The 144179-nt window shown below is 47.3% G+C and overlaps 1 protein-coding gene across 3 annotated transcripts; it reads left to right on the forward strand.

The window, feature by feature from the left end:
* Positions 1-21255: 21255 nt before the first annotated feature.
* LOC136631778 (NXPE family member 2-like) lies at positions 21256-104963 on the forward strand. Of its 3 annotated transcripts, XR_010793086.1 has the most exons (6): positions 21505-21597; positions 49804-50492; positions 51767-51828; positions 95637-95858; positions 101832-103398; positions 103436-104963. XR_010793086.1 is itself a non-coding variant. In XM_066606114.1 (5 exons), the coding sequence occupies exons 2-5, from the start codon at positions 49870-49872 to the stop codon at positions 102368-102370; spliced, it is 1446 nt and encodes a 481-aa protein (XP_066462211.1). In that variant the 5' UTR covers positions 21256-21274; positions 49804-49869; the 3' UTR covers positions 102371-104963. The 3 variants fall into 3 exon arrangements, 2 of the variants coding, with proteins under 2 accessions (XP_066462211.1, XP_066462210.1); XM_066606114.1 differs by lacking the exon at positions 21505-21597 and adding an exon at positions 21256-21274 and having other exon boundaries at positions 101832-104963; XM_066606113.1 differs by having other exon boundaries at positions 101832-104963.
* The last annotated feature ends 39216 nt before the right edge of the window (positions 104964-144179 follow it).

Genomic DNA, 144179 nt, shown 5'->3' on the forward strand with positions numbered 1-144179 from the left:
ATCGGCCCCTCCCGCGGCTCGCCTCAGATGCCTTGTGAGTTAGCTGAGGGAAAGTGCTGTTCTATTGGAGTTGCTGTAGGGAGAGTGTTTGTAGTGAGTGTAGGCTTCAAGAACCCCAAAGGTCCTTCTTAGGGCCACATCTACCTGTGTGCAGGCTGCTGTTAGCAGTGGATATTTTTTTTTATTTTCTCAAAATCGGCTGTGCAGAGCATTGCACCCGGCATTAGGGACAGAAGTGGTGCTTAGGCAGGGAGAGTGTTAGGAGTGAGTGTAGCCTTCAAGAACCTCAACGGTCCTTTCTACGGCCACATTTAACCGTGTGCAGTACTGTGCTGGCTGCTGTTAGCAGTGTTGCATTTTTTTTTCTCAAAATCGACTGTGCAGAGCATTGCACCCTCCATTGATACTACAGGGACAGAATTGGGTAGGCAGGGCCACAACACAGTTATTATTCATTGAATATACGCAGTGGGGCCTTTCCTTTTAAAAAAAGTGAAAAAATTATATTTGGCCTGCCTCTGTCAGTCCTAAGGGCTCTGGGTACGTGTGTGCTGCGTGGAGAACGTAAAAAAATCAGACGCAACCAGCTACTGTTGACTGCAGGCTTGCGCCAATTTCTTTCCTGCCTGGGAAATACCTGCTCTGCCAGAGTTAATAACTCTGCAACACTAAAGTTCTGTGACACATTTGCAGGGGCACAGCACAGTTATTAAACTTATTATTCATTCACTAGAGGCAGTGGGCCTTTCCTTTTAAACAAAAGGGAAAAAAAATTATATTTGGCCTGCCTCTGTCAGTCCTAAGGGCTCTGGGTACGTGTGTGCTGCGTGTAGAACGTAAAAAAATCAGACGCAACCAGCTACGGTTGACTGCAGGCTTGCGCCAATTTCTTTCCTGCCTGGAAAATACCTGCTCTGCCAGAGTTAATAACTCTGCAACACTAAAGTTCTGTGACACATTTGCAGGGGCACAACACAGTTATTAAACTTATTATTCATTCACTAGACGCAGTGGGCCTTTCCTTTTAAACAAAAGTGAAAAAAATTATATTTGGCCTGCCTCTGTCAGTCCTAAGGGCTCTGGGTACGTGTGTGCTGCGTGGAGAACGTAAAAAAATCAGACGCAACCAGCTACGGTTGACTGTAGGCTTGCGCCAATTTCTTTCCTGCCTGGGAAATACCTGCTCTGCCAGAGTTAATAACTCTGCAACACTAAAGTTCTGTGACACATTTGCAGGGGCACAACACAGTTATTATTCATTCACTAGAGGCAGTGGGCCTTTCCTTTTAAAAAAAAAGTGAAAAAAATTATATTTGGCCTGCCTCTGTCAGTCCTAAGGGCTCTGGGTACGTGTGTGCTGCGTGGAGAACGTAAAAAAATCAGACGCAACCAGCTACGGTTGACTGCAGGCTTGCGCCAATTTCTTTCCTGCCTGGGAAATACCTGCTCTGCCAGAGTTAATAACTCTGCAACACTAAAGTTCTGTGACACATTTGCAGGGGCACAACACAGTTATTATTCATTCACTAGAGGCAGTGGGCCTTTCCTTTTAAAAAAAAGTGAAAAAAATTATATTTGGCCTGCCTCTGTCAGTCCTAAGGGCTCTGGGTACGTGTGTGCTGCGTGGAGAACGTAAAAAAATCAGACGCAACCAGCTACGGTTGACTGCAGGCTTGCGCCAATTTCTTTCCTGCCTGGGAAATCAAATCACTGGTAATACAGCATGCTGAGGGGTAGGGGTAGGCCTAGAGGACGTGGACGTGGCCTAGGAAGCGGAGGCCCAAGTCAGGGTGTGGGCACTGGCCGAGCTCCTGATACAGGTGTATAGCAGCCGACTGCTGCGCGATTAGGAGATAGGCACGTTTCTGGCGTTCCGACATTCATCGCACAATTCATGGGTCCACGCGGGAGACCTTTATTAGAAAATGAGCAGTGTGAGCAGGTCCTGTCGTGGATGGCAGAAAGTGCTTCGAGCAACCTATCGTCCACCCACAGTTCTGCGCCGTCCACTGCTGCAAATCCGAATCCTCTGTCTGCTGCTCCTCCTTCCTCCCAGCCTCCTCACTCCACTCCAATCACACATGCTCAGCTGCGTGAAGACTCCCAGGAACTGTTCTCGGGCCCCTGCTCAGATTGGGCAGCAGTGGTTCCTCTCCCACCAGAGGAGTTTATCGTCACTGATGCCCAACCATTGCAAAGTTCCCGTGGTCCGGGGGATGAGGCTGGAGACTTCCGCCAACAGTCTCAAGAACTTTCTGTGGGTGAGGAGGACGATGACGATGAGACACAGTTGTCTTGCAGTCAGGTAGTAGTGAGGGCAGTAAGTCCGAGGGAGGAGCGCACAGAGGATTCTAAGGAAGAGCAGCAGGACAATGAGGTGACTGACCCCACCTGGTTTGCAACGCCTACTCAGGACAGGTCTTCAGAAGAGGAGGCAAGGTCAGCAGCAGGGCAGGTTGCAAGAGGCAGTGCGGTGGCCAGGGGTAGAGGCAGGGCCAGACCGAATAATCCACCAACTGTTTCCCAAAGAGCACCCTCGCGCCATGCCACCCTGCAGAGGCCAAGGTGCTCTAAGGTCTGGCAGTTTTTCACAGAGACGCCTGACGACCGACGAACAGTGGTGTGCAACCTTTGTCGGAGCAACCACCAACAGCCTCACCACCACCAGCATGCGCAGACATATGATGGCCAAGCACCCCACAAGGTGGGACGAAGGCCGTTCACCGCCTTCGGTTTGCACCGCTGCCTCTCCCCCTGTGCCCCAACCTGCCACTGAGATACAACCCCCCTCTCAGGACACAGGCACTACCGTCTCCTGGCCTGCACCCACACCCTCACCTCCGCTGTCCTTGGCCCCATCCACCAGTGTAGTTCAGCGCACCGTCCAGCCGTCGCTAGCGCAACTGTTGGAGCGCAAGCGCAAGTACGCCGCCACGCACCCGCACACTCAAGCGTTAACCGTCCACATAGCAAAATTTATCTGCCTTGAGATGCTGCCGTATAGGGTTGTGGAAACGCAGTCCTTCAAAAGTATGATGGAGGCGGCGGCCCCGCGCTACTCAGTTCCCAGTCGCCACTACTTTTCCCGATGTGCCGTCGCAGCCCTGCACGACCACGTCTCCCGCAACATTGTACGCGCCGTCACCAACGCGGTTACTGCCAAGGTCCACTTAACAACGGACACGTGGACAAGCACAGGCGGGCAGGGCCACTACATCTCCCTGACGGCACATTGGGTGAATTTAGTGGAGGCTGGGACAGAGTCAGAGCCTGGGACCGCTCACGTCCTACCCACCCCCAGAATTGCGGGCCCCAGCTCGGTGGTGGTATCTGCGGCGGTGTATGCTTCCTCCACTAAAGCACCCTTCTCCTCCTCCGCAACCTCTGTCTCGCAATCAAGATGTGTCAGCAGCAGCACGTCGCCAGCAGTCGGTGTCGTGCGGCGTGGCAGCACAGCGGTGGGCAAGCGGCAGCAGGCCGTGCTGAAACTACTCAGCTTAGGAGATAAGAGGCACACGGCCCACGAACTGCTGCAGGGTCTGACAGAGCAGACCGACCGCTGGCTTGCGCCGCTGAGCCTCCAACCGGGCATGGTCGTGTGTGACAACGGCCGTAACCTGGTGGCGGCTCTGCAGCTCGGCAGCCTCACGCACGTGCCATGCCTGGCCCACGTCTTTAATTTGGTGGTTCAGCGCTTTCTGAAAAGCTGCCCACGCTTGTCAGACCTGCTCGGAAAGGTGCGCCGGCTCTGCGCACATTTCCACAAGTCCCACACGGACGCTGCCACCCTGCGCACCCTGCAACATCGCTTTAATCTGCCAGTGCACCGACTGCTGTGCGACGATGAGCAGCGTAGAGCTATAGTGGAATACCAACTCCAACATGGGCGGCGCAGTGGGAGTCAGCCTCCTCAATTATTTTCAGAAAAGTGGGCCTGGTTGGCAGACATCTGCCAGGTCCTTGGAAACTTTGAGCAGTCTACCCAGGTGGTGAGCGGCGATGCTGCAATCATTAGCGTCATCATTCCTCTGCTATGCATCTTGAGAAGTTCCCTGCAAAGCATAAAGGCAGATGCTTTGCGCTCGGAAACGGAGGCGGGGGAAGACAGTATGTCGCTGGATAGTCAGAGCACCCTCCTGTCTATATCTCAGCGCGTACAGGAGGAGGAGGAGGAGCATGAGGAGGATGAGGAGGAGGGGGAAGAGACAGCTTGGCCCACTGCTGCTTGCCTGTCATCCTTTCAGCGTGTATGGCCTGAGGAGGAGGAGGAGGAGGAGGATCCTGAAAGTGATCTTCCTAGTGAAGACAGTGAAGACAGCCATGTGTTGCGTACAGGTACCCTGGCACACATGGCTGACTTCATGTTAGGATGCCTTTCTCGTGACCCTCGCGTTGCACGCATTCTGGCCACTACGGATTACTGGGTGTACACACTGCTCGACCCACGCTATAAGGAGAACCTTCCCACTCTCATTCCCGAAGAGGAAAGGGGTTCGAGAGTGTTGCTATACCACAGGACCCTTGCGGACAAGCTGATGGTAAAATTCCCATCCGACAGCGCTACTGGCAGAAGGCGCAGTTCCGAAGGCCAGGTAGCAGGGGAGGTGCGGAGATCGAGCAGCATGTACAGCCCAGACAGTGCAACAGTCTTTAAGGGCCTGGACAGCTTTATGGCTCCCCAGCAAGACTGTGTCACCACTCCCCAGTCAAGGCTGAGTCGGCAGGAGCACTGTAAAAGGATGGTGAGGGAGTACTTAGCCGATCGCACGACCGCCCTCCGTGACACCTCTGCCACCTACAACTACTGGGTGTCGAAGCTGGACACGTGGCCTGAACTAGCGCTGTATGCCCTGGATTTGCTTGCTTGTCCTGCGGCTAGCGTCTTGTCGGAGAGGGTGTTTAGTGTGGCTGGCGGAATCATCACAGATAAGCGTACCCGCCTGTCAACCGACAGTGCCGACAGGCTAACACTCATCAAGATGAACAAAGCCTGGATTTCCCCAGACTTCTCTTCTCCACCAGCGGACAGCAGCGATACGTAAGCAATACGTAGGCTGCACCCGCGGATGGAAGCATCGTTCTCTCTCACCATCCAAAACGGGGACATTTCTGCTTCATCAATCTGTGTCTAATATTCCTCCTCCTCCTCCTGCTCCTCCTCCTGAAACCTCACGTAATCACGCTGAACGGGCAATTTTTCTTAGGGCCACAAGGCTCACTCATATAATTTTTCTTAAAAATTTTTATACGTTTCAATGCTCTTAAAAGCGTTGGAACTTTAACTTGAAACAATTTTTCGTTACACTGGGCTGCCTCCAGGCCTAGTTACCACTTAAGCCACATTAACCAAAGCGATTAATGGGTTTCACCTGCCATCTTGGTTGGGCATGGCCAATTTTTACTGAGGTACATTTGTACTGTTGGTACACCAATTTTTTGGGGCCCTCACCTACAGTGTAATCATAGCAATTTCTATGTTCTTCGCCTGCACTCATGGTACAGAGGTGTGTGTGGGGTTGGCCTGCACTTTAGCTACATAAATGTAACTTGGGCCTTGCCTATACTGCAGCTACTGAAATGGAACTAAGACTGCGCTCCCACTATACTACTGCTTCGGAATTGTTACTGGGGCCTGTGTAGGCTGCTACTATTACTGAAATGGAACGAAGACTGCGCTCCCACTATACTGCTGCTTCGGAATTGTTACTGGGGCCTGTGTAGGCTGCTACTATTACTGAAATGGAACTAAGAGTGCGCTCCCACTATACTGCTGCTTCTGAATTGTTACTGGGGCCTGTCTAGGCTGCTACTATTACTGAAATGGAACGAAGACTGCGCTCCCACTATACTGCTGCTTCGGAATTGTTACTGGGGCCTGTGTAGGCTGCTACTATAACTGAAATGGAACTAAGAGTGCGCTCCCACTATACTGCTGCTTCTGAATTGTTACTGGGGCCTGTCTAGGCTGCTACTATTACTGAAATGGAACTAAGACTGTGCTCCCCCTATAATGCTGCTAGTGATATGTTAGTGGGGCCTGTCACTAATGCTACGGCTGAAATGTTACTAATTCTGGGCTCTGCCTATACCGCTGCTAATGGTATGTCTCTGGGGTGTGGAAACAGAGGCTTCCCAAAGACATGATGGCGGCGAGGCCATTTCCCACCAACGCTGTTACTGTTAAGGTGCATATAACCACGGACATGTGGAGAGGACACGTAGTGCCTCCAAAACATCCCCCGCCACGGCCCACTTAATCCTGGCCACATTCCGAAAACCAAAAAAATAAAACCGCGCTACTAGGTCCGCAGTCACCACCACATTACCACCAACGCAGTTACTGTTAAGGTGCATATAACCACGGACACGTGGAGAGGACACATAGTGCCTCAAAAACAGCCCCCTCTTCCTCCAACAATGAAAACATTCTTGGCAAATGCCTTTGCATTGGTTCGTCTGGTGGCAGTCCAAGAATTTCACCTTTACCGACACAACAAGAGAGCCCCCCCACCATCCCCCCGCCACGGCCCACTTAATCCTGGCCACATTCCGAAAACCAACAAAATAAAACCGCGCTACTAGGTCCGCAGTCGCCACCACATTACCAACAACGCGGTTACTGTTAAGGTACATATTACCAGTCTGACTGGGGCATGCAGTGTGAGCCAAAGCCCACCTGTATTAAGCACGACATTACTACCTCAGCTGTGTTGGGCAATGCAATGGGATATTTTTATGTACCGCCGGTGGCTTCCTGGCACCCACCCATGCTGTGGGTCCACAGGGAATTATAAATGCATCTGTTTCCACTTGTAAAGAACCCCAGTCTGACTGGGGCATGCAGTGTGGGCCGAAGCCCACCTGCATTAAGCACGACATTACTACCTCAGCTGTGTTGGGCAATGCAATGGGATATTTTTGTGTACCGCCGGTGGGTTCCAGGGAGCCACTCATGCTGTAGGTGCACACGGAGTTTAACCTACATGTGTCCACTTGTAAAGAACCCCAGTCTGACTGGGGCATGCAGTGTGGGCCGAAGCCCACCTGCATTTAGCACGACATTACTACCTCAGCTGTGTTGGGCAATGCAATGGGATATATTTATGTACCGCCGGTGGCTTCCTGGCACCCACCCATGCTGTGGGTCCACAGGGAATTATAAATGCATCTGTTTCCACTTGTAAAGAACCCCAGTCTGACTGGGGCATGCAGAGTGGGCCGAAGCCCACCTGCATTAAGCACGACATTACTACCTCAGCTGTGTTGGGCAATGCAATGGGATATTTTTGTGTATCGCCGGTGGGTTCCAGGGAGCCACCCATGCTGTCGGTCGACAGGGACTTCACAATAGGGAGTTGTACCTGCCTGTGTCTATGAATTAAAAAGCCCGGTCTGACTGGAGCATGCAGACACCTTGACAGAATGAATAGTGTGTGGCACATAGGTTCCCCATTGCTATGCCCACGTGTGCAGCTCCTGATGGCGGTGGCACAGGATTCTATGTCTCATTGCTTCTGTACAGCATTGTGTGCTATCGCCCCGCCCCTTTTAAAGAGGGTCGCTGCCTAGCCGTGCCAACCCTGTGCAGTGTGTGCCTGCGGTTCCTCCTCATGGCAGACGCACTTATAAATAGACATGAGGGTGGTGTGGCATGAGGGCAGCTGAAGGCTGCGCAGGGACACTTTGGTGTGCGCTGTGGGGGGGAGGGGGGGCGGTTGGGCAGCATGTAACCCAGGAGAAGTGGCAGTGGAGTGTCATGCAGGCAGTGATTGTGCTTTGTTGGAGGTAGTGTGGTGCTTAGCAAAGGTGTGCCATGCTAATGAGGGCTTTTCAGAAGTAAAAGTTGTTGGGAGGGGGGGGGGGGCCCACTCTTGCCGGTATTGTGGCTTAATAGTGGGACCTGTGAACTTGAGATGCAGCCCAACATGTAGCCCCTTGCCTGCCCTATCCGTTGCTGTGTCGTTCCCATCACTTTCTTGAATTGCCCAGATTTTCACACATGGAAACCTTAGCGAGCATCGGCGAAATACAAAAATGCTCGGGTCGCCCATTGACTTCAATGGGGTTCGTTATTCGAAACGAACCCTCGAGTATCGCGAAAATTTCGTCCCGAGTAACGAGCACCCGAGCATTTTGGTGCTCGCTCATCTCTAGAGGACACGGTTCGTTTTTGGGGCAAGCTTCATTAAATAGGTACAAACACTACTATCTCCCGGAGGCTCGGATACACACAAACCCCTATATATCTCAGCAGTTCTCCCTGGCTATAGGAACAATTCAGGGATGCCCTCTGTTCTTGGCGCTTTTTGCGATTGTAATTGAACCACTAGCGATCCAAATCAGGTGTCAGTTGAGGTTGTGGGGTTCCGACTGAGAGCATATGATGAACGTGTGGCGCTTTATTCGGATACCCTGTTATTCTTGCAAGACCCAGAATCCTCCTTGGCTGCAGTGCTCTCTACTTTTGATGCATTTGGAATATACTCTGGGGTTAAGGTCAACTGGGAAAAAACTGGACTGCTGGCGGTTGACGCTCATGCGACCTCTTTGGCCCTCCATGCTCCTCTGAGGTGAACTGACAAAGTTGCCTAGCTTGGGATAGTGGTGCGAAAGTCCACTGACCATTTCTGTGCAGACAACCTTGCCCTGCTGTTGGAGGGGTTAGGAGTTTTGGCAACCCAATGGGCTTCACTCCCACTGACACTAGTAGGTCGCATAAACTTAATCAAAATAAAGCTACTACCCAAATTTCTATATGTATTCCAGAATACACCTATTTTGATCCCTAAAACATTCTTTACGGCTCTCCGATAGATACTCCTCCATATACTGTGGCAAGGATCCACACCGAGAATTAAAGTAGAAACTCTGTCTGTCCATGGAGGGAGGGGGCCAGCTCTCCCCCACCTTCACTACAACTACCTGACTAGTCAGCCAGTATGTGCAGGGGGGTGGCAGCTCACTATCTGGACCATCCGCAGTACAGAAAAGACAGGCACGCGTGGATGCCAGGGTGGGATTCCGCAGGTTGTGTGCAGCTGGCTTTATATAGGGTTTTGTAGAGTGGACAATTGTAAAAAGATAAAAACATGAACAATTTTTATTTAGATCTTTATTGAAAATACACAAAATGCAAGTAAATATTAGGAACAAATCAGAACCAAGTAAAATTCCTACATAAAATCAATACACAAATAAAGCTGTTAATGGGAGAGATGTGTAGCGGACAGGGTCGGTCCTTTGGCCAGGAAAGATGGCTGGGTAAAATCTAATAGTGTCACTGGTGGCTCTACCATCTTCTTAAAGACCCAACTCCACATCCAGTGATTTGCAATCGATTTCTTTTTTTCATAAGAAGATTGGCTACCGTGCTAAAACCCTTCTCCACGAGGTATGAAGATAGAAAAACTATCAAAAACATTCTTGCCATAGTCCATAATGCAGGATAAGCAGCAGGACCGCGCAATGCATTGCTGCCGGTATGAAAACTTGTAAAAACCTGCACATGAACATGGCACACCACAAAGCAGATGGGTATAGTTCGCACAAAGTCTCTTGGGCTCTGGTGGATGGCATGAAAAGAATGCACAGTAGAAACTTTATAGGTAAATTGGCTACTGCGGGGGTCTGTTTTGTCTATCGCCAGAGCCCAGGTAGTTTTGCGCGAACTCTACATAAACATTTTTATGAAATATCAAAGAAATAAGTCATTTCTATGCCTATTATAAGTATTATGTACGTACAATCTGTGTAAGGTGTATTATGTCATTTACAAAAAGTCTAAATGTTGATGATGATATACCTAAAGGGAGTCCGATCACATGGCCCCCCATTTACATGCACTTTAAATATAAGCCCTACCCTGAAAATCACCCGGGGCTTGTGTAAAAAAAAATATATATATATATATAATTTATTTATTTATTTTCCTTCTATGAATGGCCAAGAGCTGCCTGAGATTGGCTGAGTGCTGTGACCAATCACAGGCAGCACTTAGTTGTCATTCAATGAATGCCTGAGGGCTGCCTGTGATTGGCCCTTGTGCTCAGCCAATCAGATACAGCCCTTTCAGCAGGCAGGGACTTTAAATTCCCGCCTGCTGAAACAGAGTCACAGCAGTGCAGGGAGAAGAGAGTCTGGACGTGTCTGAGCCCCGGGAGCTGCGGAGAGGTGAGTATATACATTTTTAACACATTCTAGGGATGGCCTTATATTTAAAACCCTTTACTGAAAATCCCTGCAGGACTTGCCAGCAGCCTATTGCTTTCAATGGCCCATCCCATTGAAACTAATGTGGGAACATTGTGATCCTCTGCCACAGCTGTGGCAGGGGATTCTTGACTCACTGCTGGGAGTCCCCTTGTCACTGAACACTGTGATAGTGCTGTCACAGTGTTCAGTGACAAGGGGACTCCCTGCTGGGAAATATTAATGAGCACCAGGGACTTATGCATGCACGCATGTCCTATGTTTTGCAGGTACGTGCGTTTGCACACCTGTAAAACACGGACATCTGAACACACCATAGGGAACCAATTGTACGCACATAAACACAGTCGTGTGAATCCAACCCAAGGAGAACCAATACCCTTCCCGACCCCCTTTAACTGTGAATGATTCTGTAAAGGTATTACATATCTATGTAATCCTGACATTTTTTAATCACATGTTGTATCATGTTTATGATTTGCGTATATTTATTAAAAACTCCAAAATTGAGGTACAATTAGCACTGTGTACTGAAAGTGAAAGTACAGTGTAACTTTCACATCAGGAGCCCGGGTGGTCATGTCTCTGACCAGCTCTGCCAGTGACTAATGTCACTACAGGGGCTCCTATGGATGCCCTAGCTACAGTGGGAAAGTGTCAAATAAATAAAAAAAAGGGTGTCCCCCAGAGGTCTTATATGACATCATGGGGGACATAGATAGTAAAAAACATAATTCCATTCATCAGTAAAACAATATTTCACAATAAAACAACAATATATACATAAGAAAGTAAATAACACAAACCGACGCCAACAAAAAATGTCACAGTATGCGTCCTATAAACCAAAACCATGCATACTATATATCAAAACATCCGAAATAAATATAGGAACCCGCTCCCATACTTTATTTTAGCATAAATATACTAAATTTAAAAAAATTAACTATAAATGTTAAAATAATTTTTTTAGCATTTTACTCCCAATAAAACTAAAAAACGGGAAAAAAACTCAGTGAAAAAGATATTTTAAAAATCGCCCTATATGTCACAGAAAAAAATACAGTAAAAATAATTTTAGTATCTAAAGGAAACAAAATAGGGCAGTAAAATTGCCACGTGGGTAAAACCCCTAAAAAGTGTCTGGTCCTTAAGGGGTTAAAGATATGTTCACATATAGCGGAGTTTGTGCATATTTTTCCCTGTTGCAAATCTGTGCCAGATTCCGCATTACAGCACTGGTGCAGATTTTGACGTGGATCCGCAGCAGACTTCAGCCCTGCCTTTTGAAGAGATGAAATCAGCTGACGTCATCGGTTGTCTTACCCACTGTGGGTGAGCCATGACTGCCGGGGACATACACTTATGTTGCTGCTGCACAGAGCCCAGGCAGCTGGTATACATTTACCAACGGCAGTCATGAAGTAGTTAACTTCCCATTGATTTTATGGCTCGCAGTTCGTGTCTGCACCTTCAGGTTTTCATTTTTTCACAGAAACAATCCTATAATCTGCTTCACTGTGTTTTGCATAAAAAAAAAATCAGAAATCCAGAATAAAGTAGCTATCCATTTTATATTGATGTGAATGGAGTACGGATGCGAAGGGAAAGCCTCCCGCTTGTATCCATTATCTGTTCCATTTAACACAACCGTTTTTCTATATATTCTAAGAAAAAGTAGAAAAAAATATTTCCATTAAAAATAGATCTGGTTTCAGGGCAAAATTCTGTACCCAGACCAGAGGGGGCGTTGTTGCACTCTGCCATCCCAATGAGCTTTCAATTATGTACCCTGTTTTCAGCTGTTCAAGATAACTGACACAATTTTCAGACTACCTAATTCTCCATAGTGCATTCATAGTGTTAGACTAGCATTGTACTATATCACAGCTGATAACCCGGAGGAGGAGGGAGAAGTGGGTTTTAACTAGAGATGAGCGAATGTACTCAGTAAGGGCGATTTCGCAATCGAGCACCGCGATTTTCGAGTACTTCACTACTCGGGTGAAAAGTACTCGGGTGCGCCGGGGGTGAGCAGGGGGTTGCAGCGGGGAGTGGGGGGGAGAGGGAGAGAGGGCTCCCCCCTGTTCCCCGCTGCTACCCCCCCCCCCTTCGCTCATCTCTAGTTTTAACCCTTTCTGCCTCCTCCTTCGTTTAGTACACAGTGCTCAATGAGCGCAATCTACTAAAAAGGGAAAGTAGAAATCTTTCTTCCACTATGTGAATCGGCAGTCAGTGACCGCCAGGATCTCCCGCCACAGCAGAGCTACAGGGTCATAGCAGACCCTGATAGAATCATAGATCAGCTCTGCCAGTGATTAATGTCACTACAGGGGATGTTTCTCCCTGTAACTGAGGCCCCAGCTACAGTGGAAAAATGTCAAATATGACGTCATGGGGGACATGGATAGTAAAGAGAATAATTACATACATAAGTTTAAAAAAATTACAGAATAAAACAATATATATCTGACAAAGCTGATGCCAACCAAAGCTATTGCTATATGCACCCTGTAATCCAAAACCATACATATTATATATCAAAACATCCAAAACAAAATGAAGAACCCTCTCCCATGCTTCATTTTAGTGTAAAGACACTTTTTTTTTTTTTTTTTAAACTACTATAAACGTTAAAACATTTTTGTTAGCTTTTTACCCTCAATAAAACTAAAAAAACTGGAAAAAAAACTCAGTGAAATAGATATTTAAAAACAAAAATAGCCTTTTATGTCTCGGAAAAAAGCACAACAAAAAAAATTTTGTAGCTGAAGGAAAAGAAATAGGGCAGTAAAGCTACCACATGGGTAAAATCCCAAAAAGTGTCTGGTCCTTAAGGTGCAAAACGGTCTGGTCCTTAATGGGTTAATGATGTAAAAGGGGTTTACCAAAATTTCAAAGTATCCCCTATCCATTTGGTGGGGGTCTCACCTCTGAGACCACTGTCCATCTCGAGAATAGGACTCCTGTGTCACTTAGTGGTCTAAGGGTCACAATTGCAACTCTTTTAATATGATCATTCACCCCATACTACTTATCATTGGTCGGCTGCTTATCTCCCTGTTCACGCAGTGTTATGTCCTGCCACCCAATGAGCCTTTTTATATGCGCTATTGTGAGGCCCTGTATGAGGAATAATTAGCGTATAGGTGGGGCTAAATGAATTCCCATTATGAACTCTGGTTTAGTGAGCTGTTTCTGTAACAAGTGATGACACGCATTCTTTTATGATCTGCACTGGCATTATAAAGCTTGGGAGATATAATAATGGCTTAAGGCGTTTTTCACACATCTCTGTGTTTTTAGTTTCTAGCTTGTAAAAAAAATGCCATGCATTTTATGTGCTTTTTTACAACCTTTTTTGGGTGGCTTTTTTCGACCATTCCAACTCTATGGAAAACCTCCTGAACAAAAAAAGGAAGCTCACACCTATAGCATGCTTACTTTGAAAAAACACTCATCCCGATATCATGCTCGTCAGCGCGCATTCTCAAGCTGATGCAAGGCATTGCTCTGTCAAAAACGCCTCCCATCACTAAAGTAACTGTGCACATTGTATGCAGTGTGATGTGTTTTACTGTCCCATTGAAAGCAATGGGCAATGCGTTCCAAGGAACATGAAGAGATAGGACATGCTTCCATTTTTTCCCGCGCCTCATCGCTTATGTATATGACTCCAAGAATGGGGTTGATATTTGTGTATCTAGCAACACACAGATCACGCGCGAGTTTGAAAGTGGCCTAACCCCACCAATCTGGTCTTGGCTGCCGAGAACCCTAGCTCGCTACCCCAGAAATAGTCTCGGGTTAAGAGGTAGCTGACACAACTTGCTCTGGTTTTGGTCAGTTTAGAGAAGACGCACCGGAGCAGGACATTGCTTCTTAGGTGATGTATTCTCTCTTTTTTTAATGCAGCTAGGGCTTATTTCCCCAGTCATCTCCACGACAGCACCACCTGAGATAGCCTCCTCCTGATAGGACAGGAACTCACTGAGAGGTTAAAAGCTCCCCCCCCCCCCTTTCCCACCTTCCTCAGTGTCTTCCTGTCCTGCCAGAAGGCAGGATCTCCAAGAGGGGCTGGTGGAGACGCCAGCCTGAAGATCATACTCACGGGCGGATTGGAGGGCAGTGGGTCTGCCTGTCCTTCCTTCCTGCCAGACGACTCCCGGGACGACACATGGGGTGGTATCCCCCGGGCCAGGTTCCTCCCGCAGCAGCCCATGAAGGGTTCAAAGTGGGAGCCCCAGTCCTCCTTCTCCTCCCCCGGTATAGGACGGGGAGCGGTGATCCGAGAGCCCCTTTGACGCGTCAGAGGGGGTGGGGCGCCATGTCACGTGTCCGACGCAGTGACGTCATCGCACTGGCATTGACGATCGCAAGGAGGGGGCAGGGCTTGGTGCGGAGGTGCCAAAATTTGAAAAAACAAATGCCAAAAGAAACCTGAGAGAACAGGAAAAGCGGTGAATTAAGCCATTGCTATCAGGCCGGCTTAAGATTGCTCCTAGGTGTCTGCTGCACTGGTATCAGAGATGAGTGCTCCAGCAGCGGACATTGCTGAATCTTCAGCCACAGCGGGGGCCGTAAGTAGCCAGTGCAGCAAAATGCTTATGCAAAGATCCAATGTATTTATGTTTGGAATGTTCAAAATCAAATCAAATCTTGGTATTTGTATAGCGCCAACTTATTCCGCAGCGCTTTCAGGTAATTATTACTTATTACCCCCCACCAAGCTGGGTTCTCATTTTACCAACCTCGGAAGGATGGAAGGCTGAGTCAACCTTGAGTCGGCTACCTGATTCATGCGGGGATCGAACTTGCAACCTTCAGGTTGTAGGCGAGAGCTTACACTCTGCACCACTTCATAATGTTGCATTCTTATCCGCAAAAAAGCACTGTTTGTCTGCCAGGGGAATAAAAAAAGACGCCCCTCCCACCCAAAAAGTGTGCAGAGTGCGGGTCAAGGCTGCCAGCTACGTACGAGAGGCCTCTATGTAAGGCATGCGTAGCCAGGCTAGTTAAGGAGCAATCGGGGGAATTCCTGGAAGACGTCAGGAAGCTGGTTAAGGAGGAGGTGCGATCAGCTCTGACGTCGCAAATAGCGCCACCAGCAGTGGCATCCAGGGCTAAGCGCCAGAAAAAGGCGTATATCCCAGAAGAGCTTTCAGACTCTGAGAGCTCAATTGGGTCAGAGCAGGAAGAACCAGCGCCCGAAGAGTCCTCTGACGATAAAGACTATAAAAAATATTTATTCCACCAAGATGACCTAACAGAGCTCATTAAGTCAGTCAGGGCTATGCTTAAAATGGAGGAATCCAGAGAACCGCGTACTCTACAAGACGAGATATTCGGGGGACTGGGGGAAAGGCGTAGACACACCTTCTCAGTCCATAATAACATTTCCAAAATGATCCAAAAAGAATAGAAGAAGCCCGATGCGGGATCTTTCTCCACTAGGGGAGTTAAAAGAAAATACCCGTTTGAGGACGAGGTGTGCGCGAGCTGGGAAGAAGTACCCAAGGTGGATGTCCCATTGGCCAAGGTGGATAATTGAACGACCCTGCCCTTCGAGGACGCCGCGCAATTAAAGAATCCAATGGATCGGAAGGCTAAAAGCCTCCTGAAAAAGTTGTGGGAGGCAGCAGCAAGCATAGTCAGACCAGGGGTCACAGCCACTTGCGTGGCCAGGACCCTAGGAGTGTGGTTAGAGCAGCTGGAGCTCCATATAACAAATAAAACTCCGAGGGAGCAGATTCTAAACTCTCTCCCTATCCTAAGGATAGCCACAAACTTCCTGGCGGATGTGTCGGCAGAGACAGTAAAGCTCTCAGCAAAAGCGACAGCCCTGTCTAATTCTGCCAGAAGGGTCTTATGGCTGAATTCGTGGTCGGGCGATTTAGCCTCTAAGAACAAGCTGTGTTCTCTTCTGTTCCACGGCCAGTTTCTATTCGTCCCGGACCTCGACAAAATCCTCGAGAAGGCGTCCGACAGGAAGAAGGGATTCCCAGAGGAAAGGCAACAGAGGGGGAGGACCTTTTTTCAGGCCCCAGCGCAACAGCCTGAATCTTATCGAGGCAAAGGCAAGACAGGCCGCTGGAGTTACCCCAAAGGGGGTAGAAGGAGAAATTTCCTCTTCAACCCCCACCAGGGAGATCCAACGAAGCAGTGACCCTGACGCCATCCCAGTGGGGGCAAGGCTAGGGAGCTTTGCGGATCGATGGGCCGCGATCTGCGAGGGCGCATGGATCCCCAAAATCCTACAGCAGGAATACCAAATAGAACTGGTCCCCGCCCCCCCAGAAGAAAATATGTCACCACAGGGGGCTCAGCGCAACAATTGCGCCTACTACAACAGAGCGTTCGAGAACTACAGGAGTCAAACGCAATATCCTCTGTACCTCAGAACGAAGATACCTGGGGCCACTACTCCAGGCTCTTCCTGATAAGAAAACCTTGCAGGAAATCCCGCATGATAATAAACCTGAAGCCTCTGAATGCCTTCATCAGGTACCGGACATTCAAGATGGAGTCAATCTCTTCAACAATAAAGCTGATATCCAGGGGAGCCTATATGGCGTCTATAGATTTAAAAGATGCATACTTCCATGTGCCGATCCACAAGGATTCTCAAAAATACCTGAGGTTTGCAGTGGATATGGGCGGAAGAACATGTCACCGGCAGTTCAGATGCCTGCCCTTCAGGATTTCCTCAGCGCCCCGAATTGTTACCAAAATCATGGCAGAGGTAGCCGCCTACCTGAGAAAGAAATCCATCCTGAAGGATACTCTATCTGGACAGAACACCTGGCGACAGTGCTCGACCTGCTCCAATTCCTAGGATGGATAATAAACTGGGAAAAATACAGCCTAGATCCCAGCAGAGAAAAAGTATTCCTGGGCATAATGCTAGACTCGGAATCTCAGTGCTCCTTTCTTCCCGAGATAAAGGTACAGAAGGTCAGTCAGCTGGTCAAAACCTTCCTGCGGAGAAGTCCGGGAGGCCATGTCTCTCCTAGGAAGCCTGACGTCATGCATCCCGGGGGTAGTGTAGGCCCAGGCTCACACCAGAGCGCTGCAGACCGCAGTCCTTTCAGTTTGGGACAAAAGACAGTCCTCATTAGGGACAAAAATGCGCATCCAAAACTCAGTGAAGTTATCCCTGCGCTGGTGGACATCCCCAGCGAACCTGCGAAAGGGGGTCCACTGGATACAAAACCCAGCCACGCACATCACGACAGACGCAAGTGCCTGGGGATGGGAGCGCACGTGAGAGGCCAGCTTCTTCAATCTTCTTCAATCTGAATTGAAGATTTATTTATCCTTTTTATGTTCAGGTTAATATTTGTGGTTACTATTCTTTTTATTTTGTGCCACAGACAAATACAGCCATTAATTCAACTGTTAGGGTGACTACCCACTACAGTTTTTTTTTCACTGCGAAATTAGCGTTTTTTTTTTCTGCAGGGGTCTATGGGACTTGTAATGTTAAAATCGCGATTTTAACATTACAAGTCCCATAGACCCCTGCAGAGAAAAAAACGCTGCGAATTTCGCAGTGAAAAAAAGAACTGTAGTGGGTAGTCACCCTAACAGTTGAATTAATGGCTGTATTTGTCTGTGGCACAAAATAAAAAGAAGAGTAACCACAAATATTAACCTGAACATAAAAAGGATAAATAAATCTTCAATTCAGATTTGATGTAATTGAAACGTCTGTTCTCTTTTTAATATAATTAGCACTTCCAGCTTCCATCCCTACATGACAGCTATGATTAGGAGGTTTACGACGTTAATTAATTATGCTATTTTTATACTTTATATACGGCTTTATGATATTTGATGGTCTTCTTTAGAACCTTAATTACCATGTAACATTCCAGGTGTCTGTACAGAATGAGCCTGGTAATTACAGTCCTGAGATTCTCGTGGAACTTGCGTCATCTGGAAGCTATGAACATAAGCAAAGAACACAACTGTTATGTTCTTGTTGGTCATAGGAAAACGACCCACATGGATGCAACCCAAATATGGCAATCGGTCACGTTCACCCTGAGCACAAGACGCACCATGCCCAGGATGAACGTAAGGCCGTGTTCACACAGGGAGAGAGAAAGTGCATACACAACACAAACATTAGATAACAACTTCAGGAGTCCTGCCCACAAGTGGCGCGATCGTCCCAATAGGGACGGCCCCATGCTGGAACCTAGGGGCCTGGCTCGCCATAGATGGAATACAACGCTGAACAGGACACTGTTCACACACACACAAACAGACAAGGGAATCCTACCAGGAACCTCATGCATAAAACTAAAGCGGAACATGCTTAAAACCAAGCAGGGCTTTGAGAGGAAATTAGGAAAATAGCAAAAGGGTAAATGACCAGCACCCACTAGAAAGCGGGACTGGTATTTACATGCAGCAAACCAGTCTTGATCGGCTGGAGAACTCCACACCATCAGCCAACCAAATCAACCACAGCTGCAGCATCGTGCTCATGGAATCCCAGAGAACCACAGGTCCCAGCAGCACAAACGTGACCAGAGCTGTGTCAACATTTTTTGTAAGGGAGTAACATTAAACAGCGCTCCCCCTTACACAGTAATGGCATTAAAGCAGATGATAGCCACTCTGTGTAACCCCACCCCTTCCCAGTTCGCGATACAAACAGGAGAGGGGGACAGGGATTCCTGCTGGAGAGAGCACTGGGAAGCTCTAGGTGTGTTCCCCCTCTGTTGGCCAAGTGTAGGAAGGGAGCCCAGGTTTGAGTTGTGCTGTAATGAGCTCTGTTATGTTTCCTATAGTTATGTATTCTGGATGGTATAAGGGTGACCGGCCTCTACTGGCCGTTGTACCTTACTGCACTTTATATATTTCTCTATGGAGTGTTGTATGTGACTTCCAATGGCTGCAGAGATCAGGTGGGAGATCTGAAGGACTTGATATCATAGAGAGCTACAAGCTGGGCAGCAATTCCAGTAGTACTAGCCCTAAGAGAGACTGGATTGCTAGGAGAGAGAGCTGCAAAAGACTGAGGGGTTGGCTTGGGGAGCCATGTTAGACTTGTCCTGGAGAATCTGTTCCTGTTGGAAAGGGACAGTTGCGCAAGAAAGGAGGCAGCTGGTATTTAAGAAGCTCAGCTCAATAATGCACCAGAAACAGCATCAATGAGAGAACAAAGCTGCAGGGACTACAACTAAAGAGACAACTACAAAGGATTCACATTGTCCTGCGAATCGGGGTACTCCCAACAGATGTCCAAAGATGCATCACCTACCTTACAGTACCAACCACGCTGGAGATATGCAAGTGAGGTTGGCCCTCACGGGCAGAGACATAAATGCAGGTCTGCCATCAAAATACTTGAATTCAAGCCAACAACAGAGGAACATATATTCATCCACCAGTTGTGGACAAGTTATTGGACAACACCTGTGGGCGACCACCATTGTTGGGTGATATGTTGGGTGGTACTATAGTGAAATGTGTTGCTGATCTCTGATTTATAACAGATTGTTACAATCCCTCCGCTCACGGTTGAGTTCAGCAGATTCTAATTGGACATTTGTCCGGGACGATTACCGCTTAACCCCTTGAGTGGCACGCCCGGAAATTTTCCGGGACGAGCTTCACTGCCCATAGCGATATAGCCCGGAAGATTTCCGGGCTATGTATCACTATGGGAGCTGCAGAGCACAATGCCACAAGCTATAGCAGTGTGCTCTGCCTGCACAGACCCACAGAGAACAAAGCAAGGGCTTTGAAAAACCAGCAGAAGATATTGCCGACATGTCGGCAATGTCCTGCTTTGTTTACAAGTTGCCATAGAGACCATCGGCTTGTCAGAAGCAAGCCGATGGTCTCTGTGGCAGGGAGAGCTGGTTGTTAGCTGTCAGAGGACAGCTAGGTGCCAGCTCTTACAGCAGAGATCAGAGAAAACCTCCGATCTCTGCTGTGTTAACCCTTTACATGCTGCAGTCTATGTGACTGCAGCATGTAAAGGGCTGTCACTGCAGCATGTAAAGGGCTGTCACCATCGGACCCCCGGAATGTGATCAGGGGTCCTGATGGGTCCCTGTGGAAGTCCCCTAAAGGGACAAAAAAAAAAGTAAAAAAAAAAACAAAAGTAAAAAAATTATAAAAATAAATAATAAAAACACTTGTCTCCCTTTACTTGGTAAAAAAATCAAAAATAAAATCACACATGTGGTATCCGTGTGCATCGTAATGACCCATAGAAGGAAGTTAATGCATTATTTAACCCCTTAATGACACAGACCCTTTTTTTCTTTTTTCCCCATTTCTTTTTTTCCTCCCCCCTGTTTAAAAAAATCACAACTTGTCCCGCAAAAAACAAGCCCTTATATAGCCATGTCAATGGAAAAATGAAAAAGTTATGGCTCTTGAGACGCAACTGCAAAATTAGTTGATATTCAATGATTAGACCATTTTAAAAAACCTGCCCTGATGGGTCTGACAGGGTGGTAGGAAACCCGCCACTCAAGGGGGTAATATTCGTTCAAACTAACTAAATTGAGCGATAATCGTTCAGTGTAAATACAAAAACCTAGTTTACAATTCGTTCTCTATTCATTATCGCTGACTTTCAGGTGAAGCGCTGAGTGAGAAGCCCGCGATCTAGTGGTGAAGTCTGTCAGTCTAAACGCTCTACACGTGCGTCAACAACCTTCGCGGTCACGTCAGCGCTCGTGCAGATGTTTAGACGACTCTCACCGTGTAAAAGGGACATCAGTTAAGAGTCAGTTAATTGTCTAACATGTCTGAATAACCGCATATTGCTATCTATTACCAGAAGCTTCTACGGTAACTTCATCTCCAGGGCTGTTTTTTACTTCCTCTGGATCAAATTGGGGAGTGATAGGCTGAACTAGATGGACAGAAGTCTTTCGTCAGCCTAGCATACCGTGTTACAAGCAGACAATAAAAATAAAACCTCCTTCTAGTGATATATTCAGCACACACCCATTGTCCTACTTCATTGGCTTTGGTTTAACAAGGTATCGCTTCTGCTGTTCCAGTTTTCATAGATGACGGAGAGAGCGGCGTGGTAAGTTCAACTTTGTGTAGTGTAGAGATAGAAATGGCAGAGATACATATAGATATGAGATAGATATAGATATGAGATAGAGAGATATGAGATAGATATGAGGTAGATAGATAGATAGATAGATAGATAGATAGATAGATAGATAGATAGATAGATAGATAGATAGATATACTGTAGCTGTTCTGTGATATCTAGTTTTTTGTGACGCTTTGTATCCCTTCTCAGCAGGCACAATGAGCGCCCTCAGATATAAGGGTTATCTGATGTCATTGGTGGCCTTCTGTCTCCTGGTCAGCATGATTTATCACCAAAGCTTAAAAAAGGTAACAGAGCATTGTGATCACTGAATGTTTGTACTGTCAGTATAGTAGGAATTCATGATGGCAGATCATTTACTAAAGAAGCACACACGGCATCTGAGCTGCGCCACTTTTTCTGCGTTTCTACAGATTGGCGGAGTTAACGGGTTTTGCAGAACTTGCAGCGTTTTTTGTTGTAGAATTTGTATCTGTAATTGCATTTTTATGTGTAAATTTTCCACTGCGGAATGTGTTGCGGTTTCGTGATGGCGCTTACCTGCACGGACGTCATGCTGGCAAACTTTTCCAAGCATCAGCAAACACAGACTTCCAGGCAGATTCAGAGCATTTCCGCAGTGGAAAAGCAGCAAAAACCACAACAATGCTGTATTTGCGTTTTTTGATACAGAGTTTTTGTTACCCATTGATCTCCATGGAGAATATCTGCAGCAGTCGCGCACGGTTACCGCAACATAAATGGACAGATTTTAAAACCGCAGCGTCTGTCAAATGTTCTGCTTTGGAGAAGTAAACATTTGTGACGTGTAAAGCTGATTTGTTGGATCGCATTAACTTGTACTGTAAACGCTGCGGAGTCTCCACAGTGGCTACACAAGCGACATTCGCAGCGATTACGCTCATGGAGTTTTTGCCCTTACGCACATATATTTACGTACATAATATGGAGTACTGAATCCCCATTGATGTGCACTGGGGCATCTAAACTGGCGTTTTTCACGCCCGGCGGCCTGCACACTACATGCATTAGCATATCCTAACTGTGGTCTGTGATGTGGACAAGATTAGGTCATGCAATGGAGTCTGTGCCTGCGATAGTGAATAAAATCCGCATATTGTCTGCGTGTCGGGGCTCCTTCATGCAGGCGTACTTCTCATCAGTATTTTGTGAGTCAAAACAGAAGTGAGTCCAAAATATGGAAGAAATGCAAATGCTGGTTTTGACCCACAAAATAATGATGAAAAATACACCCGCGTGAAGGAGCCCTCAGGCGTTTCAGTGTAAATCCACATTAGATGGGAAAAACCAGCGATCGGAGCGACTTCCAATGAGCCCGGTCATCGATGCTAGGCTAGCCATGGCCTTGATATCACTGCCAACTGCGTGTCATCTCTAGTTCTGGCCCACACTGCCCCCAGTCCAGTGGAATGTGATGGCGGGAGTAATCAGGACGTACGGAAACAGCCGAACTTCATTCTATTGACTGCATACTAGAGATGAGCGAACATACTCGGTAAGGCCGATTTCGCAATCGAACACCGCGATTTTCGAGTACTTCACTACTCGGGTGAAAAGATTCGGGGGTCGCCGGGGGGCGGGGCGTGGCGTGGTGGAGCGGGGGGTAGCAGCGCGGAACAGGTGGGAGCTCTCTCTCTCTCCCTCTCCCCCCCACTCCCCTCTGAAACCCCCCGCTCACCCACGGCGCCCCCCGAATCTTTTCACCCGAGTAGTGAAGTACTCGAAAATCGCGGTGTTCGATTGCGAAATCGGCCTTACCGAGTACGTTCGCTCATCTCTACTGCATACCCTATTTTTTTGCGTTCCTCAGAACGCATCACCCAATATTTTCATTGGGACAGCCGAACATACCACATGCCATGCGATGTGCATGTGAGCTCGATGTCATATTTCCTATTGAAATCAATGGGAAATACTTGCAGATCCTCCAATGCGTGTGAAAGAAGCGTTGGAGGATCGGAGGTGATGCAAGGTGTTTTTACATTAAAAAGCCTCATATGTGTGAGTAAAATGCACATTGGCAGGCGCGATATTGGGATGGAATTCTCGGTCCGATATCATGGTCGCCGCTGTGAAGGTAACCTTATGGAAACAATGTAGCAAAGTATGCTGTTTCCACATCTCCTGAGTTGTAGAAACATTGTTGCTTGCGGTGCTACACGGTTTCCTTAACCGCCATTGATTTATATGCTGTATATCCCTTTAAGGTGTTTCAGGGAAAGCAACAAAGGCAATAGTTACTAAAGTCATACAAACCAAAGACATAATAGGAAAAGAAAGCTTGGAAAACCATTAGACCGACTACACCAATGCCATTGTAGACTCATTGATGACTGTAGCACTTCTATTATTTTTTCTCTTTGACAGCCTTTTAATAAAGAGAATCGCATTGAATTAACTAATGGCGCCACTAAACCACCTTCTGTGATGCATTTATATTAGTGTAGGGACCCACTACAATGCAAGGAACCGTGAAGTGGTCAGTGGGCTCATGTATCTTGGCCAACATCCAACCAATGCCTTGCATTTATTGTCTATCATTCACATGCAGTGTGTCTTTAAGACTCCTTGGGGAGCCCAGGGTGGCAGTACCAATGTGGTTCACTGATGGATATGCAGGGCAACCTGCCGAATTATCATGGCGTCATTAATAGGTTGGTGGTCTGCGTGGTGAACTACATATATCAGAATGGTCTGGCACCCTGTATCCACTATGTGTGGGGGTGTACACCAAGCATCCACCCCCCTCATTATCAGGAGGCAGTGTGAGTGGTTGTCTCATCGGTGTCCTGCACAGGTGTTATTGGCTCCTCCATTTGGTAGTCAGCTACCTGCATGGTGAGAGGAGGATGCATCTATATGCACTCCTCAGTCAGTAAGTAATGGCCTTTTTCTGTGATTGTTTTTAATCCTTGATTTCCCCTTCTGTGATGCCCTTATGGAAACAATGTAGCAAAGTATGCTGTTTCCACAGATCCTGAATTGTAGAAACATTGTCGCTTGCGGTGCTACACGGTCCTTAAAGGGGTTGTCCCGAGGCAAACATCAAAATTTTAAATAAGCCCATTCCCCCTGTCACCCCCCCCCCCCCCCCCCCCGGCATAAAATAGCAATTTAAAGCGGTTTTTAAACCGCTTGCTACTCACCAATGTGCTGAAATATGAAGTTTTAAAAATCTTCTCCCTAAGATGGCCGCCGGTTAGAGATGAGCGAACGCGTTCGTCCGAGCTTGATATTCGTGCGAATATTAGGGTGTTCGGGATGTTTGTTATTCGTAACGAACACCATGCGGTGTTCTGGTTACTTTCACTTCCTTCCCTGAGACGTTAGCGCGCTTTTCTGGCCAATTGAAAGACAGGGAAGGCATTACAACTTCCCCCTGCAACGTTTAAGCCCTATACCACCCCCCTGCTGTGAGTGGCTGGGAAGATCAGATGTCACCCGAACATAAAAGTCGGCCCCTCCCGCGGCTCGCCTCAGATGCGGTGTGAGTTAGATGAGGGACAGTGCTGTTTATACCGGAGCTGCTGTAGGGAAAGAATTGGTAGTTAGTGTAGGCTTCAAGACCCCCCAAAGGTCCTTATTAGGGCCACTGATAGCTGTGTGTTGGCTGCTGTTAGCAGTGGCAAATTTTTTTTTCTCAAAATCGGCTCTGCAGAGCGTTGCACCTGGCATTAGGGACAGAAGTGCTGCATAGGCAGGGAGAGTGTTAGGAGTGAGTGTAGCCTTCAAGAACCTCAACGGTCCTTTCTAGGGCCATATTTATCCGTGTGCAGTACTGTCCAGGCTGCTGTTAGCTGTGCTGCATTTTTTTTTGCTTCTCAAAATCGCCTCTGCAGAGCATTGCACCCTCCATTGATACTGCAGGGAAAGAATTGTATAGGCAGGGCCACAACACAGTTATTATTCATAGAATATACGCAGTGCTGCCTTTTGGTGGAAAAAAACTGAAAACAAATCTATTTGTCCAGCCTCTGTCCGTCCTAAGGGCGGTGGACACGTGTGAGCTGCTTGAACAACATTGCTAAATCAGACGCACCCAGCTACGCTTTACTGCTGGCTTCGCCATTTGCTTTCCTTAATTGGGAAAAAAATACCTGCTCTCCAAGAGTTATAATAACTCTGCTACCCTCACGTTCTGTGACACATAAGCAGGGACACAGCACAGTTATTAAACTTAGATAATTCATTCACTAGAGGCAGTGGGGCCTTTCATTTTCCAAAAAGGGCAAAAATTATATTTGGCCTGCAGTCTTGCGCCAATTTATTTCCTGCCTGTGAAATCAAATCACTGGTAATACAGCATGCTGAGGGGTAGGGGTAGGCCTAGAGGACGTGGACGCGGCCGAGGACGCGGAGGGCCAAGTCAGGGTGTGGGCACAGCCCGAGCTCCTGATCCCGGTGTGTCGCAGCCGACTGCTGCGCGATTAGGAGAGAGGCACGTTTCTGGCGTCCCCACATTCATCGCCCAATTAATGGGTCCACGCGGGAGACGGTTATTAGAAAATGAGCAGTGTGAGCAGGTCCTGTCCTGGATGGCAGAAAGTGCTTCGAGCAACCTATCGTCTACCCGCAGTTCTGCGCCGTCCACTGCTGCCAATCCGAATCCTCTGTCTGCTGCTCCTCCTTCCTCCCAGCCTCCTCACTCCACTACAATGACACCTGCTCAGGAGCGGGAACACTCCCAGGAACTGTTCTCGGGCCCCTGCTTAGATTGGGCAGCAGCGGTTCCTCTCCCACCAGAGGAGTTTATCGTCACTGATGCCCAACCATTCGAAAGTTCCCGGGGTCCGGGGGAAGAGGCTGGGGACTTCCGCCAACTGTCTCAACAACTTTCTGTGGGTGAGGAGGACGATGACGATCAGACACAGTTGTCTTGCAGTGAGGTAGTAGTAAGGGCAGTAAGTCCCAGGGAGCAGCGCACAGAGGATTCGGAGGAAGAGCAGCAGGACGATGAGGTGACTGACCCCACCTGGTGTGCAACGCTTACTCAGGAGGACAGGTCTTCAGAGGGAGAGTCAAGGGCATCAGCAGGGCAGGTTGCAAGAGGCAGTGCAGTGGCCAGGGGTAGAGGCAGGGCCAGACCGAATAATCCACCAAGTGTTTCCCAAAGCGCCCCCTCGCGCCATGCCACCCTGCGGAGGCCGAGGTGCTCTAAGGTCTGGCAGTTTTTCACAGAGACGCCTGACGACCGACGAACAGTGGTGTGCAACCTTTGTCGCGCAAAGCTCAGCCGGGGAGCCAACACCAACAGCCTCACCACCACCACCATGCGCAGACATATGATGGCCAAGCACCCCGCAAGGTGGGACGAAGGCCGTTCACCGCCTCCGGTTTGCACCCCTGCCTCTCCCCCTGTGCCCCAACCTGCCACTGAGATGCAACCCCCCTCTCAGGACACAGGCACTACCGCCTCATGGCCTGCACCCACACCCTCATCTCCGCTGTCCTCGGCCCCATCCAGCAGTGTAGTTCAGCGCACCGTTCAGCCGTCGCTTGCGCAAGTGTTCGAGCGCAAGCGCAAGTACGCCGCCACGCACCCGCACGCTCAAACGTTAACCGTCCGCATAGCAAAATTCATCAGCCTTGAGATGCTGCCGTATAGGGTTGTGGAAACTGAGTCCTTCAAAAGTATCATGGAGGCGGCGGCCCCGCGCTACTCAGTTCCCAGTCGCCACTACTTTTCCCGATGTGCCGTCCCAGCCCTGCACGACCACGTCTCCCGCAACATTGTGCGCGCCCTCACCAATGCGGTTACTGCCACGGTCCACTTAACTACGGACACGTGGACAAGCACAGGCGGGCAGGGCCACTACATCTCCCTGACGGCACATTGGGTGAATTTAGTGGAGGCTGGGACAGAGTCAGAGCCTGGGACCGCTCACGTCCTACCCACCCCCAGAATTGCGGGCCCCAGCTCGGTGCTGGTATCTGCGGAGGTGTATGCTTCCTCCACTAAAGCACCCTCCTCCTCCTCAACCTCTGTCTCGCAATCTAGATGTGTTAGCAGCAGCATGTCGCCAGCAGTCGGTGTCGCGCGGTGTGGCAGCACAGCGGTGGGCAAGCGTCAGCAGGCCGTGCTGAAACTACTCAGCTTAGGAGATAAGAGGCACACGGCCCACGAACTGCTGCAGGGTCTGACACAGCAGACCGACCGCTGGCTTGCGCCGCTGAGCCTCCAACCGGGCATGGTCGTGTGTGACAACGGCCGTAACCTGGTGGCGGCTCTGCAGCTCGGCAGCCTCACGCACGTGCCATGCCTGGCCCATGTCTTTAATTTGGTGGTTCAGCGCTTTCTGAAAAGCTACCCACGCTTGTCAGACCTGCTCGTAAAGGCGCGCCGGCTCTGCGCACATTTCCGCAAGTCCCACACGGACGCTGCCACCCTGCGCACCCTGCAACATCACTTTAAGCTGCCAGTGCACCGACTGCTGTGCGACGTGCCCACACGGTGGAACTCTACGCTCCACATGTTGGCCAGGCTCTATGAACAACGTAGAGCTATAGTCGAATACCAACTCCAACATGGGCGGCGCAGTGGGAGTCAGCCTCCTCAATTCCTTTCAGAAGAGTGGGCCTGGTTGGCAGACATCTGCCATGTCCTTGGTAATTTTGAGGAGTCTACCCAGGTGGTGAGCGGCGATGCTACAATCATTAGCGTCACCATTCCTCTGCTATGCATCTTGAGAAATTCCCTGCAAACCATAAAGGCAGCTGCTTTGCGCTCGGAAACGGGGGCGGGGGAAGACAGTATGCCGCTGGATAGTCAGGGCACCCTCCTGTCTATTTCTCAGCGCATACAGGAGGAGGAGGAGGAGCATGAGGAGGATGAGGAGGAGGGGGAAGAGACAGCTTGGGCCGCTGCTGACGGTACACCGGCTGATTGCCTGTCATCCTTTCAGCGTGTATGGCCTGAGGAGGAGGAGGAGGAGGAGAATCCTGATAGTGATCTTCCTAGTGAAGACAGCCATGTGTTGCGTACTGGTACCCTGGCACACATGGCTGACTTCATGTTAGGATGCCTTTCTCGTGACCCTCGCGTTGCACGCATTCTGGCCACGACGGATTACTGGGTGTACACACTGCTCGATCCACGGTATAAGGAGAACCTGCCCACTCTGATTCCCGAAGAGGAAAGGGGTTCGAGAGTGTTGCTATACCACAGGACCCTTGCGGACAAGCTGATGGTAAAATTCCCAGCCGACAGCGCTAGTGGCAGAAGGCGCAGTACCGAGGGCAAGGTAGCAGGGGATGTGCGTAGATCGAGCAGCATGTACATCCCAGGCAGTGCAACAGTCTTTAAGGGCCTGGCCAGCTTTATGTCTCCCCACCAAGACTGTGTCACCGCTCCCCAGTCACGGCTGAGTCGGCGGGAGCACTGTAAAAGGATGGTGAGGGAGTACGTAGCGGATCGCACGACCATCCTTGGTGACGCCTCTGCCCCCTACAACTACTGGGTGTCGAAGCTGGACATGTGGCCTGAACTAGCGCTGTATGCCCTGGAGGTGCTTGCTTGTCCTGCGGCTAGCGTCTTGTCGGAGAGGGTGTTTAGTGCGGCTGGGGGAATCATCACAGATAAGCGTAGCCGCTTGTCAACCGACAGTGCCGACAGGCTAACACTCATCAAGATGAACAAAGGCTGGATTTCCCCAGACTTCTGTTCTCCACCAGCGGACAGCAGCGATACGTAAGCAATACGTAGGCTGCACCCGCGGATGGAAGCTACGTTCTCTCTCACCATCCAAAACGGGGACATTTCTGCTTCATCAATCTGTGTCTAATATTCCTCCTCCTCCTCCTCCTGCTCCTCCTCCTGAAACCTCACGTAATCACGCTGAACGGGCAATTTTTCTTAGGGCCACAAGGCTCACTCAAATAATTTTTCTGAACAATTTTTATAAGTTTCAATGCGCTTAAAAGCATTGGAACTTTAACTTGAACCAATTTTTCGTTACACTGGGCTGCCTCCAGGCCTAGTTACCACTTAAGCCACATTAACCAAAGCGATTAATGGGTTTCACCTGCCCTCTTGGCTGGCCATGGCCAATTTTTGGGATGTACATTAGTACTGTTGATACAGCAATTTTTGTGGGCCCTCGCCTACAGTGTAATCCAATTAATTTTTAGCCCACCTGCATTACAGCTGACGTTACCTCAGCTGTGTTGGGCAATGCAATGGGATATTTTTATGTACCGCCGGTGGGTTCCAGGGAGCCACCCATGCTGTAGGTGCACACGGAGTTTAACCTACATCTGTACACTTCTAAAGAACCCGTCTGACTGGGGCATGCAGTGTGGGCCGAAGCCCACCTGTATTACGCACGACATTACTACCTCAGCTGTGTTGGGCAATGCAATGGGATATTTCTATGTACCGCCGGTGGCTTCCTGGCACCCACCCAGGCAGTGGGTCCACAGGGAGTTTAACCTACATGTGTCCACTTGTAAAGAACCCCAGTCTGACTGGGGCATGCAGTGTGGGCCGAAACCCACCTGCATTAACCCTTTCCAGTCCACTGTGTGACCTGTGAAGACATTAGGGTTTAAGGCTGTACAGCTCCGTTGTTGGTAGACGTCCGTCGGGGTTCTCTTACTGTATATTGCCAGCCTCTCTGCTGTCGGAGCCTATCCTACGTGTCAGCTCATGCAGTACTGGCTTTAGCCAGCATATAGCGCCGTTGTATAACAGCAGAAAAAGAGTAAGCCCCCTAGGAAAACCATATACAAATTGGATTGGAAAGGGTTAAGCACAACATTACTACCTCAGCTGTGTTGGGCAATGCAATGGGATATTTCTATGTACCGCCGGTGGCTTCCTGGCACCCACCCATGCTGTAGGTGCACACGGACTTTTTACTACATCTGTACACTTATAAAGAACCCCAGTCAGACTGGGGCATGCAGTGTGGGCCGAAGCCCACCTGCATTAAGCACGACATTACTACCTCAGCTGTGTTGGGCAATGCAATGGGATATTTCTGTGTACCGCCGGTGGGTTCCAGGGAGCCACCCATGCTGTGGGTCGACAGGGACTTCACAATAGGGAGTTGTACCTGCCTGTGTCTATGAATTAAAAAGCCCGGTCTGACTGGGGCATGCAGACACCTTGACAGAATGAATAGTGTGTGGCACATAGGTTCCCCATTGCTATGCCCACGTGTGCAGCTCCTGATGGCGGTGGCACAGGATTCTATTTCTCATTGCTTCTGTACAGCATTGTGGGCTATCGCTCCGCCACTTTTAAAGAGGGTCGCTGCCTAGCCGTGCCAACCTCTGCAGTGTGTGCCTGCGGTTCCTCCTCATGGCAGACGCAATTCTAAATAGACATGAGCGTGGTGTGGCATGAGGGCAGCTGAAGGCTGCCCAGGGACACTTTGGTGTGCGCTGTGGGGGGGGAGGGGGGGAGGTTGGGCAGCATGTAACCCAGGAGAAGTGGCAGCGGAGTATCATGCAGGCAGTGATTGTGCTTTGTTGGAGGTAGTGTGGTGCTTAGCAAAGGTATGCATTGCTAATGAGGGCTTTTCAGAAGTAAAAGTTGTTGGGAGGGGGGGGGCCCACTCTTGCCGGTATTGTGGCTTAATAGTGGGACCTGTGAACTTGAGATGCAGCCCAACACGTAGCCCCTCGCCTGCCCTATCCGTTTCTGTGTCATTCCCATCACTTTCTTGAATTGCCCAGATTTTCACACATGAAAACCTTAGCGAGCATCGGCGAAATACAAAAATGTTCTGGTCGCCCATTGACTTCAATGGGGTTCGTTACTCGAAACGAACCCTCGAGCATCACGGGAAGTTCGTTCCGAATAACGAACACCCGAACATTTTGGTGTTCGCTCATCTCTACCGCCGGTCCTTTCACAGGGATGCACCTTGGTTTTCTCCCATGGTGCACCGCGGGTCTTCTCCCATGGTGCACCATGGGCTCTGTGCGTTCCGTTGCCGATTCCAGCCTCCTGATTGGCTGGAATCGGCACATGTGACGGGGCGGAGCTACGATGACGACGCGGTGACCAGCTCTCCGGCACGAGCGGCCCCATTCACCAGGCAGAAGCACGAACTGCGCAATCGCGTCTAAAAACGCCAGAAGACATCGAAATTAGACGCAGCCATGGAGACGGGGACGCTAGCAACGGAGCAGGTAAGTGAATAACTTCTGTATGGCTCATATTTAATGCACGATGTACATTACAAAGTGCATTAATATGGCCATACAGAAGTGTAAAACCCCACATGCTGCCGCGAGACAACCCCTTTAACTGCCATTGATTTATATACTACAAAAGTCTCAAATGGCAATATCCCTTTAAGGTGTTTGAGGGAAAGCAACAAAGGCAATAGTTACTAAATAGAGATGAGCGAGCACCAAAATGCTCGGGTGCTCATTACTCGAGTCGAACTTTTCGCAATGCTCGAGGGTTCCTTTCAAGTAACGAACCCCATTGAAGTCAATGGGTGACTCGAGCATTTTTGTATATCGCCGATGCTCGCTAAGGTTTTCATTTGTGAAAATCTGGGAAATTCAAGAAAGTGATGGGAACGACACAGAAACGGATAGGGCAGGCGAGGGGCTACATGCAGGGCTGCATCTCAAGTTCCCAGGTCCCACTATTAAGCCACAATAGCGGCAAGAGTGCCCCCCCCTTCAACAATTTTTACTTCTGAAAAACCCTCATTAGCAATGCATGCTGCCTCCAACAAAGCACAATCACTGCCTGCGGGACACACTGCTGCCACTTCTCCTGGGTTACATGCTGCCCAACACCCCCTCCCCCTTCCCGCACGACCCAGTGTCCACAGCACACACCAAAGTGTCCCTGCGCAGCCTTCAGCTGCCCTCTTGCCACACGCTGGCCTCATAGCCACACCACCCTCATGTCTACTTATAAGTGTGTCTGCCATGAGGAGGAACCGCAGACACACACTGCAGAGGGTTGGCAGGGCCAGGCAGTGACCCTCTTTAAAAGGGGCGGGGCGATAGCCCACAATGCTGTACAAAAGCAATGAGAACTCCAATCCTGTGCCACCTCCATCAGTAGCTGCACACGTGGGCATAGCAATGGGGAATCCATGTGCCACACAGTATTCATTCTGTCAAGGTGTCTGCATGCCCCAGTCAGACCGGGGTTTTTTATAAATAGTCACAGGCAGGTACAACTCCACAATGGGAATTCCGTGTGCACCCACAGCATGGATGGCTCCCTGGAACCCACCGGCTGTACATAAATGTATCCCATTGCAGTGCCCTGGACAGCAGAGCTAACGTCAGATTACATGCAGGTGGGCTTCGGCCCACACTGTATGCCCCAACCTGACCGGGGTTTTTAAATCATAGACACAGGCAGGTACAAATCCCCAATGTGAAGTCCCTGTGGACCCACAGCATGGGTGGCTCCCTGGAACCCACCGGCGGTACATAAATATATCCCATTGCAGTGCCCAGCACAGCTGAGGTAACGTCAGGTTTAATGCAGGTGGGCTTCGGCCCACACTGCATGCCCCAGTCAGACTGGGGTTCTTTATAAGTAGACACATGCAGTTACAACTCCGTGTGGACCGACAGCATAGGTGGGTCCCAGGAAGCCACCGGCGGTACATAAATATATCCCATTGCAGTGCCCTGGACAGCAAAGCTAACGTCAGATTCCATGCAGGTGGCCTTTGGCCCACACTGTATGCCCCAACCTGACCGGGGTTTTTAATTCATAGACACAGGCAGGTACAAATCCCCAATGTGAAGTCCCTGTGGACCCACAGCATGGGTGGCTCCCTGGAAACCACCGGCGGTACATAAATAAATCCCATTGCAGTGCCCTACTCAGCAGAGCTAACGTCACATACAATACAGGTGCGCTTCGGCCCACAGTGCATGCCCCAGTCAGAGTGGTAATATGTACCTTAACAGTAACCGCGTTGGTGGGAATGTGGTGGCGACTGCTGACCTAGTGGCGCGGTTTTATTTAGTTGGTTTTCGGAATGTGGCCAGGATTAAGTTGGCCGTGGTGGGGGGATGGTGGGGGGGGCTCTCTTGTTGTGTCGGTAAAGGTGAAATTCTTGGACTGCCACCAGACGGACCAATGCAAAGGTATTTGCCAAGAATGTTTTCATTGTTGGAGGAGGAGGGGGATGTTTTTGAGGCACTACGTGTCCTCTCCACGTTTCCGTGGTTATATGCACCTTAACAGTAACCGCGTTGGTGGGAAATGGCCTCGCCACCATCATGTCTTTGGGAAGCCTCCGTTTCCACACCCCAGTGACATAGCATTAGCAGTGGTATAGGAAGAGCCCAGAATTAGTAACATTTCAGCAGTAGCATTAGGGACAGGCCCCAGTAACATATCACTAGCAGCATTATAGGGGGAGCACAGTATTAGTTCCATTTCAGTAGTAGTAGCAGTCCAGACAGGCCCCAGTAACATATCACTAGCAGCAGTATAGGGGGAGCACAGTCTTAGTTCCATTTCAGTAATAGTAGCACTGAAGACAGGCCCCAGTAACAATACTGAAGCAGCAGTATAGGGGGAGCACAGTATTAGTTCCATTTCAGTAGTAGTAGCAGTCAAGACAGGCCACAGTAACATTCCCGTTGCAGCAGTTTAGGGAGATAACAGTCTCTTGCACATTTCAGTAGTTGCAGTATAGACAAGGCCCCAGTTACATTTATGTAGCAAAAGTGTAGGCCAACCCCACACACCTTGCTGTACCATGAGTGCAGGTGAAGCCCATAAAAATTACTAGGATTACACTGTAGGCGAGGGCCCAAAAAAATGGTGTACCAACAGTACTAATGTACCTCAGAAAAATTGCCCATGCCCAACCAAGAGGGCAGGTGAAACCCACTAATCGCTTTGGTTAATGTGCCTTAATTTGTAACTAGGCCTGGAGGCAGCCCAGTTAAAATAAAAATTGGTTCAGGTGCAAGTTTCAACGCTTTAATGAGAATTGAAACGTATAAACATTGTTTACAAAAGTAATATGACTGAGCCTTGTGGGCCTAAGAAAAATAGCCCGTTCGGCGTGATTACGTGAGGTTTCAGGAGGAGGAGGATGAATATAATTTATGAGCAGAAAATAGAGATGGAGGGGAGCTGCTACCGTTAAAAATTTCCTTCTTTATTGAATAAAATAAAGCATACAGCTCACAAGTGCGCGCTGAACGCGTTTCGGCAAAAGCCTTTGTCACCATTTCTGATGTCCACTCAGAATTATTAGAATTCCTGAGTTATATTAATAAGAACAATTGCAACTTACAGTTTACCATTAATAGTGATCAGAACAAAATTAATTTCCTGGATCTCCTATTAGAGGTCAGTTGTTCTAGGGATAGTATCATTGCCTCAGTATACCGCAAACCCAGCAGTGGAAACACGATACTTAAAGCGACTAGTTGTCACCCCCGACATACAATCAATGCCATACCACTTACGGAATTCATTAGGGCAAAACGTATATGTACCAATACATCAAGCTATAATACATCAGCAAACCAAATCTGTACCCGTTTGGCGAATAGAAGTTATAACTCACAAACTTTGAATAATGCTAGGGACAAGGTTAATAAAATGGACAGAAAGACATTGCTGTATAAGGATAAAGATTTATCTGATGGTATATCCAACAAAATTGTCTTCACTACACCATACAGTAGGGAATTCCCACAGATAAAAAAATTATTCTTCTCCTACCTTCCAATTTTAAAACAGGATGATGATTTTAAATCTATCTTAGACAAAGGCGTGTTATGCACCTCTCGCAGAAATCGTACTATTGGAGACAGAGTATCTAAGAATTTCATATGTCAGAAACCCCCAAAAAATTGGATTAATATTAATGGATTTTTCAAATGTGCTGACTAGAGATGAGCGAACGTGTTCTTCCGAGCTTGATATTCGTGCGAATATTAGGGTGTTCGGGATGTTCGTTATTCGTAACGAACACCATGCGGTGTTCTGGTTACTTTCACTTCCTTCCCTGAGACGTTAGCGCGCTTTTCTGGCCAATTGAAAGACAGGGAAGGCATTACAACTTCCCCCTGTGACATTCCAGCCCTATACCACCCCCCTGCTGTGAGTGGCTGGGAAGATCAGGTGTCACCCGAACATAAAAGTCGGCCCCTCCCGCGGTTCGCCTCAGATGCCGTGTGAGTTAGATGAGGGACAGTGCTGTTTGTACCGGAGCTGCTGTAGGGAAAGAATTGGTAGTTAGTGTAGGCTTCAAGACCCCCCAAAGGTCCTTATTAGGGCCACTGATAGCTGTGTGTTGGCTGCTGTTAGCAGTGGCAATTTTTTTTTCTCTCAAAATCAGCTCTGCAGAGCGTTGCACCCGGCATTAGGAACAGAAGTGCTGCATAGGCAGGGAGAGTGTTAGGAGTGAGTGTAGCCTTCAAGAACCTCAACGGTCCTTTCTAGGGCCATATTTATCCGTGTGCAGTACTGTCCAGGCTGCTGTTAGCTGTGCTGCATTTTTTTTTGCTTCTCAAAATCGCCTCTGCAGAGCATTGCACCCTCCATTGATACTGCAGGGAAAGAATTGTATAGGCAGGGCCACAACACAGTTATTATTCATTGAATATACGCAGTGCTGCCTTTTGCTTGTAAAACAAGTGAAAATAATTCTATTTGTCCTGCCTCTGTCCGTCCTAAGGGCGGTGGACACGTGTCGGCTGCGTGTGCAACCTGTAAAAATCAGACACACCCAGCTACGTTTTACTCCTGGCTTCGCCATTTGCTTTCCTTAATTGGGAAAAAAAATACCTGCTCTGCCACAGTTAATAACTCTGCTACCCTCACGTTCTGTGACACATTAGCAGGAAAACAGCACAGTTATTAAACTTAGATTATACATTCACTAGAGGCAGTGGGGCCTTTCGTTTTCAAAAAAGGGAAAAAATTATATTTGGCCTGCAGTCTTGCGCCAATTTATTAGCTGCCTGTGAAATCAAATCACTGGTAATACAGCATGCTGAGGGGTAGGGGTAGGCCTAGAGGACGTGGACGCGGCCGAGGACGCGGAGGGCCAAGTCAGGGTGTGGGCACAGGCCGAGCTCCTGATCCAGGTGTGTCGCAGCCGACTGCTGCGCGATTAGGAGAGAGGCACGTTTCTGGTGTCTCCACATTCATCGCCCAATTAATGGGTCCACGCGGGAGACGGTTATTAGAAAATGAGCAGTGTGAGCAGGTCCTGTCCTGGATGGCAGAAAGTGCTTCGAGCAACCTATCGTCTACCCGCAGTTCTGCGCCGTCCACTGCTGCAAATCCAAATCCTCTGTCTGCTGCTCTTCCTTCCTCCCAGCCTCCTCACTCCACTACAATGACACCTGCTCAGGAGCGGGAACACTCCCAGGAACTGTTCTCGGGCCCCTGCTTAGATTGGGCAGCAGCGGTTCCTCTCCCACCAGAGGAGTTTATCGTCACTGATGCCCAACCATTCGAAAGTTCCCGGGGTCCGGGGGAAGAGGCTGGGAACTTCCGCCAACTGTCTCAACAACTTTCTGTGGGTGAGGAGGACGATGACGATCAGACACAGTTGTCTTGCAGTGAGGTAGTAGTAAGGGCAGTAAGTCCGAGGGAGCAGCGCACAGAGGATTCGGAGGAAGAGCAGCAGGACGATGAGGTGACTGACCCCACCTGGTGTGCAACGCTTACTCAGGAGGACAGGTCTTCAGAGGGGGAGTCAAGGGCATCAGCAGGGCAGGTTGCAAGAGGCAGTGCGGTGGCCAGGGGTAGAGGCAGGGCCAGACCGAATAATCCACCAAGTGTTTCCCAAAGCGCCCCCTCGCGCCATGCCACCCTGCAGAGGCCGAGGTGCTCTAAGGTCTGGCAGTTTTTCACAGAGACGCCTGACGACCGACGAACAGTGGTGTGCAACCTTTGTCGCGCAAAGCTCAGCCGGGGAGCCAACACCAACAGCCTCACCACCACCACCATGCGCAGACATATGATGGCCAAGCACCCCGCAAGGTGGGACGAAGGCCGTTCAGCGCCTCCGGTTTGCACCCCTGCCTCTCCCCCTGTGCCCCAACCTGCCACTGAGATGCAACCCCCCTCTCAGGACACAGGCACTACCGTCTCCTGGCCTGCACCCACACCCTCACCTCCGCTGTCCTCGGCCCCATCCAGCAGTGTAGTTCAGCGCACCGTCCAGCCGTCGCTTGCGCAACTGTTGGAGCGCAAGCGCAAGTACGCCGCCACGCACCCGCACGCTCAAACGTTAACCGTCCGCATAGCAAAATTCATCAGCCTTGAGATGCTGCCGTATAGGGTTGTGGAAACGGAGTCCTTCAAAAGTATCATGGAGGCGGCGGCCCCGCGCTACTCAGTTCCCAGTCGCCACTACTTTTCCCGATGTGCCGTCCCAGCCCTGCACGACCACGTCTCCCGCAACATTGTACGCGCCCTCACCAACGCGGTTACTGCCACGGTCCACTTAACTACGGACACGTGGACAAGCACAGGCGGGCAGGGCCACTACATCTCCCTGATGGCACATTGGGTGAATTTAGTGGAGGCTGGGACAGAGTCAGAGCCTGGGACCGCTCATGTCCTACCCACCCCCAGAATTGCGGGCCCCAGCTCGGTGGTGGTATCTGCGGTGGTGTATGCTTCCTCCACTAAACCATCCTCCTCCTCCTCCTCCTCCTCTGTCTCGCAATCAAGATGTGTTAGCAGCAGCATGTCGCCAGCAGTCGGTGTCGCGCGGTGTGGCAGCACAGCGGTGGGCAAGCGTCAGCAGGCCGTGCTGAAACTACTCAGCTTAGGCGATAAGAGGCACACGGCCCACGAACTGCTGCAGGGTCTGACACAGCAGACCGACCGCTGGCTTGCGCCGCTGAGCCTCCAACCGGGCATGGTCGTGTGTGACAACGGCCGTAACCTGGTGGCGGCTCTGCAGCTCGGCAGCCTCACGCACGTGCCATGCCTGGCCCACGTCTTTAATTTGGTGGTTCAGCGCTTTCTGAAAAGCTACCCACGCTTGTCAGACCTGCTCGTAAAGGCGCGCCGGCTCTGCGCACATTTCCGCAAGTCCCACACGGACGCTGCCACCCTGCGCACCCTGCAACATCACTTTAAGCTGCCAGTGCACCGACTGCTGTGCGACGTGCCCACACGGTGGAACTCTACGCTCACATGTTGGCCAGGCTCTATGAACAGCGTAGAGCTATAGTGGAATACCAACTCCAACATGGGCGGCGCAGTGGGAGTCAGCCTCCTCAATTCCTTTCAGAAGAGTGGGCCTGGTTGGCAGACATCTGCCATGTCCTTGGTAATTTTGAGGAGTCTACCCAGGTGGTGAGCGGCGATGCTACAATCATTAGCGTCACCATTCCTCTGCTATGCATCTTGAGAAATTCCCTGCAAACCATAAAGGCAGCTGCTTTGCGCTCGGAAAAGGGGGCGGGGGAAGACAGTATGTCGCTGGATAGTCAGGGCACCCTCCTGTCTATTTCTCAGCGCGTACAAGAGGAGGAGCATGAGGAGGATGAGGAGGAGGGGGAAGAGACAGCTTGGGCCGCTGCTGACGGTACACCGGCTGATTGCCTGTCATCCTTTCAGCGTGTATGGCCTGAGGAGGAGGAGGAGGAGGAGGAGGATCCTGAAAGTGATCTTCCTAGTGAAGACAGCCATGTGTTGCGTACAGGTACCCTGGCACACATGGCTGACTTCATGTTAGGATGCCTTTCTCGTGACCCTCGCGTTGCACGCATTCTGGCCACGACGGATTACTGGGTGTACACACTGCTCGATCCACGGTATAAGGATAACCTGCCCACTCTGATTCCCGAAGAGGAAAGGGGTTCGAGAGTGTTGCTATACCACAGGACCCTTGCGGACAAGCTGATGGTAAAATTCCCATCCGACAGCGCTAGTGGCAGAAGGCGCAGTTCCGGGGGCAAGGTAGCAGGGGATGTGCGTAGATCGAGCAGCATGTACATCCCAGGCAGTGCAACAGTCTTTAAGGGCCTGGACAGCTTTATGGCTCCCCACCAAGACTGTGTCACCGCTCCCCAGTCACGGCTGAGTCGGCGGGAGCACTGTAAAAGGATGGTGAGGGAGTACGTAGCGGATCGCACGACCATCCTTGGTGACGCCTCTGCCCCCTACAACTACTGGGTGTCGAAGCTGGACACGTGGCCTGAACTAGCGCTGTATGCCCTGGAGGTGCTTGCTTGTCCTGCGGCTAGCGTCTTGTCGGAGAGGGTGTTTAGTGCGGCTGGGGGAATCATCACAGATAAGCGTACCCGCCTGTCAACCGACAGTGCCGACAGGCTAACACTCATCAAGATGAACAAAGCCTGGATTTCCCCAGACTTCTGTTCTCCACCAGCGGACAGCAGCGATACGTAAGCAATACGTAGGCTGCACCCGCGGATGGAAGCTACGTTCTCTCTCACCATCCAAAACGGGGACATTTCTGCTTCATCAATCTGTGTCTAATATTCCTCCTCCTCCTCCTGCTCCTCCTCCTGAAACCTCACGTAATCACGCTGAACGGGCAATTTTTCTTAGGGCCACAAGGCTCACTCAAATAATTTTTCTGAACAATTTTTATAAGTTTCAATGCGCTTAAAAGCGTTGGAACTTTAACTTGAACCAATTTTTCGTTACACTGGGCTGCCTCCAGGCCTAGTTACCACTTAAGCCACATTAACCAAAGCGATTAATGGGTTTCACCTGCCCTCTTGGCTGGCCATGGCCAATTTTTGGGATGTACATTAGTACTGTTGATACAGCAATTTTTGTGGGCCCTCGCCTACAGTGTAATCAAATTAATTTTTAGCCCACCTGCATTACAGCTGACATTACCTCAGCTGTGTTGGGCAATGCAATGGGATATTTTTATGTACCGCCGGTGGGTTCCAGGGAGCCACCCATGCTGTAGGTGCACACGGAGTTTTTAATACATCTGTACACTTCTAAAGAACCCCAGTCTGACTGGGGCATGCAGTGTGGGCCGAAGCCCACCTGTATTACACACGACATTACTACCTCAGCTGTGTTGGGCAATGCAATGGGATATTTCTATGTACCGCCGGTGGCTTCCTGGCACCCACCCAGGCAGTGGGTCCACAGGGAGTTTAACCTACATATGTCCACTTGTAAAGAACCCCAGTCTGACTGGGGCATGCAGTGTGGGCCGAAGCCCACCTGCATTAAGCACGACATTACTACCTCAGCTGTGTTGGGCAATGCAATGGGATATTTTTATGTACCGCCGGTGGGTTCCAGGGAGCCACCCATGCTGTAGGTGCACACGGAGTGTAACCTACATGTGTCCACTTGTAAAGAACCCCAGTCTGACTGAGGCATGCAGTGTGGGCCGAAGCCCACCTGTATTACGCACGACATTACTACCTCAGCTGTGTTGGGCAATGCAATGGGATATTTCTATGTACCACCGGTGGCTTCCTGGCACCCACCCATGCTGTGGGTCGACAGGGACTTCACAATAGGGAGTTGTACCTGCCTGTGTCTATGAATTAAAAAGCCCGGTCTAACTGGGGCATGCAGACACCTTGACAGAATGAATAGTGTGTGGCACATAGGTTCCCCATTGCTATGCCTACGTGTGCAGCTCCTGATGGCGGTGGCACAGGATTCTATTTCTCATTGCTTCTGTACAGCATTGTGGGCTATCGCCCCGCCCCTTTTAAAGAGGGCCGCTGCCTAGCCATGCCAACCCTCTGCAGTGTGTGCCTGCGGTTCCTCCTCATGGCAGACGCACTTCTAAATAGACATGAGTGTGGCGTGGCATGAGGGCAGCTGAAGGCTGCGCAGGGACACTTTGGTGTGCGCTGTGGGGGGAGGGGGGGCGGTTGGTCAGCATGTAACCCAGGAGAAGTGGCAGCGGAGTGTCATTCAGGCAGTGATTGTGCTTTGTTGTAGCTAGTGTGGTGCTTAGCAAAGGTATGCCATGCTAATGAGGGCTTTTCAGAAGTAAAAGTTGTTGGGAGGGGGGGGGGGCCCACTCTTGCCGGTATTGTGGCTTAATAGTGGGACCTGTGAACTTGAGATGCAGCCCAACATGTAGCCCCTCGCCTGCCCTATCCGTTTCTGTGTCATTCCCATCACTTTCTTGAATTGCCCAGATTTTCACACATGAAAACCTTAGCGAGCATCGGCGAAATACAAAAATGCTCTGGTCGCCCATTGACTTCAATGGGGTTCGTTGTTCGAAACGAACCCTCGAACATCGCGGGAAGTTCGTTCCGAATAACGAACACCCGAACATTTTGGTGTTCGCTCATCTCTAGTGCTGACCCACGCTGTGGGTGTTGTCAGTACACCCTTAATAAATCTAGGGAATTTAATAACCCACAGAACAGCAAAAAATACAAAATCAATAGTTTTATTAACTGTAAAACTAGTGGAATAATCTATATAATAGTATGCACCCTATGTAATTTACTTTATGTGGGATGCACCTCTAGGAGATTACATACTAGAATAGCAGAACACCTGAGGGACATTCAAAAAAATCTATTAGGAAAATCAGGGGTTGCAAATCACTTTATTCTAAAACATGGTGGTGAAACAAAAAATTTTTCATGTTTGGGTATAGACAGAGTTTGGAAAAATAGGAAACAAAAAGTAGAAATGAAGGATATCCTTCGCAGGGAAGCGTATTGGATTTTGGAACTAAATACTAGATTCCCATTTGGTATGAATTATAGAACGGATTTATTCTGTGTTTATTAATAAACAGTAAGGGGGGATTAAAGGTAAAAAAGAAAAGAGAAAATGTGTATATATATGTGTGTGTGTGTGTTTTTTTTTGTGTGTGTTTTTCCCTCTCCTGACTTCTACTCTGGTAAATTTATATACTCTGTAATTGCTTTACTATTATGCGGAAATAGCTTGTGCAACTATATATCTGGAAAAAGAGAGAAGAATGGGAGAGGAAGGGAAAAGAAAAGAAAAATTTTTATTTATTTTTTATTTTTTTCTTCTCTGGTGAATTTATATACTCTGCAATCGCTTTATGATTATGCGGAAATAGCGTGTACAACTATATATCTAAAAAAAGAGATAAGAATGGGAGAGAAGGAGAAAGGACAAGAAAAAAAAGGAAAAATTTTTTTATTTTTCTATTTTATTTTTTTCTCTTAGATTCTTTACCTATTTATCGCTATGTAAATGTATTTAAGAATTGCTTTTCAGATATCCATATGCATACTTGTTTCTTTATCTGTCTGTTTTGAATCCTCCTGCCACAAATCTCTGTATGCTGGTTGTAACATGTGATGTAATTAGCTCTTGAACACACCCTCTATACCATCCCTCAACCATTTCTCCCCCTGACAAGCTAACATACACAGGTATTTCTCCTTTGATTTTAATTTGTATTTGGTCTATAAATGTCTTATGTACTCCATACCTCATAGCTGTTGACAAAGGCTTTTGCCGAAACGCGTTCAGCGTGCACTTGTGAGCTGTATGCTTTATTTTATTCAATAAAGAAGGAAATTTTTAACGGTAGCAGCTCCCCTACATCTCTATTTTCTGCTCATATGGAATCTGGCCGTTTCCCGTCGGCTACTTGAGGATGGAGCTCCTGTTGGATCCCAGATCTTCCTGCAACACTGAAAGTTACTGCTGGTGAGGTGAGCCCACATCTCTCTTTTTTGGATGAATATAATACACAGATTGAGGAAGCTAAAAGGTCCCCGTTTTTGATGGTGATAGAGAACGATGCTTCCATCCGCGGGTGCAGCCTACGTATTGCTTAGGTACCGCTGCTGTCCGCTGGTGGAGAAGAGAAGTCTGGGGAAATCCAGGCTTTGTTCATCTTTATGAGTGTAAGCCTGTCGGCACTGTCAGTTGACAGGCGGGTACGCTTATCCATGATGATTCCCCCAGCCGCACTAAACACCCTCTCTGACAAGACGCTAGCCGCAGGACAAGCAAGCACCTCCAGGGCATACAGCGCGAGTTCAGGCAACGTGTCCACCTTCGACACCCAGTAGTTGTAGGGAGCAGAGGCATCACGGAGGACAGTCGTGCGATCAGCTACGTACTCCCTCACCATCCTTTTACAGTGCTCCCGCCGACTCAGCCTTGACTGGGGAGCGGTGACACAGTCTTGCTGGGGAGCCATAAAGCTGGCAAAGGCCTTGGAGAGTGTTCCCCTGCCTGTGCTGTACATGCTGCCTGATCTCCGCGCCTCCCCTGCTACCTGACCCTCGGAACTGCGCCTTCTGCCACTAGCGCTGTCGGATGGGAATTTTACCATCAGTTTGTCCTCCAGGGTCCTGTGGTATAGCATCACTCTCGAACCCCTTTCCTCTTCGGGTATGAGAGTGGAAAGGTTCTCCTTATACCGTGGGTCGAGCAGTGTGTACACCCAGTAATCCGTAGTGGTCAGAATGCGTGTAACGCGAGGGTCACGAGAAAGGCATCCTAACATGAAGTCAGCCATGTGTGCCAGGGTACCTGTACGCAACACATGGCTGTCCTCACTAGGAAGATCACTTTCAGGATCCTCCTCTTCCTCCTCCTCCTCCACAGGCCATACACGCTGAAAGGATGACAGGCAAGCAGCATGGGTACCCTCAGCAGTGGGCCAAGCTGTCTCTTCCCCCTCCTCCTCCTCCTCAACGCTATCCAGATATAGACATGAGGGTGCTCTGACTATCCAGCGACATACTGTCTTCCCCCACCTCCGTTTCCGAGCGCAAAGCGTCTGCCTTTATGCTTTGCAGAGAACTTCTCAAGAGGCATAGCAGAGGAATGGTGATGCTAATGATTGCAGCATCCCCGCTCACCATCTGGGTAGACTCCTCAAAGTTTCCAAGGACCTGGCAGATGTCTGCCAACCATACCCACTCTTCTGTAAAGAATTGAGGAGGCTGACCCACTACGCCGCCCATGTTGGAGTTGGTATTCCACTATCGCTCTACGCTGCTCATAGAGCCTGGCCAACATGTGGAGCGTAGAGTTCCACCGTGTGGGCACGTCGCACAGCAGTCGGTGCACTGGCAGATTAAACCGATGTTGCAGGGTCCGCAGGGTGGCAGCATCCGTCTTGGACTTGTGGAAATGTGAGCTGAGCCAGCGCACCTTTCCGAGCAGGTCTGACAAGCGTGGGTAGCTTTTCAGAAACCGCTGAACCACCAAATTAAAGACGTGGGCTAGGCCTGGCATGTGCGTGAGGCTGCCGAGCTGCAGAGCCACCACCAGGTTACGGCCGTTGTCACACACGACGATGCCCGGTTGGAGGCTGGCGAAACCCAGCGGTCGGTCTGCTCTGTCAGACCCTGCAGCAGTTCGTGGGCCGTGTGCCTCTTCTCTCCTAAGCTGAGTAGTTTCAGCATGGCCTGCTGATGCTTGCCCACCGCTGTGCTCCGACTGCTGGCGACGTGCTGCTGCTGACACATCTTGATTGCGAGACAGAGGTTGCGTAGGAGGAGGAGGAGGATGGTTTAGTGGAGGAAGCATACACCACCGCAGATACCAGCACCGAGCTGGGGCCCGCAATTCTGGGGGTGGGTAGGATGTGAGCGGTCCCAGGTTCTGACTCGGTCCCAGCCTCCACTAAATTCACCCAATGTGCCGTCAGGGAGATATAGTGGCCCTGCCCGCCTGTGCTTGTCCATGTGTCCGTTGTTAAGTGGACCTTGCCAGTAACCGCGTTGGTGAGGGCGCGTACAATGTTGCGGGAGATGTGGTCGTGCAGGGCTGGGATGGCACATCGGGAAAAGTAGTGGTGACTGGGAACCGAGTAGCGCGGGGCCGCCGCAGCCATCATGTTTTTGAAAGCCTTTGTTTCCACAAGCCTATACGGCAGCATCTCTAGGCTGATCAATTTGGCTATGTGCACGTTTAATGCTTGAGCGTGCGGGTGCGTGGAGGCGTACTTGCGCTTGCGCTCAAACAGTTGGGCTAGCGACGGCTGGTCGCTGCGCTGAGATACATTGCTGGATGGGGCCGAGGACAGCAGAGGTGAGGGTGTGGGTGCAGGCTGGGAGACGGTCGTGCCTGTGTCCTGAGAGGGGGGTTGGATCTCAGTGGCAGGTTGGGGCACAGGGGAAGAGACAGTGGTGCAAACCGGAGGCGGTGAACGGCCTTCGTCCCACCTTGTGGGGTGCTTGGTCATCATATGCCTGCGCATGCTGGTGGCGGTGAGGCTGGTGGTGGTGGCTCCCCGGCTGATCTTGGCGCGGCAAGCCTTGCACACCACAGTTCGTAGGTCGTCTGAACTCTCAGTGAAAAACTGCCACACCTTTGAGCACCTCGGCCTCTGCAGGGTGGCATGGCGCAAGGGGGCGCTTTGGGAAACAGTTGGTTGATTATTCGGTCTGGCCCTGCCTCTACCCCTGGCCACCACACTGCCTCTTCCCATCTGCCCTGCTGCTGCACTTGCCTCCCCCTCTGAAGACCTGTCCTCAGTAGGCTTAGCAAACCAGGTGGGGTCAGTCACCTCATCGTCCAGCTGCTCTTCCTCCGAATCCTCTGTGCACTCCTCCCTCGGACTTACTGCCCTTACTACTACCTCACTGATAGACAACTGTGTCTCATCGTCATCGTCCTCCTCACTCACTGAAAGCTCTTGAGACAGTTGCCGGAAGTCCCCAGCCTCATCCCCCCGGACCCCGGGAACTTTCCAAAGGTTGGGCATCAGTCACGACAAACTCCTCCGGTGGGAGAGGAACCATTGCTACCCAATCTGGGCATGGGCCCGAGAACAGTTCCTGGGAGTCTGCCCGCTCCTCAGAATGTGTCATTTTAATGGAGTGAGGAGGCTGGGAGGAAGGAGGAGCAGCAGCCAGAGGATTCAGAGTTGCAGCAGTGGACGGCGTAGAAGTCTGGGTGGTCGATAGATTGCTGGATGCACTTTCTGCCATCCGCGACAGGTCCTGCTCACACTGCTCAGTTTCTAATAAAGGTCTACCGCGTGGACCTATTAATTGTGAGATGAATCTGGGTACACCAGAAACTTGCCTCTCTCCTAATCTCGCAGCAGTTGGCTGCGATACACCTGGATCAGGAGCTCGGTGTGTCCCCACACCCTGACTTGGGCCTCCACATCCTCGCCCCCGTCCACGTCCTCTAGGCCTACACCTACCCCTCAAGCATGGTGTATTACGAGATTAGCAGAAACAGAACGCTGTAATTAAATGTGCCGCTTATTGGCTTTTGGTTAGAGGCTGACTTCGCATACGTAACGCACAGCAGAGTCAGGAAACAATTATGCGCAAGGCTGGGTATTAATTCACCAACTACTACCCCCAGCAGAGACGCTGTAAACTGAAGGCACTGACAGGCAGGCCAAATATTGTATATTTTTTAACTTTGTGGGAACAACCACACTGCCTGTGATGTACACACTGTATTTCGATTGCCCTGTTGGAGGCTGACTTCGCGTATGTAATGCACTGCAGAGACAGGAAACAATTATGCGCAAGGCTGGGTATTAATTCACCAACTACTACCCCCAGCAGAGACGCTGTAAACTGAAGGCACTGACAGGCAGGCCAAATATTGTATATTTTTTAACTTTGTGGGAACAACCACACTGCCTGTGATATACACACTGTAGTTCGATTGCCCTGTTGGAGGCTGACTTCGCATATGTAACGCACTGCAGAGGCAGGAAACAATTATGCGCAAGGCTGGGTATTAATTCACCAACTACTACCCCCAGCAGAGACGCTGTAAACTGAAGGCACTGACAGGCAGGCCAAATATGGTATATTTTTTAACTTTGTGGGAACAACCACACTGCCTGTGATATACACACTGTATTTCGATTGCCTGTTGGAGGCTGACTTCGTGTACGTAACGCACTGCAGAGGCAGGAAACAATTATGCGCAAGGCTGGGTAATAATTCACCAACTACTACCCTCAGCAGAGACGCTGTAAACTGAAGGCACTGACAGGCAGGCCAAATATTGTATATTTTTTAACTTTGTGGGAACAATCACACTGCCTGTGATATACACACTGTAGTTCGATTGCCCTGTTGGAGGCTGACTTCGCATATGTAACGCACTGCAGAGGCAGGAAACAATTATGCGCAAGGCTGGGTATTAATTCACCAACTACTACCCCCAGCAGAGACGCTGTAAACTGAAGGCACTGACAGGCAGGCCAAATATGGTATATTTTTTAACTTTGTGGGAACAACCACACTGCCTGTGATATACACACTGTATTTCGATTGCCCTGTTGGAGGCTGACTTCGTGTACGTAACGCACTGCAGAGGCAGGAAACAATTATGCGCAAGGCTGGGTATTAATTCACCAACTACTACCCCCAGCAGAGACGCTGTAAACTGAAGGCACTGACAGGCAGGCCAAATATGGTATATTTTTTAACTTTGTGGGAACAACCACACTGCCTGTGATATACACACTGTATTTCGATTGCCTGTTGGAGGCTGACTTCGCGTACGTAACGCACTGCAGAGGCAGGAAACAATTATGTGCAAGGCTGGGTATTAATTCACCAACTACTACCCCCAGCAGAGACGCTGTAAACTGAAGGCACTGACAGGCAGGCCAAATATGGTATATTTTTTAACTTTGTGGGAACAACCACACTGCCTGTGATATACACACTGTATTTCGATTGCCTGTTGGAGGCTGACTTCGTGTACGTAACGCACTGCAGAGGCAGGAAACAATTATGCGCAAGGCTGGGTAATAATTCACCAACTACTACCCTCAGCAGAGACGCTGTAAACTGAAGGCACTGACAGGCAGGCCAAATATGGTATATTTTTTAACTTTGTGGGAACAACCACACTGCCTGTGATATACACACTGTATTTTGATTGCCCTGTTGGAGGCTGACTTCGCATACGTAACGCACTGCAGAGGCAGGAAACAATTATGCGCAAGGCTGGGTATTAATTCACCAACTACTACCCCCAGCAGAGACGCTGTAAACTGAAGGCACTGACAGGCAGGCCAAATATGGTATATTTTTTAACTTTGTGGGAACAACCACACTGCCTGTGATATACACACTGTATTTCGATTGCCCTGTTGGAGGCTGACTTCGTGTACGTAACGCACTGCAGAGGCAGGAAACAATTATGCGCAAGGCTGGGTATTAATTCACCAACTACTACCCCCAGCAGAGACGCTGTAAACTGAAGGCACTGACAGGCAGGCCAAATATGGTATATTTTTTAACTTTGTGGGAACAACCACACTGCCTGTGATATACACACTGTATTTCGATTGCCCTGTTGGAGGCTGACTTCGCATATGTAACGCACTGCAGAGGCAGGAAGCAATTATGCGCAAGGCTGGGTATTAATTCACCAACTACTACCCCCAGCAGAGACGCTGTAAACTGAAGGCACTGACAGGCAGGCCAAATATGGTATATTTTTTAACTTTGTGGGAACAACCACACTGCCTGTGATATACACACTGTATTTCGATTGCCTGTTGGAGGCTGACTTCGCGTACGTAACGCACTGCAGAGGCAGGAAACAATTATGTGCAAGGCTGGGTATTAATTCACCAACTACTACCCCCAGCAGAGACGCTGGAAACTGAAGGCACTGACAGGCAGGCCAAATATAGTATATTTTTTAACTTTGTGGGAACAACCATACTGCCTGTGATATACACACTGTATTTCGATTGCCCTGTTGGAGGCTGACTTCGCATACGTAACGCACTGCAGAGGCAGGAAACAATTATGCGCAAGGCTGGGTATTAATTCACCAACTACTACCCCCAGCAGAGACGCTGTAAACTGAAGGCACTGACAGGCAGGCCAAATATTGTATATTTTTTTAACTTTGTGGGAACAACCACACTGCCTATATAGACAGTATATCTCTTTCACCTTTTCCACTGTCCCTGCCTCACCAGTACTGCCCCTATACTCTGTAAAATGACTGCAGACTGAGGACGCTATGGTCTGCACGCCCGATATAGAAAAAAAAATTGTGCAACACTGCTCCCAGCAGCCTCAACAGTACTGCACACGGTCAGATGTGGCCCTAAGAAGGACCGTTGGGGTTCTTGAAGACTAAAATAACACCTAACACTCTCCCTATAGCAGCTATAGCAAGACAGCACTTTCCCTGATCTCTGTCAGCATGCATCTGTGGCGAGGCGGGGCAGATTTTAATACTCGGGTGTCACCTGATCTCCCCAGCCACTCACTGCAGGGGGGGTGGTATAGGGCTGGAACGTCACAGGAGGAAGTTGTAATGCTTTCCCTGTCTTTCTATTGGCCGGAAAAGCACGCAAATTTCTCAGGAAAGAAAGTGAAAGTAACTCGAACATCGCGTGGTGCTCGTCTCGAGAAACGAGCATCTCGAACACCCTAATACTCGAACGAGTATCAAGCTCGGACGAGTACGCTCGCTCATCTCTATTACTAAAGTCATACAACCCAAACAAAGACATAATAGGAAAAGAAAGCTTGGAAAACCATTAGACCGACTACACCAATGCCATTGTAGACTCATTGATGACTGTAGCACTTCTATTATATTTTCTCTTTGACAGCCTTTTAATAAAGAGGATCGCATTGAATTAACTAATGGCGCCACTAAACCACCTTCAGCAATTCAAATGCGGGTCAATGAAATCTACAATCAGATAGACCAGAGGATGCCTAAAGTAACTTTCGCCCATAAAGACAATACAACCAGCGCCACTCACAGCAAAGTGTTCATCAAGAACCCCCAAACCCGTTATTGTGTTGGGGACCAGTTAACCGTACAGGTCGATGTATATGACTATCTAGGAAAGAGAAAAACCTACGGAGGAGATTATCTTAGATCAAGAATTTCCAACCCAAAGACGCGAGCAGGCTCTTCCGGAAGTATCAAAGACTTTAACAATGGAACGTATCACATTGATTATACTTTATTTTGGGAAGGTGCAGTGGTGGTGACCGTATTTCTCATGCACCCAATTGAAGCAGTCTCCGCACTCTGGAAGGCAAGAAACAGCTGGTACGGCTATGTAGAGCACGAAGGGAAATTCATAAGAGAAGGGGAAGAGAAGGTGACAAAGTGTGGATTTGCACTCGATACAAAAGAGGAGCTGTGTGAATACGCTGACCACGACAACGAGGAATACTTTTATTGTGTCAAACCTCAAAATTACAGCTGTGATTCGTATGCGGAGTTTAAAAATTGGAAAACTTCCCGTTCACGGCTGTCCCGACTGGAGGCAAGTCTGCTGGACAGGTAGGTGATCATACCGTTATTTTAGAGAACACATTAAAGAGGTTGTCCACCGCTAAACTTTTTACCTATCCTCAGGCAGACCGCCATTTGGAACATCCACCAATCAGCTGCTTGCTGGGCCGCTGACAGTGTGTACAGAACAGGAAGCAGACAGCTTCGTATACATCTCGTGAATGAAGTGTAAAAACCTGGTACATGGTGCAACCTTCGAATTAGGATACTCTTGGCAAGTGGCTGAAGATAGCGTCAGGCAGACAGATGTGGATCCGCCTTGCCACACAGTCGTTGACTTTGGGTTATCTGAGGTGGCAGCACCTGGAGAACCCTGGTTTTCACATTTAACCCAAAGCCATTACACACACAGATAGTCTTGCTGCTGACATTGTAGTGGGCCAAGGCGTGGTACATGGAGGTCTGAACAAGGATGTAGTGAGGAAACCAGCTGAAGTTTGAGCTGGCAGCACAGGTGCGTAAACGAGGTCCAAGCTGAAGGTGAGGGTAGGCAACAAACAATAGCCGAGTCCAAAAAACAGGGCTGAGGTCAGCGGCGTCGACAGCAAGCAGGTAAGCAGTGACAGATAAATTTGTTATTGAGTAATACACCAGCAAAGAAACACGTTTCAAAGCAAGGGGCCCTTTAATCAGTTAAGCTGTGATACAGGCAGTAATCACCAGTATTAATGCAGCTTTTGTATGGTTCAGTAACAGGAAGTTAAGAATTAGGCACAAATTGAGGCAAAAGGACCTCAATTGCCAAGACTATTTTCATTGGTTAAGTTGCACAACGTACCATGTTTTTACAGTTCATTCACATGATTCTTAATGCCCACCCATCAGGGTAAGGCATCCACCTCATTGGCAGCACGTTCATCCGAACTTCATCTCTATGTTTTGCTCGTGGCCATACCCAACATTCTCATCTTTAAGGACCATTTCAAGTTTGCTCCACCCACTAGTTCCCTAGACTGGTAATGCAGGCAGAGCTCCCATTGAATTAAATGTCATACTAACCTAGGTCACTGCAATGTGTACACACTGGCAGCCGGGGGCAGCAGACCCTTGCCAATCAACAATTGACTACCTATCCTGAGGACACGTCATCAGTAGTGACAAGGTGGACAGCCCCTCTAATAGGTTTTCAACTTTGTTGAGAAAATTAATGCGCCAGGTAGGAGATTGTAGGAATATATAATTCTTGTGCAGATGTGTAGGAAGCAAATGTTAAATTCTTTGTTATTTCCTAAATTAAAAGAGCTCCAATTTTTTTTATTTAGGTCGAATGTCAGAGTAGAAATTCCTGTAAATTTTGAGGCAGTGAATGTCGTTCTCTGTAACAGTAAGTATGAACCATTATATAAAGTGGAAATGAGCTTCTGGTATGTCCCAAGAGATTTTGGTGTGCCATTCAGGTGTCATGGCTGCCTAGGGCCTTCTGAAGACCCCTGAATGCCTCAAGTGGTTGTATATGATGATGTGCCTGTGGCCTGTGTCATGCCTTAATAGGATGTCAGAATACAGTATAATGCAATACCGTGTACAACCCTAATTCCAAAAAAGTTGGGGCGCTGTGCAAAATGTAAATAAATGTGAAGAAAAAAATGTAATTATTTGGAAATCTCATATAAATATATTCTATTCACACTAGAAAACAGAACACATAGAAGAAGGGGGAAGGGCGACCTTTTTCTTTTTCACTTTAAAAAATTACCTCAATTAGAAATTGATGGCAGCAACATATCTCACAAAAGTTCAAATGCTTGCGAGTTCAAGTCCCCTAAGTAAATGTGTAAAAAAAGATTTAATAAAGTATTTTGCAATGGCTGTGTACGTAAAAGTATGAACTATTAAAACCTTGCAAGGTTTATGCCAGTGAAAAAAAAAAAAAGATGGAACGCCAGAATTGCAAATTTTGTTTTGATATCCCAACTTCCAAAAAATTTGAATTAAAAGTAATCAAAAATATGTATGTTTCCCAATGGCATTCATAAAAACTACAGCTCAACCTGCAAAAAAATGAGCCTAACACAACCCAATTAACAAAAAGATTAAAATGCTATGGTTCTCAGAATAAGGAACGCAATTGTGCTCACCTATTTATCCACTTGTGTTCCTATGATGATGTTCCATAGTTTTCTTTCCATCTATCTTTACCAACCTCCAGTTCCGACCTGTTAAGGCGGGTCCCTCTCACCAGCCTCTGGTGCTCTATCAGGCTTTCGTGCAGTCCTCAGTCCCGACAGAGCATTGCTTGCTGGTAACGGGTATTGAAAACCCTACCTCCAGCAAGAAATTGTCCTGATTAGCTGAACCACGGCGCTCAAGGACCATTCAGAGCTGGCACTCAATGAACAAATCACCGCAATTCAATGTGATGCTGTGATTGGTTCATTACCAGCAAGTGATGCTCTGTCGGCGTGAACTCGATCATATTTTCCTCCAGCAGGTTTCGGCGTATTCTGTAGCTTCCAAATTGTATAGTGTGCACACATCATCGACCAGATCAGACGTAAGGTATCAGTCTCATGTCCAAAATGGCTCTCCGGGCAGAAACGTCCAGACCACCTCTTTATTGAAACACATAACACCTGCCCTTTATGGGCGTTTAACAGATTACATCAGTAATATATAGGATTCTCATTTGTCGGATCATATAGAATCCTCTGCCTCCCTGCCCACCCTTCCTCAAGTCCAGTGTAGTTTGGACTTTGTCCTTTTTAGCATGCAGTCTAGCTGAAGGAATTTCTGTGTAAGTGACAAGTCATTATTTAAGTAGTTTCTGTGTTATTTAAGAAGTTTCTGTGTGGGGGCAGGGCTGGGGAAACATCCAAGATGAACACAAGCAATACATATAGCACTGTGATTTAACTCTTTCCTTATGCAGCAGAGCTCCACATTAGGCTGAAGTAACAAAACACACATCTTTCACCATGCCATTGTCCAGCAACTACCATAATGAGATTGTGTGGCCATTAACCTCCGCAGAGTTAAAAGTCATTACAGTAGCATAATACATTTGGTTTATACAAATCAATAGACATTTTATACTAACTAATCATCATGTCTATCACAATCCCCCCTTAAAATGTCTATCCTCTAACTCTTCCCGTCAACTTTTCACAGTTCTCTGCGCGTGAGCCTATAACTGGAGCGCGTTGAAGGTTCAATTTAGGGTCTTCAAGGGGGTGTAGGACTTGTCCACTCCTTCTGGGGATGCATCCAGCAAACTCATTGTGGGAGCGGCTTTTCCAGCATCAGTTTCACAGGTCTCTCTCTGACACAGGGGATAACACAGCAGACTAGAACGAAAAAGATAATCAGTTCACATACAACAGCGACGCCCGTCTGTGCCAGGATCCTTTACCACCCGCTCATCCATGGCGAGTGCTGGTCCCAAAGGTTAGCTCTTTTTAGTTAGTGCGGTCAGCTTCTTTAATGGCAACTGCGTCTTTATCCGCGGGTCACGTGTCGTCTGGGATGTAGGTACAACAAGTCTCCCCTTTTTAGCTAAAATCATATCTAAGGCCATTCTATTTTGAAAAGTCATACTCGAGGTAGGTCCTATTGGTCGACTAGTCCCTATAAGGCATCTTTAGTATAATTTATAAACCGCTGCTAATTATAGTAAACATAATTAATCCAGTCAACGTTTTATTTACCATAATGATCAGGAAAATGGACTCGAATCTAGTTTTAACTTGGTCTCTAATTTTTAAAACTCGTCAGGTACCCCCCTTGGCTATCCTATGACGTCAATGTACATGTGTAGATCAAAACTACCACCAGGGGTCTCTCTTCTCGCTCTAGTATAATGTTACAATACTAGTAGTGTGCACAGGTACGCACGGCGTGGGACTCCCTAATCTTCACCCACACCAATGTTCCTCCTGGAGATAGCCCCAAAGGTGGACACGTCCAGGCCGCCGACCCTGATCCTACACTACCTAGTGACAAGACTGGAAGGAACCGCCGTACCTATGCAGAAAACAAGGATAGACCAACATGACAGGATAACCACAAAACACAGACTGAGTTGGATCGAGATAAATTAACTATTGGGGGTAACCTCATTATCCTCAATGCTGTCTGACAGGATGTGGAGGAGCATAAGGGCTTTACTAAGGCACACTCCCCTGTCCAATTACCCTCCAGGCGGGTCCTCTACCTCATGTCTCCACAAAGCCAGTAAACGTCTCCTGAGGACTGGACCTGATTCTGCATCCATTCCCCTCCTATGGTACCGTAGGAGGAGCAATACCCGTTAGTGAGTTCCCCAAAAATCTCCCTCCACCCTGCCCATTTGCCTGGCAGGTGTAGTGTCCAGGGTAGTCAGTAATACTCTCTGTAGTACAAAACACTTAAGTAGTTATAGAGTATTCCTTCTTCCACTTCTCACAAGCAGTGTAATTAGCGGAAATGTTCGTGAAGAGACTAATAAACCACTCTTCAGCATCTACCGGGAGATTTAGGGGGACCATCCCCGAGTGTAGTCGGGCACTACCGCACACGCAACAGTTAGACTGGTTGCTCCTGTTAGCATTGTACCTCATCAACTCCAAGCAGAGATTCTGGTCAGAGTAGCCAGTCGCTACTGTCAAGGTGTCCTCAAAAGGTAGGGTCAGCTATGATCATCATGTTCGTCAAGGTCTTTATCTTACGGCGGAGGGGGTTAATTATGGGCACGGGACTAAGTGAAGGCTTCCATTCGGGTGCATCTACCATATCCCTTATTTTAAACTTCCCTAAGGGATCTGTCCTCCCATACCGGTATGTCCCCAGACTGTAAGTCCCCCTGTCCCCGGGCTTGGATCTCCCATGGTTAGTGTAAAAACCGCATTAAAACCAAGCAACATACTAAGTTCAGCCTTCCAATACCTGCTGTCCTTATTATTCTCAAGGAGGGTTATACGACTAATTAGGGATTTCCCGCTCTTATCTTTCTTATTTTAAGGCACTTCACGGTTTATAGGACCAGTCTGTTCCTGTGTTCCATCCCACTAATCCCCAATAACGGCAGTCTTCTCCCCAGACATTATCAGTGGCGCAAACATATTGTATTCCCCGGGTATATAAGTCATATAACCAGCTGGACTGGGCTAAATCTGGTCCGCGGTGGGATCTTGCACCTAGACACGGGACCACAGTACAATAGTCGAAGGAATATGCGGCTACTTGAGTGTTGGATGAGTTATACCAGAAGGTAACCATACCCTCATATTCTTCCGACTAAGGATTCTAGTTACCACCTTCCTCTCTCACTAGCCCTAACCAGAGTAATGTCCTTGGCACAACTAAGACTGGTCTCCCGGATCTGAAGCTTTCTTACAGTATGAAGCATGGATCCATGTAAGTCTTTCGGCTAGTTTCACAGCTGTGGCAGTAGTCAGAAGCACCTGGTAGGGGCCATCAAATCGGGGCTCAAGAGGGTGCTTCCTCTTGAGCCCCGATTTGATGGCCCCTACCAGGTGCTTCTTACCAGGAAATTCTTGACGCACACCCTATCCCCAGGCTGCAAGATATGTGCCCCAGTGTCTGCCTCGGAGTCTGGAAGAGAACACCTGTGCATAGGCTTTGATTAGTGCTTTAACAACGGAAATCACATACTTAGTCAACACATCAGATTGTAATTGTAACTACTGAGGATAGTAGCAACCTAGCCTTGGGGCTAGCCCAAACAATCTCGTAGGGAGATAATGCATGATCCCCCCTGGGTTCATATCTAACACTGAATAGGGCTATTGGATGACAGTCTTTTCAGAGTGGCGTCATTTTTAAGTATCTTGCATTTTAGCGTGCCACTAAGTCTCTCCACCTTTCCACTACTCTAAAGGTGGTAGAGTATGTAAAAGGCCTGGGATACACCCAGAGCAGACATGACATGTTACATTCACCTGCGAAGTTTATACCTCTGTCTGACTCTGAATCACTTCTGGTACCCCATATTCACAGTTTACCTCGTTCATGAGCTTCTTTGCGGTTACCTACTTGTTTGCCTTGGTAACAGGGTCGGCCTCCAACCTGCAAAGGCATCAATAACAACAAGCACATATTCATACTTCCCAACAAGTGGGAGCTGAACGTAGTCAATTTGCAATCCCTGAAATGGGTAGAGTGGTCCTGGCAAGTGTGATGTGGCAAATTTACTTCTGCCCTGACTCACCTATGGCATAGATCATGCTAAACTGGACAAATGATGCAGCAGCTACAGAGAACCCAGGAGTCGCCCATCCTCTTTCAAGCGTCGTCATCATTGCTGCTTTACTAGGAGGGTCTTTCCGTCCATCAGCTGGGCCATCATGGGATACAGGAACTGTGGTGGGCAAGTGCTGTTGACTGTTCACCATGCGCTGTCCTGTTTCTGCTGCTCCCATATTAGTCCATTTATTCTTTCCTTTCTTGCTGGCTTGTAACTGTAAAAGTCTTTAGCATATCAAAGTCCAAATTTTTGTCATTGTCCAAAGTTTTTACCACTGACTCATGCTGTCAGTATCTTTTCTTCTTTCTTCCACGGCTTGAGGGCCACTGCCTTTGCTGTGCTGTCGGCGAGGGTGTCGTCTCTCGCTTCTCCAGTGTAGGAATCGGTGCGAACTCTCAACTTTGTCAGGTAGAAGTAGGGCCTCCATGAGACCCTACACTGCTGCACCATTCTCAATTGGTTGTCCTGCTAAGGTAAAAACTGTCTGGCCTTCCATATTGGGCCGTAATCATGAGCTATGCCAAATGCATACCAGGAGTCAGTGTAAAGGGTTGCCGTCTTACCTCTTGCCACTCTACTCGCCTCAGTGAGGGTCTTCAGTTCCGCTTCTTGTGCTGAGACATGCGGAGGCAGAGCTTCTGCTTCTAGGACATCTTGTTGTGTGACCACTGCATATCCGATGTGGAGTCATCAATCCTCACCCTGGTACCATCTGCAAAAAGCTCAACATATGCATCGTCAACAGAGGTTCCGGTAACTGTTTGCATACCTGCAGTTTCTTACTGTATTAGTACTAAATAATCATGTTGATGTTCTATTTCACATGGCTCGGAATCTTGTAGCACAAAATCATTTATTTCCTTTTTATCTTATTTCATTCATTTATTTATTTATTTATTTTAAACCCAATAGCTGATCTACAACACCTAGATCACCTATGACCCAGATCACCTATGCCTCCCCCCTTTTGAACCAGAATACTCAATGGAAAAAGAGTAATTGTGTTCAAACCAGTACAACGTTGAAAAAGGAAACCAAGAGGCACAAAAACAAGCACTTTGTATGTCAAGGTGACATTGTACGCAGCGAAGTCTGAGCGAAAATATCCTTTAGATTTTTTTTTTTTTCCCTCTTCATGTCGCAGTTAGCATTTTTTAACACAAGGGGGCGCAACACAAGCAAAATTTACGGTCACCCAGTGTAATAGTATTTCAGGGAATGCCAGCGTTTAACTTTCACTCTCCTGTCAGAATATAATTATAGCTTCAGTGTAGACTGACACTAGAATATACAAAAGACTTAAGGAAAAAACTAAAGAATATGAATGAATTAACATCCTACTCTGAGCAATTCAGTCCCTCTTTCTCACATAAAAAGTAAAATTACTTCATCAAATTGCGTGAAAAAGTTTGCTGGGTGACTATAGGGAAATTATTCCATCTGTAGAGCCTTCTGTAACATCATCTGTCTGAACATCCATTGGAGAAGCGGGCAGTGGAAAACAGAGCCCCTGGGAACACACCATGAGAGAGCGTCCCCTTTCATGGATCCCTGGCCTCTGTCCCCCATGCATCAACTCCAATCTTCCATGCACTATAAACCAGCTTAGTCATCTACTATGTCCCAAGCTGCATCTTCACAAAGGTTTGTTTCCCTGAACTTATCACACATCCAAGGTGGCCACATTTTGGAGTGTAACAAAGTGTGGTCAAACAAGACCTTACTTCAGACAATCATGATGTTAGCACTGGATACAGTGGCATAGTAGGCCTCACGAGTGCAGCAAAATGGCCGCCAGAGGCAGAAAGGGGCGGGGCTACAATTATCCCAGGTGAGGCAACATGGCTGCTGGAGGAGGAAGGGGCGGGACTTAGTGCTATCCCGGATTGGAATGGCCGGAAATAACATCACACACCCTGAAAGTGAGCACATGGAGGGGAAGTAATTTCAGGGTGGGGGCAGAGCTCACCACACTTGCTGCAGAAACATTGCAAGTGCGGCCGCCATTATAGGGAGGGGCTGTAGTCAACACAAAGGCATTACATTGTTCATAATACAGGCAATATACATCCTCTACTACACTTTCTCATCTTAAATTTCTTTCCTACATTATACCTCCTCCTAGCAATCTAAAAACACCTTTCTTTCTGCTTATCTGTCCATAACCCGACATTTCTTTCTGCAACTTTTTCTGATCCTTTTCTTTGTAAAACGTTTCTACATGTTTTGCATATTCCAAAACATCCTGCACTGATCCCGTATTCTATTCTGCCTGCTTATTCTATCCTATTTGAAATTTCTGAACACAGTAAAACTCCTTTACCAAATTCCACCTCTTCTTATATCCCTCGTAAATCACAATGCACATTAACACTACAAAACACACTACAAAACACAAGACAAAGGGAACAGACGGGTTAACTGGGAAATGCTTTCAGTGGCTTAACTTCAGCCCACTCTCTCATCAGTAACCCTTCCCCCATTAACCATCACTGCACTAAACTAAACGTCTGAAACACACAAAGACTGACGATTATTTTCAATGACCAAGACCTCAACACTATCCGGAGACTTCAGCCGTCACACCACGGCTATAATTCCCGCGTATATACCTTTCCACATATGAGAACATAACACGCTCAATTATACAAGTGCATACGCGTATCATAAATTTTCCTGACCTCACACTAGTTACCTAGGAGTAAGTGTCTCTCTCTGGCGTGTTCCCTCAGACTTAAACAGCCAAATCCGCCCTTCTGACACATTAAACCTCACAGAATTTATCTCTTGGTCTTGTATACACAATCTTTAACCGTCTCAGACATATCATACCCAGCATACAGAATACCCCTTAGGCAGGATAAAACTGTGTTTTTTTTCCGAGCAGAAAGGACTATATTACCTGCTTTTCATTGATTTATCACTCTGGATTAGACATAGGCAGATTGACAGTTAGAAATCATCTCACATCGGTAGATTTACATAAAGCAATCTTACCGTGTTCTGTAGATTTTCGGGCCCCTGAGTTCTACGTGTTATCTGCCGATCTCTGTATTTTTCCAGAATGAAAGAAATCAAAAATCTTTACTCGGCCCACCGCAGGGACACCAAATTGAACTGGACCATATTTTCCTCCAGCAGGTTTCGGGGTATTCTGTAGCTTCCAAATTGTATAGTGTGTACACATCATCGACCAGATCAGACGTAAGGTATCAGTCTCATGTCCAAAATGGCTCTCCGGGCAGAAACGTCCAGACCACCTCTTTATTGAAACACATAACACCTGCCCTTTATGGGCGTTTAACAGATTACATCAGTAACATATAGGATTCTCATTTGTCGGATCATATAGAATCCTCCGCCTCCCTGCCCACCCTTCCTCAAGTGCAGTGTAGTTTGGACTTTGTGCTTTTTAGCATGCAGTCTAGCTGAAGGACTTTCTGTGTACGTGACAAGTCATTGTTTAAGTAGTTTCTGTGTTATTTAAGAAGTTTCTGTGTGGGGGCAGGGCTGGGGAAACATCCAAGATGAACACAAGCAATACATGTAGCACTGTGATTTAACTCTTTCCTTATGCAGCAGAGCTCCACATTAGGCTGAAGTAACAAAACACACATCTTTCACCATGCCATTGTCCAGCAACTACCAAAATGAGATTGTGTGGCCATTAACCTCCGCAGAGTTAAAAGTCATTACAGTAGCGGAATACATTTGGTTTATACAAATTAATAGACATTTTATACTAACTAATTATCATGTCTATCACAGGCGTGCTTCACTGTTGCCTGCAGACACTCATGACTGTGCTGCTCTCTAAACCTTCGGTAAACAAGCTGCCTTTTGTTGCAGACAAATATTCACATTGTGATTCCTCAGTCGGGAGCATCGGGTGCCATTTTTCTGCCCCTGGTTCTTATGTTTTTGTGCGTAGTTGAGTCACTTGACTTTGTTTCTACATGGAAGGTATAGCTTTTTGTCACAGTTCTTCCATAAAGGCAACTTCTGGCTAGACTTCTTCAAACAATAGATGGGTGTACCCGGGTCAGACTGGTTTCTGCCAGTTCTGAGCTGATGGCACTGTTGGACATCTTCCGATTTTAAAGGAAAGAAAGCATGATGTGTCTTTTATGTACTACACTAAGTTTCCTTGGCTGACTATTGTGTCTACAGTCCTCAACGTTGCCCGTTTCTTAATACTTCTTTAAAAGAGCTTGAACAGTACATCTTGAAACCCGAGTCTGCTCTGAAACCTTTGCCTGGGAGAGCCCTTGCTGATGTGGTATAACTAATTTCCTTGGGTCTGGTTGCTGTACTCAGTCTTGCCATAACGTGTGACCTGCCATAGGCACAGTACAGTTTTTCTTTTTTCAATATTTGTATTTCCTGTGCTGTTGCTTATTGGTGACACAGGTGTAGTGGTCCAGAGTTGGGGTGTCTTTTGGTATATGTCTTCCTTTTGTTTGTTGTCTTTTGTGTATTGGTGTTTCTATGTTGGTGCTAACCAGCTTGTCTGTCTCAAGTTATATGTATTGGCCCAGACAATTCATAAAAAGGTCAAATGTCTGGTGTCTCTCTAACTAACTTCATCTAACTTTGTGTCTATGATGTGATTGGTGGTTTGGGAGAAGTTAAGAGGTAGAGTCTAGCATACTGAGAGGACGTTGCGGAAATGTAGCCGGTGGAGGAGGATGTGCCAGCGGGAGGCTGAAGCTCGCTTTTGCTTCTGCCTACACAGAGCCAATGGGCTGTCTCACTCTCATTGAGATATGACCACTTAAAAGGACTGAAGCTCAGAGTAACAGATCCTGGTGGGACCAGCTGGAAAGAATAGCTAACAAGCAAAGAGAGGCAGGATTTATAATGAAACTACAGTGTCAGGAGTGAACCGCCAGGGTTCCTATAGTCCGATAACTTGAACTGTGGACGCCTAGAATCAGGAAGGAAAGTGCCTCCTAGAAGAAAGTGTGAGAGTGTGTGTAACAGAGATGAATCTAAAAAAGCCTGCCAGAAGTGTTGTGTCTGAACTATCAACTTGTTGTGTTCTTGGAAAATCAAAGCTGGATTCAGTGAGTAAAGAAAACAGAGTACCTCCGGTTTTGAAAACTATTTTTGTTTGTGGACTCTTTTATTTAATGACGAGCAACCATCTACTGGAAAAGAGGTACTGGTGTCACGTGACAATACCATTAGGACTAATCATCATCATTTAGATCTGTCTGTTTTATTTTGCTGGGCCCAGGATAGCCATTGTTGGAGAGAGATCACAGTGCCACCCCTGATAAGCATCTTGAGAATCCCCATGGTCTCCTCCACAATGGCTCGCCTCTGCTCGGATGCCCCACAGGTACCTTCAGCCCATACACAGTGTTAATTGCGCGTGGGCTGTGAGTTGGACGGCCTCCACTGACTTTAATGAAGGCCGTCTGTGTGGCGTTTGCGGCAAAATAGAGCATGCTGAAATTTTTCTTCAGCTCGCAGAATACGTGATTTGAGTGTGAATTAAAAAGCGAAAGTTCATGTTTTTCAATGCCTGCATTTTGCTGCACGGACTCTAATCGCAGATTCCGCAATTGGATCCTAGAGGATCATAGAGTGACAGGAGTACTGTGTATACAGTAGTTATCTGCACACCGGGGGCATGCTACAGGTGCAGTGCATGAGCTGACACACTGCTCAGTATTTGTCTTCATGATGTAACATTACAACTGAAGCACTCAATGTTCCAGATCTCCTGGGTCAAAGTTAGCAGGTCACCGGCATAAAGCACCAGTGCACTCTTTTCTCTATCCCTCCCTTCATCACTTACTGATCTTTACATTCTGTTGACTTGTTGAGATGTTTGAGAACTCAACCTTCTGAAACTTGCAGTTTTCACAGGCGCAGTGTGTGTTAAGTGATCCTCTCTGTCAGTTCTGGTCTTAGGTTAGATGGAACTCTGTGCAGGATTTTTTAGAGACCCATGTCATAACAAAAAAAAAATAAATTAAAAAAATAAAATATATACACTACCGTTCAAAAGTTTGGGGTCACATTGAAATGTCCTTATTTTTGAAGGAAAAGCACTGTACTTTTCAATGAAGATAACTTTAAACTAGTCCTAACTTTAAACAAATGCACTCTATACATTGCTAATGTGGTAAATGACTATTCTAGCTGCAAATGTCTGGTTTTTTGTGCAATATCTACAAAGGTGAATAGAGGCCCATTTCCAGCAACTATCACTCCAGTGTTCTAATGGTACAATGTGTTTGCTCATTGGCTCAGAAGGCTAATTGATGATTAGAAAACCCTTGTGCAATCATGTTCACACATCTGAAAACAGTCTAGCTCGTTACAGAAGCTACAAAACTGACCTTCCTGTGAGCAGATTGAGTTTCTGGAGCATCACATTTGTGGGGTCAATTAAACGCTCAAAATGGCCAGAAAAAGAGAACTTTCATCTGAAACTCGACAGTCTATTCTTGTTCTTAGAAATGAAGGCTATTCCATGCGAGAAATTGCTAAGAAATTGAAGATTTCCTACAACGGTGTGTACTACTCCCTTCAGAGGACAGCACAAACAGGCTCTAACCAGAGTAGAAAAAGAAGTGGGAGGCCGCGTTGCACAACTAAGCAAGAAGATAAGCACATTAGAGTCTCTAGTTTGAGAAACAGATGCCTCACAGGTACCCAACTGGCATCTTCATTAAATAGTACCCGCAAAACACCAGTGTCAACATCTACAGTGAAGAGGCGGCTGCGGGATTTTGGGCTTTAGGGCAGAGTGGCAAAGAAAAAGCCATATCTGAGACTGGCCAATAAAAGAAAAAGATTAAGATGGGCAAAAGAACACAGACATTGGACAGAGGAAGACTGGAAAAAAGTGTTGTGGACGGATGAATCCAAGTTTGAGGTGTTTGGATCACAAAGAAGAACGTTTGTCAGACGCAGAACAAATGAAAAGATGCTGGAAGAATGCCTGACGCCATCTGTTAAGCATGGTGGAGGTAATGTGATGGTCTGGGGTTGCTTTGGTGCTGGTAAGGTGGGAGATTTGTACAGGGTAAAAGGGATTCTGAATAAGGAAGGCTATCACTCCATTTTGCAACGCCATGCCATACCCAGTGGACAGCGCTTGATTGGAACCAATTTCATCCTACAACACGACAATGACCCTAAACACACCTCCAAATTGTGCAAGAACTATTTACAGCAGAAGCAGGCAGCTGGTATTCTATCGGTAATGGAGTGGCCAGCGCAGTCACCAGATCTGAACCCCATTGAGCTGTTGTGGGAGCAGCTTGACCGTATGGTACGCCAGAAGTGCCCATCCAACCAATCCAACTTGTGGGAGATGCTTCTAGAAGCGTGGGGTGCAATTTCACAAGCTTACCTCAACAAATTAACAGCTAGAATGTCAAAGGTGTGCAATGCTGTAATTGCTGCAAAAGGAGGATTCTTTGACGAAAGCAAAGTTTAATGTAAAAACAATGTTATTTCAAATACAAATCATTATTTCTAACCTTGTCAATGTCTTGACTCTATTTTCTATTCATTTCACAACGCATGGTGGTGAATAAGTGTGACTTTTCATGGAAAACACAACATTGTTTGGGTGACCCCAAACTTTTGAACGGTAGTGTATATATATATATATATATATATATATATATATATATATATATAAAGCTGAAAGCCCTCACTGACTGACTGACTCACTGACTGACTGACTCACTGACTCGCCAAAAGTTCTCCAACTTCCCGATATCGTAGAAACATGAATTTTGGCACAAGCATAGATTATCTCCAAAATAGGAAAGGTAATTGGGTCCCAACTCGATTATTCAATTCTAGCGCAAAAGAATTGGCGTCGAAATTTTACATACATAATCTAAATCTGTCACTTCCCAATGCCTTAGAAACTTAAAATTTGGCAAGGGCATTGATTATGACATAAATAGGAAAAGCTAATGGGTCCCAACTAGAGATGAGCGAGCACCAAAATGGTTGGGGTGCTCGTTACTCGGGACGAACTTTTCGCGATGCTCGAGGGTTCGTTGCGAATAATGAACCCCATTGAAGTCAATGGGCGACCCGAGCATTTTTGTATATCGCCGATGCTCCCTAAGGTTTTCATTTGTGAAAATCTGGGAAATTCAAGAAAGTGATGGGAACGACACAGAAACGGATAGGGCAGGCGAGGGGCTACATGTTGGGCTGCATCTCAAGTTCCCAGGTCCCACTATTAAGCCACAATAGTGGCAAGAGTGCCCCCCCCCCCTCCCAACAACTTTGACTTCTGAAAAGCCCTCATTAGCAATGCATACCTTAGCTAAGCACCACACTACCTCCAACAAAGCACAATCACTGCCTGCATGACACTCCGCTGCCACTTCTCCTGGGTTACATGCTGCCCAACCCCCCTCCCTCCCCCCCCGCACGACGCAGTGTCCACAGCGCACACCAAAGTGTCCCTGCGCAGCCTTCAGCTACACTCATGCCACACCACCCTCATGTCTATTTATAAGTGCGTCTGCCAGAGGAAAAGCAGGCACACACTGCAGAGGGTTGGCCTGGCTAGGCAGGGACCCTCTTTAAAAGGGGCGGGGCGATAGTCCACAATGCTGTACAGAAGCAATGAGAAATCCAATCCTGTGCCACCTCCATCTGGAGCTGCACACATGGGCATAGCAATGGGGAACCTATGTGCCACACACTATTCATTCTGTCAAGGTGTCTGCATGGCCCAGTCCGACCGCGGTTTTTTTTAAATAGTCACAGCCAGGTACAACTCCGCAATGGGAATTCCGTGTGCACCCACAGCATTGGTGGCTCCCTGGAACCCACCGGTGGTACATAAATATATCCCATTGCATTGCCCATCACAACTGAGGTAATGTCATGCTTAATGCAGGTGGGCTTCGGCCCACACTGCATGCCCCAGTCTGACTGGGGTTCTTTAGAAGTGGACAGATGTAGTTACAACTCTGTGTGGACCCACAGTATGGGTGGCTCCCTGGAACCCACCGGCGGTACATAAATATATCCCATTGCATTGCCCATCACAGCTGAGGTACTGTTGTGCTTAATGCAGGTGGGCTCCGGCTCACACTGCATGCCCCAGTCTGACTGGGGTTCTTTAGAAGTGGACAGATGTAGTTACAACTCCGTGTGGACCCACAGCATGGGTGGGTGCCAGGAACCCACCGGCGGTACATAAATATATCCCATTGCAGTGCCCAACACAGCTGATGTAACGTCAGCTGTAATGCAGGTGGGCTAAAAATTCATTTGATTACACTGTAGGCGAGGGCCCCCAAAAATTGGTGTATCAACAGTACTAATGTACCTCAGAAAAATTGCCCATGCCCAACCAAGAGGGCAGGTGAAATCCATTAATCGCTTTGGTTAATGTGGCTTAATTGGTAACTAGGCCTGGAGGCAGCCCAGTTAAAATAAAAATTGGTTGAGGTGAAAGTTTCAACGCTTTAATGAGCATTGAAACATATAAAAATTGTTTACAAAAATTATATGACTTGGCCTTGTGGGCCTAAGACAGACTGCCCGTTCGGCGTGATTATGAGAGGTTTCAGGAGGAGGAGCAGGAGGAGGAATATTATACACAGATTGATGAAGCAAAAAGGTCCCCGTTTTTGATGGGGATAGAGAACGATGCTTCCATCCGCGGGTGCAGCCTACGTATTGCTTAGGTATCGCTGCTGTCCGCTGGTGGAGAAGAGAAGTCTGGGGAAATCCAGGCTTTGTTCATCTTGATGAGTGTAAGCCTGTCGGCACTGTCGGTTGACAGGCGGGTACGCTTATCTGTGATGATTCCCCCAGCCGCACTAAACACCCTCTCTGACAAAACACTAGCCGCAGGACAAGCAAGCACCTCCAGGGCATACAGCGCGAGTTCAGGCCACGTGTCCAGCTTCGACACCCAGTAGTTGTGTGGGGGCAGAGGTGTCACGGAGGGCGGTCGTGTGATCGGCTACGTATTCCCTCACCATCCTTTTACAGTGCTGCCGCCGTCTCAGCCTTGACTGGGGAGCGGTGACACAGGCTTGCTGGGGAGCCATAAAGCTGTCCAGGGCCTTAGAGAGTGTCCCCCTGCCTGTGCTGTACATGCTGCCTGATCGCCGCGCCTCCCCTGCTACCTGGCCCTCGGAACTGCGCCTTCTGCCACTAGCGCTGTCGGATGGTAATTTTACCATCAGTTTGTCCGCCAGGGTCCTGTGGTATAGCATCACTCTCGAACCCCTTTCCTCTTCGGGTATGAGAGTGGAAAGGTTCTCCTTATACCGTGGGTCGAGCAGTGTGTACACCCAGTAATCCGTAGTGGCCAGAATGCGTGCAATGCGAGGGTCACGAGAAAGGCATCCTAACATGAAGTCAGTCATGTGTGCCAGGGTACCTGTACGCAACACATGGCTGTCCTCACTAGGAAGATCACTTTCAGGATCTTCCTCCTCCTCCTCAGGCCATACACGCTGAAAGGATGACAGGCAAGCAGCATGTGTACCCTCAGCAGTGGGCCAAGCTGTCTCTTCCCCCTCCTCCTCATGCTCCTCCTCGTCAACGCGCTGAGATATAGACAGGAGGGTGCTCTGACTATCCAGCGACATACTGTCTTCCCCCGGCTCTGGTTCCGAGCGCAAAGCGTCTGCCTTTATGCTTTGCAGGGAACTTCTCAAGAGGCATAGCAGAGGAATGGTGACGCTAATGATTGCAGCATCGCCGCTCACCACCTGGGTAGACTCCTCAAACTTTCCAAGGACCTGGCAGATGTCTGCCAACCAGGCCCACTCTTCTGAAAAGAATTGAGGAGGCTGACTCCCACTGCGCCGCCCATGTTGGAGGTGGTATTCCACTATAGCTCTACGCTGCTCATAGAGCCTGGCCAACATGTGGAGCGTAGAGTTCCACCGTCTGGGCACATCGCACAGCAGTCGGTGCACTGGCAGATGAAACAGATGTTGCAGGGTGCGCAGGGTGGCAGCGTCCGTGTGGGACTTGCGGAAATGTGCGCAGAGCCGGCGCACCTTTCTGAGCAGGTCTGACAACTGTGGGTAGCTTTTCAGAAAGCGCTGAACCACCAAATTAAAGACGTGGGCCAGGCATGGCACGTGCGTGAGGCTGCCGAGCTGCAGAGCCGCCACCAGGTTACGGCCGTTGTCACACACGACCATGCCCGGTTGGAGGCTCTGCGGCGCAAGCCAGCAGTCGGTCTGCTCTGTCAGACCCTGTAGCAGTTCGTGGGCCGTGTGCCTCTTATCTCCTAAGCTGAGTAGTTTCAGCACGGCCTGCAGACGCTTGCCCACCGCTGTACTGCCACGCCGCGCGACACCGACTGCTGCCGACGTGCTGCTGCTGACACATCTTGATTGCGAGACAGAGGTTGCGTAGGAGGAGGAGGAGGAGGGTGGTTTAGTGGAGGAAGCATGCACCGCCGCAGATACCACCACCGAGCTGGGGCCCGCAATTCTGGGGGTGGGTAGGACATGAGCGGTCCCAGGCTCTGACTCTGTCCCAGCCTCCACTAAATTCACCCAATGTGCCGTCAGGGAGATATAGTGGCCCTGCCCGCCTGTGCTTGTCCACGTGTCCGTTGTTAAAGGGGTTGTCCCGCGCCGAAACGGGTTTTGTTTTTTTTTTTAAAACCCCCCCCCCCCCCGTTCGGCGCGAGACAACCCCGATGCAGCGGTTAAAAAAACAAACCGCTAAGCGCTTACCTGAATCCCGGCGGTCCGGCGTCTTCATACTTACCTGCTGAAGATGGCCGCCGGGGTCTGCTCCCTCCGTGGACCGCAGCTCTTCTGTGCGGTCCATTGCCGATTCCAGCCTCCTGATTGGCTGGAATCGGCACGTGACGGGGCGGAGCTACACGGAGCCGGCATTCTGCACGAGCGGCTCCATTGAAGAGGGCAGAAGACCCGGACTGCGCAAGCGCGGCTAATTTGGCCATCGGAGGGCGAAAATTAGTCGGCTCCATGGGAACAAGGACGCTAGCAACGGAGCAGGTAAGTATAAAACTTTTTATAACTTCTGTATGGCTCATAATTAATGCACAATGTACATTACAAAGTGCATTAATATGGCCATACAGAAGTGTATAGACCCACTTGCTGCCGCGGGACAACCCCTTTAAGTGGATCTTGGCAGTAACCGCATTGGTGAGGGCGCGTACAATGTTGCGGGAGACGTGGTCGTGCAGGGCTGGGACGGCACATCGGGAAAAGTAGTGGCGACTGGGAACCGAGTAGCGCGGGGCCGCCGCCGCCATCATATTTTTGAAAGACTCCGTTTCCACAACCCTATACGGCAGCATCTCCAGGCTGATAAATTTGGCAATGTGCACGTTTAACGCTTGAGCATGCGGGTGCGTGGCGGCGTACTTGCGCTTGCGCTCAAACACTTGCGCTAGCGACGGCTGGACGGTGCGCTGAGACACATTGGTGGATGGGGCCGAGGACAGCGGAGGTGAGGGTGTGGGTGCAGGCCAGGAGACGCTGGTGCCTGTGTCCTGAGAGGGGGGTTGGATCTCAGTGGCAGGTTGGGGCACAGGGGGAGAGGCAGCGGTGCAAACCGGAGGCGGTGAACGGCCTTCGTCCCACCTTGTGGGGTGCTTGGCCATCATATGTCTGCGCATGCTGGTGGTGGTGAGGCTGGTGGTGGTGGCTCCCCGGCTGATCTTGGCGCGACAAAGGTTGCACACCACTGTTCGTCGGTCTTCTGCACTCTCAGTGAAAAACTGCCAGACCTTTGAGCACCTTGGCCTCTGCAGGGTGGCATGGCGCGAAGGGGCGCTTTGGGAAACAGTTGGTGGACTATTCGGTCTGGCCCTGCCTCTACCCCTGGACACCGCACTGCCTCTTGCAACCTGCCCTGCTGCTGCCCTTGCCTCCCCCTCTGAAGACCTGTCCTCAGTAGGCGTAGCAAACCAGGTGGGGTCAGTCACCTCATCGTCCTGCTGCTCTTCCTCCGAATCCTCTGTGCGCTCCTCCCTCGGACTTACTGCCCTTACTACTACCTCACTGATAGACAACTGTGTCTCATCGTCATCGTCCTCCTCACCACTGAAAGGTCTTGAGACAGTTGCTGGAAGTCCCCAGCCTCATCCCCCGGACCCCGGGAACTTTCCAATGGTTGGGCATCAGTCACGATAAACTCCTCTGGTGGGAGAGGAACCACTGCTGCCCAATCTGAGCAGGGGCCCGAGAACAGTTCCTGGGAGTCTGCCCGCTCCTCAGAATGTGTCATTGTAATGGAGTGACGAGGCTGGGAGGAAGGAGGAGCAGCAGCCAGAGGATTCAGAGTTGCAGCAGTGGACGGCGCAGAAGTCTGGGTGGTCGATAGATTGCTGGATGCACTTTCTGCCATCCACGACAGGACCTGCTCACACTGCTCATTTTCTAATAAAGGTCTCCCACGTGGACCCATTAATTGTGCGATGAATGTGGGGACGCCAGAAACGTGCCTCTCTCCTAATCCCGCAGCAGTCGGCTGCGATACACCTGGATCAGGAGCTCGGCCTGTGCCCACACCCTGACTTGGGCCTCCGCGTCCTCGGCCGCGTCCACGTCCTCTAGGCCTACCCCTACCCCTCAGCATGCTTTATTACCAGTAATGCAGAAACAGAACGCTGTAATTAAATGTGCCGCTTATTGGCCTGTGATTGGAGGCTGACTTCGCTTACGGAACGCCAGGAAATAATTTTGTGCAAGCCTGCTGTAACACTTAGCTGGCTGCGTATGAATTTGGAGGACTACTACACCCAGCACAGACCCAGAATATATCTATATCTATATATATACTAGCTGATATACCCGGCTTCGCCCGAGTTAATTTGGTACTGGTGTTTATCTGGTGTTCACACGGAAAATCTTATGAAGTCGTGGTTACTTTAGAGATACTGAGGAAAAACATATGTTCACCATTTTGCATAGTTCTCTGCGTTACCCAGGAAACACTACGTGGAGGCAACCATGCGACGTTTCCTTTATATCAAATGACATCAGGAAGTGAGAGAATTAGATTACGTACATAAAATTTGGACACTAATTCTTTTGCGCATAGAATTTAATAATCGAGTTGGGACCCATTAGCTTTTCCTATTTATGACATAATCAATGCTTGTGCCCAATTTCCCGTTTCTATGACACCGGAAAGTGAAAAAATTACATTCCGCACGTAAAATTTTGACGCTAATTCTTTTGCGCTGGAATTGAATAATCTAGTTGGGACCCATTAGCGTTTCCTATTTATGACATAATCAATTCTTGTGCCAAATTTCACGTTTCTATGACACCGGAAAGTGAAAAAAATTACATTCCGCACGTAAAATTTTGACGCTAATTCTTTTGCGCTAGAATTGAATAATCGAGTTGGGACCCATTAGCGTTTCCTATTTATGACATAATCAATTCTTGTGCCAAATTTCACGTTTCTATGACACCGGAAAGTGAAAAAAATTACATTCCGCACGTAAAATTTTGACGCTAATTCTTTTGCGCTAGAATTGAATAATCGAGTTGGGACCCATTAGCGTTTCCTATTTATGACATAATCAATGCCTGTGCCAAATTTCCCGTTTCTATGACACCGGAAAGTGAAAAAATTACCTTCCGCACATAAAATTTCGACGCCAATTCATTTGCGCTAGAATTGAATAATCGAGTTGGGACCTATTAGCTTTTCCTATTTATGACATAATCAATGCCTGTGCCAAATTTCCCGTTTCTATGACACCGGAAAAGGAAGAAATTACATTCAGTACGTAAAATTTGGACACTAACTTTTTTGCACATAGAATTGAATAATCAAGTTGGGACCTATTAACTTTTCCTATTTATGACATATTCAATGCTTGTGCAAAATTTTAAATTTCTATGACATTGGGAAGCGAGAGATTTAGATTATGTACGTTAAATTTCGACGCTAATTCTTTTGCGCTAGAATTGAATAATTGAGTTGGGACCTAATTATTTTTCCTATTTTGAAGATAATCTATGCTTGCTCCAAAATTCATGTTTTTACGACATCGGGAAGTTGGAGAATTTTTGGCGAGTCAGTCAGTGTGTGAGTGAGTCAGTGAGGGCTTTCGTCTTTATATGTATACTAGCTGATATACCCGGCTTCATCCGAGTTAATTTGGTACTGGTGTTTATCTGGTGTTTACACAGAAAATCTTATGAAGTCGTGGTTATTTTAGAGATACTGAGGAAAAACATATGTTCACCATTTTGCATAGTTCTCTGCGTTACCCAGGAAACACCACGTGGAGGCAACCATGCGACGTTTCCTTTATATCAAATGACATCAGGAAGTGAGAGAATTAGATTACGTACATAAAATTTGGACACTAATTCTTTTGCGCATAGAATTTAATAATCGAGTTGGGACCCATTAGCTTTTCCTATTTATGACATAATCAATGCTTGTGCCCAATTTCCCGTTTCTATGACACCGGAAAGTAAAAAAATTACATTTCGCACGTAAAATTTTGACGCTAATTCTTTTGCGCTGGAATTGAATAATCTAGTTGGGACCCATTAGCGTTTCCTATTTATGACATAATCAATGCTTGTGCCAAATTTCACGTTTCTATGACACCGGAAAGTGAAACAATTACATTCCGTACGTAAAATTTGGACGCTAATTCTTTTGCGCATTGAATTGAATAATGGAGTTGGGACCCATTAGCTTTTCTTATTTATGACATAATCAATGCTCGTGCCAAATTTCACGTTTCTATGACACCGGAAAGTGAAAAAATTACATTCCGCACGTAAAATTTCGACGCCAATTCTTTTGCGCTAGAATTTAATGATCGAGTTGGGACCCATTAGCTTTTCTTATTTATGACATAATCAATGCTCGTGCCAAATTTCACGTTTCTATGACACCGGAAAGTGAAAAAATTACATTCCGCACGTAAAATTTCGACGCCAATTCTTTTGCGCTAGAATTTAATGATCGAGTTGGGACCTATTAGCTTTTCCTATTTATGACATAATCAATGCCTGTGCCAAATTTCCCGTTTCTATGACACCGGAAAGGGAAGAAATTACATTCCGCACGTAAAATTTGGACGCTAATTCTTTTGCGCTTAGAATTGAATAATGGAGTTGGGACCCATTAGCTTTTCCTATTTATGACATAATCAATGCTCGTGCCAAATTTCACATTTCTATGACACCGGAAAGTGAAAAAATTACATTCCGCACGTAAAATTTTAAAGCCAATTCTTTTGCGCTAGAATTTAATAATCGAGTTGGGACCCATTAGCTTTTCCTATGTATGACATAATCAATGCCCGTGCCAAATTTTTCGTTTCTATGACACCGGAAAGTGAAAAAATTACATTCCGTACGTAAAATTTGGACGCTAATTCTTTTGCGCATAGAATTGAATAATGGAGTTGTGACCCATTAGGTTTTCCTAATTATGACATAATTAATGCTCGTGCCAAATTTCCTGTTTCTATGACACCGGAAAGGGAGAAAATTAGATTCCGTACGTAAAATTTGGACGCTAATTCTTTTGCGCATAGAATTAAATAATCGAGATGGGACCCATTAACTTTTCCTATTTATGACATAATCAATGCGCGTGCCAAATTTTACGTTTCTAAGCCTTTGGGAAGTGACAGATTTAGATTACCTACGTAAAATTTCGACGCCAATTCTTTTGCGCTAGAATTGAATAATCGAGTTGGGACCCTATTACTTTTCCTATTTTGGAGATAATCTATGCTCGTGCCAAAATTCATGTTTCTACGATATCGGGAAGTTGGAGAACTTTTGGCAAGTCAGTGAGTCAGTCAGTGAGTCAGTCAGTCAGTGAGTCAGTGAGGGCTTTCAGCTTTATATATATAGATTTAGCACTGATAGGCAGTCTACTTGTGCAGAAACCAGAAAGATAGCAGCATATCTACACCAGAAAAACGCAGTGACTAACTACTGCACCAGATCCAAGCACCTACCATAAATACAGCACTAAAACAAAGTTCATTACATAATTACAGCACCAGAACCAATCAATATAAATACAGCACCAGAACCCAATTCATAACATAAATACAAACCAACCTTAATACATAGATGCAATACCAGAATTAGGTTCATAACATAAATAGAACAATACAAACAAACTCATTACATAGATACAGAGCCAAGCTCATTACATAAATAGAGCACCAAAATCCAACTCATTACATGAGTACAATACCAGAACCTAGCTCATAACCTAAACAGAGCACCAGAACCAAGATCACTACATAAAAAAGCAGAACTAAGGTTGGTACATAAATATAGTATAAAAATAGAATTAAACTCATAAGCCCTATTACAGGCCAGTATTTTCAGAGTCTGCACTGACCCCTAGCGCCGGTTAACTCTCCTCCAGCAGGGGAAACCCAGACCTGCAGAGTCGGCAGCTTCCAGGGCCTCCGATGATGTCATGTGATACCCTGTGTGGGAGGAGTCAGGGATCACATGACCACAGGGGCTAAGCAAATGTAGGACTCTGCGGTGGTGGCAGGACTCTGCAGCTGTGTGTGTGTCAGTGTGGGAGTCAGTCAGGATGGATGGATGTAGTGGAGCTTTGTGTGTTGGAGCTGTGGGGTTATGTATGGATGGAGTAAATGAGTGGAGCTGTGTGTGCGATGTGTGTGGGGGTCAGAATGGATGTAGTGGAGCTGTGTGTGTGATGTGTGGGGGTCAGAATGGATGTAGCAGAGCTGTGTGTGTGATTGTGGGGGTCAGAATGGATGTAGTGGAGCTGTGTGTGATGTCTGGGGATCAGGATGGATGTAGCGGAGCTGTGTGTGGGGGTCAGGATGGATGGAGCAGAGCTGTGTATGTAATGTGTGTGGGGCTCACGATGGATGTAGCACAACTGTGTGTGCGATGTGTGTGGAGGTCAGAATGGATGTAGTGCCTTTTTGGCTGCTGCATCACATTGTTGACTCGTCTTCAGTGTATGATCTATTAGTATACCCAAAACTGTTTCACATGTGCTTCTGCTTAGCCCAATTCCTCCCATTCTGCATGTGCTTTTTAAATTTTTTTTGCCCATATGTAGGACTTTGCATTTCTCCTTTCTAAATATTATTCTGTTAGTCACCGCCCACTGTTCAAGCTTCATTTATAAAAATGTTGACCAACACTGGGCCTAGGACAGAGCCTTGTGGTTCCTCCCTTGATACATTCTTCCACTTGGATGTACAGTAGAGATGAGCAAGCACCAAAATGCTCCGGTGCTCATTGCTCGAGTCGAACTTTTCATAATGCTTCGAGTAATGAACCCCATTGGAGTCAATGGGGGACTCATGAATTTTTGTATGGGACCGATGTTCCATTTAGATGATGACAAGTGAAACACCAGAAAACATCAGAAAGTCATGAAAAAACACCACAGAAACGGATAGGGAAGGGCAGGGGCAGCATGCATGGCTGCATCTAAGGCTCCCAGGTCCCACTATTAAGCCCAAATAGGGGCAAGAGCCTAGCGGTCACCCCCCTAACAATTTACTTGGGACAAACCCTCATTAGCAAGGCACACATGCTTGCACATCTTAGCTAAGCACCACACTACCTGCAACCAAGGACAATCACAGCCTGCGGGTGACACTGCTGCCTCTTCTCCTAGGTTACATGCTGCCCAACCCGCCGCACAACCCTGCAGCCACAGCTCATACAAAATTTTCCCTGCACAGTTTTCAGCTGGCCTCACGCCACACGCTCGCTTGATAGCCATACCACCCTCATGTCTATTTATAAGTGCGTACTGGATGAGGAGGAACCGGAGGCACACACTACAAAGGGTTGGCAGAGCTAAGCAGCGACCCTCTTTGAAAGTGTGGGCGATAGCCCACAATGCTGCTGAGAATTAATGATAAATTGACGTACGATCATCAATCCAGTCCCGTGCCACCTCATCACAAAATTGTCAGGAGCCGCAAACCTGGGCATAAAGGGGACTCAGGTGCCAGCACTTCTACATATCTCCACAATGCAGCAATACTCTGTGTGGGAAGCACGTGAGCGGGCCCAGCCTCCACCTTGTGTGACCCAAGGTGCCGCGAGTTACATAGCAATGGGAAATCCATGTGTCCCCACACAATTCATTCTGTGTAAGTGTCAGATAGCTCAACACCACAATGGGAAGTCTTTGAGTTCCTTGGGCTCGCCTATGCTGTTGGTGCAAAAAGATGGTATTATACAGAAAGAAATCAGAGTGCCCAAAAATGGCAGAGTTTCACCCCTCCAAGGGCCTCGGCCCACATTTCTACCCTAGTCAGTCAGTGTATTTGTGCCAGACCGGTAAAACACTGCGATGGAAAGTCTTTGTGCACACACAGCATAGGCGAGCCCCTGGAACCCAAGGAAAGTATTACACATGAAAAAAATCAGAGTGCCCAAACATGCCTACATTTCTGCCCAATTGATTCTTTGTATGTGTCAGATAGCTGAATAATGCAATGAAGAAGCCTTTGTGCACCCACAGTATAGGCGAGCCCCTGGAACCCAGTGACCAGTATTAAACAGGAAGAAAAAGTACCCAAACTCGGCAGAGCTTCATCCCACCCAGGACCTCGGCCTCGACCACATTTCTGCCCAATTCATTCTTTGTATGTGTCAGATAGCTGAACAATGCAATGGGAAAGCCTTTGTGCACCCACAGCATAGACAAGCCCATGAAACTCAAAGCCAGTATTACACATAAAGAAACATGGCAGTTTCACCCCCCCCCCCCCCCTTACAGGGACCTCAGCCCACACTTCTGCCCTAGTGATTCAGTGTATTTGTGCCAGATAGGTAAAACACTGCAATGGGAAAGCAGTCTGCACCCTAGCCAAGTCATTCAGTGTATTTCTGCCAGACAGGTAAAACAACGCAATGGGAAGTCTTTGTGCACCCACATCATAAGCAAGCCCATGAAACTCAGACGATATTACACATAAAGAAATCAGAGCACCCAAACAAGGCAGTTTCACCCACCAAGAACCTCGGCCTCGGCTCACACCCTCAGTAATCATGGACATAAAGCGGACTCTGATGCTAGTACAGCTGTGAAAGTCTCTTTAAGCCAATCACGGTTGCTTTCATCGCTCCAAAGACTGGATGAACCACAAAGAAGTTCCACAGGCCAAACCTGGCGCAGTTGATTCTTCACCCCCCCCCCCCCCCCCCCTCCCAGGACTTTGGCCTCTGCACACACCCTCAGTAATCGTGGGCCTCAAGCAGACTCAGATGCAGTAATGCTCCTTTTGTTTGGCCCAAACCTCTGTTTCAGATAACTGTGGTAACACAAGAGAAAATGCATATTGCCCAGCGCTGCTCCACAGACCCCAAGCAGAAGGAGGAAGTGGCATAATAAGGCTGAGAAACCATGACCGAGGTAGGACCCGCAATACTTTGTGCGGGAAGTACATGAGCGGGCCCTGGGTCAGGCTTGGTCTTAGCCTCCACCTTGTGTGACCCAAGGTGCCGTAAGTTAAATAGCTATGGGAAATCCATGTGTTCCCACACACTTCATTCTCTGTATGTGTCAGGCAGCTGAACACTGCAATGGGAAACCTTTGTGCACCCACAGTATAGGCGAACCCCAGTAACATTTCTGTAGCTAGAGTATAGGCGAACCCCTCAAATCTTTCAGTAGCAAGTGTATAGCCGGACCCAAGTAACATTTCTGTAGCAAGAGTATAGTCAAACGCCTCAAACCTTTCAGTACCAAGTGTATAGGCGGACCTCTGTAACATTTCTGCAGCAAGCGTATAGGCGGACCCCAGTAACATTTCTGTAGCTAGAGTATAGGCGGACCCCTGTAACATTTCTGTAGCAAGAGATAGGCGAACCCCTGTAACATTTCTGTAGCAAGAGATAGGCGAACCCCTGTAACATTTCTGTAGCAAGAGATAGGCGAACCCCAGTAACATTTCTGTAGCAAGAGTATAGGCGGACTCCTGTAACATTTCTGTAGCAAGAGTATAGGCGGACTCCTTTAACATTTCTGTAGCAAGAGTATAGGTGAACCCATCAAACCTTTCAGTACCAAGTGTATAGGCGGACCCCAGTAACATTTCTGTAGCAAGAGTGTAGGCGAACCCCTGAAACATTGGTTACCAAGAGTATAGGCGAAGGCTGGAAAAATTAGTTAGATTACAGTATAGGCAAGGGCCTGAAAAATTTGTGTACCAAGAGTACCAATGTACCCCTGAATAATTGCTCAACCGCGAGGGCAGGTGAAGCCCATAAACATTTTTTAGATAAAGCTCACTGTTGCTTAATTTGTAACAGAGCCTGCAGGCAGCCCTGTGAAAAAATTGGTTTCTGTTAAAGTATAAATACTTTTGAAACTTTGAAAAATTGTAAAAACTTTTAAACAGAGCCTTTTGGGCCGCAAAAAAATTGGCAGTTCAGCATGGTGACATGTTGTTTTAGGAGGAGGAGTAGTAGGAGGAGGAGTAAGAATATCCAAGAGTGATTGACAAAGCTAATTCCTCCTTTTTTTGTGGTGATAGAGGATGCATTTTTCTCCTGTTGCAGAGAAAAGTCATTAGGTTCCACTGCTTCCATCTTTATGAGTGCAAGCATGTCGGCATTGGCAGTTGACAGGCTGGTACACTTATCCGTGATGATTCCCCCAGCTGCACTAAACACCCGCTCTGACAAGACGCTAGCGGCATGGCAGGCCAGCACTTCCAGGGCCTACAGCGTAGGTTCGTCCCACGTGTCCAGCTTTGAAACCAAATAGCTGTATGGAGCAGAGGCATCACGGAGGACGGTGGTACGATCGGCTATGTACTCCCTCACCATCTTTTTACAGTGCTCCCTCCGATTCAGCCTTGTCTGGGGAGTGGTGACACAGTCTTGCTGGGGAGCCTTAAAGCTGGCAAAGGCCTTGGAGAGTGTTCCCCTGCCTGCGCTGGACATGCTGCCTGATCCCCGCTCCTCCCCTGCTACTTGGCCCTCGGAACTGTATCTTCTACCACTACCGCTGTCAGATGGGAAATTTAGCATCACTTTTTCCACCAGGGCCCTGTGGTATTGCATCACTTTCGTACCCATTTCCTCTTCGGGAAAGAGAGTGGAAAGGTTCTCCTTATACCGTGGGTCAAGAAGGGTGTACACCCAGTAATCTGTTTTGGCCAGAATGTGTCTAACGCGAGGGTCATGTGAAAGGCAGCCTAACATGAAGTCAGCCATGTGTGCCAGGGTCCCAGTACACAACACATCGCTGTCCTCACTAGGAAGATGACTTTCAGGATCCTTCTCCTTTACAGCCCATACACACTGAACAGATGAGAGGCAAGCAGCAAGGGTACCCTCTGCAGTGTGGCCAGCTGTCTCTTCCCCCTCCTCCCCCTCCTCCTCCTTTCAAAACGCACTGAGATATAGACGTGAGGGTGGTCTGGCTATCAAGCGACATACTGTCATCCCCCGTCTCCTGTTCGAAGCGCAAAGTGTCGGCCTTTATGCTTAGCAGCGAACTTATCAGCAGGCAAAGCAGCGGGATAGTAATTCTAATGATGGCCGCATCGCCGCTTACCATCTGGGTAGACTCCTCACAGTTTCCGAGGACCTGGCAGATATCTGCCATCCATGCCCACTCCTCAGTAAAGAATTACGGAGGCTGACTACCACTTCATCGCCCATGTTGCAGCTGGTATTCCACTATTGCTCGTACAGCCTGGCCAACATGTGCAGCGTAGAATTCCAGCATGTGGGCGCGTCACACAGCAGTCGGTGCTCTGGCAGCTGAAACTGACGTTGCAGGGTCCTTAGGGTGGCAGCGTCTGTGATGGACATGCGGAAATATGCGCAGATGCGGCGCACCTTGCTGAGCAGGTCAGACAAGTGGGGCTAGTTTTTCCGAAACTGCTGAACCACCAGATTGAAGACGTGGGCCAGGCATCGCATGTGTGGGAGGCTGCCATACTGCAGAGCTGCCACCAGGTTACGGCCGTTGTCACACACGACCATGCCCAGTTGGAGGCTCAGCGGAAAATGCCAGAGGTCGGTCTACTCTGTCAGACCCTTCAACAGCTCGAGGCCCTTGCCTCTTGTCACCTAAGCTGATTAGTTTCAGCACGGCTTGCTGACGCATGCCCACCGTTGTGCTGCCGCGCCGCGCGCTACCGACTGCTTTCGATGTGCTTGCACTTCTTAATTGAGAGGTAGAGGTGGCGGAGAAGGAGGGGGAAGGTTTGGAGGAGGTGGCATAAAACGCAGCAGATACCACCACCAAGGTAGGACCCGCTATTCTGGGTGTGGGTAGGACATGAGCGGTCCCAGGCTCTAACTTGGTCCCAGCCTCCACCAAATTCACCCAATGTGTCGTCAGGGAGATCTAGTATACAGAATATGTATGTGTGGCAGCATATATGAGTGCAATCAGTTATTCAAAAAAAGAAAGAACTTTATTGATCCATGTAGCCAATTCAGGCAACGTTTCAGCCACACATCGGCCTTTTTCAAGCCATCTGACCAGGCAAAGAGTCCATGCTGAAAAAAAAAAGCATGGACTCTTTGCCTGGTCAGATGGCTTGATAAAGGCCGATGTGTGGCCGAAACGTTGCCTGAATTGGCTACATGGATCAATAAAGTTCTTTCTTATTTTGAATAACTGATTGCACTCATATATGCTGCCACACATACATATTTTGGATGACATCTAGGTTGCTAGTTCACAACCTTTTGTGGCTATTGCATTCCTTGTACTGAGGAGGTTCCTCCCTGATGGGAGTTTTTTTGTAATCAGTGAGTGCTGCGGGCTTCTAGTATTTCGCTCAGGGAGATATAGTGGCCCTGCCTGCCAGTACTTGTCCACGTGTCCGTGGTTAAGTGGACCTTCCCTGTAACCATGTTGGTGAGGGCATGATTTATGTTGCAGGAGACGTGCTGGTGTAGGGCTGGGATGGCACACCAGGGAAAATAGTGGCGACTGGGGACCAAGTAGCGCGGGACCGCTGCCGCCATCATGTTTTTGAAAGCCTCCGTTTCCACAAGCCTGTACGGCAGCATCTTCAGGCTGATTGATTTGGCAATGTGCACATTTAAAGCTTGTGCATGAGGGTGGGCGGCGGTGTATTTCCACTTTCGCTCCAATGCTTGTGTTAGCGACAGCTGAACGCTGCGCTGAGAGACATTGCTGGATGGAGTGGAGGACGGTGGAGGTAAGGGTGTGGGTGCAGGCCAGGAGGCACTCGTGCCTGCATCCTGGGAGGGGGTTGGATCTGTGTGCCAGGTTGTGGCACAGGGGAAGAGACAGTGGTGTGACCAAGATGCGGTGAGTGGCCTTCGTCCCAGCTTTTGGGGTGCTTGGCCATCATATGCCTACGCATGCTGGTGGTGGTCAGGCTGGTAGTGGTGGCTATAGTGTACGCAAAATACCCATTTGTCCACTGTTATCCACACTATATAACCAGACTGTACATATTTTTCATATTTTTTTTTTTTCTTTTGCTATAGTGTACTCAACATACCTCGCAGTTTGCATAGCATTTTGACTCAGTGCATTATACAACATGATCAACACTAGGGGTAAGGGTTGTGGACGAGGACGTGGATGTGGCCATCCGAATGAGGGTGTGGGCAGAGGCCGAGGTCCTGGGCGGGGTGAAACAGTGCCTGCTGCTGAGGGAGAAGTAGAGGTTGCTGTTAGGGCCGTAAGTCTGAGGGAGGAGCAGACTGAGGATTCTGAGAAAGAGCTGGTGGATGATGAGGTGGATGATGAGGTGACTGACCCGACCTGGGTTGGTAAGCCTACTGAAGACAGTGCTTCAGAGGGAGAGGAAAGTACAGCACCAGAATAGGTTGGAAGAGGCAGTGGGGTGACCATAGGGAGAAGCAGGGCCAGAGCAAGTAATTCCCCAACTGTTTCCCACAGCACCTCTTCGCGGCAAGCTCCCGTGCAGAAGGCTAGGTGTTCGAAGGTCTGGAGGTTTTTTAATGAGCGTGCGGATGACCGACGAACAGTGGTTTGCAACTTGTACTGCACCTGATCAGCAGGGGAGCTACCACTCTCAGCCAGACCACCACCAGCCTGCGCAGGCATATGATAGCTAAGCACCCGACGAGGTGAAACGAAGGCCATTCACTGCCTCCGGGTCACACCACTGCCTCTTCCCCTGTGTCACATGCTGGCGCTGAGATGCAGGACGCAGGCACAAGCGTCTCCCACCCTGCACCCATCTTTTCACCTGTACGGTCCTGCCCTACCTCCACCAATGTGTCCCAGTGCAGCGTTCAGCTGTCCATAACGTAAACATTAGAGCGCAAGCGCAAATATACAGCCACCCACCCGCATGCACAATCACTAAATGTGCATATCTCCTTACTGTTGAGCCTGGAGATGCTGCCATATAGGCTAGTAGAAAAGGAGGCTTTCCACAACCTCATGGTGGCGGCCATCCCTTGCTACTCGCTCCCCAGTCGCCACCATTTTTCCCGCTGCGCTTTCCCTGCCCTACACTAGCACGTGTCACGAAATATCAACCGTGCCCTCACCAACACGGTTACTGGTAAGGTCCACTTAACCACCGACACATGGAGAAGTGCTGGCGGGCAGGAACACTACATCTCCCTGACAGCATATTGGGTTAACCTGGTGGAGGCTGGGACCGAGTCTGACCCTGAGTCCGCTCACATGCTACCCACAGTGAGGATTGCGGGTCCTACCTCGGTCATGGTTTCTCCGGCTTACTATGCCATGTCCTCCAACCCACTCCTTCTCCTCCTTCACCTCTCAATTACCATCTGTGAGCACTTCGCCTTCAGTCGGCAGCTCGAGGCGCTGCAGCACTGCAGTGGGGAAGCGTCAACAGGCCATGCTGAAACTCCTGAGCTTAGGTAACAAGAGGCACACCGCCCAAGAGCTGTTATAGGGCTTGACGAAGCAGACAGATCTGTGGCTTTCTTCACTGAACCTCCAACCAGGCATGGTCGTGTATGACAATGGGCATAAACTGGTGGCAGCTCTGTAGCTTGACAGACTAACATACGTGCCATGCTTGGCCCACGTGTTCAATCTGGTGTTTAAGCACTTTCTTAAAAACTACCCCAATTTGTCTGAGCTGCTCAGAAAGGTGTGTCGCGTGTGCACGCATTTCAGAAAGTCCACCACAGATGCTGACATCCTCAGGAGCCTGCAACAGCGCTTTCAGCTGCCAGTTCACTGACTGCTGTGTGGCATGCACATGCACTGGAATTCAACTTTGCACATGTTGGCCAAGGTTTACGAGCAGCGTAGAGCCATTGTTGAATACCAGCTGCAACATGCCCATCGGAGTGGTAGTCCGCCTCCGCACTTCTTCACAGAGGTGTGGGCATTGATGTCTGACATCTGTCAGGTGTTAGGAAGCTTTGAGGAGTCAACACAAATGGCAAACGGCAATGCGAACATTATCAGCATAACCATCCCGCTGCTTTGCCTGCTGAGAAGGTTGCTGCTAAGCATTAAGACTAGAGATGATCGAACATGTTCGGCCCCGCCCCTTTTTGCCCGAACACCGAACTTTGCGAGTACTTCCGTGTTCGGGCGAAAAATGTTCGGCGGTCGCCGTGGCAGCGCGGGGGGGTGCGGCGGGGAGTGGGGGGGGAGAGGGAGAGAGAGAGGGCTCCCCCCTGTTCCCCGCTGCTGCCGCCCGCGCTGCCACGGCGACCCCCGCCCCCCGGCGGCCCCCGAACATTTACGCCCGAACACTGAAGTGTTCGGGAAAGCCGGTGTCCGGGTGCGTAAGTGTCCGTAACGGACACGTTCGATCATCTCTAATTAAGACCAATCCTTAACGGATAGAACAGGAGATGGGGGATGACAATAAGTCGCTTAATAGCCAGACCACCCTCACATCTGTTTCTCAGCACGTATTGGAGGAGGGGGAAGAGACTGCTGCCCACACTGCAGAGGGTACCCATTCTACTTTCTTCACATCTGTTCAGTATGTATGGGCTGAAGAGGAGGAGAAGGAGGAGGAGGATCATGTAAGGCAGACCTAGGAGCCTCCTAGGCGCTGGACTGTCATGCTAGCCCATCAGCAGCACCTGTGATCATAGTGCGGGGGTGCCAATGGAGCGCTGGAGGGAGTCTCCTGCTTCGTCTGACTGTTTAGACCTGTGGGATGCTGGCGTACCTGGATGGAAAAGGTAGAATACCGACAGAAAAGGCAGATGTAAATAACCAACAAGAGCAATACTAAGTAGAACTGAGGCAGATGGAAAAACCTGGCGGATAATAGCAAAGTATAGCAGACAAGATGAAAAAAGCGGGAGACCAACAGAGGCAGACTAGCTAGCACACTGAGGGAAACCAATACCTGGCAGTGAGTGCAAAGTCTCTGCCCGACCTTTAAACAAAAGCCTCCACCCAGGGGCAGAGAGAGGGAGACAGCCAACTCCGAACAGAATGCAGCAAAAGGGAGTTCATACACGGCAGCTGCACTCACAGGCGAGCACGGCACCATGCGCCACCAGCATCACGAAGCCCACGCCGGCCAGGCAACCGCGTCCCCAGCAGCCGGACAAGCAGGGGGAAGCGCCCTGACCGCGGGACCCCACACACCACTGCCCCAGGAGGACCAGCAACGGCCGCATGGTAACATGTGCCCTGGTGGTGACCCACGTGTACCTGTCCAATGTGTTTGTATGCAGGTGGCTTCTGTGCTGCAGATGTACCGGACATCATGCTGGCGCTTGTGCGCAGTACAGATTATGCCGGTCCGTCACTAGGTGATGACCTGGATCCCGTAACCCTTTCGCATTGCTCACTGAAGAAGGACCGTGGTACGGACAACTTCCATTGACTTCAATGGAAGCCGTCCATGCGAGGCCCACACTAAAATAGAAGAAGGTTTGATAACGTTTTAGCCAGTAGATCAAGTTTCGCTTTAACATTGAATGTTCCATGTCCACTGTTGTTTACCTGATCCTGTGTAGTAAATGTCCCATTGGGGCCTTTATGTTAGAGAAACAGGACAAAAACTTAAAGCGAGGATGAGATCTTCTAGCCACATGATTCAACAGAGAAAGACAGAATTATCTGTGGCTGAGCACTTTTCTCTAGTCATGGACACAACACAGATATGAAAGTTATGATACTGAAAGGCAATTTCAAGTCACAAAGCCATAGAAGAATTTGGGAATATAAATTTATAACAACCTTTAACATCTTAAATAGAGGGTTTAATTATTATTCACGAGGATTTATGCATAAATGGGAAATATGAGAAATCTATAGCACAGATAACACTGCTGGCCTGGTGACCCCCCCACCCCCACCCCACCCCTTCCCCAACAATAATCCATGGACCATAAAACCTGCACTCCCTTATCAGTGACCTTTTTAAAGATGTTTGGATTTTTGTGGTAGTATTCTTGTAAGTGCAAATTAATCACATCCACGTCTGTGCCTTGTCATAAGTATGTGTGTATACATATATATACATCTTCAGATCTATTTCATTTAAGCCTGAAGAAGAACCCTGCGTCGGTTCGGAAGCTGGCATTAATATCACATATTTTTGTTAGCCATTAAAAGGAATCATATGTACAAGATTATGTGGTTCTTTTTCTGGGAACAATCACATTTTGCACTAAAATAGAACATGCTGTGATTTTACTCCCACGATCGGAAAATCGCAGTTGATTTCCGTTCTTGGGCAGGGAAAAGCGATTTTCAATAGCATGTCTATCGCCAAACGGTTCCCGCAGTGCAAATACGTCTGTGTGCATTCGGCTTTAATGGAACACATCGCACTTCTTGTCCGCAATCAGTTTATCGTACTCCAGAATCATGTTAGAAAACGGGAATTTTTCTTACCGATAATTCCCTTTCTTGAAGGCATCATGACAGCATACACCTGGAGGTTGCTCACCTGCTGACCTGATGGGACAGGAAGAGGCAGAACATAAAAAGCACCTCCCCTCCACCAAACACCAGTGCGTTCCAAATAACCACAGTGACAGTATACTTAACCAGAAGGTGTGTTTTATTGGCACCACACACCTTAGACAAAGAAATCATAAGCATACACATTACCTCATGTGTTAAACCAACAAGGGTAACCGTGTCGGTAGGGGGGGAAAAGCCCGTATGCTGTCATGATGCCTTCAAGAAAGGGAATTATCAGTAAGAAAAATTCCCGTTTTCCCTCCGACATCATGACAGCATACACCTGGAGGAATACCAAATAACTGGCATGGGCTTTTTTAGGGAGGGATTACTGCTTGAAGCACCTTCCTCCCAAAGGTTGCATCCTCACTAGATTTTAATGTCCAGCCTATAAGGTTTAATAACCGTATGACTAGAAGTCCACGTGGATGCGTTACAAATCTGTTCGATTGAGGCGTGCGCTCTTTCTGCCCAGGAAAATGCCACCGCCCGAGTGAAGTGGGCTTTCAAACCTTCTGGGGGAGGAATGCCCTTGGCCTTGTAAGCCTCCTGGATGGCTCTTCTGAGCCACCTGGCTATTGAATCTCTAGAAGTGGCCTTCCCTTTGGCCTGCCCCTGAAACTGAATGAAAGTTAGTCAGTCTTTCTGCAACTTTCCGTTGCCTCAAGGTACGCTAATGCAGCTCTTTTAACGTCAAGATTATGGAGCCTCTGCTCCTTTTCGTTTTTAAAATTTAGACAAAGGCTGGAATGACTATTGGCTGGCCTCCGTGGAATTCTGACAAGACTTTGGGTTGGAGGGAAGGGTCTAAGGAGAATACGATCTCATCAGGGTGCATAGTCATATATGGGGCCCTTTGCAAAAGGGCCTGAATTTCACCCACGCATATAGCCGACATAACTGCCACAAGGTGGGCTACCTTGTACGTCAGCAAGGCGATGGATAGGTTTCTAATAGATTCAAACGGGGGAAAATAGCAGAAGGCCTGAACGACTATAGTCAGATCCCAGGGGGGGGGGGGGCACCATCAGCTTTATGAATGGATGCAGTCTACTCGCTCTTCTAGGAAATTTCCTGATCCCCTTGTGCTCAGCAAGCGTGAGATCAAAGAATGCCCTCAAAGCCACTACTTGGGCTTTGAGGGAATCTGGACTCAACCCTTTATCCGGGCCTGCCTGGACGAAATTTAAAATTTTTACGAATGTCTGATTGGATGTCCTGACCCATCGATTCTGAGAAATTTTTTTTTTTTTTCCGACTTTGGAATAAATCTTTTCCGTCGAGGGCATAAGGCTCTCGCACATAGTGGAAACCCCGTTAGATGATAGACCCTTTTCTAAGAATTTTACCCGTTCAAGATCCAGACTGTAAGCCTGAACTTGTGAACCTCCGGGTAGAGGAGAGGACCCTGCAGCAATAGGTCCAGACTTGACGGAAGATGGAGAGGCTCTCCCACTGACAGATCTCAGGAGAGGAAACCAAGGTCTTTTGGGCCAATAAGGCGCTACTAACGTTACTGACAGCCCTGGCCGCAGTAATTTCTTAGGAGTAGCAGAATCAGGGGTAAAGGGGAAAAAGCGCAAGCTAAGTCCCAAACCCAGGGGTGAGAGGGGGCGCTTGTGCCTAAGGCTTGTTTCTCCGAGTCTCGGGAAAAGAGAAGACGGCAATTGGTATTTGCGCTTCACGCAAACAAAACTATTTTGGGTGCCCCCTATTTGTCCCGAGTAGGCTAGACACTTCGGGATGGAGTCCCCACTCTCCTGCGTCTACTTTCTTCCTGCTTAAAAAGCCCGCGACTGAATTCTCGGCTCCTTTTATACGGAAGGCCGACAGTTACTTAGTTGTGAGTTCCGCCCATTGAAGGAACCTTCCCGCCAAATGCTGAAGTAGAGGATTCCTGGTGGTACCCTGGTGGCGAATGAGTGGCACTGCCATCATGTTATCGGAAAAAATCCTCACATGCTTCATCCCTAAACGGTTTGCAGGCTACGTCGGGTTTCCCAAACCTCATTACGTTCTCTAACATTAGATAACCTGGATCTCTCATGAGGGTCCTAAGTACCCTGTATATGGCCACCTTCAAAGGTGACCCCTCACCCTTTTGTGCTGGCATCAGTTATTGCAGGATCCCCATTAAAAGGTTGTCTGAGGACAACCGCCAGCGGAGTGAGGATCTAGCCCTAGTGGAAATAGGGATTGTCCTGTCAAGTGAGGACTGACTTGTCCCCATTCTGGAGGATAAGTGTCTGGAGATCACAGCTGTGGAACTGGGCCCAGGGAACCACTCCAATGCATGAAGTCATTAGCCCCAGGATCCGCATCGCCTCTTATTGAAACTGTAGATTTTTTATATAGAGCAGAACATTCTCTAGAATGAGCTGTTTCCTTAGAGGAGGAAGGGATGAACATTGGAGACGAAAATCCAAAATGACTCCTAGGAATTTTTTCCTGGTGTCCGGATCCATGTTGGATTTCAAATCATTAATGATCCAGCTCAGACCCTTAGACAGCTGAAGCGTGGACCCCCAGTATGACCTCAGAATAGTGAGGGGATCTGCCACCAGCAGGAAACCATCTACTGAGCTATGCCCCCTTTCAGATGGGGGATGATGATAATCCCGCGATTGTGCAGAAAGGCTACCATTTCAATCACCCCTTTGGAAAAGATCCGTGAAGCAGAGGAGATTCCAAAGGGAAGGCGCCATTCTCAGCGCAAATTTAGGAACTTTTTGCGAGTTGACATAATTGGGGATGAGATAATACTCATCCTTTATGTCAATCGTAGCCATAACGTTATCCCTACGGTTCTGATCGTCTCCATCAGTGGGAGCCATCTGGTTCAGAAAGAGAGGGGAGTAAAACCCTTTCCCCCATTCCGTCTTAGGGATGGGGATAACTGCACCGATATCCAGCACGATTTGTTCACCCTTAAGTAGAGCCTGCTCTAGGGTTGGTGCCGGGATGACGGTCACGGTGGAACCGGAAGCCCGTACTTGGACCCAGTCCCACACAGTCCGAGGTTAAAATGAATCTATTTGGAGGGCGGGGTTCTAGCTCAAATCTTGTACCCCTCCGTCACCAGGCCTGCGCTTGTGGGATCGATTCCTGTCATTCGGATCGTTTCCCAGCGTGTGGTAGGCGCCGTCAGTAGCTATGTTTCTCCAACTAGTGCAGAAGTGAACTAATCTTCTGCGGGCATGAAGATGCAGGTTGAGGGACAACAGTAAGAGCCTTACCGCTTCCTCCGGTCTTTCCATTCCCCAGTTATGTTATAGACGAGGGACATGGAATTAAGGTGCTTTTTGCGGGGTCTGATGACTAGCCGCCCCGAAAGGGTAGGGTACACAACCTATTTTTGGAGGTTATGTCTCTTGACCACTACTTTACCCCTGAATGACTGCCGCAGTGGTGACGGAAAGCCTGTCCTTGGACCCAGGCCCACGCAGTCTCCGGTTAGCTCCCAGATGAGGTCTTTCCCACTGGGGCAACTGGGGCTGGCAGAAGAGATGCTCGTGTTGGATAGGGCTGCCACGCGGGATCCGAAGCAGACCGTAGAAGCTGACCTAGTCAAACCGCCGTAGAGCGAGCCACCAAGGTGGCTGCAGTATTAGCTTTATAATGAAGCTGGACGTGGACCAAGCCTTACGCATGGTCATGTCTACTTTGTTGCCTTTGAGTGGGACGTATCCTCAGATGGCGTCTCCTCAAGGATAGCCACTTCATTGTCTGCAAATAAAGGACACTCCTAAAATTCTTTTAGAAATTAACGGAGCTTGATCCATACAATTCCAAACATTAAGGATCAATTATTTAAGTGTGGCGTTTACAGGGAATGTAGATTTACGTTGTGGAAGCTGACTCGCAACATGACGTCCTGCACAGTGCAAGGTTTGTCTGTTAGCGTTTTTTCGAAAACGAGATATTTTTTCTCCCCCTGCGACACTTCCAATATCTTCAAGATCGAATTCTTCTGCCATGTCAGAGTCGGACTCTAACACTGCCGGAGCAGACCCTCTTGTGGCCCCTAAGGGCCCTGGTTGGAGGTCCGAGAGGTAGGACTGTTTCTTCCCGGACAACTGACTGGATTTCAGACATGGGGGAAGATTTTTCTTCCTGCAGAATTTTCGCTGAGCAGGAAGCGCATAATGTTTTAGAATAGGAGTCATCAAGTTTTGTAAGCATACAGGACGCTTTTTACTTCTCCTCCTAGCCTCCCTAGGTTTTTGAGTATCCCTGTCGTACATGACAAGGGAGAGCTCTGTTAGTAAGGGAAGTGTAGTGCAGGTGTCTGTAGGTTGGCCCACAGGACCACTTACAGTTTGGAGATTCTCTGGGTCCTCTCTTGGCCGACATCCTGCGCTTGTGGGATCCATTCCTGTCCTTAGAATCGATTCCTAGCGTGAAAAGACAAAACACCAGCCGACTCCTCCTGGTGCAGGGGCTTTAAATTTTGAATCTGGCACCAAGCCGCGCCAGGCCACGCCCCCTTTGTGTGCTCCATCGAGGCCACGCCCTCTTGCGGAGCGTCTGGCGTCACACTCCTTGTGTTCCGCCCGCTACAGCCGGGACCCAGAGATGGCGGTCGCCGCCTGGTTGACGACCGCGGTGGTGCCAGAAAGTCCGTCCTTGGACCCAGGCCCACGCACTCCCCGGTTGGCACCCAGATGAGGTACTTCCCACTGGGGCAACCGGGGCTGCCCTTTAAGATGGCGGCCGCAGTGGTGCCGGAAAGCCTGTCCTTGGACCCAGGCCAACGCAGTCCCCGGTAAGCTCCCAGATGAGGTACTTCCCACTGGGGCAACCGGGGCTGCCAGAAGAGATGCCGCCGCTCACCGGTTAGTCCTGGAACCTCTGGCATGGGACAGTATCGCTGGAGCTCTGCCGCTGCTGTCCTGGAGGGACAGGAAAAGCACTGGTGTTTGGTGGAGGGGAGGTGCTTTTTATGTTCTGCCTCTTCCTGTCCCATCAGGTCAGCAGGTGAGCAACCTCCAGGTGTATGCGGTCATGATGTCGGAGGGAAATCACTGTTTTCAAAATATCTTCCACGTGTTCATCAGTGGATGGTTACTTGTTGTTATTCCATAATGGAGGTTTATTCACATACATAGGAACTCCCGAATATGCTGAAAACCTGTAAATCAGCATCTTGCAGATTTTTAAGCTTTCCCTTGTTCAAACTCTTGTAGAATTCTTTAATGTCTTTGTGTTTTTTCAATGAACTGTTGAGCACTGAAGTTCAATAACCTCGAGCTGTACTGGAAGTGGCTGCGCATCCACAGAGAAAGGATCTTCAATGAACTTAAATTTACTGTTGTCTCCTTTGGATAGTATCAATCTTCTGTCAAACTCCTGAATCGAAGGTTCAATGTCATTGGCATACTTTTATCCCTAGTGCGCCTATGGGCGGATTTGCATTGCGGAATCCGGACCGGGCGTCCTCCTTTGGGCTCAGCAGTACATACCGCCCATAGCATGCTATGGCAATATGCAATTTCATGTCGACGAGTGGAAACCGATTGTGATTTTCTGCTCGGGGAGGAGAACTCACAGCATGCTGCAATTTTGTGCGGGCTCCACACAGACGGCTTCGATTGAAGTCAATGGAAGCCGTCGGTCCTGAGGCTCTTCCACAATTATCATTGCTGGATCCGCTCCATTACCTGGCGATGGCACGGCCTATTCTGTACTGTGCATGTGCGCTGCCATGCCAGCTGGCACATCCACAGAACAGAATAGAAGACACCAGACAGGTATGCAAGGCTCACCGGCCAGGCACAGGGTTGGATTATGCTACTGGACTCCACATCCGGAATCCAACCCGCTCGTAAGCAGGCGGCCTTATTCGTCAGGTTTACACAACAGAATATGTTTCATACACCTAGTAAAGGGCCACATTTCTCCTTTTGACAATTGGCTTTTGAATAGCCTCAGTTTCATTTTGAAAGCCTTTACTGTAGCAAAAAATAAGTTGACATTTCCCTTCAAGCTGTAAATTCAAGTGATTTTAGATCAGTGTTCCCCAGTTCCAGTCCTCGGGGACCGCCAACAGGTCATGTTTTCAGGATATCTTGTAGTAAGAACACGTGTGGCAATGTCTGAGACACGGAAAATAATTACAATCACCTGTGCAATACTGAGGAAATCCTGACAACATGACCTGTTGGCGGTCCCCGAGGACTGGAGTTGGGGAACACTGATTTAGATGACTTGCGATGTCATATAAAAATACAAGTATAATTCCAACCTTCATTGTGCAGCTCTGGGAACTTTTTGGAGTCATTTTCAAAGAAATGAATGATTTCTTCCTTGAGAGAAACAAAACGTTGCAATACTTTTCCGCAACTCAACCAACAAACGTCTGTGTGATAGATTACATAATTGAGGTGGCACCAACCTCTTCAAGAAATGTGCAAAATACCCTATGTTTTAGTTCTGCAGTTCAACATTTTTATAAATGATCTATAAGAAGGAATTTATGGGAAAAGTGATCAAATTTGCCAACACAAAGCTAGAATAACTAACAGTAGGAAAGAACGAGGATTCAAAAAGATCTAGGCAAGCTTGAATAGTGGGCCACAACAAACAGAATGGTATTTAACAGGAAAAAATACAAAGTCCTACATATGGGCAAGGATAGTAAAAAAAAGCACAAATAGAGTGGAAGGAATTGGGCTAAGCAGCAGCACATGTGAAAAAGACTTGGGTATACTATTAGATCATAGACTGAAGATGAGTCGACAATGTGATGTAGCAGCCAAAAAGGCAAACACAAATCTGAGATGTATTAAGAGAAGCATAGAGTCTAGATCACGTGAGGTCATTATCGCCCTCTACTCTTCCTTAGTTAGATCTCATCTGGAATACGGTCTCCAGTTCTGGGCACCCCAATTTTAAAAAAAGCCCTATTCTCACCTGCACAAGGAAAGACTAGAAGCAATTGGATGACACTCAATTTCAATGGAAATCTTCAGAGTTTGGACAGACATCTGCCTGGGATGATTAAGTGATCCTGCATTGATCCCGATGACCCTGGAGGTCCCTTTCAACTCTACTATTCTATGAGTCCCCTCTTTTTGAGTAGTTTGACCAGTCGGTTCCTCTATTACTTCAAAGTGGTCATCAACATGTCAAATGAAAATTAGAAGCGGAGCAGTATCGGTCGAATCGGTGCTTTCGTCCGTTGCTGAAGAATAATAGCTGAATTCAGTTGCCATCTGCTTTAACTGATTGTTACAGTTATTGATACATCCGCTATTCTTCGCTGTACGGTCATAAAGGACAAACATATTTTCTCTTTTTTTTATCAGGACATAATCCAGGAACTGCCATCAGCAAACACTTCTTTATGCAGTCACCTTCAGTAAAACACTTCCCAGCAGCAAAATCTTTAGAAATCTGAAAACTAACCTTAGTAATCGTCACATTTACTTTCTTGAAAAATGGTTGTTCGTCAGTGAGATTTTTCAATAATGTGGGCGCTTTAATTTGATTTTCATTGGTTTCCAACTTGCTTAAATCAGGATGTTTTGATTTGAAGTGGTGACAAACATTGTATTCCTTTGGAACGGCTATAACTTCTCAGCAAACGAGGCACAATTTTTTTCTCTTATGTAAGTAAACAAGTATCTATTTGTCCACTCATTTTTGTCATCCCAAAAATGTGCATTATCTCCAAAAAAGTGCTCCGTTCTTTCTCACTGCTGCTGCGGGTGAAAGAGGAAAACAAATTTTTTTTTTAAGAATCCTGAAGTTGAACTTTTCATTGTGGATCAGAAGTCTAATGAATAACGACCTACCTAACTGGAACTAAAGTTTAGTACCAGGTAGGTAGTTCAATATTCATTAGACTTCTGATCCATACTAAAGCATCTCTCTGGTTACTCCCCCCAAGTTCTTCACATCCACTACATCTGAAAAAAATGCTACAACAGAAATGAGATGTGGTTTATGGACATGATGGTTTGCTACTATATAATGTACTGAGCTGTGGAATCGCCAAACTCTGCTGTTGAAATGCTACCTGTCAGCATAATTGCGCTGTTCGATATACTCTGGGTGCCAAATTAGATGTGGTTGAACGAGCTCTGAGAAAATAGTTTCACACAAAACAATGGGAAGTGATAACCAAGAGATTCCCTGTTTTATTGCATTAAGACACAGCTTCTTATAGACAAATATGTAGTTTTGTAACACCCCTTTCTGTCCAATCTTGAAACCTAAATACAGCTACATCATTCATTTGGTACAAACTTGTTTTCCTTTGATGTGTAGAGAATGATCACGTTCTGTTGACTCATTTCTCTGCTGGCTCCATTGTGTTGATAGAAATTTTGAGTTTCTTGTCTTTGGTGACTTTCTGTCTCCCTCATGTGATAGTAAGCAAAGATAAAATTTGCATAAACATATGAGGAATTTACCCTGCAGAACATTCTGCTTGCTGACATAGCCAAAATTAGGCTGAAATACAAATTAAATCATACAAGATGTAATCTCCCTTTCACTGCCCAAAGATAAAAGCTGTCCTGCAGGCCTAGCCGTACTGCTGTAGTTAGCTACTTACACTTACAGTATATATAAAGATTCTGCCACACCGCCACTCCTGGGGCCTTCTCTGAACTGAAGTATAGTCACGTGACCTGCTGTATTGCGAAGCGCGTCCGTTCACATTACTGAAGGTCCTTTAGTAAAGAACTGCCTGCACAGTCACGTTAGGCTGGTGACACCGCTACCACTGCCCTAAACATTACTGCCAGCAGCTGACATGACTGTCCTGTGGACTATAACATGACTATAGTTGCGTTACAGTTCACGTGATTCAAGAAATACTCTGGCGAGCTGCTTGTGACCCCTGGGTTGCATGTTGGGCAGTTCTGGTAATGGTGTATAAAGCTAGTATATTGTCTGATTGTGAAGGTCAACAATAGCGAAAACCAGTACTCCCTTTCCAATCGCTTATCTCCCATATAAATAAAATTCTTTTAAATGAAAAATGTATAGCCATTTGTTTAGACAGAATCACTCAGTTTGAATCAACCTGGAACCCTTGGGTTACGTTTACTAACATCCCAAATCTTCATTATTATGCGAGACTCTAAAAAACAAACAAACACATGTTGTGGGGGTCTGCCATGGGAAATTTGAGCCTGCACAAATTTTCCATGCAGAATCCTGCAATAGGTCCCTCCTGCACCGCAGACATGAGGCCTCAAAATCGATTATACTTACCTCTCTGGATGCTGCGGATCTCCCATCCATCGTGGCCGGATCTTCTTTCTTCGGCAGCGTGCCGTGCGCATGCATGGTGCACATTTTAACTGCTTCTCTCCTGCGGTCCCACAGCACAAATACAGTTGCGGGTGTGCCACAGAAGCGGACGCCTTCTATAGGCTTCACTGAAAGCTGCGAGAGCCCGGCAAAAAATGTAGCATGACGTCCGCAGGTATTTAATCACCTGCGGGTGTCCAATGAATCTCTATGGGCGTGGATCACGCACGCGGGACATCCGTGCAGATTTGCTGATTCTATTTTGCCCGTGGACATTGGGCCTTTTAGTACAGCTAGTTAGTATATTGTGTGATTAGGGTCTTACTGCTGGGACCCCCCAATCCTTTGAATGGAGGGAGCACAACGCTAGGTAACGTACAATGGACCTTTAGCTTCTAAATCTACACTGTTTTTAGAAACTACATTGTAACCTCAAGCCTTATGAAATGTATCTAGAGATGAGCGAGCATACTCGCTAAGGACAATTACTCGATTGAGCAATGTCCTTAGCGAGTACCTCCCCGCTCGGAAGAAAAGGTTCGGGTGCCGGCACGGGTGAGAGGTGAGTTGCGGCAGTGAGCAGGGGGTAGAGGGGGGGAGAGAGGGAGAGAGAGATCTCCCCTCCGTTCCTCCCCGCTCTACCCTGCCTGCCGCTGGTAGCCGAATCTTTTCTTCCAAGCGTGTAGGAACTCGCTAAGGGCAATGCTCAATCGAGTAATTGCCCTTAGCGAGTATGCTCGTTCATCTCTAAATGTATCCCTTTGTGTCTGAGTTGCACATCTGTAACATCTACACTGTTTCTTCTATCTATAAAGACTCACATTTAGAGAAGAAAAAAAACTGCACAATCGGAAACGACTTAGAATATCCCAGCGGACATGTCAAAGAAGAAATCTGGTACCCCAAAGCGTGTACAATGAAGACCTACCACAGTCCGGAGGAGCTGAACGAGTGTCTGCAGGGAAAGTTTCTTTACATGTACGGAGATTCGACCGTGCACCAGTGGATGGCATATTTTGAAGGGAAATTACAAAAAAGTAAGTATTGAAAACTTGAACATGATATGAACCGATAAAATGTACGGCTTGATGTTCACCTCTCCCGGGTTCTGTGAAATTGAGTGAGCAGATGTGAAAATAATAATTTATCCACTGGATGGGTGATAAAAATATGATTGCAGGGGGTCTAACTGCTGGGACCAGCACCAATCACAAGGATGGGGTTCCCGAGTTCCCCTTTTGAACAGAGCATGTGCACTTTTTCTACACTATTACTGCCCATTAGGCTGATGGATACAACTCACATCTGTACTCGGCTATCTCTGTCAGTTCCATACGTTCCATTTAAACAGAGGGGTCAGGACCTCGATCTCATGACTAGTGAATGTCCTAGCAGTCAGACCCCCAGCAATGCTACATTAATCATTCCTGTGAATAGGCGATAAATGTTGTTGGTGGACCAATGCATTTAAAGAGGCTTTTCAGGACTTAGAGGGAACCTGTCCGCTGCTTAAAGCACATAAACTAACTTCTGGTGCTGTTAGGGTAGGTGACAGGGAGCCGGGTGCTGTATTTTTCATACTTACCTGCCTCCTGGTTCCCGCGCTGCCAGCCTGTGAAGTCTGTATACCCGCCAGAAATCCAACTCTTTTCCAAGTTCTGTGCATGTAGTCTCCTATACAAGTCTATGGGTGAGCACTGAACACTGATAAAGAGTCAGATATTTTCAGACGATGTATAGACTTTACAGGTGGGTGCCGCGGGAAGCAGGTGAGTATGACAAATACAGCACCCAGCTCCAGGGGGAGGAGTGTTTAAACTAGGGACGGGGGGAGGGCGAAAAAAGAAATAAAGAGGGTAGTCAGTGTAGCTAGCGACCTGGGTCCAAGCAATGGGAATGGGGGTCGAGCAGGGGGTGGGGTTAGTACAGTTGGAACTGACAGATCAGCCAATAGTACCATTAGTAACAAAATGAATTTAAAGAACAAAAAAACTGTATAAAGTGTATGACCACGAATGCAAGAAGTCTGATCAGTAAAGTGGGTGAGCTTGAAGCGAGTATGACTGATGAAAACTATGATATAGTCGGAATAATAGTATCATGGCTTGATGATAAGTGCGATTGAGCGGTGAATTTACAGGCTTACGATCTCTTCAGAAGAGACTGTGGAAACCAGAAAGGGGGAGGGGTGTGTCAGTACATTAAATCGTACTTAGTGCCGAGGCTACGGGAGGATATAAGGGCAGGAGATGAACATGTGGAATCACTATGGGTAGAAATACAGGGAGAAAAAAAATTACAAAATCCTGATAGGGGTTCTCTATAGGCCACCAAAAGTAGCAGAAGAAACTGAAACCTTACTATTAAGGCAGATAGAAGAGGTGTCAATCCTCAATGAAGTAATTATCATGGGAGACTTTAATTATCCGGACATAACATAGGAAAACGAAACCTTTAAATCTCACAGGGTGATAAGTTCTTGAGAACAATTAAAGATAATTACCTTACTCAACTGGTGCAAGAACCAATGAGAGGGAGGGCCATTCTGGACTTAGTACTAACAAACCAACCAGACCAAATAATTGGGGTGCAGGTTGAGGGGCACTTGGGGAACAGTGACCAAAATATAATCAACTTCCAGCTGTCATTTAATAAGAAGCGACAAATAAACTAAACTTTAGTAAAGCTAAATTTTATGAACTTAGAACTACTAATCGGTAACATTAATTGGGACAACATCCTCAAAAATATCAGTACAGAGGACAAATGGGAAAAGTTCGAAAGGATCCTAATCACCTTATATGAGCAGTTCATTCCCTTTAAAAATAAAAGAACTTCAAGTAAAATTAAAACAATGTGGCTCAACAAGACGGTAAGAGGGGCAATAAACAAAAAAAAGAAAGCGTTCAAACTACTAAAGCAAGAAGACAGCGAAGAAGTGCTAAAATCATACAGGGAAAAAAACAAAATATGCAAAGATAAGATCAAAATTGCTAAGGAGGAGGCTGAAAGACTGATCGCCAAAGAGAGCAAAAATCCAAAACTATTTTTCAACTATATTAACTGCAAAAGGATTTGCACCGAGAGCACTGTCCCTTTAACAAATAATGCAGGAGAAATCATTGAAGATGATGGAGGGAAGGCAAACCTATTAAATAGTTTCTCTTCAAGCGTATTCACAAACGAAAAGGAAAGGCCAAATGAGATGCAGGGGAATAAAATGAACCCCTCACAAAATATCTCATACCTAATGCAGGTGGAAGTGCGGAACTGGTTAAAGAAGTTTAAAATCGATAAATTGCCGGGTCTAGATGGAATACACCCAAGGGTTCTAAGGGAACTAAGTGATGTTATAGCTAGACCACTATTTCTTATATTGATGGACACTATCAAAACCGGGGTTGTACTATTGGATTGGCGCATTGCCAATGTGGTTCCAATTTACAAAAAGGGGCCCAAAAGTGAGCCTGGTAACTACAGGCCGGTAAGTCTCACTTCAGTAACTGAAAAAATATTAAATATTAAAAGTAAAATAAAACCAGCCCACGGCTATAGGAAGTGAACAAACATGAACACTAAAAAAGGGGACACAAGCATCCAAAACGTACTACGCTTGTTATCTACAATAACAGCATAAATGATTGGCTCAATAGCCAATAATGTATCCCAAAAGGATGCAGTAGGGAAATAATTTATACCAAACGAAAATCTCTCACTTTAATCAGACTGTGTCAAATAGACACAGGTCTCCGCTATGGTTTTTTTTTTTAAAAGTCGATAAAAATTCATATCTCGATTTTAACAGTTGCCACGCAAGACACTGGAAGAGAAATATTCCATATGGTCAACTGAAACGTATAAGAAGGAACTGAACTCTGGACAATGATTTTGAAGAACAGGCCACCATCATAAAAAAAGCGTTTCAAAGAGAAAAAATATCCCACTAAATTAATTGATAACGCATATAAAAAGATTATTACCTCCAATGTATCAGTAAATGTTGCAAACTGTCCAACTCTACCTCAATATAATAGATCGGTAAATAATTTTAAAAAAAACTAGCCCCTCTTTTATAACCAAATTCAGTAATACCAACGTGGAAATCAGAGATATTTTTAAAAAAACATTGGTCTATTCTTTTAAATGACTTTTTTTAATCTCGTAATCTTGGAAAAAATCCATCAATTTTCAAAAGGAATAAAACTCTACAAAACATTATTGCACCATCTAATCCTGACAAAAAACTATGCTTTATAAATAGAGATGAGCGAGCCTACTCGGCCACGCCCCTTTTTTGCCCGAGTACCGCGATTTTCGAGTACTTCCGTACTCAGCGAAAAGATTCGGGGGGCGCAGTGGGCGAGTGGGGGGTTGCAGCGGAGAGTGGGGGGGGGGGGAAGAGGGAGAGAGAGAGGGCTCCCCCCTGTTCCCCGCTGCTACCCCCCGCTCTGCCACGCCTCCCGCCCCCCCCCCCCCCCGAGTACGGAAGTACTTGAAAATCGCGGTGCTCGATCGAGAAATTACTCGAAACGAGTATGTTCGCTCATCTCTATTTCTAAACAAATAAACCCGACAAAGCCCGGTGTCTTCAAATGTTATCATAAAAAATGTATATGTTGTCCGATTCTAGCGCATAAAAGAACGGATATAGATTTTAATATGAAAAAATATACGACTGGACAATATATGACCTGTGATATAACAAGAGTAGTATATCTAATAGAATGTCCCTGTAATTTAAAATACATTGGTAGAACAAAAAACAAATTAAAAATGCGGATAAACCATAGACTAAATATCAAAAACTATTCACAAACTCATAGCGTATCGAAACATTTTAATGATTATCATAACGCAGATTCTTTTTAAATGAGAGTAACCCCGTTAGAATATAAACTAACTCCATCAGTAGGCTAAGAAAAAAGAAATGTTTTGGATCCACAGATTAAATACTGTAACCCCGTATGGGCCAAATGAAGTCCTTCATAAAATGTAATGATAGTACTGATATCTTTAATCCTTTATTCTTAATAAATTCTCTTAGTAAAGCATTGGTGATAAATTATCTAAACTATTTTATTTTCCCTATTGAGCATTTTATATCTTTTTGTATAGTAGGAATTAATTTTAATGTGATATTTCTGTTCTTTGATGTTTGTCCAATATGCACTTGTGATGTATTATACTCTTTATCTTTATTCTTATTAGAATAATGTCTGTGGATCCTCGAGGTTATTAGTAAATGCATGACTATAAATGGCTTGCTATATGTCAGTCACCGGATTGAGAAAACCATAGCGGAGACCTGTGTCTTTTTGACACAGTCTGATTAAAGTTTATTTAAAACTTGAAACGCTACGTGCATTTCAAGCGACGTCAGAGTATGTCGGTATTCCACCAGGAGGCTTGACCCCGCCCCCGGTGATTACGGAGGATTCTCCATGGCGCTGCCCGCCATAAACCTCATGGAGATGCAAGTCCCCTATATAATGTTTGTGTTGTATCAGTGTTGTATTTTATGAGCTTGAGAAAGGCTGCTGCTGCAGCTGAAACGCGTTGCTCGATGTATGCAATAAAAAGATTTTCCTAATAAGTAAGCTCGATCTGTGCTACCACGAGCGCGGAAATTTTTTTTAATTTTCTACTTCACAATTCTACCCTAGATTTTTTTTTTACACTGTTAATCATGCAACACAATACATTTTTTCTGGGGGTCGGTACGATTACAACCATACCAAATGGTTATATTTTTTTTAGGTTTTTCCACTTTTCCAAAAAAAGGGTTTTCATGGCGGAAATTATAATTTTTTTCTTAATCGCTGCATTCAAGGTCCTATAACTTTTCTATTTTTCCATGGGTGCAACTCTGTGAGAGCTTATTTTTTGTGAAACGAGCTGGAGTTTTTATAGGTACCATTTTTGGGTATATGCGGCTTTTTTGATGGAGGCAAAATGAAAAAAATAAGCATTTTGCCTCTTTTTTTAATTATTTTTTTATGCTTTTTGGCATTCGTTTAATATATTGTACGTGTTGTTACAGCGATACAAAAGATGTGGGATTTAAAAATTTTTTACATTTTATGTTAATATGGGAAAAGCACTAAAAGGGTTTTTTTTTTTTTTTTTTTTTTACACCTTTTATGTCCCTGTAGAGGGCTTGCACCACCTAACCTATGATCGCTATGATAAAACATTGCAGGACTGCTGCCCTGCAATGCCTTATTGCTTGTATTAGCGATCATAGGCATTGGCAGTACAGGACACCAGGAGGTGGTGTCCTGTTGTCATGACAACCAGTCGGGCTCTCTGCGATTACAGCGTGCCCTCTGGGAACCCTTTACATGCCGCGATCTACGTAGATCGCGGCAGGATAGAGATTAACAGCGGGAGTCGCTGTCCCGATGCACCACCGCTGTTGCAGCAGGGGGCTGGCTATCGGTGACAGCCGGCTCCCACTGTTGGATAGTGCGGGATCACTTGATCTTGCGCTATCTACAGGACGTAACTGTATGCCCTGCTGTGTTAAGTACTTCCCTGCCAGGACGTACAGTTACACCCTGTGGTGGAAAGGGGTTAATCCCCGGCCAGAAGAGATGCTGAAGACCACTGCCAGGGAGAAGACGGGCTGGAGCCAGACAGCGCTTCTTGGGTGATATATGTGGGGTTTTTTTTTTTTGGTTTTTTTTTTAATGCAGCTAGGGCTTTGACAGTAGGATTTCCTACTCTCAAACGTGCATCGCACAAAACTGCGTTTTCATGTGATGCGATGCAACGGAGAGGAAGGCGCCATAGGTAAACATGGGTTACAAAACCTTGCAAGTCGCATGCATATCACAAAACCCGCAAGGTTTTTGACTCACAATCTCACACGCTACAAAACTTCACAAATGTGAAGGAACCCCTAGGAAAGCACGTGCTTTACATACGCCTTAGTGTTAGTAAATTTGCCCCATACGGTTGCTAGTTGATAATGTCATGTTTACTAAAGTTTTACTTTATTTCTTTTCTAGCACTGAAACCACTTAATCTCTATGTAAATGCGTGGGCACATACGCATATAAACGTGGACATCGAAAGGAACATACAGGTTGTGTGGAAGAGACACGGAAGGCCATTTGCGTATTCAGACTTTTTGACTGTCAGAGAAGAGCACTCTATCCCACGGGAAATCGATTTCATCGGAGGTAACGGTCATACGGTTATCGCACTATACATTGGAGTACATTTCCGATTCTTCCCCATCCATCACTTCATCCGAAGACTCCTCAACATTCGTCGTGCCATAGAACGTCTCCACCTCAGAAGCCCACAAACAAAAGTCATCATTAAGACTGAGAATACAGGTGAGATGATCAACGAGTTTGAAATGCTGACTGATTTCCATGGATATGTTCATTACTCCATAATGGAAATCGTCTTGAAAGGTCTCAATGTTGGCTTTGTTAATGGTTGGGACATGACCACCGCATTTAATACAAACCAGATACATCCACCAGAATCTTTTATAAGGAATGAGGTGAACATGCTGATGACCTATATATGTACCTGAGCTTTACAGGCTGGGGACACCTTTGAACACTTTTTATTACACCATATGTACTTTTGCAAATAAAAGGTATTTGCAGTTATTTTTATTACAAAAGTTCTTCCATTGTGCAGCTTGCATGTAATACACTTATCAGTAACATCCTCCCCTAGAAGGAAAAATATATATACCGTGGGAGAGTCAGCTCAGGTAGAGCGCGGGGTTGGAGTGTGAACGGCAGTGAGAGAGCAAGACACAGGTATAATAAATATACAGGCTTGGCCTGCGTTTATTAAAAAGTACAAAAATCAACAAAACACAGCCTGAGCTTTAGGCCGCCTGCACACGGGCGGAAATCCCGCGGCAGGATTTCCCGCGGGATTTCCGCCACTGAAAGCCTGCATGAGAGTGCATTACAATACGCACTCCTATGCAGACGGCCGTGGTTTGGCCGCGTGAAACCGCGGCACGTCCTATTTCTGTGCGGGGCTCGCAGAGCCTCGCACAGAAAAGTCACTCACCCGGCCGCCGGCTCCGGTCTGCGCATGCGCCGGCTTCCCGGGAGCAGACACATGAAAGAGCCGGGGCCCTGCAGGCGCTAGGGTTGGATCGCGCGGCGAGAATCCTCGCCGCCGGATCCGACCCGGTCGTCTGCAGGCGGCCTTAGGCATAAACAAAATCCTGCTTCTTACGCACTTACAAAACAGAGTCCTTCCCCTACTACACGTTACGGCTAGCTGCAGCCGCACAAACACCAAATATTTGCACAAAGTCCAGTCTTTCCCTGGGTCAGGAATAAAGCATCTCTTGAGGCCAGCAGCCTCCAGCATACTTAGCTGCTCCCGGGCCTCCCTCTGTCTGCAGCTTTGCCGACTTTATGGCCCAGCTAATGAGACACGAACTCCCTTTACTTCTAATGGGCGTAATATCTGAGCCCAGGCGAAACACAGCGACTGTCCAGAATTAATCCCTTCAGTGTCTCACAATAATATATATATAATATATACATACAGAGAGGCGAGCTAAATTCTCCTCAGTATAAACACATAGAGGTGAGGTAGATTATCCTCACTATATATACACACAGAGGTGAGACTCAGCTTTCTATCCTTCCGAGGTCGGTAAAATGAGCACCCAGCTTGGTGGGGGGTAATAAATTTTTTTTTTAAATTACCTGAAAGTACTGTATAATAAGTTGGTGCTATACAAAGATTTATAATTTTTATATATACATACACACATTCATATTCGCCAAAAACCCTGTGAAAGTCAACTCCTCATTCATCTCAGCAGGAAACATGGAATCCAAGGTAAAGATACAACCAGATTCTGACCTTAAAAGATTACCAGTGTGGTCTTGGTGGTGGTGGTTCGTTATGGCCCTTTCCAAAAGGCATACTTTGAGACTCTGTGGCTTGCCCTGGAGATATTTTAGAAAATGTGTGGCCACTGAGGTAAGGGTTTCTGTTGATTATGATCACATTGAGAGATGGTAGATAGAGGTTTTTGCATTCTCTTTTACAATTTTTGGGATGTCTGCCCCACATATACACTTGGATATGAACAAGTGATGGCATAAATCACTTGACGTGTTTTGCAGTTGGCGTATGATTTTAAAGGGTATGCTTTGTCATCAAGTGGATTGTAAACAGCTTAGTAGATATCGTGTACTGACAAATAGTGCAATCGCCACAAATAAATTAGCCTAGAACTTTAATGCCCCTCCCAAGACACAAAGGTGGCCTAACAAAATGGCTACAGACCAGCTGGTCTTAAATTCGGGGAACGTCTCGCTTAAGTTTCAGTAATGCTGGGATAAATGATTTAATACGATAGTCTGAGCTGAGAATGTTCCAATGAGTACACAATCATTTTCTCACATATTTCCATTGGTATTGTATGTTGTAATAAATCTTAGAATCGAATCCAAATGTTTCTCATTGGGTTGCAACAATTCCAGCTGATCTTTGGATCAAGGCACTTGTTAGGTAGTTCATACAAATTTCCATGGGCATCCTCAGATTTTTTTTTTAAGTTATCAAAAGGAGTGAAAATCCCTTTTCATATGAGGTAAAAACCATCAAATGTTAAGAGACTGTGGCAGTTTCTTTACAAAAAAAAGAGAACTCGAAAGATGACCTCGATCAATACATAACTTGAGATATGCAGGTATTACATGGTTACCCCTGAGGAAGCTGTCAGAGTATAGTGATACACGTGGGGATTTCCTCCTGTGCAGCCCTTTGCTTATTTGGCTATACATTTTCTTCTCTCTGGCAGCATCCCCAACCTTTATCATGGGGTTCAGTAACTTCATGTTTCTCTATACTGGATGTCATTATATTAATAAATTGTTTTATATTTCATTTCTACATTTTATTTTGTATTTGCCCTTTATTTCTTATGGTGTATTTTACATTTTATAGTTAGTAGTATTCTTTTTGTTTTGCACTACAGACACTTTTTGTATATCTTATGGGGTGTATGTTGACCCTTCATAATTGACAATTTGGGAGAATAGCCTTTAATTCTATTTCTCCTGTAATGTATTGATATTAGCTGCATGGATTTACTTGTGCCATATTGTGACGGTAGTAATGGTCAATGTTTTTACTTTTGTTTCTAGTGTTTGTTATTAAAATATACATTTGTTTCTTTATTTTGGGTGTGAGCTTTTTCTATTTTGGCTCTTCTTAGACACAATGGTGCTGGAACTGGTCTTCTATTGTTATAGGCCATCCGTACTGAGTAACAGTAAACTGTGCATTCAGACACATTCGTTGGAGTAACAGTGTTGTGTTCGGCTGACTGCAGTGTCTGATGGTCAAAATTATTTCTGACATCCTTATCTGAAAACTGTTGGTGACGAGTTGTTTCTGTCCACAATATTAACTTTTGCTGGATGTTTTTCTTCTATCATGCCAATCTCAGTATACTCTACACAGCGTTACAATAGGTGGTGCCAGAGAGCTATTGTTACATCTTCCCAGTTTCCTAGAGGAGCATGGATGGCCTTATAAGTTTCCTTTTACCTTCTAGACAGAGGATATCCTTCCTGAGTCACACCTATAGGCCTCTCACTAGCTGAGCCAGAAACCTGCTGCACACTGATGAGGGCAATCACCATGAAACAGCTGTCTGTGCATAGTCACCTTCTCCTTATGAAAAAGATTCTGAGTTAGGTTCCCAATTCCAAGTCATTGTAACAAGGCCTCTTAAAAGTCTGACATTAGCTTGAAGGAATGCTGCCTTCCAATGGGTAAAGGTATTGTTTCATCTTCCCATTTATGAGAAAACCCCATGTGGTTATCAGCAAGAAATCCTAACCCCAGCTAGTCTAGCACCGATGACCGGGCCTCATGGTAGTCACTCATAGTAACATAGTATGTTAGGCTGAATGAAGATAATGACCATCTAAGTTCAGCCTATTTCCACCCCGTAGTTGATCCAGAGGAAGGCAAAAACACCAAGAGGCAGAAGCCAATTAGCCCATTTGGGGGAAAATTTCTTCCCGACTCCCTAATGGCAATCAGACTAATCCCTGGATCAACCCCTAATAGTTCCTAAATGCCTGTATACCCGCATTAACAATTAACCTAATATTTATATCCTGTAATATCCTTCCCCTCTAGAAAGACATCAAGTCCCTTTTTGAACTCCTCTATGGATTTTGCTGTAACCACATCCTCAGGCAGAGAGTTCCACAGTCTCACTACTCTTACAGTAAAGAACCCCTTTCTATGTTGGTGATGAAACCGGCTTTCTTCTAGACGTAGTGGATGCCCTCTTGTTACCGACGCAGTCCTGGGTATAAAACAGATCATGGGAGAGATCCTTGAATTGTCCCCTCATAATACATAGTTATTTGATCACCCCTTAGCCGTCATTTTTCCAGAGTGAATAATCCTAATTTTGATAGCCTCTCTGGATATTCCAGTCCTCCTATTCTGTTTATTAGTTTAGTTGCCATTGTTTGAACCCCATCAAGCACTGCAACATCCTTCTTGAGCACCGGTGTCCAGAACTGTACACAGTATTTCATGTGGGGCCTGACAAGTGCCTTATATAATGTTCTCATCCTTCGCCCCTATACCTCTTTTAATGCACCCCAAGATTTTATTTGCTTTTGTAGAGGCTGACTGGCATTGGTTGCTCCAGTTAAATCTACAATCCACTAGTACCCCGAGGTCTTTTTCCATGTCACTTTTCCCTAGCAGTACTCCATTTAGTGAATATTGGTGACATCCATTTCTCCTGCCCATGTGCATAACCTTACATTTATCCACATTGAACTTCATTTGCCATTTTTCTTCCCAAGCCCCCAGGTTGTCTAGGTCCTTTTGTAGCAGCACATTGTCCTCCGTTGTATTAATTGTCTTATATAGTTTTGTATCATTTCCAGATATTGATATTTTACTGTGCAGTCCCTCTATCAGGACGTTGATAAATATATTGAACAGAATGGGTCCTAGTACGGAGCCCTGTGGCACCCCACTAGCGACGGTGGCCCAATCTGAGTATGAACCATTTATTACCGCCCTCTGCTTTCTATCTCTGAACCAGTTCTTTACCCAGATACACACATATTCACCCAATCCAAGCTGCCTCCTTTTATATATCAACCTATTATGCGGCACGATGACAACTGCTTTAGAGAAATCCAGATATATGAGATCAATAGACTCTCCCATGTCCAGCCTGGAACTTACTTCATCGTAGAAGTTGATCAGATTGGTCTGACATGATCGACCCCTCATGAACCTATGCTGGTGGGGAGTTATTCCTTTGTTCTCCTTGAAGTATTCTAGGATGGCATCTTTCAGAAACCCCTCGAATATTTTTCCAGTTACTGAAGTGAGACTTACCGGCCTGTAGTTACCAGGCTCTCATTTGGACCCCTTTTTGTAAATTGGAACCACGTTGGCAATGTGCCAATCCAATAGTACAACCCTGGCTTTGATAGTGTCCATCAATATAAGAAATAGTGGTCACATCACTTAGTCCCCTTAGAACCCTTGGGTGTATTCCATCTGGACCCGGCAATTTATCAATTTTAATCCTTTTTAACCAGATATAAACTTCCTCCTGCGTTAGGTATGCTAGTGGGGGTTCGTTTTATTCCCCTGCATCTCATGTGACATTTCCTTTTCGTTCATGAATACACTTGAAAAGAAACAATTTAATAGATTTGCCTTCCTCCCATCGTCTTCTATGATCTCTCCTGTATTATTTGTTAAAGGGCCAGTGCTCTCAGTGCAAATCCTTTTGCTGTTAATATAGTTGAAGAATAGTTTAAGGTTGTTTTTGCTCTCTTTGGTGATTAGTCTTTCTGCCTCCTCCTTAGCAATCTTGATCTTTCCTTTACATATTTTGCTTTTTTTGCTTTTTTCCCTGTATGATTTTAGTGCTTCTTCACTGCCTTCTTGTTTTAGTAGTTTAAACTCTTTTTTTTTTGTTTATCCCCCCCCTCCTTACAGTCTTGTCGCGCCACATTGGTTTCCTTCTACTTGTGGTTTTTTTTTTTGTTTTTTTTTTAAGGCTATGAACTGCTCACATGAGGTGATTAGGATGTTTTTAAACTTCTCCCATTTGTCATCTGTACTGTTATTTTTGAGGATGTTGTCCCAATTACTGTTACCAATAGTACTTCTAAGCTGATCAAATTTTGCTTTACTAAAGTTTAGTTTATTTGTCGCTCCCTAATAAGGTTTCTTATTGAATGAAAGCTGGAAATTTATTATATTGTGGTCACTATTTCCCAAGTGCCCCTCAACCTGCACCCCCCATTATTCGGTCCGGTTTGTTAGTACTAAGTCTAGAGTGGCCCTCCCTCTAGTTGGCTCCTGCCCCAGTTGGGTAAGGTAGTTATTGTTAATTGTTCTCAAGAACTTAATACCCTTGTGAGATTTACAGGTTTCGTTTTCCCATGTTATATCTGAATAATTAAAGTCCCCCATGATAATTATTTCATTGCAGTTTGACACCTCTTCTATCTGCCTTTATAATAAGATTTCAGTTTCTTCTGTTGCTTTTAGTGGCCTGTAGAAAACCACTATCAGGATTTTATTATTTTTTTTCCTCCCTGTATTTCTACCCACAGAGATTCCAAATGTTCATCTCCTCCCCTATATCCTCCCATAGCCTCGGCATTAAGTACAATTTAACGCACAGACACACCCCTCCCCCTTTCTGTTCCCCACGGTTTCTTCTGAAGAGATTGTAACCCTGTAGCCATACAATTTACACGGTTACTATTGTTCTTTAATTTCATTTTGCTCACAATGCTACTATTGGCTGTTCTGTCAGTTCTAACTGTACTAACCCCACCCCCTGTTCGACCCCCATTCCCATTACTTGGACCCAGGTCGCTATCGACAGAGTCTACCCCCCGTTTATCTTTTTGCCCTCCCACCAGTCCCTAGTTTAAACACTCCTTCAGCCTTCTAGCCATCTTTTACCCCAGCACAGCTACACTCTTCTTATTGAGATGGAGCCTGCCCCTACGGTAGAGCCTGTAGCTGACAGCAAAGTCAGCCCAGTTCTTCAAGAACCTGAACCACTCCCTTCTTACACCAACTCCAGAGCCACTCAGATCGCTGGATTTTCCATCTAATGTGGATTCACACTGAAACTGATCCAAAGAAAATGTATTTGATTTTATGCTGCACTCCGGGGTCACAGTGATAATTTCCATGCAGGGAAGCACCAAAGTGGGCTCTAATCTACACCGAATGGCCCCTTTATTAATGTCTATTTTTACTCAGTACATTTATTTTGTAAAAGTGCTATTTAGAACCAAAATAAATTTTAAAATCTCCCCACTGTAATGTTTTTGGACAGTCAGAGTGTTGCGTCCTTACCAGACGTGCAATATACAAAAACAAAAAAAGAGGCACAACTGTGCAACGGAAATACAAAACTAAGCGAAATCCTCTCCCTGCAAACCCCTAACCCAGGAGAGGGCCCTGCCTACTCGGCGGGCCTGATCACTTCCGACAGGTGCGGACCCACAACGTGTGCCTGGGCCACTAATAATTCCCTACCAGGGAGCCCTGATATAAAAAAAGGGAACAGTACACCATAAACGCAAAGATACTTAACTAAAGCAGCAAAGTGGAGGAGCTCCAGTGGCAGGCTGTGCTCCTTAGCAGTAGTCAGGTAGCAACTGAAAATTGACCAGCACTGAGGTCAATTCTAGCATAGCTTATATAGGAGCCAAGCCACTCAAACAGGTGAGGACTGACATTACTCATCCAACCACCACACCCCTCAGCTCCAGGAAAGGTAGAGACTGCTAAACCCTGGTCCGGCCTGAAAGCAAGGTGAAGACTTCAGAACGGCTGCAACACGGAGGATGTACAGGATAGAAATCTAAAAGGTTTTACTGTTTCAGTATTTCAGACCAGCGATTCTCATGATGTGTTCAACTACAGAGGTCCAAGGTGCTTCCAAAATTCAAATGACCACAGAGAAAATCTTCATTCAGATAGATCGAAGGATTCCCAGGATAAACATCACTGATAAATCAAATGCAACCAGTGCAAAAAATAGCAAAGTCTACTTAAACAATCCAGTTATTGTGTCGGAGACCATTTAACCGTTCAGGTAGACGTGTATGATTACTCGGGGAAAAAGAAAACTTATGGAGGAAACTATCTAAGAGCAAGAATATCAACACCAGAGCTTGGGGCGGGGTCCTCGGGAAGGATTGAGGATTTCAATAATGGTACCTATCACATCCATTTCATATTGTTCTGGGAAGGGAAAGTTATTAATGTGTTTCTAATGCATCCAAGTGAACTGGCATCAGCCTTGTGGACTTCTAGAAATGAATGGCATGGCTATGTAGACCATTTGGGGAAGTTCACAAAACCAGGGGCACAGAGTGAGGTGAGATGTGGATTTGATCTGGACAAAAAGCAAGAACTGTGTGAGTATAAAGATGTGCGAGATGAAGAATTCTTTTATTGTGTCAGACCTCAGAATTTCAGTTGTAATTCCCTGAGTGAAGTGAGGAGCTGGCGGAGAACTGATAGGACGTTACTCACTCCAGTTCAGAAGAGCTTATGTCAAGTAAGTGCACGACTTTAGTAAATGAAGAATGTCTTTGGTTCCATGGTATACAGCATCACTTATGTGAAAGTATTAAGATGATCTGTGCTATACTTGTTATCCAGGGATTAATACAGTATAGTCTGAAGGTCATAAGGCGGAGTAACCTGGACTGAACTCTCCTTTGAGTGTTTCCTGGAGACTGGAGATGAGCGAGTATACTCGCTAAGGCCAACTACTCAAGCGAGTATCCTCCCGCTCGTCTCTAAAGATTCGGGGGCCGGTGGGGGGTGGAGAGCAGCAGGGAAGACCTGGGGAGTGGGGAGGAACGGAGGGGAGATCTCTCCCCCCCCCCCCCCTGCTCACCGCCACAACTCACCTGTCACCAGCGCCGGCAGCCAAATCTTTAGAGACGAGCGGGAACACAAGTTAGGGAGAGCGTCATATCCATAGGAAGAAGAAAATAAATACTGTCGGTAATTCAACTTACCGGGTGTCAGGCGGAGCAACAAAAACTTGTGTCCCGCCTACACCTGGAATCCAAGTTCGCCTTTCAGGGGTTTCTTTTGTAAGGGGCCTTCCGTGTTATCTCGAAGATTATATCACATGCACATAATATATTACACATCCATGTTTATCTGGAGAGCAGCAGCACAAAAAGTGCTCCAAAGTTCTTGCAAACAATGGGGAAAATGTAATATAAAAGCAATTGGTATGGAAGCGCAGCTGAAAAAAAGTTTTTTCCGACCCTTAGGAGGTAAATAGGGAATGAGCTACTAGAAACAGTTAATAGTAAGCTACATTTTATTCCCCAAAAAACATATACACCAAGGTAAAGATAATAATGAGTTTAGATAAAATAAGCAACGCGTTTCTGCGTCAACTGACGCCTTTATCAAGCTTATACCACTTCTACCCAATCTCATATATATCTGATTACCCTGCGTACGGCCGCGTAATGTACTGCGCATAACTGCCTACTCACACAGGCGGTCATACGCAATAAACTTTTTTTTTGAGTTTCCAGCATCGTCGCTTAGCGATGATAACGGTACCCGCAGCCCGTATAAATTGTAGTTGCGTATGGGCTGCGGGTATATCTGTGAGCATGGAGCACAATGGGCTCTATGTCACGGATATCCGCAGTAAAATAGAACATGCTGCGTTCTCTTTTCTGCGAATGGATTACACAATTCCGACCCACTAATGTGAGCGGAATTGTGTAATCCAATGCGAATTACTGCGGATCAGACGCATGCGGAATCTGTAATTCCTATCCGGTCATGGGAGACCGGCCTAAGGTAGATCGCTACCTTTTTATCACGTGACCGGCGACCGCTCAGCGAGGTCACTGCTCCAGGCTCGCGGCAACCATTGGTCGCTGAGAGCAAGGAGGTTTTTTAATTTCCTGGGCTCCCCGTCTCCTGTGCATGTGTCCGGTGTTTTGGCGGCGGTCGCATGAGCAGAATCTGGGAAAGTTCACGAAGGAGAATCGCGTCGGGGTGCAAATACGGAGGCCTCCAGTAAAAAGTTTCGTCTCCTCTCACCGATCGCATCAGTGAGGGGAGATGAAGCGTGACCTTTTTCTTACTTTTACGTGATCGCCATTATCCATTGGATAACGGCAAACACGTGATCAGGAACCGCTCACCGCGGTCCCCCGTGAAATCTCCAGGCTCTCGGCTAAGTTTTGTAGCCAGGAGCAGGGAGATTTTAATTACCCTGGCAATCCATGGCTTCTGCGCATGCGTCCGCCATTTTGGTGGCGGGCGCGTGCGCAGAAGCTGGGGTAAGGTCCCCGGATAAATCCGGAGGTCTTAGGTATGTACTTTCATCCTTCCTCACAGATATGATCCGTGAGGGGAGATACAACGTCAGATTTTTAAACTTTTTTTTACTTTTACATTTTAAAACTTTTTTTTTACTTTAAATGATCACTGTTATCCATTGTACACTGTACAAAAGAAACTGTTCTTAAATTGACTAAATTGCCAAAAAATGAAAATCGTAATTTTTTGCTTCTGCTTTGCTTAGATTCATTCAAATACTGTGGGGTCAAAATACACAGTACACACCTAGATGAATTTGTTAAGGGGTCTAGTTTTCAAAATGGGGTCATTTGTAGGGGTTCTTTATCGTTTTGGATGCTCAATGGCTCTACAAGTGGGCAATGGGGCCTGGAATTTATTCCGCTGTACCCTGAAATCCAACAGGTGCTTCTTCCATTATAGGCCTATCCATGTGTCCTTTAAGTAGATTAGGGCCACAAGGGGTATGGCTCTGAACACGGGACAAACAGGGGTATTCATTTGGGGGTAAAAGTCTTCATTCATTTGTGTGCTGTACGAAAAAAGCAGTTTTTAAAATGACAGAATTGCCAAAAAAACGAAAATCACAATTTCTTTCCTTTTGCTTTGCTTGAATTCATTCAAGAACTGTGGTGTCAAAATAGGCAGTACACCCTTAGATAAATTTGTTAAGGGGTCTAGTTTTCAAAATGGGGTCATTTGTGGGGGTTCTCTTTGGTTTTGGTCGCTCAGGAGCTCTACAAATGTGGTATGGGGCCTAAAACGCCTTCAAGCAAAATTTCTGTTCTGATAGACACTGACTACTCCTTTCGTTTTGGGCCCTGTTGTGCATCCAGACATAAGATTAGGGCCACAATGGGTATATTTCTAAACATGGGAGAAACAGGGGTATCCATTTTGGGGTGTCAATCCTCATTTTCATGTGCACTATAGGAAAAAAGTATGTCTTTAAAATGACATATTTGCAAAAATATGAAATTTTATTTTTTCTCCTCTAAATTAAATTAATTCCTGAAAAAAAAACTGTGGGGTCAAAATACTCATGACACCCCTCAGTGAATACACTAAGGGGTGTAGTTTTTAAAATGGGGTCATTTGAGGGGGTATTATTCTGACACTCATGAGCCTTTGCAAACTTGGCTTGGTGCAGGAAAACAAAGTGTTCCTCAAAATGCTGAAAAGTAATGTTAAATTTGTACGTCATCTAAATGGTTAAAAAAAAAAAAAAACACAAGTTTTTCAAATGTGCATTCAGAATAAAGTAAACAGATGGAAATATATATCCTATCAAAAATTGTTTGCACATATTTGAGATATTACAGTTGAAAATGTGAAAAAAAATGACAATTTTTTTCAAAATTTTTCCAATATTGGCACTTTTAATAAATAAACACAAAATATAGCGGTCTCTTTTTACAACCAAAATGAAGTAAAACATATGGTGAAAAAACATTTTCAGAATCACTTGGATATGCAAAACCTTTACGGAGTTATGCTATGTTGAACGACGCATGTCAGATTTTCAAAATTTGGCTCCGTCACTAAGGCGCAAACAGGCTTTGTCACTAAGGGGTTAAGATTTGCATTCATGTGCCCCTCAGGATCAGGTTTACAGGTTTAAGAGAAATTTTCAAAAATTTCACATAACACACATGCATATGCATTTTTTTTTAAGATTAGCCCGAAGTACAGCAATGCATAGGGATCATGGCTTTTCTGGCTCAAGTACACTACAGGGACATATAAAGTATAAAAAATAGTAGTAAAAAGAAATCAAACGGGCAAAAAAAATCCCCTTTTTGTGCACTGTCCCTTCTTTGTAATAAAAAAAATACAAAAACATAATTGTATCTATCTAACAACCTGTTGAAAAAAATTGAACATACATATTTTGCTGTGCAGGATAAATAGTAGGAAAAAAAAAAAAAGCTGAGCCAAAATCCTTATTTTGTTCATTTCACCTCCCAAAACACCACAATAAAAGTGATCAAAAAAGTGGCGTGGCTTAGCACATGGAGTGAGAGGTCGCATGGTTCCATCACTCCTCCAGAATCCTGAAATTTTCAGCTGATTTTGGCACCCAAAAGACTCCCTAGAGCTCTGCACCCTGGTACTGCAGCTTTCCCATCCTACCGTAAGTGAGCGCTCCAGGAGCGGCCAATCTGACACCGAGCCGCAGCGCTGACTAAGCTCACTGCGGCCCACTGGGATCTTGGTGCCGCTAGCCATAAGACACCGCAAGAAGCCGCTGCCTGTCGGTACCCAGGCCCTCCATCTCAGCAGACTGCGGAGATCGCTGCTCCTTCCGCTCTCCCCTCCCTGGGTGAGTGTCGGTCAGCAGCCCGGAAGATAGTCACTGCTCCCGCAGCGCCTAGTGTACTGCCCGCGACGCCACAAATCACAGCCATTCAGTGAATGACATCACTGAATGGCTATGATTGGCTGCTGGCGCTCGATTAGCCAAGCACAGCACTCACTTTGCTAGAGGCGGGGTATTCAATGCCCCGTCACCAGCAGAAGCTCTGCTGTGAGACAAGGAGGACGCAGTTTACCGCAGCGCCACCGCCGAAGACCATCGGGAGGCATCGGGACGCCACGGACCAGGTGAGTATAACACGCCCCCTGAAAATAAGACACTATGCCCTTTTAGGGGGCAAAAATTAATATAAGACAGGTCTTATTTTCGGGGAAACGCAGTAGGATGGGAAAAGTCTAGGTGGGAGTGGTGAAAATGGATTTTAAGGGACATGTTGCATCCAAGTTGATGGTATTTTTCCAGAAGTACTGTCACCAACTAAGTGTAGTTATCTCTTTTGTTGCCTAAGAATCCATGAATAACTCCCTTTAAGGCTTGCCACGCTGCCTTTCCTTTTCCCTCCAAAACTTGGTCAAACGCAGGATCCTTTACAAGTTGTCGAATTTGTGGCCCAACAAAAATACCTTCCTTAACCTTTGCTTCACTCAATCTAGTAAATTTGTCTCTTAAGTACTTAAATGCCGGTCCTTCCTGGTTCATACCTTTGAAAACATTTTTTAATAAAACCAATCTTTATATGAAAGGGTGGAAGAACATCTTTTGGGTCCACGAAAGACATGGCAACAACATTTTTCTCGGTAGTCAAGATTTCTTGCAGGCCAGTCCGCTTGAATGTAATGTGATTTCTATCCCTATTGTCCCACATACATAAAAAGCAACAGTATTTAGTGTACCCCAGTTGTATTCCTAAGAGTACAGTGATGACTTTTAGATCGCACCAGATTTTCCACTTGTGTTTAGCATATTTCATTGAGTTGAGGAGGGCTGTCATGTTTGCATAAGTCTCCTTCATGTGAACTGCATGACCAACAGGAATAAAGGAAGACGGTTGCCATTGTGAAGTAATACAGCTTTAAAACTAAGCCTGGTGGAGTCTATGAATAGCCTCCATTCAGTAGGATTATGGTTCAAATTCAAGCATTTCATCAAGCCATTAACATCGCAGCAAATAACAAGATTGTTTTTCTTCTCAAAAAAAAGGAATCAGATCCCTCTGACGTTCTCTCTACTGTGACACCCTGACATCACGTTGGAGAAGATTCCATTCCTGTAGCCATGACTATTGAAGTTCCGCCTTCTTCTTTGACAAGTCAAGGTCTCGAATGAGATCACTCAGTTCCACTTGACTCAGTCTGTGCGGTGTATCATCTTTCACCTCAAAGTCAGGGTCATAGGATGTGGAAGGCTTGTTTGTTTCTTTTTCCACACTTTCATTTTCTACTTCAAGCTCATAATGTTAGGGTGGAATAAGAACTGGTAAACTATCTGAATGTAGAATAGGTCGAATAGTAGATGGAAGATTCGGGTATTAAACTGTTCCTGTTTTCTTTATAGGCGGAGTCAAGCAGAAATAGCAGTAATCTGTATGGTTTGTAGGCTCCCGCCAAACCATAGGCACACCAAAAGCCATAGATTTTTTATTTTTCAGCCATTGTTATAGTTTAACTGAACAAGAGTTGAAACATATATGTGGAGCCCATGAATTATCCTGGTCTCCTACCTTCATACCAAAATAATGATGATAGGCAATCTTCACAAGAGGCGTTAGATTGCGTTTCTGTGACGAAAATGTTATTTCACCACAAACGTAACGCAACTTATTCATTAAATTTACACATTTTCGTGACATTTTGATATAGCAAATTTTACTCTTCAAAAGCACTCCAAAACCAGAAATTTTGAAAAAATAAAAACAGAAACAATATCAAACTCAGTCGTAGCAACATTTATTATGTTTATAACCTACAAACATATGGAGAACGTTGAGTTAGGGCAGTTGAGAGGTTTGACAACCCCCCCCCCCCCCCCAAAAAAAAAAATTCCCATTAAATAAAAATGTAAACTCAAAAAAATAACATGTCACTAAATCTCCAAAGCCAGAGCTAATTGGTCATTTTTATGGTGATTTTTGAATCTCCCCCACAGAACCACCTAGAGATGTTATATGTGGCATGCTCAGCTACGTGGACGCGTCAGCCATTTTTCAAAAAGCAGAGGAGGTTCAGGATATACTCTGGGAAAAGTCCAAAATACTAATATTCCAGGACTGGCCCCAAGTACACTGGCTAAAAGAAGGATCCTGTAGTCCTTGACAGATGCTCTGAGGGCTAAGAAACTCCCAATAAAATGGCTTTTCCTGTTCGGTCTCGCGACTTTCAAGGAAGGTGTGCAGATCACCTTCAGATCGCCGGAGGACCTCAAGGAGTCATGGTCAAAACTGGGAATTTCCCCTTTAGACATCCCTTTGTGGCTCCCAGCCAGAGAGAACTGGAGGCTCAACACAAAACACGAGGCTTCTAGAAACAAGTAGAATGTTTATCATTAAAAATGCATATAAGATGTTGTCGCCGTTTTCTCTTCTCTCCTCTCTATTTTTGAGATGAAGGGGAATTCTAAGCTCACATATGAACTTCCTGTAGACTTTAATTGACAGAGACTACCAGCGGCTTTGTCTTTCTGAGATTCACGAGTTGGCAGCTCGCATCGAATGCCATTTCACATGCTGATTTAGTTCGTGGGTCATCCAGCTTGAGGGAGGCAGTTCCTCCCCCCGGAACATGGGCCCTAGTATGTCCTCCCTTCCCACCTCGGGGGGGGGGGTTGGTGGGTTAGGGTGGCATGGTGGTGGGACGTGCTGCGTCCCCAGCCGGCATCCTGATACTGTTAATGTTGTTACTGTAATGTTATATGGAATCTGTCCTTGATAGGCTCCAGATTATTTTGTGAGTCTTTGTTCCTCACGAGTCTCTGATGCATACGTTTCAGTTACGACACCCACTAGGAAGCCCATTTGCTGTTAGTTGGCCTGATACCAGTGTTTTCTGATACTTCCCTGGAGGTACCCCGGGGTATTGATTGCACATGAGGGGCCCAGGCAATTCTGAGACATAGCCTCCTGCCCACGTGTTGCCGCCTGTCCGTCACCCCCTCCCCAGGGGGGTGGGCTGGGGTGATATGGTAGTGGGATGCATTTTCCAGACCTACTCTAACTAGACATCTTTGAATCTAAGCAACATTACACTAAATGTGTTGGCCTGACTAGGTCAAAGCTCCGTAATAACCTTCAATTTTTTATTGTGTTTTTGCTTTACCTTCTTTTCCTCTCTCTCCCACATCGTGGTCTGCAGAAACTGTAGGGCAAGTGTCAGAAAAACTAAAGCAAATAATGAATTGTGGCTTGCAAAAGAGACCAGAAGCAATAAAAAAAAGGATTTTGTAGATAAGTCATAAGAAAAGTCAAAGATGCTATTGGATGCTTACAAGATGAAAATGGTGAATTGGTTAAGAATGATGTTGGGAAGGCCGAACTTTTAAATTCCTATTTTGCTTCTGTTTTCTCTCAGAAAGTAGATGGAACATCAGCTGATCTTTCCTGTGCTGTTGAGGGAATAAAAGAATGCAGACTAACTATTAGCAGAAAGATGGTGAGGGAACACTTAGCTAACTTAAATGAATTTAAGTTTTAGGGCTCATGTCCACGGGCAAAATGACATTTAAAATCCGCAGCGGATCTCCCGCGCGCGGATCCGCACCCCATAGGGATGCATTGACCACCCGCGGGTACATAAATACCCGCGGATCGTCAATAAAAGTGATTTTAAAAAAAATGGAGCATGAAAAAATCTGGACCATGCTCCATTTTCATGCGGGTCTCCCGCGGGGACGGCTCCCGCGGGCTTCTATTGAAGCCTATGGAAGCCGTCCGGATCCGCGGGAGACCTAAAATAGGAATTTAAAGTATTTACCTATCCGGCGCGGGCGCGGAATGTCAGCTGTTCCTCACGGCCGCATCTTCCTTGCTTCGGCTCGGCGGATGTGCCCGGCGCATGCGCGCGGCACGTCGACGACGTGCCGGCGACGTGCCGCCGGCGTCAGGAATTCATCCGCCGGCCGAAAATGAAGATCCGGCCGTGAGGAACAGCTGACATTCCCCGCCCGCGCCGGATAGGTAAATAAATACTTTTAAATTGCTATTTTCGGCGCTCATGTCCGTGGGGCAGGAGGGACCCGCTGCAGATTCTACATGTAGAATCTGCAGCGGATCTGATTTTCCCCGTGGACATGAGGCCTTAAGGTCCAGATGAATTACATCCTAGGATACTAAAAGGAAGCAGCGGAGGGGATTGCTGAACCACTCGCCTTAATTGTTGAAAATTCCTGGAGAACAGAAGAAGTCCCAGAAGATTGGAAAAGGGCAAATGTTATCCCAATTTTCATAAAAGGAAAGAAGGAAACTACAGGACTGTGTGCCTGACTTCTATACCGGGAAAGATCTTTGAATAAATTAAATAGCATGTATACAAATATTAGGGGGAAAAAAATGGTGTAATTAAACAGAGCCAGCATGGCTTTGTAACAAACAAGTCAAGCCAGATGAATCTAATTTCCTTCTATGACACAATCACCGACTGGGTTGATCAGGGAACTGTGGTGGATATAGTATATCATGACTTTAGTAAAGCATTTGACAAAAGTATCTCATACCAGACTTATTGAAAAAAATGACGAAATATGGGATTGACAAGGCAACTGTTAGGTGGATTGACAACTGGCTGAGTGATCGTACTCAAAGAGTGGTCATAAATAGCTGCACATTCAAGTGGAAGAATGTATCAAGTGTGGTACCACAAGGCTCTGTCTTAGGCTCAGTGCTGTTCAAAATTTTTATTGCTGACGACACAAAGCTAGGAGGGATAGCTAACACTAGGAAAGTGGGAGTATTCAAAAAGATCTAGAAAAGCTTGAATAGTGGGTGGCGACTATCAGACTGGTATTTAACAAGGAGAAATGCAAAGTCCTACATCTGGGCAACAAAAATGAAAAAAGCGCATACAAAATGGGAGGAATTGGGCTAAGCAGCAGCACATGTGAAAAATACTTAGGTATATTAATAGATCATAGACTGAACATGAGTCAACAATGTGATGCAGCAGCCAAAAAGGCAAACACAATTCTGGGATGTATTAAGAGAAGCATAGAGTCTAGAACACGTCAGGTAATTATCCCCTCTACTCTTCATTAGTCAGACCTCATCTGGAATACTGTCTCCAGTTCTGGGCACCCCACTTTAAAAAAGACAGAGAGTAAGTTCAGAGAAGAGTTACCAAGATGGTGAGCAGTCTGCAAAGCATGTCCTATGAGGAACGGTTAAAGGATCTTGAAATGTTTGGCTTGCAAAAAGAAGACCAAGAGGAGACTTAATAGCGGTCTATAAATATCTGAAGGGCTGTCACAGTGCAGAGGGATCAGCCCTATTCTCATTTGCACAAGGAAAGACCAGTGTCAGGACTCGGGGTCCGGGAAACTGGAAGTCTCTGAGAATACCCGCAACCCCTGTCCCTTCCTACTTGCCCCCTGGGCCAAGCCCCAGGGCGACAACTGGGTGACAGTCCCTACACTCACTAAGGAAGGGGAACACTGGGACTAACAAAAGGACAGACACCGGAACAAACAACAGCAAGGAGAGTCAGACTATCCGGGTCGGCAACAAGAGGGTACGCGGTACAAGAGGGTCAGGCAAAGCCAACGTCAGGTTCAAAAACAGGGAGTCAAAAGTCAGGAGTCACAACAAGAAGTACACTGGTGTAGCAGGAAGACCAAACTAACACTGGCACTGGTCTGGATACACAAGCAGGTTTAAATGCTGTCAGAGTTTCTGCCCCAGCAGTTGATTGGGGCGGGGAGTCTGACAGCAGCTGAGTGCACCCAGCAGCACTGTGGAACCCGCCCCCAGCCATGCAGGAGGCAGGGAAGGAGACACATGCCTGGTTGCCATAATACCGAGGATGCGACGCGAGGCAACACCCACCGCGTTCCTAGTAACCTGGCGGCAAGGAGGAGCTCCGCGGCCAGGGGAGGTGACGAGGACCGGGGCTCCCCTGCGCTGCACAGCAGCAACCCGTGTGACAGGATCGGCGGTGAGGGCACGAGGGACCCGCGAACCGCCGGTCCTTACAGTACCCTCCCCCTTCTACGGGGGGACACTGGGCCCCCAAAGCCCAGAGCAGGCTTGATGGGAAAGGCCCTGTGGAACCGTCGAACCAACAGTGGTGCATGTACGTCCCGGGCGGGAATCCATGTACGGTCCTCAGGGTCAAAACCCTTCCATTGTACCAGATATTGTAAAATACCTCTCACACGATGAGCATCAATCAAACGCTCTACCTCGTACTCCAGTTCCCCCTGTACAAGAGTAGGAGAGGGTGAGCTCTGGGCGGGCAGAAATGGGGTTACATATTTCTTCAGCAGCCCCTTGTGGAAGATGTCATGAATCTTCGACTGCGGAAGAGATAGTCTGTACGCAACAGGATTCACCACCTGGGAGATGGTGAATGGACCAACAAAGCGGGGAGCCAAGCTTTAGGGATGGGACCTTAAGTCTCAAATTTTTTGAGGCCAGTAACACCTGCTCCCCAACCACGAATGGTGCAGAGATAGTGTGTCTTTTATTAGCTTGACCAAGAAGTTTATCCTGGCAACCCTGAAGGTTTTTACGAACCTGGGCGCAAACTGTGCACAGTTAATTAATGGCAGAGTCCGCAGACGGCGTGTCAGAAACTGAGGGTGCAGAAAAAGAAAATTGAGGATGGAAACCATAATTACAAAAGAACGGCGACACATAAGACGAATTTACATGGTTGTTAATGGCAGACTCGGCGAGAGGTAGAAAGTTAACCCACAGATGTTGATTGTCTGAAACGAACAGTCGCAGGTATTGGATTACTTCTTGATTCATCCTCTCAGTTTGCCCATTTGACTCGGGATGAAAAGCCGACGAAAAGGACAAACCAATATTTAATTTCCTGCAGAAAGCTCGCCAGAAGCGAGCGACAAACTGTACACCTCTGTCTGAGACCACGTCCTCAGGAACCCCATGCAAACGCACCACCTCCTTAATAAACATGTCAGATAACAGTTTGGCAATTGATAACTTGCTCAGAGGAACGAAATGTGCCATTTTGGAGAACCGATCTACAATGACCCAAATGACAATATAGCCCTGTGACGGCGGCAATTCTGTGATGAAGTCCATGGACAGATGTGCCCAGGGCCTGGATGGAATGGGCAAGTGAAGAAGAGGCCCCTCAGGATGTTTCCTGACACTCTTCCCCCTGGCGCACACCGGACAAGCAGTGACAAATGCCCGAACATCCCTACTCATATGAGGCCACCAATAAGTTCTGGAAAGTAATTTCTGAGTTCCCCAGATACTGGGGTGACCAGCAAGGACCGAGGCATGCATCTCTTCTAATACCTTCAACCTTAATGGTAAATAAACAAAGTTTGCCTTCTGGAAGTGCTTCAGGGGCTGATTGCTGCACAGCCTCAATTAACGTCGAGAGGTCAGAGGAGACAGCTGCGAGAACCACCCCAGGGCAAAGGATAGTCTCAGGCTCCGACTCAGGAGGCTCCGGAAGACCAAAACTCCTAGATGGGGCGTCCGCCTTAACAGTCTTTGAACCGGGTCGGTAGGTAACCAGAGTTAAAATGAGAAAAGAAAAGAGCCCAACGAGCTTGTCGAGCATTCAACCTCTTATCCAATCTAAATATATAAGGTTCTTATGGTCTGCGAGTACCATGATCGGATGGCGTGCTCCCTCCAAAAAATGCCTCCACTCCTCGAACGCCCATTTTATAGCAAGTAACTCACGGTTGCCTATATCGTAATTTTGTTCAGTAGAGGAAATTTTCTAGAAAAGTAAGCGCACGGTCTAAGATTCGCGAGTGTAGACGGCCCCTGAAAAAGTACCGCCCCTACTCCAAACTCGGAGGCATCCACCTCCACCACAAACGGGCAAGACAGGTCTGGTTGGCCAAGAACGGGCGCAAAGGAAAAGGCAGCCTTCAGGGTACCGAAGGCCGCCAGCGCATCTGGAGACCAGGTACTCACATCCGCCCCTTTCCTGGTGAGATCCGTTAAGGGTTTAGCCACCACAGAGATGTTCTTAATGAACTTCCGATAATAAATAGCAAAGCCCAAGAAGCGCTGGAGGGTCTTTAGAGTGACTGGTTGGGCCCACTGTCATGGCTTTCACCTTCCCCGGATCCATCTGGATATCCCATGGAGTAAGGATATACCCTAAAAATGTTATCTTCTGCACCCCAAAAACACATTTTTCAATCTTAGCAAACAGCTGCTTAGCCCTGAGTCGAGTTAGGACCGTTTGAACATGTAGCTAGTGTGTCTTCCAGTCGGAGGAAAAAAAAAAATCTGAATATCACCTAGATACAATACGACGAACACACCCATGATATCCTGAAAAACAGAGTTCATGAAACCTTAAAAAAATAGCAGGGGCATTACACAACCCAAAAGGCATGACCAGGTACTCAAAGTGACCAAGGGGCGTACTGAACGCCATCTTCCACTCATCCCCCTCCTGAATACGAATGAGGTTCTAAGCTCTCCTTAGGTCGAGTTTAGAGAACCACTGGGCACCGGTGACCTGGTTGAGGAGGTCAGGGATGAGCGGAAGTGCGTACTGGTTTCTGACAGTGATTTTGTTTAGCTCCCTGTAATCTATACAGGGTCTGAGACCCCTGTACTTTTTCTCAACAAAGAAGAAACCAGCCCCTACTGGAAACTCGGAGGGCTGGATGTGCCCCTGGGCCAAACTATCCTGGATATAATCCTTCATAGACTCCCTCTCCAGACCCGTAACATTATAGATGCGGCCTTTAGGAAGTTTGGCCCCCGGAATCAACTCTATCTTACAATCCCATTCTCTATGGAGAGGCAAGGCTTCTGATAGCGGTTTAGAAAAGACGTCCGAAAACTCGGAGAGGTAGTCAGGTAGTTCAACTCCCTCGCAGGTGGAGACATCCACCTCCACTGGGCGCACGTGGCTGTCACAGCGAGAACCCCACTTGACCAGTTCCAACGTGTCCAAGTTAATTACAGGGTTGTGTTCCCTTAGTTAGAGTAGCCCTAGCACAACATCCACAGGCAGGTTCTTCATCACCAGAAACATACAGGACTCCGTATGTAAGGCCCCAATAGTGAACTGTAACTCCGGGGTAACCAGATTTACAAGACCAGCTTGCAAGGGAGTAGAGTCGGCACCAGAGACCGGAATAGGGGGGTCTAAACGGAAAAAAATACCCAGACAGTTTAGCCACAAAAATCGAAATTAACAGAATTAGCAGCAGCTCCAGAATCAAGAAACGCTTGCCCAGCACGGTAGAAAGACGAATCTAAGGTGCAGGGCAACAACATTTTAGACCTTACATGGAGTACCTTAGCTCCTAGACAGTCCTCCCGACAACTGCCTAGGAGCAGAAGTTTTCCTGCCGCTGCTTTTTCTCGCAGGTCACGATGCGATGACCTGGCTCCCCACAGTAGAGACAGAGGTTCATGCTGAGACGATATTCTCGATGTTGCTTCGGGATCATGGTTCCCAGCTCCATGGGTTCTGTGGAGGGGTTAAGGTCGGAACCACCAAAGATGTAGACATACGGACAGTGCTGGTCGAGTCAAGCGTCTGGCCCTCAAGCGTCGGTCAGCCAGGATGGCCAGGGACATGACTTGCTCCAAGGTCCTAGGCTCCGGGTGTGCCACCAAGAGGTCCTTTAGGCCCTCCGACAGACCGGTCAAGAACAGATCCTTTAAGGCAGCGTTGTTCCACCCAGACTCCGTGCAGTGTTGGCGAAATTGTGAACAATGGTCCTCAGCCACCCTCCGCCCCTGTCACAAGGCCAGGAGTTTAGAGACTGCAATGGCAGCACAGTCGGGTTCATCATACAGCTGGCCCAAAGCAGCAAAAAAGGCCCAATTTTGGGGTTCTCCCCTCCTCGTGATGTAAGAAAGTGTCTGGCCTTCCATATTGGGACATAATCATGAGCTATGCCAAATGCATTCCGGGAATCAGTGTAAGCGTTTGCAGTCTTACCTTTCGCCACTCTAAATGCCTCAGTAAGGGCCTTCCGCTTCTTGTGCCAAGACATCCGGAGGCAGAGCTTCTGATTCTAGAACATCTTGTTGTTTGACTACTGCATATCCGGTGTGGAATCGTCAATCCTCACCCTGATACCATCTACAAAAAGCTTAAAATATGCATTGTCAACAGGGGGTTCCAGTAACTGTTTGCATACCTGCAGTTTCTTGCTGCATCAACACTAAATAATCATGTTGTTGTTCTATTTCAAATAGATCATAATCTTGTAGCAACATTTTTTTTTTAAATACCTGATCTACAATACCCAGATCACCTATGCCCTAGATCACCTATGCCTGCCCCCCTTTAGAACCGAAATACTCAATTGGAAAAAAAATAGCCAGGTTCAAGATAGTACAAAGTTGAAGAGAGATGCTAGGAGGCATGAGAAGGGCACATTGTAGGTCAAGGTGACATTGTATGAAGCAAAATCTGAGCAAAAACACCCTTTGCACATCTATAGCAGTGACTGGCTGGCTGGATCAGGTGATCTACGAGCATAAAAACTCAGGTCACCTAATGCTCGCACGCAGGCTGGATTAGCTGAGGGACAGAGCTGCTGCTAATCAGGGAGAGTAATAGTATAGGTTAGAGTTTGCATTTAGGCAGAGATCCATTTTAAAAGAACCCAACAGTCTTTTTTACGACTAGAAGTCCACTTTTGTGCATCAGCATTTTGGTTGGCTGGGAGCAGTAGTGCGCACCAACCATTTACAAGCATCCCGGCTGTATACTGCCTACAGTTACCGGTTTTATGCTGTATACTGCTAGTGGTGTACATAGAGTAGATAGGAAGTAACAAAACTCCCCTCATTTTTTATTTTTGGGGGCTTAACGCGTACGCTATATACCCCTGTGCGCGTCCTGTCGATGCATACTATGTAACTTGACTGTACAGTTTACAGTGTATATTTTGGCCTTAAAGCGTACGCTCTATACCCCTGTGTGAGTCTTGTCGATGCATACTATCTAAACTTGACTGTAAGCAGTTTAGTCTTTTTGTGTGCGTCCTGTCATCTAACAAGAGTATACGCAGTTTACTTTTTTTTTGGGGGGGGGGGGGGGGGGGGGGGGCTTAAAGCAGACGCTATATACACCTGTGGTGGTTCCTGTCAAAAAACACTAACTAGACTATGCGCAGTTTACAGTGTGCATTTTGGGCTTAAAGCGCACGCTATATACCCCTGTGTGCTTCCTGTCAATCCAGACTATCTAACAAGACTATACGCAGTTTAGTGTGTGTATTTTGGGCTTAAAGCAAACGCTATACACCCCTGTGTGCATCCTGGCAAAAAACACTATCTAATAAGACTATACGCAGGTTAATTTTTTATTTTTTTTTGGGGGGGGGGGGGGGTTGGTCTTAAAGCGTACGCTATATACCCGTATGCCTCCTGTCAAAAAACACTAACAGCAATATACGCAGTTTACAGTGTGTATTTTGGGCTTAAAGCGAATGCTATATACCCCTGTGTGCATCCTGACGATGCATACTATCTAACTTGACTGTACGCAGTTTACTTTTTTTTTTGGTCTTTAAGCGTACGCTATATACCCCTGCGTGCGTCATGTCAATCCACACTATCTAACAAGACTATACACAGTTTACAGTGTGCATTTTGGGCTTAAAGCGTACGCTATATACCCCTGTGTGCTTCCTATCAATCCAATCTAACAAGACTATACACAGTTTACAGTGTGCATTTTGGGCTTAAAGCGTACGCTATATACCCCTGTGTGCTTCCTATCCATCCAGACTATCTAACAAGACTATACGCAGTTTATAGTGTCTATTTTGGGCTTAAAGCGTAGCAAAATACCTCGCAGTTTGCATAGAATTTTGATGGAGTGCATTACACAAGATGATGAAGGCTAGGGGTAAGGGTCAAGGACGTGGACGTTTGTGTCCGAATGAGGGTGTGGGCAGAGGCCTCCTGGGTGGGGTGAAACAGTGCTTACTGCTGAGGGGGGAGAAGTAGAATGCCATGTATCTACGCTCCCTAGCTTCATCACAGTGTGCTGGTCCACGTGGTAGACCATTATTAAAAGCACAACAGTGTGATCAGGTGATGACATGGATAGCAGATAATGCATCCAGTAATTTATCCAAACACCCAGTCTTCCACGCAGTCCACTCACGTTTGCCAAGGGACTGGACCTCTGAATGCTCAAGCTACTCTTCCTTCCTCCCAGCCTGGTCACTCCAGGAAAAGGAGAGATTCAGAACAGGCAGACTCACAGGAACTGTTCTCGGGTCCCTTTCCTGAGTCGGAAAAAAAACGGTTCATGAGGCACCTGAGGAGTCTGTCGTGACCGATGCCCAAAATTTGGACTTTTCACAGTTTCAGGGTGATGAGGGTAGGGACTTCCAAGTAGTGTCTCAAGAGGTATTTGTTGACGATTATGAGACAGTTTTCTGTCGTGAGGTTGTTGTTAGGGCATTAAGTCTGAGGGAGGAGCAGACTGAGGATTCAGAGGAAGAGCTGGTGGATGATGAGGTGACTGACCAGACCTGGGTTGGTAAGCTTACTGAGGACAGGGCTTCAGAGGGTGAGGCAAGTGCAGCACCAGAACCAGTTGGAAGAGGCAGTGGGGTGGCCAGAGGGAGAGGCAGGGCCAGAGCGAAGAACCCCCCAACTGTTTCCCAAAGCACCCCCTCGCGGCAAGCCTCCGTGCACAGGGCTAGGCGTTCAAAGGTGTGGATGTTTTTTAGTGAGAGCTCGGATGACCGACGAACAGTGGTGTGCAACCTGTGTCGCACCAAGATCAGCCAGGGACCCACCACTACCACCCTCACCACCACTAGCATGCGCAGGCCATTCACCACCTCCGGGTCACACCACTGCCTCTTCCCCCATCTTACATGCTGGCGCTGAGATGCATTCCCCCTCACAGGACGCAGGCACAGGCGTCCCCTGCCCTGCATCCACCCCTTCTGCTGCACGGTCCTCCACTGCCTCCACCAATGTGTCCCAGCGCAGCGTTCAGCTGCCCATAACAGAAGCACAAATATGCAGCCACCCACCCGCATGCACAATCGCTGAACATGCATATCAGCAAACTGCTGAGCCTGGAGATGCTGCCATATAGGCTGGTCGAAAGTGAGGCTTTCCGCAACATCATGGCGGCGGCCACCCCACGCTACTCGGTCCCCAGTCGCCACTATTTTTCCCGCTGTGCCGTCCCCGCTGTACACCAGCTTGGATGTTACGGAATATCAACAGTGCCCTCACCAATGCGGTTACTGAGAAGGTCCACTTAAGCACCGACACATGGACAAGTGCTGGCAGGCAGAGACACATTGGGTTAACCTGGTGGTGGCTGGGACAGAGTCTGATCCTGGGTCCGCTCACGTGCTACCCACACCAAGGATTGCAGGTCCTACCTCGGTCATGGTTCCTCCGGCTTATTATGCCACCTCCTCCTCCGCCACCTCTCAAGTACTATGTGTGAGCACATGGCCTTCCGTTGGTAGCTCAAGGCGCTGCAGCGCTGCCGTGGGGAAGCGTCAACAGGCCATGCTGAAACTCCTGAGCTTAGTTGACAAGAGGCACATCGTCCAAGAGCTGTTACAGGGTTTGACGGAGCAGACTACTATCGCTTTCGCCGCTGAACATCCAACCAGGCATGGTTGTGTGTGACAATTGGCGTAACCTGGTGGTGGCTCTGTAGCTTGGCAGACTAACACGTGTCATGCCTAGCCCGCGTGTCTGATCTGGTAGTTCAGCGCTTTCTTAAAAACTACCCCAATCTGTCTGAGCTGCTCAGCAAGGTGCGTCATTTGTGCGCACATTTCAGAAAGTCTACCACAGATGCTGCCACCCTCCGGACACTGCAACAGCGCTTCCAGCTGCCAGTTCACCAAATGTTGTGGGATGTGCCCACGCGCTGGAATTCAAATGTGCACATGTTGCCCAGGGTTTACGAGCAGCATAAAGCCATTGTCGGATACCCGCTGTAACATGCCCGTCGGAGTAGTAGTCAGCCTCTGCACTTCTTCACAGAGGAGTAGACATGGATGTCTGGCATCTGTCAGGTGTTCGGAAACTTTGAGGAGTCAACGCAAATGGTGAGCAGTGATGTGGCCATTATCAGCATAACCATTCCGCTGCTTTGCCTGCTGAGAAGGTCGCTGCTAAGCATTAAGGCCGACGCTTTGCGGATAGAACAGGAGATGGGGAATGACAATATGTCGTTTGATAGCCAGACCACCCTTACGTCCGTTTCTCAGCATGTATTGGAGAAAGAGGAGGAGGAAGAGACTGCTGCCCACACTGCAGAGGGTACCCATGCTACTTCCCTCACATCTGTTCAGTGTGTATGGGCTGAAGAGGAGGAGGAGGCGGCTGAGATTCACGCTTCTAGTGAGGACAGCAATGTGTTGCATACTGGGACTCTGGCACACATGGCTGACTTCATGTTAAGCTGCCTTTCCTGTGACCCTCGCGTTAGACGCATTCTAGCCAACACGGATTACTGAGTGTTCACCCTTTCGACCCACGGTATAAGGAGAACCTTTCCACTCTCATTACCGAAGAGGAAAGGATTACGAGAGTGATGCAATACCACAAGACCCTGGTGGAAAAGCTGATACTAAACTTCCCATCAGACAATGCTAGCGGTAGAGGACATAGTTCAGTGGGCCAACTAGCAGGGGAGATGAGGGGAACAGGCAGCATGTCCAGCGCAGGCAGGGGAACACTCTCCAAGTCCTTTGCCATTTTTTTGGCACCCCAGCCAGACTGTCACCACTGCCCAGTCTAGGCTGAGTAGGAGGGAGCAGTGTAAAAAGATGGTGAGGGAGCACATAGCCGACCATACCAATGTCCTCCATGATCCCTCTGCTCCATACAACTATTGGGGGTCAAAGCTGGACACGTGGCCCGAACTTGCACTGTACACCTTGGAGGTGCTGGCCTGCCCTACCGCTAGCGTGTTATCAGAGAGGGTGTTTAGTGCTACTGGGGGGGGGGGAAATCACGGATAAGCGTACCTGCCTGTCAACTGACAGAATCGACAGGCTTACACTTAGTAAAATGAACAAAGCCTGGATTTCCCCAGACTTCTCTTCTACACCGGTGGAAAGCAGCATAACATTAGGTATCTTTAAGCTGGAACTGGAGAACCATGCACCCTCTATCACCCCAAAAAAGGGTAGAAGTAGCTTGGTCTATCCTTCTCTGACCTTCCTCTTCCTCCTCTTAAACCAGCATGTCAGCACGCTGAACAGCAAATTTAGAGGGCCAAAAGGCTCTGTAAAAACTAATTTTTTTCGGAGGGCTGCCTCCAGGTTCTCGCCCCCAATTTTAAAGAGGTTCACCACTAGAGTTCAGCAAATGTGCTGGTTCCAGCTTCATAAGCCCACAGAGTCCACAAATATATCCCAGCGCAGTGTTCAGCTATCTGACACCGAGACAGAATGAATGGTCTTGGTTTGGCCACTGCAATTTCTTTATAGTACTTGCTGTCTTTCCCTGGGGCAATGGTTAACAAGTTTCTCGGGGAGAGGCAGGGGCTGGGACAGGCGGTAGCTTGCTTGTTGGTGGACCGCCACCTGGATCAAATTAAGCAAGTACGAGCTCTAGGTTAAAAAAAATATTTCAGGGGTTCATCTGCACTCTGGGTAAACAAATCTTTCAGGGATACGCCTTTACTTTTGATAAACCAATGTTTCAGGGATTCGCCTATAGTCTTGGTAAACAAATGTTTCAGGGATTCACCTAAACAGGGTAAACAAATACCCTGCACTCTCGCTCAAAAAAAATCTTTTAGGTTCTCACCTGCAGTCTTGGTAAAAAAAAAAAATTTTAATGGGTTGTAGAGGTACTGGCCTCCGAGTCCCCCCTATGCTGGCGTTCGTGGCTAATGAAATCCTGTGACACAAGTAGCATGGGATGGCGCTTACAATCATAGATTGATATGTCTGCGATTTGTCAGCTATGAAGCACAATTTTAAAAGGGTCACCCGACATACGGAAACGTATCCCAGTGTGGTGTCCATTTTTGGCCACTAACTTCTTTACAGTTCATGCAGTCTTTCCCTGGGGCACTGGATAACAAGCCCCTCGGGGATTTTTTTCCTCTTTGCTTCCTCAACCGGCTGAGGCATTGTTGTGTGCCTGGCCGCTCGGAGGGGGTGCCTGGGTCGAATGGCCGCCCGCCAGCTACCGCGGCCAGACAGGCAGAGTGGGGACTCAGGGACTCCATGGCTCTGTCCCAAAGGGAGGCAGCAGAGGGGCGGCTGCAGTGCGTTGACTCGAGTGTGTATGTCCCCAGTCCTTCTCAGTGCTTTGAGAAAATAGGTCAAAAACCGCCAGCTTTTGCCCAGTACTCCCAGACAAAGGGGGTTGAGCCGAGCCCCCGGGACAAAAGGAGAGGGCCACTCCTCTTTTGCATGCTTCTCCACGCAGGGGGTCACATTGGTCCGTCGGACGCCAGGAGCCAGAAGGACCAGCCTACGGTGTCGCCAAGCAACCAACAGCAAAGTAGGCGAAGGGGTGCGCCTTATCTCGTCTGGGATGGGGACGGCTGGATGCTGCACTGGGAAAAATTTCAGTACGCTGTGGATGCAGGCTTATGCCTGTGTACTGTGGGGGAAGGGGGAATTGGATAGCAATGCCAGCATGTAACACAGGAGGAAAGGCAGTGGTGCCACCTGCAGGCCGTGATTGGCCTTCGTTGCACCTAGTGTGGTGCTTAGCTAAGATGTGCCAGCACGTGTGCCTTGCTGATTATGGTCTGGCCCAACTAAATTGTTAGGGGGGTGATCACCAGGCTCTTGCTCACAATTTGGCTTAATAGTGTGATCTGGAAGCCTCGGATGCATCCATGCATGCTGGCCCTGCTGTTCCCTATCCATTTCTGTGGAGTTTCCATCAGTTTCTAATGTTTTCAGGTGAAATCACACACCCTCCCAGCATGGGTCACCTTGAAAAATGCTCGAGTCTTTCATGGACTTCATTGGGGATTCGTTACTTGAAATGAGCTCTTGAGCATTACGAAAAGCTTGACTCAAGTAACAAGCACCCGAGCATTTTGGTGCTCGCTCATCTCTAGAGCTTGGCCATCTGATGTAGAAAGAGTTCATCCATATTTTCTGCTTGTTCAGGTGGCCTACAGTAAATGACTACAATTGTGTCCTTTCTTTTGTTCTTCCCTTGTAATCTTACCCAAACCGTATCTACAGCACTACCATGCTCTGAAGCTTGAATCTGTGGATATTGTTTTCCTAACATACAATGCAAAGCCTCCTCCCCTTTTATTAGGTCTGTTTCTTATAAATACGTTATATCCTCCAAGCCTTGTATTCCAATCATGTGTATCATTCCACCAAGTTTCTGTGATGCCTATGACATCATAATTTTCTTTCTGTGTTAGGAGCTTTCTTTGTTTGTTTCCCATGCTCTGTATATTTGTGTAAAGACATTTTAGTTTGTGATCGGTGTCTCTTGCTCCTACTTTCCTTCTGAATTTCTTGTTTGTTCTTTCTTCCCACTTCTAGTAGCGAGGTTCTCAAATGTATTAATTAGCTGTATATTTTTACCTTGTCTTTCACTTCCCTTCCCTTTTTGTACTAGTTTAAAGCTCTCCTAATAAGTGAAGCAAGGCGCCCACCAAATACATGCTTACCTGTCTGTAAGGTGTAACCCGTCTGTAGCAAGCAGTATATGCAATATGCTATAATTAGAATATCGGTAATTCACTCCATGGTCTAGAAATCCAAATCTTTGCTGATGGCACAATCGACGCAGGTAATTAAAGTGCTGTGAGGGCCCTTAAGTCTGGGACACTATAGCTGTCCTGAATGAAGAAATTGAAAATAGGCTAATAAGCTTTGAAAAACACAATTGAAATAAGGGAAAATTATTGCAGATAGGCATTCATACATTTATATTTTTTTTTAGAACTCAAGGCAACCTGGATGAGGAGCAACCCCAAGAAAATTATGCTGAGAGTGGAGGCACAGAGATGGTGAACTTGCCACCCACATCACCAAGGCCAAACCCAGCGGAAACGGAGGAGGAGCCAAGACCATCCACACTACCTGGCACGTTTCAGGGGCCACAGCCTACGCATGCACCTGGCAAATACAGGAAATCAAATGTGGGAAGGCTTGTGGACCAGCAAGACCTTCAGTTCCTCTGGGCACAAAGCCATTCAGTCTGGGCAGATCATTTCACTCAAACTGCGGCCGATTGTATGAGAGCATTGCCGGTGAAGTGCCACTTTCTTCTGCAGGCAGCAATAATGCCTGTAAGAGCTCTCTCCCAGCGATGCTAGGCTTTTTTCTGATGGGAGCCATTAATTTCAATTGAATTGCAGTTGACATCCTGCTTTAACCTCACCCCCTACAGCCCAGGCATGTTCCCCCACCAACACAGCCACCTCATCCACCACACCAGCAAGCCAGAGGCTTCTTCAGCCAAGGGCCATAAGCCCCCCTTGTACTATGTACAGCAGCCCTATTTTTGTTCTGATCAATAACTGACTTTCCACCAGCAATAGGCAGGCCCCTCCAAAATGGCTGGCCAGGGGGAGAATGTTTCTAGAACATCGGAGAGCAAAGACCTACTTACATGTCCCTTTAATTTAAGAAATGTACACTTTTTTGGTAATGCTGAGGTGGCTGTTTTTCTGGTTTTTTTACCACACACAAGAAAAAAAAATAAAAGTCAACAAACCACGGATCACCCAAAATATACCAGAACTCCCTGTTCTCCTCAAAAAGAGTGAAACATGCCGTGGTGGGCTCAGGTGAGCTGTATTTTTGTGATTTTAGTGGCTTGGTACTACTAATTAGCAAACCTACATCTCTTGGTGAGTGAAATGCACGATTACATTGTGCATAAAAAAACTCATGCTACAGCAATGAGACATTTTTCAAAGAAAGCACCTCGCAAGCCCAAGAAAATTGCATGTTCACTATTGCGATCTTGGCACAAGTGCCTGGCCGGCGAGGTGCTGGTGGCACCGTGCGCGCACGCACCTGTGAGTACAGCGGCCATGCACGAGCTCCCTTTCATTATGATCTGTTGGGAGTAGGCTGTCTCCCTCTCTCTGCCCCTGGGCACAGGCTTTTGTTTAAAGGTCTGGCGGGGACTTGCAGAAAACTACCAGTTATTGGTTTCCCTCAGTGTGCTAGCTAGTCTGCCTCTGTAGGTCTCCTGCCTCTACCAGCTTGTCTGCTATTGTTGCTACAATCTGCCAGGTTTTTCCATCTGCCTCGGTTCTGATTAGTTTCTTCGTGTTGGTTGCTTTTCATCTGCCTTTTCTGTCAGTATTCTATCCTTCCATCAGGTACGCCAGCGTCTCTTCTCGGTCCCTAGTGAGAGTAGGGACCACCGCTCAGTTGCCCGCCTGGGGTTAGCCAGGAGTGGAGGCAAGCAGGCAGGGACAGGGGTTGTGGGTGAGATCCAGGGCAACCCGGGCTGGCGTATCAAGGGTAGTATACCGTAACACTTTGGTTCCAGAAGAAACGAATAACCTCTTACTGAATCTAAGAGGACCCCCCAAAAACCCTTTCTAGTCTCAGGGTGCAGACTGGATATGTCAAAGTTAACAATCCAGCCTAGATAAGAGAATGAATTAAAGGGGTTGTCCCGCGATGACAAGTTAAGTTAAACACTTCTGTATGGCCATATACATGCACTTTGTAATATACATCGTGCATGAAAATATGTGCCATACAGAAGTTATATACTCACCTTCCCTGCGCTGGCGTCCCCGTCTCCATGGTGCCGTCTAATTTCAGCTTCTAATCGCCCGATTAGACGCGCTTGCGCAGAAGGGTCTTCTCCCTTCTGGTCGGTCTGGGCACGAGCGGCGTTCTGGCTCCGCCCCTTCTACGCGTCATCGTGTAGCTCCGCCCCGTCACGTGTGCCGATTCCAGCCAATCAGGAGGCTGGAATTGGCAATGGACTGCACAGAGCCCACGGTGCACCATGGGAGAAGACCCGCGGTGCATCGTGGGTGAAGATCCCGGCGGCCATCTTGGAGGAAAAGAAGGAAGAAGTTGCAGAGAGGGGATTCGGGTAAGTAAAATGTTTTTTTTTAATTTCAACACATCCCTTGGGTTTGTCCTGCGCTGAACAGGGAGCCTATGCAAAAAAAAAACCCGTTTCGGCGCGGGACAACCCCTTTAAGCGTTTGTTCTACGTGGAACTGCACAGACACTGCATCTTTAGCAATTAACAAAAAAAAAATCATCCCAATATGGGAGAAAATTGATGACTCTTTCTGGCAAATAACTAATTGGTTCAATCATGACCTTTGAAAATATCCCAGAGGCAGAAGAAATGCCAAACGGCAAACAAACAAACTAAAGATGCAAAATAACCCCTTTTATTCATACAGCAAACCTAAGATACTTCTGGGATGCCCTATAGATACGTATGTGATAAGAGGCTTCCCTTAAATCTATTGTGCAAATAACATAGGAGGGCATTATTAAAGGGATTGTTGACTGAATTATTTCTATCTTAAAAGTAGAATTCCTAATATATTCATTTAGGGATTTCAAATTGAGAATAACCCTAAAATGTTCCAATAGAATAATATGAATAATAACCCTGACCTTGTTCACATACAGGGACAGGCATAATGGCTCCTAATCTTAATAAATTATTAATCCCCTCCTCCAATCGCTCTTTGAGGAGAGGGGTTTGTGTCGGGGTAACTATGAATTTTTTAGGAGGAACAGACGACAGTTCTATTTTATATCCTGACGTAATCACTCTGTCCCCAGGAATTACCAGAAATCTGGCTCCATCTCCCTGGGTACTGAGAGTCTACCCCGTACCGCGCAAACTATCTGGGCTCGGGTTTAGTGGTAGAGCCGCAGCTTTTACCTTTGCTTCCTTTCAGGTAAGGCCACCTACCTGATTTTCCTTTGTTCCTCCATCTGGTTTGTTCTGGCTCCTTTTAGAAAAAGTTTTCTTTGGAAAAAAATTTGTTGGGAAACCTTTTTGCTTGTCTGCCGCTCTTTCTAAGATCTGGTCTACAATCAGTCCGAATAAGTATCCACCCTGAAAATGGAGTGCACATAGTTTATTTTTTGATACTGTATCTCCCAACCAGGCTCTAAGCCATAATGCTGTTCTGACAGAGTTCCCCAGCCCTGCGTTTCCTGCTGAGAACATTGTGGATTCGGCTGAGGCATCAGCTAGAAATGCTGTTGTGTTTTTAATTAATGGAATGCAATCCAGAATATCCTCCCTAGATGTTTTCTGCTGGAGATGTGATACATTGATCTTGCGACGGACATAGCCACTATATTAGCCTCAATTACGGTGGATGCTGATTTCCAAGCGCCTTTAAGGAAACCTTTTATTTTCCAGTCCATAGGATCTTTTAATTGAGAACCATCTTCAAACGGGAGTGAAGACATTTTGACTAATTTGGCTACCTGTATGTCCACTTTCAGGATCGTATTCCACAAAGCTGTATCTTCAGGAGAGAATAAGAGTCTATCCTTAAACTCTTTGGGAACGGATAAACCACTTTTTGTCTTATGCCATTCATTGATCAGAAAATTTTTCTATCTCTGGTTCTAAGCCCCTCAAACATTTCATCTTGGATGGATCTTGATTGAGGAATGTCAATGACCTCCATGTTATTGCGCACCACAGTGACCAGTTAATCCAGGTTTTTATTGGAGAAGTAGTATTTTATTTCATCGTCCGACCCAGATGGATGCTGAAATTTCTGAGGATTCATCATCTGACTTGTCGATTTCACATACGTCAGGGGATGAAAATGCATATTCGCCTATGCAGGCTCTCTTGGCCTGCCTAGACGGTCTCAGCTGAGGGTCAGAAAATTGTTCTGACCGCAACACCTGAACCTCTTTGCGGACCATAGTGTGGATCCCTTGTAGTAAATTTTGCTGTTATTTCACTATTTTTGAAGTGCAGTCAGGGCAAATTGGTCTTTTGACATCCTCTTCTAACCCTTCGGTACACAAAGTGCACCTCTTTATCCGTTTTTTAATGCTTCCTCCTATAATAGGAGAAGCCATTTTACCAACATGTTACAGACAGGACTTTTTTTTTTTGTTTTGTTTCGTCCAAGTGGACTACTCACATTTGGCACAATCCCCTTGTCAGCCTCTGCACCATCCATGATGCTCTGGAGGTGGTTTGGCATGCCGGCTGTTGCTAGACGTCAGGACCTAGGCGCAAGATGCAGCTGAACCTGCCGCGGGTCCGCGGTCTCCTGACTGATCCAGATGGTGCCGGATGCGATGCGCTGCTCCTGCTGCCTTGCTGAGATCTCCACTGGCCAAGTATGAGGGACTGCACCCAGTGAGTATAGCCTGCAGCTTTTCCCTGCAGTCCTTCCTCCGGCACAGAGAACTCCCTCTGTGTCCATTGGGACAGGAAAACACACTGGAGATGGATAGTGGGAGGCGGCCATAAGAACTCTCCTTCTTGCCCCAACAAGCACAGGGGGGGCAACCTCTACGTGTGCTGTCAGGATGGACACTATGGAAAAATATGTAAGAGATACAGAAAAGAAATCCAGAGTAAGCTCCCAGTGTATAAATGTGTTAGACACAAGTGTCTCTTTATTGTTGCAACTTGTGTATCATTTCTTATTCACTGAGTGTGTTGAAAATTGCCTCATCTCCCTGCTTTATCTAATAATACCGTGTTTACAAGTTAAAGGAGATGTCTCGAGGAAGCAGTTAAATTTTTTTTTTGCCCAGTCCCCCCCATTAAGTACACATTATTAAGCCCCCCTGTAAATGACATTTCTAGCTGGTTCGTACTTACCGTTCCAGCGTTTCAGCAACTTATAAAAGTTTCCTCAAGATGGCCGCCGGCTCTTTCCCCGTCGCTCGCTGCAGCCCGACGTGCGTGCTCCCGAGACGCCGCCAGCTGTGTCTCCATGGCAACCGGACGCATCGCAGCCGCCGACCAGACGCCCCGCAGCCGCCGACGAGACGCCCACCGCCAGGCAGCAGGTAACCGGCGCTAGCCCCCGGCTCCACAGCACTAGACCCTCAGCCCAGGTGAAGGCCCCGGAGCCCAGCGCTAGGTTCCGGAGCCCAGCACTAGTTCCCCCGGCCTAGCGGCAGCCCCCCCATCGCAGCGACAGCCCCCCCATCGCAGCGACAGCCCCCCCATCACAGCGGCAGCCCCCCCCGGCGCAGCGACAGCCCCCCCGGCGCAGCGGCAGCCCGGCACAGCGGCACCCCCCCCCCGGCGCAGCGACAGCCCCCCCCGGCGCAGCGACAGCCCCCCCCCCCCCGACAAATCACTTACCTGGGAGGCTTCTCGGGGCTGCTGGGCTGGGCTGGGCTTCTCCGCTGGGCAGCTCCAGTTTCTGCACCTAGCTCTAACAGAGGAAGGTACAGAATGGCCGCTGTAGCGCGCTCCCGAGCAGTGACAGCTCGTCTGCGCATGCGCAGAAGAGCTGTAGCGGGGAGCACACTGAAGCGGCTCGTGCTGAATGGAGAAGACCGGACTGCGCAAGCGCGTCTAAAAAAGCAAGCTGCCAGCGAATTTAGACGGAACCATGGAGACGAGGACGCTAGCAACGGAGCAGGTAAGTGAATAACTTCTGTATGGCTCATATTTAATGCACAATGTACATTACAAAGTGCATTAATATGGCCATACGGAAGTGTATAACCCCACTTGGTTTCGCGAGACCACCCCTTTAAGCAAAATATCTGACTCTGTTATTCAGGACCTCACCGTTCAGGACTACAAATTGTGCCCAAGGGCACTGGCGTCCTTAACTAAAACAAAGAGAAAACAAATCCCAATTAAAAGTCGCCCACAATAAAAAATAGCGCTCACTATACAGGGGTAATTACGGAGGTTCAGTTGGGGTGGGCACATGTGGCAATAAAACCGACACTTTTATGGGGGTATTTCTTGACATCAGTGGCAGGGATGGGGTGTAAATCGTGGCACTCTGTGGGGCTTCGTAAGCTGGCTGAGGTGCGGCGGTCTCACATAGAAGGCGTTCAACAAGCTGCTCCTGGAACTGCAGAAAGGCGAGCGTTCCCGGGGCTTCTTGTAAATTATTAAATTACGTATTACAGGCAGCGATCCAAATAATTCCAGACTCACGCGACCGTATGTGGAATCCGCTTACGGCCACATAATATACTGCGCAGAACTGCGTACTCACACAGGTGGTAATGTGCAGTACACCTTTTTGGTTTATATTTCCCGTACCATCACTTAGCGATGACACATGTATCGGCAGCCCGTAAACAATGTAGTTGCATATAGGCTGTGGGTAGATCCACGACCATGGAGCAAAACGCGCTCTATGTTGTGGATATCTGCAGTAAAATAGAACATGCTGCGTTCTGTTTTCTGCAAGTGGAATACATAATCCTGACCCGGTATCCAATGCATTTCATTGATCCGCATATTACCGCTGATCAAACGCATGTGGAACCAGCAATTTATCTCCGGTTGTGTGAGACCGTCCTATCTCTTTATCATGTGACCGGAGACCGCTCAATGAGGCCACCGATCACTGCTCCAGGCTCTATCGTAGCTCGGAGCAACGAGATTTTTAATATCCCTGGCCCCCCACTGGCCCCTATGCATGTGTTCAGCATTTTTCCAGCGGGCACATGTGCAGAAGCCGGGGAAGGTGCATGGAGGAGAATCGCATCAGGGTTCGTATGTCGAGGCCTCCGGTAAGACGATTCATCTACCCTCACTGATCGCATCAGAGACGGGAGATTAAACTTCAACTTTATTTTAACTATTACGTGATTGCTATTATCCATTGGATAACGGCGGTCATGTGACCAGGGACCGCTCACCGTGGGCCTCGGTCACTGCTGCAGGCTCTTGGCTACCCTTAGTAGCCAGGAGCAAAAAGATGTAAAATTGCCCAGGTCCTCCCCAGATTCTGCGCTTGCATCCACCATTTTGCTGAGGGACGTATGCACTGAAGCTGGGGAAAGGTCCTTAGATAAAGATCCCGTCGGAGGACATCGCTGGAGACTTTAGGTAAGTAATATCACCTCCTGTCACAGATCAAATTTGTGAGGGTAGGTGAAACGTTAACTTTTTCTTTTTTTCACCTAATTGCAGTTCTCCCATTTTGGCAACGAGCATGTGCGCAGAAGCTGGGGTAAGGTCGGCGGACAAATCCGGGGGCCTTAGGTACTGTAAAAAGTTGTGGTTCACTCATCTTTGGATCGCTGTCCTCACGGTTAGAAAATGGTCACCACATGCATGCAAATAGGCTCCAGCAAACTGAAGTTTCTTTAATTCTGGCTTCTGACAGCTTCATTCCATAGCACATCAACATATATTGCATACACATTCCATATGCACCCCACCTGGGTGTGCGCTTAGGGTTGTCTTTTCCTGTCAAGCTCAAGTCTCTTCTCCAGTCCTCACTGGACCCAGAGAGATTTTAAAGCTCCAGCCTTCTGGGCATTTTACATCTGGTGCGCATGCGCAGAAAATGGCATTAGTTCTTGGAAGGACCAGAACACCGTGGACTTCCTGGAGGACGGATGTCAGCAGTTTCTGCTCCCCTCATGGATCCGATCTGTGAGGGAAGCTGAAACTTACATTTTTTATTAACTTTTATGCATTCGCCGTTATCAAGTCGATAACGGTGATCACGTGTCCGGGGGTGGGGGAATTGTAGATGGTGGCCCCTCATGACAGTGCCAGGTTATCTGATACCTCTGATAGCCGACAGCAGGAAGCCGTCACGTCCACAGCCCCTGCGGCTTTAATCCATAGGGCTGCTGTGTTTTTATGGCCCTATGGATTAAAACCAAGTTAGCCAGGACGTAAAACCACTATAGACTGGTCACTAAGAAATTGGACACAAAACACTGTAACCATCTCCTTTCTTTAGGCCGCAATAGATAGAGTCTTAGTAAATATGAGCCACTGTCTGCTAATACTGTTCACTGCTGAGTGGCGTTCCGCAGTAAGCTTTGTTTTAAGTCCCCCACAGCTACTTACTGCACCCCTATCATCAACACCTCTTTGTCCGCTTCCTTTTTTTATGATAGACCCCCGTTGGGTCTTCTATACACAGTTGCTTTTCTTGTCCTAGTCTTCAGACTTTTTTTTATAGCCAGCATGTTGTGTAGAAGTGAGGACAGAGATAATGTTGGCGCCCCTATAATAGATTGAACCCCAAAACAATTGTAATGTAACCGGAGATGACGTTACTATAGGTGACGCTCCATTAGGGTTGGGCTGGAATTAAAACGCAGCCATGTCACTTATAATTGTGCTCCCCGCAAATTGCAGAATGTTAGTGGCGCATACTGCAAAGAGCACAAAGTATCACCCAGAAACGCCAAACATCCCTGAGTGCAGCACAAATTATCACCCAAAAAGTGACAAATACACCGTGCAGCATAAAATACACTCTTTGTCCAAAAAAAAAAAAAAAGACAGTTCAGCGGTATGTTCAGGACATCCTGCAGCCACATGTGTTCCTCTCGTGGCGGCAGGATAATGCTCAGCTGCACACATAAGGGGGTCACAGGAAGCCCCCACAACATTGTCACACTTCCGTGGCTGCCCAGTCGCCAGATTTATCACTAATAGAACATGTATGGGACCATCTGGGATGCCAAATTCAACAGCCTATGGGTTTACATGATCTAGAGCAGTGGTAGCGAACCTATGGCATGCGTGCCAGAGGCGGCACGCAGAGCCCTCCCTGCTGGCATGCACCGCCATCGGCCGTTCACCACTTGTGAATACCGGAAAGGGCCGCAGCTCCCCTGCCGGCATTCACTCAGCTGTGCTGTTAACAACGCCGATCCCGGTGCACACTGTGACATCAGTGTACAACCGGGATCCTCCTCCCCTGACGTCTCCTCGGTACTGGTGGATTATGTCGCCGTCAGAAGTAAGTGGTGGCGACATAATACACCTGTCAATCAACTGATTCACGCTCCCCAGCTTCTGATTGGCTGGGGGCAGAGGACTGTGGCGAGGCTTGGAGCGCCAACACAGGCAGTGCAAGGCTGGCCAGCTGCCCCAGCATAGAGGACAGCAGCGACATAGGGAGCGCCGTGACAGAGGACAGCGCGGTCCCTGGGAGCTGCGCCGGCAGAGGCTGAGGCGCAGGAGGAAAGAGCACCACAACTGTAAGTGAGGGAGTGAGGTGAGGGGGGCCGCTATTGGGTGTCGCTATTACACTGGGGGCCGCTGTGTGGTGTTGCTATTACAGCTGGGGTATATTTACATGTGGCGGAAATGGGCAGGGCTGTTTCAAAATAGACAGGGTGCAGATTTTGATTGCTTTTTGAATGCGGAAATGCTACAGAATTTTCCACAGAAATTTCGGCTGAGGACATTCTGCAGTATTTCCACATCCAAAAAGCAGTCAAAATCTGCACCCTGTCTATTTTGAAGCCGCCCTGTCCTTTTTAGAATGACGGGGGTAAAATCATAAGTCGTGATAAGCCCCACCCCCTGATGTGTTGGCACTTTGCGGTAAATAAGTGGGTTATGGATTGCAGTTTGGGCACTCGGTCTCTAAAAGGTTCGCCATCACTGATCTAGAGGCTCAGGTACAGCAATTATGGAATGATACGCTGCAGGATACCATATGGAACCAGTGTATGTCCATGCCTGCCCATGACACATCTTACATCCAAGCTAGAGACTGTACAACAGGGTACTAGAGCCTCCATGTCCATCCATGTCACATCTTACATCCAAGCTAGAGACTGTACAACAAGGTACTAGAGCCTCCATGCCCACCCATGTCACATCTTGTATCCAAGCTAGAGCGGTACAACAGGGTACTAGAGCCTCCCATAAAGGGGTTAGTTCTTTACAATAAATGATGCCTTTGCTCCAATATTGTAATCACTTATATCAATGTTACAATCACATAGAGAAAGTTTCATTCCATTCCGAGAACCCCAGGCTGAGCCTGTAAGTAAGCAGTGCACACACTTATTTTTGAGGCAGTTTTTTTTTAAAGGTTGCTACAGAGTTACAAAATTGCTGGGACCTCTGGTGTCACCATTAAAACTTTTGTATCTTCGGTACTTTTTTGCACCTCTAGTATTGTACCAAGTACGTACTGTGGGTACTGGTGCATCTTGTCTCCACTGGAACTATGGGTGGAAACCTGGGATTGTCCTGGTGGAGTTATAGGAAACGTCCACAGCTGCCAATTGGCAACTTGACATTCCTTCCCAGACCCCAGCTGACCACAGTACCCGGTGTTGTGGCATGTCGCCCTTCTGCCATGTACGCTGGGCTCCTTTTTTAGCCTCTAGCGGCGCTGTTGCAGTGACTGAGGAGCAAGTCACGGCCTAGGAGACAGCGGGGTAGAGCTTGGGTCTTGTCATAGTGGTTCTACTGTCTCCCACCCAGGTAGTAACTGGTGACACGTCCGAAGGTAGGTTAATAAAAGGTCACCCAAGGGATAAATTACCTTGGATTTTGTTCTGTCTCGTGACGCCACTGTTTCTTCCACAGCGGGAGATTCCTGAATGACGGAGTAAATCCACTCCCGTGTGGCAGTGGCTTCCGTGGGGGGGGCGATCCCTGGGTGACAGAGTAAATCCACACATGGGTAGTTTAAGGGCTTACTCAGACATCTGTATATCGGCCGGGTTTTCACACCCGACTGATATACGCTGTCCCTCTCTGCAAAGGGAGGGGACGAGCAGGGAGCAGTGCAATGAGCTTCCGCCGTCTCTCTGCCCCCTCGCCACTATTTGCAATGGGAGGGGGCAGAATTTAGCTCTGTCCCCAACCCGCTCCTCCCATTGCAAACAGGGGAGAGAGGCGTAGAGGTAGCAGGAGCTCATTGCACTGCTCCCAGCCCGGCCCGCCTCCTCCCCCCGCAGAGAGGGACAGCGTATATTGGCTGGGCGTGAAAACCCAGCCGATATACGCACGTCTTAGGGCTTAGACGCAGTCTCCTGAAACGGACGGGAGAGTGGTCGTTTTACTCAACAGAACAGTTCAGCAGCAACTTGACAGGTGATGTGACAGGGAAGACTCACGGGACGTCAGGAGAAACCACAGCCGCAGCTATCTGTAGGTCCTGGCCCGATGCCACACTTTCTTTTACAGATCATGCTGCCGAACCGCTGTGGAGTAGTAGTCCCCGCATTCGCTAGACCCTCCTCTTGGCCTCCTCCATTCTGTGTCTGTGGGTAGAAGGTACCCACAGAAAGCTGCATTGCACTCCTCACTCCGACAGGAACACAATGGAACTCTCTCCTGCGCAAACCCAGGATAGTTAACACATCCATCATCGTGACAGACAAAAAGATACAAAACCAGACAGTCATCTACATACCAGGCACTTAACTCTTTCAGTGCTGCAAAAATGCAATGCATACCAATCTTGCAACATAAAAAACACTGACAACACAAGGCTGAGCATACACAATCTGTCGTGCTGTCCCCCGCCACCGCTGGCCCTGCTCTCTCTCCCCTTGTTCCCCGCCGGCTGTCAGCCACTTTCTTCAGCCTCCTTCCAGATAGCCAACCGCCAACTATGGGCGTTCCCTA

Source organism: Eleutherodactylus coqui, chromosome 6 (genome assembly GCF_035609145.1).
Source record: "Eleutherodactylus coqui strain aEleCoq1 chromosome 6, aEleCoq1.hap1, whole genome shotgun sequence".
Lineage (NCBI taxonomy): Eukaryota > Metazoa > Chordata > Amphibia > Anura > Eleutherodactylidae > Eleutherodactylus > Eleutherodactylus coqui.

Coding starts and splice junctions, on each gene's coding strand:
- LOC136631778 (XM_066606113.1), top strand. CDS start 21,508: ATGAGCGCCCTCAGATATAAGGGTTATCTGATGTCATTGGTGGCCTTC. Junction 21,598..49,803: donor ATCACCAAAGCTTAAAAAAG/GTAACAGAGCAT, acceptor TCTCTTTGACAG/CCTTTTAATAAAGAGGATCG. Junction 95,859..101,831: donor TGAAGGGAAATTACAAAAAA/GTAAGTATTGAA, acceptor TTTCTTTTCTAG/CACTGAAACCACTTAATCTC.